General features: G+C 39.4%; 2 protein-coding genes across 2 annotated transcripts; one reads left to right on the forward strand and one right to left on the reverse strand.

Annotated features, from left to right (window-relative positions):
- The first annotated feature begins 446 nt into the window (after positions 1–446).
- On the forward strand, positions 447–83,976 carry MAP3K15 (mitogen-activated protein kinase kinase kinase 15). Its single transcript, XM_032198229.1, has 31 exons — positions 447–750; positions 2,014–2,129; positions 3,203–3,269; positions 25,348–25,487; positions 28,895–28,918; positions 37,407–37,600; positions 40,252–40,420; positions 41,455–41,561; positions 52,312–52,482; positions 53,477–53,589; positions 54,581–54,740; positions 55,357–55,507; positions 55,927–56,034; positions 57,350–57,399; positions 59,892–59,987; positions 61,578–61,665; positions 65,398–65,531; positions 66,251–66,378; positions 67,879–68,009; positions 68,291–68,396; positions 72,641–72,798; positions 75,154–75,337; positions 77,825–78,002; positions 78,652–78,826; positions 80,012–80,197; positions 80,638–80,743; positions 81,694–81,904; positions 82,545–82,657; positions 82,843–82,940; positions 83,062–83,138; positions 83,651–83,976. Exons 1-31 carry the CDS (start codon positions 447–449, stop codon positions 83,730–83,732), a joined length of 4,125 nt encoding a protein of 1,374 aa, XP_032054120.1. The 3' UTR covers positions 83,733–83,976.
- Positions 83,977–84,222: 246 nt separating this feature from the next.
- PDHA1 (pyruvate dehydrogenase E1 subunit alpha 1) lies at positions 84,223–97,801 on the reverse strand. Its single transcript, XM_032204986.1, has 12 exons — positions 97,649–97,801; positions 96,125–96,139; positions 94,763–94,831; positions 93,650–93,823; positions 92,846–92,972; positions 89,269–89,360; positions 88,970–89,062; positions 88,027–88,182; positions 87,762–87,833; positions 86,760–86,827; positions 85,731–85,839; positions 84,223–84,694 (listed from the first exon to the last, which is right to left on the reverse strand). Exons 1-12 carry the CDS (start codon positions 97,721–97,723, stop codon positions 84,530–84,532), a joined length of 1,215 nt encoding a protein of 404 aa, XP_032060877.1. The 5' UTR covers positions 97,724–97,801; the 3' UTR covers positions 84,223–84,529.
- Positions 97,802–144,179: the final 46,378 nt, after the last annotated feature.

The raw sequence follows: 144,179 nt of genomic DNA on the forward strand, positions 1-144,179 counted from the left end.
ACGCATCACAGTGGCCACCACTGCTGTGTCTTTGCTGCAGGCCCTAAAAAACAGGACCCTTGCAGGTGGCCCACCACTCGCTGAGCTTCTAGGCCCTCTGACGGCCACCTTGTGTGGCAGGAAGGAGAGCTGAAGCAGCAAGGCGAGCGGCAGGCCCCCTCGGTGTGAGGAAAGCGATGCAGTCTGAGGAAGCACCGAGAAGGAGTGCACCCAACAAGGAGATGTGTTGAGGGCAGAGGGATAGCGCACATGGCACAAAGGACACCAGTGCCCAAGGGACCTCTGGCGCACAGCTCACAGACACTCACAGGCGGTACCAGTGGCACTGCAACAATGCAGGGAACAGGCCGCCTCTCAGCCATACAGTGACAGGGGGCCAGGGTCTTCCCCATGGTACAGTGGTGGCGTGGAGCGAAGGCAGGAGTGCCAGCCAGCCAGCCAGCCGCATGGAGGAGAGGTGTGCCTATCATCCAGAATGCAGTGTGGGACCCAGCCGTGGACGTAACCCAGGCGGCAGCATTGAACCCATGCATGAAAATCAACTGGAGAGTGGCATGGGACCACGGTGTGGGACTGGACAACCCCCTGGTTCGGCACCCTGGCCAGAGAACATTCCAGATGGAAGGCATCCCATGTGGGCAGTCCCGGGCAAGGACGGGCTTGTCCTTCTGCCAAACACCGTGGAGCCCACGGAGATGGATGCACCAAAAGATGTGGAGGAACCGATGGGGTTGGTTCCACCTCGGCCAGGTCAGACCCGCGACGCCCCCGGCCTGCCTCTGCTCCCTGCCATCCGAGCGCACCAGCCGCGTCGCAGCAGTGCCCGGCGAGCTCCCTGCTCGTCGCACAGGCTCCATCCCCAGCATTAGCTTGGAGCCACCGAACACCACGGACATCCCGCAGGATGTCCTGGCAATAAAGAACTGTGTTGCCAATTCTCAGGGCTGTGTGAGTGCTTCTTTCCCATCCCCAGCCCTTGTGCGAGAGGCGGCAGCCCTTCTGCACAGAGCCTCGAGGAGGAGCACAAGAGAGGACCCAGCTCCCTTCGGGCTGCTGCGCTGGGGTGACAGGAGGAGTCCCCGAGGGCCACCATTCACCTTTAACATGTGTGAAAATAGACTGAGGGGTGAAAACAGTAGTGTGTAAGCGATTATGGGCGGCTAATTTCTTATTTTAGGAGTGAGTTTCTATATCTGAGTAATTGGTAACGACAGACATGGAGAAGGCTGAGGTACTCGGCAACTTCTTCGCCTCCGTCTAACGGCTGAAGGCGGGGGGGGCTCCTAATGGCGGCGAAGGGCAGTGGGACGGGCGCAGCCCGGCGGGGCCACACGGCTTAAATCCCCTGCCGGCGGGGAGGCGGCGTGTGCTGCCAGGGGCGGGGAAGGGGAAGCCATAAACGAGGCGAGGCCGCCCGGACGGTGTCGCCTCCCCCCTCGTCCCGGCGCTGCCCGCTTGTCCCTCAGCCGAGGGCGGCTGGGCGGGCGGGGAGCCGCTCGCCATGAGGCGCGGCCCCGCCTGAGCACCTGCAGGCGGCCGCCGGCCCCCCTCAGCCCTCGGAGGGGCCATGGAGAGCCCCGCGGGCGGCAGCGCGGCGGCGGAGCCGGGACACCCCGGCACGGAGCCGGAGCTGCCGGCTCCCTGCCCGCCCGAGGCGGCAGCGGGCGGTGTGGAGGCGGCGGAGGGTGCCCCGCGGGCGCGCTGCCTGCGGGCTGTGTATGTGCTGAACGAGCCGCCCAAGGGGGGAGCCGGGGCGAGGAGCCCCGAGGCAGGGGCTCGGCAGTGCCTGCTGAGGGCTTGCGAGGCTGAGGGGGCTCAGCTGGGCACGGTCAACTTCGGGGAGCTGGACTTCGGGGAGACGGCGGTGCTGGACGCCTTCTACGACGCGGGTGAGGGGGACGGAGCCTTGGGGGGGGGGTGTGTGGGGACGGGGAGAGGGCTCCGAGGGGAGCCTCGTGTTATTGCTGTCTTGTCTGGCTACCTTAACAGGCTTCTTTGGTCGTCATCTTGCAGGATCAAGGTCACTTTATAAGAGGTTAATACAACTTTCTGGTGCTAAACTGCCTTTCTGTACGCTTATGTCCAGCAAGAGCCTGGTTTCCAGGAGCACCCTGGCCAAGGAGCAAGAGGTGTGAGAAAATGTCTCTTCCTTGCACCAGCTCCTTCAGGCACCACAGAGCATTGCCCCAGTAAGACTGGCAAGCCTCCAGTGCCAGCCAAGCCTCAAGGAGTAGCAAATTTCTTGCTGGTGCAGTTTGGTGAGAACCTTCTTCCAGCTCTAAGTCTGGCTGAGATCTCAGAGCTGAGACACATTAGAGGTGGATGTAGCATGAAGACAAGGTCAGTCAGAAGACCCCGATCTGGCTTGTTCAGATAGTTCATGTACACTGCTCCAGACCTGGACAGTGAAATTGGGTCATGTAGTTGCCCAGGGAAGTGGTGGCATCACCGTCCCTGGGGGTGTTCAAGGAAAGGTTGGACCTGGTGCTTAGGGACACGGTTTAGTGGGGGACATCGGTGGTAGGGGGGTGGTTGGAGCAGATGATCATGAAGGTCTCTTCCAACTTTAATGATTCTGTGATTCTAAGGGTGTGTAGAAGCGTGCCCTGAAGAAGACAGCTTGTCAGTGTTGCTTACCCTGTCCAGGCTTGAGCTGGTGATTGGGCTCTGTTGGTTCAGAAGAAAGCTCTTCTCCCTTCTCCACTCAAAAAAAAAACACCTGTTAGGTTGGACAGTGCAGGAGAGAGTCAGGAGCTTTGTGAGTAAGCAGAGGAAGCTCCTAGGTCAATAGGTAATTTTAAAAGTAATCAAGGTGCGTATGTGTGGAGAAATTCCAGACTGATTTTTCTCCTATCTTTATGAGTGGACCTCAGGAAACTGGGGGATTCACAGACTCCAAAGAGGAAAGTACCATTAAGTCCAGGCTTATGCCCATTTTACACAAGACGAAACTTTGATTTGCTCATGAGCTATGTTAAAGTAGACTTTTTAAGACTTTAGTCTTGAAATGCTCATATGACATTGAGTCTATTTCATCCCCTGATAAGTCACCCAAATATTGAGGAACCTCACATTGTTGTTGTTGTTTTCTTTTAATTTTTTTTAACTTCAACTTCCCAATCAGGAGATTCTATTATATCTCTATTAGCAGAGTTGAAAAGTATTCTCTGTGCATAACAGATATACTGTTTGTGTGTTTTAGTACACAGCCATAGAGGAGCAATTTCTTTGCATTGCTCCAGGATTACTGTATGCTTACTCTCCTGAAGGTAAGCATAACGTTATACTTCCTGGTGGCCTCATCAATGCAAAAATGTTTCTGTTTCTACTAATAGTCGTATTAATGTATTTGCACACATTTGTTCTGCTTTGCACTGAGATCTTATTATGAGACAGCTATTAGTTTTCTTAAGTTGCATTATGAAATAGGTGTCTTGTCTGGGAGTGTGGCCTAACTTTGCAAACCTCTATGGTGTTCAGGTCATCTTGTAGGACCAAGATCATTTTATAAGTGATTAATAATGGTTTGCAATACTAAACTGCCTTACTGCTGAATACTACTGCAATGCTCTTATGTACAGGCTTAGTAAGCAAATATTTTATACAATTTTTATGTCCATTAAAAACTAATTGCATAGTCCTCAACCAATAATTGTTCCAAAGGAGACCATTCAAAATAGTCTTTGTATCCATATCTTTCCAGTAACAACTTTTTGAAATCAGCCAGGGGGACAACTCTGTAGTCTGTGTAATGTATTCCCTTATTTGGCAAAAATTTTGGTCAAAGCATCCTTTAATGTTGTTACCTGTAGTGAGAGAAACTCAAGTCTATTAGCACAAGTCACTGTTGTCAACCAGACTGCAAGCTGTCAAAAAGCAGAGAGGTTTTCATCAGTATATACTTTTTGGAAAATCACGCAGAATGTTACTGGTAGTTTAGCATTTGTTCATTGATAAGAATCCCAAATTGGCTGCCGTCAACTTCAATGTACCCTGAAAATGTGAACATCCTTAAACAAAAAAAACCACAAATATAAACTATCATTTTAATACAATATTTTTTGCTCTTCTGTTTTAGTAAGTACCACTTCTAGCATCACCTTTTTTAATAACTTTTTTTGCTCTTGCATTGCTGCAGTTACTGTCTGCTTTTTAACTGAAGATCTTAGCTCACTGGTTCATGCCTTTACCTTTTTTTTTTTGTTTATATATTTTTTGAACAGTTGGGCTGTACTGTCCTCTGCCCCTTTGGAGATTTCCCTGTTCCTATGGTATGCCTAAAGTAGATGTTCAGAGAAATCCTTGGTTGCAACTTCTAAAGTTATAGAACCACAGAATGCCCTGAGTTGGAAGGGGATACAAGGATCTTCCAGTCCAACTCCTGGTTCCACACAGCACCACCCCAAAATCAGACTGTGTGTCTGAGAGCAGTGTCCAAATAGTTCTTGAACTCTGTCAGGCTCGGTGCCGTGACCATTGCCCTGGGCAGCCTGTCCCAGTGCCCGAGCACCCTCTGGGTGCAGAACCTTTCCCTAACCCCCAGCCTGACCCTCCCCTGTCCCAGCTCCATGCCGTCCCCTCGGGTCCTGTCGCTGTCCCCAGAGAGCAGAGCTCAGCGCCTGCCCCTCCGCTCCCCTCGTGAGGGAGCTGCAGGCCGCCATGAGGCCTCCCCTCAGCCTGCTCTGCTCGGGGCTGAACAAACCAAGGGGCCTCAGCTGCTCCTCATACATCTTTCCTTCTAGATCCCCCACCATCTTTGTAGCCCTCCTTTGGATGCTCGCCAATAGTTTTATGTCCTAATATTGTGGTGCCCCAAAGTACACACAGCACTTGGGGTGAGGCTGCACCAGAGCAGAGCAGGACAATCTCTTCCCTCGGCCAGCTAGCCATGCTGTGCCTGATGCTCCTCACGGTACGGATGGCCCTTTTGGCTGTCAGGGCACACTGCTGACTAATATTCAATTTGCCATCAACCAGAATCCGCAGACCCCTTTCCATGGTGCTACTCTCCAGCCTCTCCTATGTACAGCCAGGGAAATTGTTGTGCTTTTAAGAAGCAGTTCCTCTTGCTGTCTTAGGAGAGTAGGGCTTCTCTAGAAGATGCTTGCCTGTAGTTGTCTTTTGGTTTGCTAGTTGAAATCTTGACCACTATGTATCCACTAATGTTTAAAGAGGTCCCCTGGTTCTGGATCAGGTCAGCGGGCTCTCTGTTGAGAGTGCCATCCATGATCCCATTTTCCCCATTCTGCCTGAGGTCGTAGCCATTTACTTGAAGCTGTAAGACACTCTCCCCCTGCCCCCAGGCACGCACATTTTATTTAGTGTGAATCTATGATATAATGATTCTTGGAATCAGTACCTTTGTGAAGACAAACCCAGCAAACTTTAATGACAGAGTGCAAGGAGAAAGATCAGCAGGAACCTCTTTTTCCTGTCTGCAGGCAGACTTCCTTGTAGACGATTTTTTGGAAAACCACTGAGAAGAGTGCTGCAAAAACAGCTATTTTCTGTCATAAGAGGATGACGTCTCTTTCTTTTCCCCTTGAGTGTGCTCATTACTGACTTCCCACCATTTGAAATCTTACCATGTGTAGGAATGTCACTTGTGGCTCATGCCTTAAGTAAGCTATTTAGAGCAGCAGGTAATGCAGAGTGACTCTGATGTTCAGGAACCACAAAACTTTCGAAGATGCTTTAATAAAAGGGAACTTGGAAGTTCTGCAGCTCTTGTGAGCAAACTTGCAACGAATGGTGAAATTAGGGCTTGTTAACAAAAAGATGAGCTCTGTTTGCTCAGGCTGTGTTAAAGAAACAAGCTGGCAACAAAGTAATGTATGTTATACAGAAATGAACAATGGTATCTACCTAAGAAAAGCAACCGGGATGCTGGCATACATTGAATGTATCTCTAGGAAGGAAGTGTCATTATTTTTAGGCAGAAAGCCACAGATATCAGGCATTGGTGTGTAGTTTTTTTAATTTTATTTTATTTATTTATTTTTTCTCACAAAATAAAAGCAATCTTACACAAGAACAGCAAGCCTAGGAACTGACTGCGGATTTTTGAAGTTCTTCAGAATTAGCCCTTGCAGAAAATCAAACTAAAATGACTGTAGCGTGTTCATAATCAGCTGAAGAGGCATGGTGAAAGGGTGAGTGTGGCCTTGCTAGTGGTGTTACAGATCGATTTAGTCTCTTCATGGTCTGACTATATACACAAAGGGTCTTTCAGTTCTGGATGTGCTAAGAAAGAAAACGTGGTGCCAGAGTTAAATGTCTGCCCTGTACCTGTGGAAGGGTGATGTCAGATGGAAAGAGCAGTAGCTTTTACTTGTCTACCTGAAACTTTATCAAGGCTTATTGCTCACGGTCTTTGGCCACAGCGCTAAGTGAAGGAGTGGCACCCTCTACAGTTGTACAAGTTTTGCACGTTCCCGTTCTGGTTCTGTGAGATCCTGTTTCTGTAGTTGATTATCCTTTTACCTCAGGAAGGATGCACAGCAGTCTGTTCTGAGGCTTGGAATATTCCTTGGCTCATTTGGCCATGATGTCTTGAGAGGACGGCAGTCACTGAAGTCAGCAACCAGCAACGTGACAGTCAACTGGAAGGAAGAAAAACTAGGGAGAGACTGGAGTACTGAGGAATAAAGCTAGAAGTTTGCCTGAGGGAAAAAAACAAACAAACAAACAAAAAACCAAAAACAAACAAAAAACAAAACACAACACAACATTTATCACTAGTTTAAGCTAATATACAGCATGGCAACTAACAGAGTTGAGCTGGAGGCACACGTTTTTCTTGCTGACTGCTGCAGGAACTGTAATCTCTGACAGGAAGGTGAGGATGACAGCTGAGGGCAATAACTTCTTAAATAAGCTTTGGCACACCTTGCTGCTGCAATTTATCTTTGCCCTTGGGTGTAACAGCGAACAGCGGAGAAGGGGTTAGAGGTTAGCTATCTGCTGCTGCCTCAGCAGGCAGGGGTTGCTGTTTTACTGAGGAATACTTGGTGGTTTTTCTTCCACTTCTTTTGCCCTGCAATCATCCCGATGTCTGGAGGTGTATTTTCTTTAAACCTGAGGAGATACATACACTGTCACCTGATCTTTTATCTCCACGTGGTACTGCACATCTAGAGCAAGTCCGTGCGTCTCCAGCAAAGCCCTGCGTTGTGCCATCAAACTAAATATTCTGGTGACAAAACTCTGCCGTGTACGAGTATTGCAGTCCTTTTACACTCAAGTGCATGAGGTGAGTTTTAAAAGACCATGGTGAGCTCGAGACAATCTATCAAGTGTAGGTGTTACTGTGTTATGAGACATCCTGGGCACTGTGGTGCACGGTTACATTCATGGAGAATGGTTTTGTATCAACCTTGTTGCTGTTCCAATGTGTACCCTGACAGGCTTCACTTTGGTCCAACTATTCTATGAAAGAACTCCTTGAAGTTGGTGGAACAAGTTTAGAAACACGCAAACAAGTAACCATAAATAGGTTATAGAGAATCCATGAATGTTCCTGTGGTTTATTGCCCTGGGCCAAATGCAGGATTGGAGCTGCATTCAGAGAATAAAGAAGATGTTAAAAACAAAAAAGAAGAAAAGAAGAAATATACCCTGACTCCCTCATGGGGAGAGAGTCTTGTGTTACTTCTCCTTTTGGAGAACCTCTCTTTTTAGTTGTGGTTGGTTGTGTGGAAAGGAATAGTGGCAATAAAAACCCAGTATGATTTGCTACCTTTTAATGAAGCATTGAATTTAATTGTTTACATCTCTAAAAACCAGCTGTTAATCATACCAATCTGGGCTCCTTTCCCTGTTCCAAGGTGAGAGTATACATGTATGCGTGCTCTATCGCCTACAGCTTTCCATTTTCTCTGCTTGCCTTTCTCTCCTCCTGTTCCTAGACCTTAAACCTGAGAGAGCTATCTGGATTCAGAGTCTGGCTATGAACCCTGTGTCATGGAGTTTTGTAGCTAGGAGCACATCGGATTATTTCTAGGCATTGAGTCAGCTGAGAAAGAATCTCCCTGAATGTCATGCAAATTGTGTGTTTGTATTTGTTTTAATTCGCTCTGCATGTAATATTTTCACTTTATGATTCTTTCTAAATAGATCTAATTAGGCAGAAGCTTTTGCACCCATTACAATGGGTAATGAATGGTTGGATATATCATCAGCTGTCTTTGATCTGAAGACAAATTATTGTCACACTTACTGCCCTTGAAAACACCAGAGATGACACTTTTGTTTTGTTTTTAAATATTGCTTAAATGTTTTGGGGAAAATGAAACCTTGTAAGCAAGCAGTTTCTACCTTGCTGCATTTCCAGTTGTCTGAGCAATATCAGAGAGCTCCTGAAAAGCAGCAGTGAGAAGTGAGGCTGACTGGCTTGAGTCAACCAGGCTGTACACCTGAGGCTGCTGATATGCAAGCCTGGTCCCTTGGCTCCTTTGCACCCGTTGCATGCTTGTTCAGGCCTGCTGTGCTGTGTGTACCATATTCTTTATAGGTTTAAGATTTGCAAACTGTTTCTGCAAGACCTGAGCTCACAAAATGTTTTTTTTTTTTTAAAGGCAATGTTTCTTTATGTGGGTTAATTACATTGCTTTAATTTTCGTTCTTCCATGAAATAGGCAAATGGTGAGAGAAATGCAGTTAGCTCGTGTGGCATTCTGCTGTCACGTTTTGCTTTTTTTAGTGTAATTATACCTCACTTTTGTTTTATCATCAAATTACATGTGGATATTAAACAAATATTGATGTGTTCCGTAGTTAAAAAGTAACTAATGTTCCTGTTTTGCAGATGTAGAAGGATTGAGGTAAAGCTTTTCTGGCGTGTAAGGAGTTGGTGCAGAACTGGGATGAGAACTCCAGACTTTTTGGCTTCCTCTGCACTCTATCTCAGCGATGGCCGCAACTTCAGGCTGGGTGGCTGTCTGTGCTGGCTGCAGCCTGCGTCCAGTTGACCCCAGGGGCATGCTGCTGCTTTGGCACATGCGGAGGAGCAGCCCCTGCAGCGCCTGTTTGGCGTAGCTGCTGCCTCCTTTCACGCTGCAATGATGTTATGTGGCTGGAATGAGGCCGTGGAGACAGGCAGGGGTCTTCCTTTAGGAGGACCTCGGGGTGGTTTACTGCTTGCAGGTGGAATCTGTGAACATGGTAGGTAGGCTCTGTTTTTTTCGGTGTGGACGGGAGATGCTTTAACTTCAGGCTACCTTTGAACGGCAACGTGGGTGCTTGAGACTGAGCCAAGAGGGAGGGCAGCTGTTGTTTTATCCTGCTCCCAGGCACGGGCTTGCTGTAAACAGCAGAGCTGCAGCCCCTGCTGAGGTCAGCGTGGTTCAGCTGGCAGCTGCTGGTGGGCCACACGTGTCCCACAGTACAATTCCACCTAGCCTCTTGCCTTTCTTTTGGGAGCTGCAGCTACCTTTACCTTTTCTTGGGAGCTTGGGGCTGCTATAGAGGCAGTTCAGGAGCAAAAGATGCACCTCTGTGGTCTGTGAGGATGGGGGCCCAAAGCTGCAACGTGAATTCTGACACTTAAAAGCATTGGATCAGTCTGCCATGATAAAATGTGCTTGCTTTTTTTATCCTTCATAATACATTTGTATGGCCAAAGGGCATGGCCCCAGCCTTGGTAAGCATGACCTTCCATTGAATGAAGCCGTCTGTGCTGCCAGGCACAAATCCAAAACAGTAGTGGTGCTGCTAAAAGAGTACATCCCCAGCCTTCTGCTCAGCTGGGGTGCTGTAGCTGAATCCGGCATTAAGAGAAATCATTTGGTTTGCCATAGCTGAACATCTGGGCACACGGTTGTGTCTAGTATAGTATATGCTGCTGTTAGGCTTACATTCTCGTGAAACATTCTTAAATATCTGTTTAAAGAAGGAAACAAAAGGGTAACTGTAAATAGAATAATTTTGTAGTGCTTTTTAAACCTGTTTCCCTGGGTATTATCTTTCTTGTTTCATTTTTGCATTAAGTTGAAATAGGAAATGCCTAAACTCTCTGCTGCTTGTGTCTCTCTCTTCTTCCATTTAGGAGAACTTGCCTGCATGCACAGAGCCATAGCTCAATGATGGGTGGTCTTTGGCCTCTTGACAACTTGAGAGATGCTGTTCACTTAGTGTCTGAAGCTCTTCAGGAGTAAAATCAAATGCATTAGTTCTGTTTAAAATAAATAAATACAAAAATAAATAAATGAGCAGTAAATCAATATGATAATGAGCTTATGAGCTTTCCCTAAAACTCTTCAACCTCCTACTAGTGCTATGTATGAGTTGTGGAAACTCTTTTGCCTCCAAGAGCACTGAAAACAGAGTTGTAAAACTTTTTTTTTTTTTTTTCCTTTTTTCCCCTTTAAATTCTAATACATGTGTGTGCTGGGGGGATAGGTTTCTTGTTTGTCTTGCCTTTGTTCTGAGAGTGACAAGCTGAAACAGGACTAGGAATTTGTGAATGGAAACAGTTACAGTGCTTTATTCTGTGTGCACTGTTTTCAAACAGCAACAGACCAGTCATCTCTGCTGCTTTAATCTTAGCTGGAAATAAAAGTTCGCAGGAGAAAAGCTCCTGCAAAGAAATGTTTGCAGTGGAGTTGCTGCTTTGTACTAGGCTTCTTTACTTAGCGCTGCACACACAGAAGCCCTGCTGTGAAATAGAACAACTCTCTGCGTTTGTCAGCATCCTCTCTGCCTTTTGTAGAAAGCTGGGTTGTTTCAGGTATTTTCTGTGTCCCAGATGTTCTCCGGTCTTTATACTGTCAGCGTGAGAAAAGGATGTGATCACCCAGCTCAAAGCCAGACATTGTGCCTCTGCCTGCTAATGCTGTGCGTGGTCCTTAAGCTAACTGGCAAATTATGGAGTCTGGTTGTGGAGGAAGTACCCAACCCAGTGTGAAAAGAGTTTGAAAATGGTCAAGTTGGATTTTTTGTTTCCATTGTAATTAGATTTTGGAGTTGCTTAAACTTTTTGCTTATTTTAATAACTACAGTTCAAAACTAGGTAAGTCTTGATACCGTTTTTTAAAAAACAAACTGATTTGACTATGTGGCTTGCAGTGAAGACTGCACATACAGGTAGGAATGCTTGATTGTCTCTATTTTCATTTTTCCCTTTAATGCCTATTTGGATTCCTTATTTTGTGATTATGATCACCGCTGTGAAGATACAGTACAACTTTGGAGAAGAATACCAAGTTACTTTCATTAACTTCTGCTATTTTAGACCATTTTAAAGATGGTTATCCAGAATTTAGTTTGTTCAGTCAAAACTTTGTGGCATACTTCCCACCATGACAGATTCACAAGGTACTGATTGCTATGTACACTTGATCCTTTTCCTTCAATATGACCAAATTTGGATTTTCCACCTTATAGTCCTTGAAATAGCTGGCAGGTGCCGTTCTATCCTGGCTGTTTATTAAATCCACGGGGCCTCTGATCTGACTATGGTAGTTGCTCAACCCTGACTTTGACAAGTGCCTCATCAAAGTTGATAAAGCTTTGAAGAGTCACAAGTGCTGCAATGTGTGGTATAAATCTCATCCTCCTCCTGGAGTATATGTTGCTATGCATGAAACTGGCCATGTTATCATACTTTCCTGAACACTTTGCAAGTATTTTTTGAGAAATATGCTGGTTTAATCTCATCTTGCACAGTTAGTACTTAATTCCAACTAGTAAACCTCAGCTTAACTCTGATTCCAAAGGAAAAAACAGCAAATGCCCACTCTCAACAGCATTTCAGGGACGTAGCTTAGTGAGTGATATTGGTGGTCACAGTATGGTTGGACCAGATGATCTCAGAGGTCTTTCCCAACCGTAATGATTCTGTGATTTGACATCCTTTGATAGCCTGGGTATCTCATTGTCCAACTACAGACCAGAACACAGTACAAAGATGGTCCTGATGGTCTGAAAGATCAAATAGGAACTGTGCTGTGAAAGTTGTAAACTGATTTTCAGAGTGACTAATACAACAAGCATTAGTTTTTCTGTTTTTTTTTGTACTGCTTAGTTCTGATCAGTCATCTATCTGTACTACACTACACTGTGATCACTGGGACAAAGCAGAGAAGCAGTTCTAGGATGAAGATGCGTGAAGCTGGGGTGCAGCTTTTTAATTATTATTATTTTTTATTCTGTTTTTATTCTTCTTTGCTTACCAACCCCAAATCTTTAGAAACTACATTCTTTCCCCAGAATATGAAGAAAAGTATGCTTCAGCAAGTTGTGCCAGAGATTTCCTGAAGTCTGTTTGGAACCATATCCTGTTGATTGGAACAGCAATGTGGATTCAGCTGTGTAATACATAGAACACTGCAACTATAATTACCCTCAAGAGGCAGTTAACAATACTTGTAGAATTGAGTTTTCAGTGAAAAAGTCAATGTGTCTTGGGATTTATTAAATACTTGTTGGTGTATTTTTTTCCCTCTTTTAAGCTGAGATCTTGTCAGCATCCATGGTGGACTGCATCTCCTGACAACTTTATACGTACATATATTTTGAGGTGAGCCATTCTACACTCTAATAAATGACAGAGACCATGTTTGGGGACTTGCTGTTAAATCAGTTTCATGTGATTCAGTTTGTCTGCTGAATCACAACTTGGAAGCACTAACTTGAATCACAACTTGGAAGCACACAGGTGCTTGGAAGCACCTGTGATTCTATAGCGATCCCATGGTGATTAGCTTTGGGTTATATTTTGTACTTACTTTTACTTATATTCTAAGCTAAAATAGGGAAATGTAGAATGGATGTGCTGTGATAGTGAACAAGCTGGGTTTGTGCTTAATGTTCCTCATCTGGAAGCTGGAAGTAATGATATGTACTGTATTCATAGGGATAGGTAAAGTAGATAATGTTTGCAACTTGCTTTGGAAATGAGAGCTTCTGCTGAAATTCCGGATTGTATGGATCACTACCCAGTGCCTGGAAATAGTTTGCTCACTTTTTAATGGATGTTGCATGTTTTTGAAGTGACAATATTCAGTGGTACATCAGGATTTTTGTAGTATCACCCACCGCCTTTAGGCTGGCTCGTAATGCCTGTAGTGTTTACAGGCAAGTTAAAAATGGATTGAGTCCACATCTGCCCAGCATGCAGAGTACTGAGTCAAGAGCTCTGCATCTGTACGTGAGTGGAAGTCTCTTGGCCAACCAAGAATCTGTGGTTTTCTCTAAACTTTATTTGCCTTGCCACTTTAATAATGCTGCCTGCTTTTAATTAACAATTTATTTGTGCGTAATTTATTGTACTTTACATGGGCCCTAAATGAAAGGCTGAGAGTCTATCCCAATAAGAGGAAATCTGCCATCTAGTTATGAGGCTGGATACCTCGCACATTGGTAGTGATGGAGCTGTTTCTTGATGTTTGTTTTTTAAAGATTATTTGAAAAGAAAAAAGGATCAAGAGTAGGGAAGTCTCACTTATCTATATGTGCTAAAGCTTTAATTCTTTAAAAAAAAAAAAAAAAAAAAAAAAGGAAAAAAAAGATTTTCAATAGCTTTACCCAGACCCGTGAACTTTAGTGTACCAAATTCTTTTTCCTTCTTTCCATTGTCATGCTTTGTATTTTGATTACTTTGGGCAGAAGTTAAAGCTCAGCATAATTGTATTTTTTCCAATGTTTTTGATGTATATTGTTGACCAGCGGGTGACCTGCTGGAGATGTGCAGATTTGGCAGGTTTTTTCAGCTCCCCAGCCAAGGTATCCAACATTCAATGATGGGTGACTCTTAAGTGGTTTAGTTTGGATGTTGAAAAGTTTGGAGCTTATCAAAACCTCCTTGGCCTAGAAATCGATTTGCCTGAGTTGGGGAGGAAGGGAGGAAGGGACAGCCTTTCTCATTGAAGTTCATATTCTTTTTTTTTTTTTTTTTTTAATGATACTTTAATCCCTTTTAGTGCCTATTGCGACCCAGCGTAGGAAGTGCAGAGGTGCAAGAGAAGTTAAATAAATTTCACCTTTCTTATCCCCTCCACCGCCGAACTGCAGGCAAGGTTCAAGTGAGGTTCAGGGTTGGGTGTTTTTTCCGTACGCTCTCTCTGCTGGCGAGCTCAGCTCTAGTAAACATTGCAGTGGGAATATCCTCATGTGACGCTTGGCACACAGCGAGTGCAGCAGGCAAGTGTGAAGAGCCTGTTTTTAATTTACTCCACCGTTTCCCTCTGTTAACTAGGGCAATGAAATGACAGGTTGTGCAGAATATCCAGGCTCTTTAACTTGCAGTGAAGTTTAGGAGAGGATGTTATCCTCAGTGAGCTGGCGTAGTTAAAAGTATGGCTGGTGTGAGCTGCCTACTCTTTATGGCTGCCTAGCATCTATGTCAAAGCTTTTAATATAGTAGGAGCATAAAAGCAGGGAGAATTACTGAGCAGGTATCTCATTCTCAGGCAGTCTGTGATGGGTGAGTGTTTTTTGTAGCATCCTGGGTGTGTAGGTTTAGAGCCCTTTTTCAATCACTGATAATAACTTGGGGGAAAAGTGAGAAATGAGTGACTTCTGGAAACTTTGGTTGCCTAACGTCTGAATAACAAAAAGGGAAACAAATGCAGGTTATTTAAATATGCCATGACAATGTTTGAGTGCTGCTTCGTCAGTGTTCATTTGGATACATTTGGGTGTCAGGGTTGAATGAGCATGTGGGAAGTGTAAATAGCTGTCTATTTTGAGGAGGGATTCAGGCATACTGATTGCTTTGTAGATACTTAGCTGCTTGGCAGGTGGAAGTTAGCTGCTAAATCACACTTTCTGAGTTGTAACTCATGCCTAGGAACAATTAGGTGGTAGATGGTAGGCCTAGGTAAAATATTAGGAATGGGGGATATCAATCTGCAATAGTGAATTATTTTAATTTACCTTTTTTATAATTGCCTTTTTTTTTTTTTTTTAACTTCAGTTGGATGCATGGTTCCGTGGTTGAAAAAACAGTCACTGTAAATTAAAGTACTTTGTTTTGGCACTCCATAAGTATGATTGTACAACAGTGTGGATGACTGTTCTTCAAGAGGTGTTCGTCTCAGCCCAGACTCTATTCTACTACAGAATCACAACTACTTACAGTATCTGATTGTTTAGCTGCAGATGCAAGGTTTTTTTGTTTGTTTGTTTGTTTGTTTTTATATTATACACAAAAAAGGATCTTCATGAAAGTAAGTTTTTAAACTTTTATTTCTTTCAGTTCTTGTAAAGTCTAACGGTTTCTTAAAGCACTTCTCCAGGAGGCTCGTAGGAGGCTGGTAGCTGATACCACTCCCAGGAGGGACTGATCAGGTGCAGTGACAGACCTCTATCTGCTGCTGTGCCTGCACTAAGTTAAGCAGAAGTTATCAAATTAAATATAGGCTGAGGGATAAGATCAGAAGTGTCCAAACTCCATGGGGAGGATGGGGTGGAAAGGGAGGGAAACAGAGAGCATGGGTCATGGGAAAGAGGTAGGAGTTACAGGCAGGCACGAGCATTCATCTTCCTGAGCCATGAAACCTCCCAGATGACTAAGAGCCAAGTGATCAGATCTCCCTCTCAGTTTTTAACCCAGGAGCCTGAAGGCTGTAATTTCACAAGGAAATGGTATAAATAGTGACCTCTTGCGCATGTCACAACTTTCGGAAACCATGTGGCATGCAGACCTTGGCGGGACCCATCTGATTTTAATTGTGGTTGCTGACTAAAGCTCTGTGACTTTGCATGTGGGCCTGGAGTGGGCAAACTTCTACAGCCCTTCCTCAAGGAAGGGTGAGTGTGCAAAGAGGTGCGTACTGGGTAGGTTTCCAGTGACAGTGTGTGCAGCCTTTTTATTTATTATTATTATTATGTTTTACTGTGATCTCTCTCACCACTGAGTTGGCTCCCTCAGACTTGAGGCTGTGTTGTTTTCAGGATATCACAAGCTGTGGTATGAAATAAAAAGTAAAGTCTGTTTCTAGCCATAGTATGAATGTCATCAGCTTACAGGCAAATGCAACACTTGCATTTGGCTTGAAAGGTAATTGTATTGGGAATTTAATGAGTAAAAACTTCATCCATAGGCCAGGAGCACCTGATTTACAGAAAACTTAAGAGTCAGGTGTTCAGAGTCTCCTTTGGAAATCCTAACTGTGGGTCTGAATTGTGCCAACCCTTCCTTTTTGTTCCCTGAGGGCAGAGTGCCTGGAGGTATGGTGCTGGTGAGGAAGAGCCTTAGTTCTCCAGTGGCCACCAATTTGTTGGTCAGCTGGCGGGAACATCTGTGGGGAACCACATGCTGAGGTGACATAAGTAGGGACTGAAATGCTTTAATGGTTCAATCTGACTCTTCAGAGAAGAACTGCTAGGATCGGTGGAGTGGCTTCACTTCCCCAAACATGTTCAGTGGGAGTTTCTGCAGTCATCTTTGACTCCCACCGTAGCTAAAGGAGAGAAACAGGCACTTCTGGGCTGCGGTTCTTCTTGTCCTGAAGATTTCTGAATGATCAGGTGAGTGATGCTCTGAAAGTGCTCTTCCCCTCTCTACACTGACGATGAGGGGAATGCAGACTGGCTCATCTGAGGCCAAACACCTCCTTTGTGACTGCCCAAATCACTGATGAGTCTTAGCTTCGTAATGAGCAACATTTCTTGAGGCTAGCAAGACTAATTCTAGACAGCCTGGCTCTTCTGACAGATTTTGGTGCACGGAAATATTCTGGCTTCTTAATTTGGCACAAGAGGATGTTGAACATTGACCAAAAGAATAAGCTCCCCAACACAGTCTCAGAAATGGCCGTGTTGGTTTTAATTAAATCTTTCATAACTGAAACAAACAAACAAAAACAACCCCACAACGAACAACAAACCCACACAACCTCAAGCAAAGACTAGCAAAGTTAAAAGACCGAAAACAAAGCTTCGTCATGGAGAACATTAAGCAATTTCGAAGCTTGGGCATGCTCTGCAGTGAATTACACATTTCCTAACTTCTGCAATTCAGTATTGCAAGAAAAGTTCTCTGAGGATTAGTTCTTTGTTTCCTTCTTTACCTAAACAGTTAACTGAAAGGAAGATATCCACAGTCTGACCTCTTCTGAGTGACAGATGATTTTCTGGTGTTCTTCTTCCAATAATGCAATATTTTCTACTTCACACTTGTGCAGAAACACTAAAAGTGCGTTCTGAGTTTGGATGTGCCCTGTATTATGTCGGCTACATTACTTTTCTTCACACACTGCTTCTCGAAGGTGCACAGGTGTATTCTGCTCTGGCAGAGCCCGAGGGACTCTCTTAGGAGCTGAGTTAAATATAAGCACAGACGTGCTCTGGACAGAATTTTTTCTTTTCTGGATTAGTAGAACTGCATTCTAATTTTAGAGCCGTGCCTTCCCTTCTTTGAAATTTATACTTTTACTTTGAATTTAATTATTTAAAAAAATCTAAGAATATTTTGTAAAGCTTTTGCGTTTGCTTTCCAAGGATTTTTGGAAGAACCCATTTAACAGCAAAGAAAATCCTTAATATGCAACTGAAGGGAAAGAATTGAAAGCTTCAGGTGATGTATCTAATGAATAAAAAAAGCCCAAAACATAAAAAAATAAATGAGAACTGGGGTTCCAATGAATCCCTAGACCTGGCAATATTGCTTACCTACTGTAATTTGTTCTGCTGCTTGTAACTGAAGAGTAGTTTCTCAGGCAATTTAATTTTTGGAACAGATTATTTTAATGATAAGGAATGCATGTCAATTATAAATACAGCCTGAATACTTCATCACAGTGTAGTAAAATTGATAGTTTTAAATGCTAGTTTCTCCCGATTTGCAGAAAGCACTACTGGAGCATGACAAATATGTTCTAGTTCTATTTTTAATGCGTGTTCTCTGTACCCGAGGGCAGATGAAAGATGCATTATCAGAGTGCAGCTGTAAAGTAACACCCTGGTGCTGACATGATTAGTGGCTGCAGTGTGTTTGGGTCTGAATGTGACCCTCTTTGGGAGCTGACTGGATGCAATGGGTACTCGTGAAGGGCTGTGGAAGCTCGAGGTGAGCACTGGTCCCTTGGTCTTACCCATGCTGCTGTTTTGGGCGGCCAGCTGGTTTGTGCTGTATCCCCAGGGGCAAATTTGCTGGATGGGAATTGTTGGTGCCGAGGCTGGTATTTGAAATTCAGAGGGCAAAAGGTTACAGGTAAGAACTGAAGCCAAGAACAAAAAGTTTCTGGTTGTTACTAAAGTAAATATTTGTAATAAATATAATTCTTCTATTCCTCGCTTATGTTAACATGCTTTCAAGCTCTGTGTATGTGCCATACGGGTTGCTTTCATCACTGGTTTTCCTCCAGCTACATGTGCTGCTGTTTCTTCTGAGCTGGCTTATTCTGCTGGCTGCTTCTTTGGACTTCAGGTTTGAGTACCTGCATGCATGGCTATCCAGAAGGAGCTCATTCCTGCGTCCTTTTAAGCCTCCAGGGGTTCTCCCATCAGTTTGAAGGGAAGCATACTTGTATAAGTCACCTTTGTGATATGTACGTGCAAAACAAGTGTACTGGCTTCCTGATCTTCTCTTCTCTTTCAGAGTGCAATCCAAGGCAGGTTTTTGGTAACTTCTACCCATTCTGGTAACATTAAAACTGCCACATTTCCGTTTTTTGTCTTGGGAGTTGAGAGGCTTGAGTTCAAGAGCTGCAGACACTTTAGCTGCATCAGAAGGAGGAGATGCCTTGCTGGGCCACGTGAAAGCTGTGCTGGATGCTCTAGCACATGTCCATAGACTCTGTTTTCCTCACACTTTGCTTAACCAAGCTGGTGCCAGGTTTGGCTCTGGAGGTGAGACACGGCCAGCCTCAGTGCTCCTTCCAAATGCAGCAGAGCAGTTCGCAACACTGTCATGGAGGGAAAGGCTCATCTGGAAAGTGAAGGTTTGCAGTTTCTTAGCAACAGCAGGGCTCTGGATTTGCTTGGTCCTCTCTGGGAAGTTACGACAGTTGCCTTTCCTTAGCTGAGGATGCCTTTTCTGCTCAGCTAATAGATAGTTAAAATGACTTCTTCAGCATTCGTGGTATTCAGGTTCACAGAGCAGAATTCAGATTCAGTGAGCAGATGTGAAATTGCTTTCCAGAGCAACTTTTGACAAAGAGAAAGGAAGGAAGAAATGAAAAAGAAAGGTCTGACTTTTATGTTTGCTATTCTGATAGTGTTGATTTTTTTGGAAGGACCTTATTTCAGTCTTTTTTTTTTTTTTTAACCTTCTATTTTGGTAGATGAGGTGAGCACAATTCATAGGTTTTGGTGCATGGTGCACCTTTCTTGCCATTAGGTCACTTTGCTATGTAAAACCTGTGGCAGACAAAGATAAGGCTGAAGCCACACCTGAGTAAAAGATAAATGGCAGTTTCCTTGTGAAAAGACAGATTAGATGAGTTGCCTTGGCTTTGATAAAGCTACACGTGCCTGAAATTGTCACTTTATGACAATCCTTTTGCCTTCCTAAGCAAACAGATGAAAAACAGAAGAGTACATTTCAGAATTTTTGCCCTTTGCGTGGGTTTTCAAAAGTCCTGCAGTACTCAACAAATCCATTGGAGCTGGCAAAAACGAGATATATTTAAGTTGAGATTTTGCTTTATTTCATAGTCAGAATGGGTGTAGATGGATAATACACCAGAATCAGCATGTAATTTTCTCTGTCTTCTCGTCTCTATCCTGAGATAATTGTCCTTAAATAACTATGTAAAAATATTTGGCCAATCTTAAAGTTGTCTCCTTTCTCAAATTTTTGATTGGTATCATTAAAAATCACCGTAAATCTCACCGTTTTTTTCTTCAGAGATCAATAATGTGAATAGAAATAAAAAATCTTTTTTCCTAAGTGAACATCCAAGGAATCATATTTAATTTCATTCTTAAATTTCCTCTATGGTGAAATACCCCCGGTATGATGCTGTGTTTCCTTTTCTGAAGTAGGAAGTGGGCTGAAACATGTAGGCAGAGCCCAGCCTCAACCGAATTCTTGTGCAAAACTCGATTGCAGTTTATAAGAACAACTTGCCTTCTTGAGGCGCATCGTAAACTATTGCTAAGCTATCGCAATTCATTTAAATTTCAGTTTGCAATGAATATTGCAATTCATGTTTGTGAGTGCTTTAAGGGCGAGAGGTTCCACGGTTGCTGTGTCTTTTGGTCCAGCTTAAGTAGAAGCTGCAAAAGGGTTTCTAGTTTTCAAATACACTTTTAAGCATTTCCAAAATTATTTCTCTTTTAAAACTTTAGTATTTTTTCCTTTAAAGGAACGTGCAGACATACAGAAAAAACACTTTGTGTATCCTTAAGTTACACTTTTGAGGACGGTTAGGGTGATTGTTTTCTCTTGGAGCATTGTTCTTCAGAAGAATAATATGGACAGTTTCTTCCAGTGTGTTTCATGGGTAACACATTTGTTTATTCACTAACTATGAAGGACAGAGATCCAAATCACCAATAATCAATAGCAATCTGAAGGTCCCTAGCTGTTCCCAGGATGCTAGTGAATAATAAGGGGCAGAGTTCTGTATTATTTTCCTCCAGACTTTTTCTGACTTGTTCTTGTTCGGCCGTCTAGATTCCACCAGACTTTCAGCACACTTCAGGCCACTTCTGCACTTTCTCTTGTTTACTGGTTTTCACTGACAAATCCAGAAACTTGGTGTCAACGTTATTTTTGTTGTTGCTAGCAATGCCATAAATCCTACAACACTCATGTGAAGATTTGTGAGCTGCTTAGATCATTAAATTATATAATGCCTTCAGGTGCCATCCAGACAGAAGTTGAAACCAGAGGATTTAATTCTCTATAATAATGTTTTGCCTGTTGGGTAATTTATTAGTTCCACAGTCTACTGGTTTACCACACGTAACGATCTCTAATCTTCATTTCAGTTGTCGTAGTTATTTCTGGTTCCAGTCTGGTCTCTTAAGACACGCTAGTGTTGAAATATATGAAATGTAATGTAAGAAATAATTTATGTGCCGTCTGCTGCAGCAGTGCAGAGACCTAATCAAGAGTGTACTAGTAATCCTGATGAATTGCTTTAATGCACTATAAAATACACATTAATGTATTTGCTTTACAATAGAGGCAAAGCCTTAGACAAATAAACTGCAATCAGCTTCTTAATAAAGCAAGGCCAGTTTTTAGGTTCTTAACAAGAAAACTGTTTTCAGGGTGAAAATAGTTTTACATGCAACAAGAGAACTGGAAGGACAGAAGCTGAAAAGATCTCTTATGCTGAAGAAGAAATGAGGAAGGACATGTTTTCATGTGGATGCTCTTGAAAATGTGAATTTCTGCTGCAGAAATGAAGCAAAGGGTTTAAATGATTTGTTCCAAAATTGGGGTCATCCAAAATTGGTTCTGTGTAACATTAAACATATCCTAACCCCTCCCACACCTTGTGATGGATAGGTTGTAAAGATTGTTGTAGTTGTCTTAAAGTCTACCTTTACAGAAGGGTTGTACCTTCCCCTACTCTCTGCCTTACTTGACCCTTTTATTATTGCATAATTATTGCATAAAGTTCATCATTTGTTGAAAGATTTGTTCAAATTTGGCATTAGCTCTTGCTTCACACTTGTTTGTAATGAAGGAAATGAAGGAGGTCAAACCTATATTTGGAAGGAGAAGCCTGGAAGTATGTTTTGTTGTTTTTTTTTTGTTTTGTTTTGTTTTGGGCAGGCTCTCCTGACATGGAGGATGGGAGTTGAGGACGAAGTGTGATTGACTTATGTTTCTGTTCATAAATCAAGCTTTGCTAAGCAGGTATCACTGTTGTAGTTTTCTTTTATGTATTTCCTGAACTCTGTAAATAAGGAAATCATCTCTTTGCAACCACACTATGTGGTTGTAGCATAGGGCCCCGTGTTTCAAGAACTGTAGATGAAAAATTTTAGCATCAACCATACGCAAAATGCACGACAACTGGAAGAGCAGTATTTGCTCTAACACATTATTGGCATTGTTCATTGAGTGATTCACAAACTGCCTACACGAGGAAGAGAGATGTAGCCCTGAAAGCAGCTGTCCTGGGGAGTGTGTTTCGACCCAGTGATCAGTGGTGCTGAATACCATACTAGCAGCACCTCAGTACACTGGGGGGTTCAACAGGGCTCAGTGCTGGGTCCTGCACGTGAGGCGTAACAACCCCATGCAATGCTACGGGCTGGGGGAAGAGTGGCTGGAGAGCTGCCTGGTGGAAAGGATCCTGAGGGTATTGGTTAATAGTTGGCTGAACGTGAGCCAGCAGTGTGCTCAGGTGGCCAAGAAGGCCAACAGCATCCTGGCTTCTGTCAGAACCAGTGTGGCCAGCAGGGCTAGGGAAAACATGATTTTCGCCCTGTACTCGGCTCTGGTGAGGCCGCACCTGAAATACTGTGTTCAGCTTTGAGCCCCTTGGTACAAGAAAGACACTGGGGCCCTGGAGAGTGTCCAGAGCAGGGCTATAAAGCTGGTGAAGGGCCTGGAGCACAAGTCCTGTGAGGAGTGGCTGAGGGAACTGGGCTTGTTTAGTCTGGGGAAGAGGAGGCTCAGGGAAGACCTTATTGCTCTCTACAGCTATGTTGAAGGAGGCTATAGTGAGATGGGAGATCAGTCTCTTCTCCCAAGCATGAAGTGATAAAACAAGGGGAAATAGCCTCAAGTTGTGCCAGGGGAGGTTTAGGTTGGATATTAGGAAAAAATTCTTCCTGGAATGGAACAGGCTGCCCAGGGAAGTGGTGGAGTCACCGTCCCTGGGGATCTTCAAAACACATGTAGATGTAGAGCTTAGCAAAGTGGTTTAAGGATGGACTTGGCAGTGCTAGGTTAAAAGTTGGACTAGATGATCCTAGAGGTCTTTTCTGACCTAAATGATTCTATCATTCTTTAGTAAGAATTGGTCGTCGGTCATTTTGTTCTCCACCCAAATTTGCATTCACTTGCTGGGCTCACCAGACTCCAGTGATGTTTCACTGGCACCTGATGAAGCTGTTCTGTAAGTGGATACAAGCAGTCTTGCCTCTTGATGCTCCTGCTGGAGGAGGCCATGGAGGCCTCCCTGGGAATGCAGGGTCTCAGCACTGCTCCAGTCCACAGCCTCCAGCTCTTCTGGTGCTCTGCTTCACTCTGATGTTGGCTTCTGTCTCATCCCTTGATTCCCATGGTCAGGCTGGATCCATTCAACTATCTTACTGGAGTTTTTTTTTCCACTTGAACGTATATTTTTGTGATACCGTCTTCATCTCCTCTGCTGGTCTTCAGTTTGTTTTATTTTATTTTACCTTATTCATAGTTGTGTTCACGAGATGTGAATAAACAAGGAAAAAATCATTCTTATTCATCACCTTTGATCTGTGTGAATGGATATGTAAGTGGTGAATAATTCCCCCTTTTTAAGGCAGATGCTTCTGTTCTTATGTCCATTTAATGTGGTTCAGTGCTGCTTGCGTTGTTACCTAGCAGCAGTCAATAGATGACAAATTTCAGTTGTAGACTACTATTTGTGCAGCAATGAACTGCGTACAGCCTTGTTGCAATAAACTCTGTTACGGATCATTGCTCACATTGTATTGTAAAATGCAATATCTGTGTGCTACACAAGCACATTGTCTAAATTCTCTCACCAGGAAGGCGGTTTTGATTTCACAGCACTCTAGTTCCACAAAAACAGTTTACGTAGGCATTAAAACCAGTACAATATCTTAGACTTCTTCTTTTTTTTTTTTTTTTCCTTAGATGTAGTTTGATTCTGGGTCTGCTTGTTCCTTCATCTTAATGTTTTCTTTTATAGATCACTTACATTTTCCAAAATGATTAAATGGTTTTATAATGTTGAGGGTGGGGATAATCTAGATTTGGATGTAGGTATGGAGCTGGGGTTTACTCTTTCATGCCCTCACAGTTAGTTTCACCCTATGGTATGCAGTATACTAAGAAGTATATTCATGCTGTAGAAAGGCACTAGAAAGGGGAATCAGTAGGTGGTGCAGAATCTGAGATTCACCAGGGGTAAGGGAACTTTCTCACGTAGCCGTGATTTATTATTTTTTTTTTTTTCCTAGCTCTTGACTGGCAATGTTTTGGTTTTGAGGCACATCACTTTCTGTGGACTGCAGATAAAACACCCAGGTGGAGTTCTACAGGAACGTGCATTCATTGCAGGCTTCACCAAGGGCTCGCAGACTGAGTGTGGGGCATTGATTCTTGTGATGGGTAACCTCGGTGAAGCCCAGGTCAACTGGCTGCTGTTTGAATCTCACACATCAGTCCTGCTTTTGGATTTCTTGTTTATTGGTGGCTCACCCTTCGCTGTCGTTCCCCGCAGATACAGGAGCTGTCTGTTAGCAACTTCAGAGATGCAGGATTTACTGCCCAGCTGCACTGAGTCTCTGGAATCTATTTTGAACCTCAGGCTGCCCTGTGGTTTGAATGCCAAGGCTCTGGTCTAATGAATACTTTGGATTTAAGTTCATCCATCTGTCCCACAGCAGTGAAAGCAGACAGTCATAGAGATACAGACCTTTGGAAAGCTTTAAACCACAGCTTTCTTAGCTAGCGTAGAAATACAAGGATCAAGGGGGAAACTCAAGGTAAATGTCCTCTTTTCCACTTACCTCTTCTCTGTACTGGCCTGTAGGCTTGTATCTGAACCAATTGGTGAGTTCCAGATCCATAGCCTGTGTCTCATCTCTTCTGCATAACATGGGGTATTTTTCCTTAGCTCTCTGCGTAAGTCGTCTTCCATTGACATAAATTTTCACTTCCATTTGTGACTACTGTGCTATCCAAGAGATGTGCAAGTCTTGCTCAGGCTGCCTGTGTTGAATCCCTTCATTCCAGCCTCCCCCTACCCTGGCTTGAACTCCATAATGCGTGTAGCTTTTAAGAGTCAACTTTCACAAGCTTTTTCTTTTTCCACAGGTTAGGAATTTCCTGTACTCCAAACATCAGCATCTTAAGATAAACTCTGTCTTGCATTTTTCCCAAATTTTCAGCTTCACTATTCTCCTCAGAGGTTCCTCCTGAAGGTTCAAAGCCCTCCAGCTTACTGGGTGTTCTGGGTGTCAGGCCTAGCTCAGAGCAAACATAGACCACCTCCTTCACCTGCAGTATCCCTGATGCAGTGACCTCAAACTGTGAATTCATATACTGTGCCTCATAGTTACTGTAAAACTGTGATCGTTTCCTGGACATGGTATCTTTAAATGTGTTGTAAAATTTACTTGTGCCATGAGAAAATGATCCTTATTTGAGCGTATTGATTTTGGCTGTTGAAATTTCTGTGTAGTTTCAAGATTTATTTTAACTTCTTTGTAAGAATAAAATGGATTTTAAGACTATTAGCACTTTTTCTCCTCCTTCTCTCATTTCAGATGTTGCTGTTGTGGATATGAGTGATATTTCCAAGCAACCATCACTGTTCTACCACCTTGGTGTGCGTGAAAGCTTTGACATGGCAAATAATGTTATACTCTACCATGACACAGATGCTGACACTGCTCAGTCTCTCAAAGTAAGCTTCTCACTTCAAAATCTGCTTCATTTCAGAAACACCTTTAACTACCCTATCCTGCAAACATTTGTGTTTGTTTGTTTTTTCTGAAACTTTGACTGAGTGTGATTTCCTGGTGGCTATGTAACAGAATCATGTTAAGAATAATAGCTACTATCCACAAGCGAAAACCAACAGTGATTAGAACAGTATAAAAGCTTGTTTATTAGTATAGATCCTTAGTGTTGTACTGAATTTGCTTCACACGGTTAGATTTGGAAGTGAGGTCTAATTTGTCCTTCCACTTCATCTTCTTTTAATTAGAGTACATGTTAAAAAAAAAAAAAAGTTATGCACTGTGTAATAATGACACTTGAACAAGGAATGTATTGCAACCTACTCCTACTATCGACTCTCTCCTCATAGATAAGGTTAGTATCTCCTAGGTTCTGAGTAGCTAGGACTACAGGAATCTTTTTATTGCTCTGTGATGAAGATAAACAGATCCTCATCAAATCTTTTTATAGGCCTCTCCATTCACTTTTATAGTAGGATAATACATGCTATACACTTAAGTCCTGTAATTGCTGCTCTGACTGGAAGTCCTGTGTCATGGATTTTTCTGTCTTTCACAACCTAGATTTTCTTTGGTTTTGGACGACATTTAGACGACTCTTCTTTGTGTTATTACCTACTGATTCTTTTAATATCATTTTCTTGCTACCTTCTGTAAGTGCAGTGTTTTTCGTGCTTTGTGTTTTTTTTTTTGTTGTTGTTTTTTTCTTATTTATTCCCCTATGTTTTTCATTCCACTGGGTCTCCAAAATTCTCTTTGGAATTCTCCAACCTCTCCTGATGCCATAAGAATATTAAGTTTAATGTTAATGTTGTATGAGTCTTCTTGTTTCTTTCCCCAAAAGCTGTGTTCTGTCACAGTTTTTTTTCCTTTTTTTCTTCTGCTCTCAATGTCATTGATTTTACTCTGCAGTGTCTAGTACCCCATACTGCCTTTCTGCAAGTGGTGGTCCACATGTACATTCCCTTTCTGTGTGACCTGGATTCTCAAGAACTTGGAGATGAAGCCTCTCTCACCCCGTGCTCAAAGAAATAAAAGAGATAAGTGCTAAGGCACACTTGCATGCCTTCCATTCCTCTGTCTAACTGGAGTGGGCAGGCATACAACTTTTCATCTTGCAGTGGTAATATACCTGACTACAAAGAGGTCTTTTGTTTTTATTTTTCATGAACGTTTTATCTTTTTTTTTAAAGCTGTCTCTCAGATGTTCTAATCAGTTTGGTTCTCCCCAGCATGTGCCAAAGTTTGGAAAGCACAGGCTAGTCATCTTTGTCATCATTGATATGTCTCTGCCTAGTGAGGACCTCTGTGGATGGCTTTGATTTCTGCAGTTTGTGCAGAAGCATATGCAAGCATGTGCTCCATAGCTGGAGTGATGAATGACCTCCAGTCACATCTGTCCATTAGCCAGCTATTCAGATTGTTCACTGCCAGAACTTGCAAGTCCTTGCCGTATCAGTTCTGGGGCTTTTCTCCTAAGTGTGTAAAGCCCAAGGACAACTCTGGGGACCTGGGAACACTGGAGCATGACTGGATTGCATAGAGCTAGAAAAACTATTATCTGCCTTCATCTCTCTTCTGCTAGAAGCTCTATTAGTGCTACTGAGGTCCCACTTAACCTTTTCCTTATTTTATGGTTGGTTGTGTAACCTCCTTGGCTGACATAGTAAGATGTGCCTGTGGGTCACAAGTCTTGATTTAAGTTGCTGTAAATAAGTTGAAGAGATCATCTGGATTGACCACTAGAGCAGTTGAAGCAGGACACTGCCATATAGTTCAGTCCTACTGTGATGTCCTTGATACCTCTTCTGCAATTGAGAACCAGCTCACAGTTGGATACCATTCAAATACACTAGTGCACCTTTCATCTTAGGAATACTTCAGAAGGTAGGCAGGGATTGTTCTTGGGATCTTTCAGTGAAGAATATTTCATGATCTTGTGACGTGTTTCATGGTTTAGGTGCTGGATAATTCTCAGAAGCATTCATCTCTACCCCAGTGAGAAAATAATTTATCAGCAGTAAATAAAGCTTTTCTGGGGATGCTTGTTTAGCTAGGTGGACATGTTTATTTTTAGACATGTCATATTTCAGATGTCTGAACTTTCCATCGTTTTTATTCCGACGTATTTTATTGGCCTGAAGAGTTTGAATTAATCAGTAATTCCGTTTAGGTATAGGAACCCTAGTATGTATTGTTGACTGTCTGCTGGTTCTTTATTGCTGACTAATTTGGTCATTTTTTTTTTCTCTTGCCTTCAGGAATTTATTACTTTACTTAGATCTAGGTTGCTGTATATGCCTCTTAAGAGTGGCTAGCCTAATTATTATAAAGGCAGTATTCCTGCTATTACTCCTACTGGGAAGAGCTGTGAGGTTCAGACAGCCTGACTATATAGCTTATTTCATAGAACTATTCCTGAAATTCTCCCAAGAGTTGTCTCTTCAGTTTCACCAATGTCTTTTCCAAAACAGGCTGGTTCCAAACACATTAAAGATATATAGTCTGGATTTCAAGAGGATTACATTTGCAGAATGAAACCTCTTAGATGGTCCCTGACATTTGGTTTGATGGTATACATAGGCACCGACATTTCTGTGCAAGTGGATTTCAGGCTGTTGGGTATGAAGTTACTCAAGCAGAATTATCTTAGGTTGTCAGAGCACATACAATTAAATGACATCAAAAACCTTGCTTAGGAACAAGTCTATATTTTTGTAGAGTGACTTATCTGGAGATCTGTTTATTTCACCAAGTAGTATTCATTGGACATGCACACCATCGCAAAAGGAGAAGAAAGTTACCAGTAACTGGAGATCTTTGAGATCTGGTTTACGTGTCCATTAAATTATCATCTGCCTCATGGTTTCAATAGCTCTCTTTAGATTTCAAGACGAGAAGAACTAAGGCGTAGGGGTGTGTTGGGCTGTTCCCATGTAGGTAGGAAAGGGGCCTAGGTATCTTAAGGATACTCTCTTAGAGAAAAAAATCTCCGTCTTTGAATGCTTTTGTTTCACAAATGTTCAGTCTGTGACTGGGCACGTGGAGTGCCCAGCCTGAGAAACTCCAGTTAGTGGCAAGTACTAGTTTTCTTCATCTTCTGAACGCTGCTTTAAACGTGTTTCTTTTCTGAATCATTAGTTCTTTCCTAACCTGAACTACTGAGACTTCTTTTGACGTTGTTTTGTCTCTTTACTTGGAATTTGCTTTGGCAGAAAATGTGGATTATGCTGTGAAGAACACATTTGTGTGTGTGTATATATGTGTATACCAGTTATTTTTATTGGACATAATAATTTACAATAAAAATGACTAATTGTTTTTATTCTTTTTTTTTTTCTTTTTTCTCCAGGATATGGTATCTCAGAAAAACACAGTAAGTATTAAATCTACATTCATTTTAAAGCAAAATAAACACATTTGAAGCAACTTTAATAACATAACTGCCAAGCATATATATGCTCTACACCATAGAAGGAGGTCTGTTTTCCCTATATACAGTTTAGACTAGTGGAAATCTTGTTGAATTCCTTTCCATAGTAAAGTTGGATTTTAAAATTACCTTTTTTTTTTAAGTTCCTTTTTAAGTTCTAGAAAGGTGCCAGTAGATATGTTACCCACGCAGGTTCATAGATCAAGAGGCAAACTCAGAATTTCAAAGTCTCTTTCTACTGCTACCACTTTCACTCACTTGTGCAGATGTGTATGAGTGTGTGTGATGCCTTATTAAGGCTGTCTTGTATATCAAACAGATTTGGCTACGGTGTACCCGTCCTCTTCCTCCCAAATTCACAGATTTTGCTGGGGAATGCAAAAGCTTATTTCCCAAATTAAAATTATTCTTATTCATACTTTTAATACAAGTAAAACCAAACAAGTAAGTAAACCTCAACCAAGATAAAGTTTCATAGTTATTTTAGGCTTATTATAATGTACCACAATATCCTACACAGTTGTGATGTGAAGTGTCAAAAACACATATCAGAGGTTACTTTCATTAAACACTGTACGCTGTTATGCTGAGGACTATTGAATTTGCAAAAATATTGGAATTAGATTTATTTCATTCTGTTTTCCCTACATTTGCCATACACTTTAATTCTCTTTTAAATAAAATAGAACCGGATTAAAATAATAAAATATTCTTAGATTTTGCTAAACTAATCATTTAAAGGGAACTGAAGAGAGAATGCATTAGTTACAGCAGTTTATTTTGAGTTGCTATTTATAGTTGACCACAGCATTGTATGTAGACTAAAGATAGATCAGGTTGAGCACTTGGGTAAGTCCAGGTCATTTTCCCATCTGTCATGGTGATCTCTGATCTAGTTTCACTGTGTGGTGGGGACTGCATTTTCAGGTCCACAGCTCTGTAAAAAGGGGCCTCAGAACAACTGCACGTTTGCTTGTGAATAATGCTGTTGACCACCTTCTGGCCACAACTGGTGGGTAATCAAAATGTCGCAAGTATTTGCTTTCCCCTCCAAAAGGGAGAATTGTGACAGAGCCACTTGGTGGTTGCTCCAGAGATGGAGTAAAGACAGAGGACAGTGACAAGTTCAGCCTAGCACCATCAGATTAGCAGCCTGCAATCCTTTCTTTTGGCTGATTCTCTCTCCCACAGAGGGAGTTATGACCTCCTTCACCTCCATGTGGAAGGAAAGAAACGATAAGTATGGAAACATGTTTTCTGGAAAGAAAAAAAAAAAAAAAGGAACAGGGCAGGGAGGAATCATGAAACTGGAATCCTGATTTCTCCTCTAAAAAGAGTTTATTAAAGAAAAAAATAGAATAAAACTCAAAGGAAAAAATAATTGACTTTAAACACCTGGTATCAATTCTCTTATTTGAGGTTATTCATATTCTCTTTTATTAGATAATAAATTATATTGTAATATGCTCCCATATTACATTCTTTTGCCATTTTTTTATCAGAAATTGTGACAAACTAATTAGCAAGCTAAATAATTAATAGGTTAAAACTTATAAAAATATAAAGTTGGAATTGAGTTCTAATAGATAACTGCTTTCCACTCATCCCAGATCCAGTGAGGTGTCATGACAGCTGTGCAGTTTGCTACAGTCCCAATACTGTGCCACTGCTTCATTGCTGGATTAAATATATTACAACCCTACAGACAATGTTTTGTTGGAAGGTCATTGTGAATGAGGGTTGCAGTATTAGTTATATAGTTACCAAAACAGTGTGAATTTGCTGTGTCCAATTAAGGAAATAGTCATATAACCACTTCAGTTTAAATTGTCAGTGTTACTTATCAACTGTTAATACACTGTACTAGGATTTTGTCTTTTCCTTTCTCTTTTCCTGACTGAAGCAATCTTTGTATTGGTATGCCTCTGTTGTAGTGTGAAATAGTAGAAAGAGCTTAAATGCACTCTTTTTTAGGGTGTGGAGATATGTTGGAAGGAGGACAGATACTTAATCTGCTAAGCCTTCCTCCAACCCAGAGGTAGCCACAGCTTTCTCTATGAAGGGAAATCCTCTCCTCTTCTTATGAGCCCTGCGTCCACACATCTGTGCGTACAAGGGAAGGGACAACTGGGATTGCTACCAGACATTGCACCATTCTTCCAGCAGCATGAGTGAAACTTTCTGCACAGGGTATTGTAGTTAGGAGCTTTCTCTGAGGTTTCCTTGTCCTCACCTTTGCAACTTATCCTGCAAATCTCAAATCAAGTACAAAGGTGCAAAAAAAAAAAAAAGATCACACTTTGGAACTGATGTAGAACCATATTAAAGATGCAGAGACGATGAATGGGTAGTGTCTATCTACAGGTGATTTTCTTTTTGTGCATTACTTATAACAAGGAATTAATATTTCCCTGTAAAGAAAACATTATGCAAATTCATCAAGAAGGAGGAGGCAAGAAACTGAACATAAAGCTAAAAACAATGTGTAGAAAAAAAGGTGAGCAATTAATTTGTCTTGGCTTCAGCACAGCTGGTCTAACAATGAAAATTATAGAATGACATGCTGTGGTGGTGTGAGTTTGAGGGATTTAATAGCTTAATGTCTGAGAAAAAGTGTGAGAGTAGGAGAAGTGGGGATGTAGCTTCCTTCCATCATCCAGGAAAGAGATTTTCAGGCGTAAGATAAGATGGGGAATGTAAATCAGTGCTACTTGACTCCCACAAACAAATAATTAAAATTCTGTATCAATAATTTATTGCATGCTTGGATACAAAAGGAAAGAATTATTGGCTATGGGAGTTCGGTTCCCAGAGACAGAGCTGCCCTGGTATGAAATTCAAGGTCAGTATTCTCTGTGCCCCATCAGTTAGGTTTCCTTCCATGGAGCTCCTCTGACCTTTGAGGACAACCTTCTGATAATTTTACTTATTGCATATGCACAGCACCCTTGTTTCTGTCAAAGTTATCTTGATAAAATAAATTAAAAACATCCAGTCTGGCAGAACAGTTTGTTTCCTGTATCATTATGGAAAAATCAAGGATTGAGAGCACAGTGGGTGCTACTGGACTGTAGGGTGCAGGAAAATGCATTTCTCTCTGGAAAGCAAGCTTGTACCTTGGAGTTTCTTTAAATGTCAGACTATTACTGGTTTACTGAAAAAATAAAACTCCAAAGATTTTCAAACACGTTAGTTGTTTAAAAAAATCTTTCCCCAAAGCAACATAACACACAAAATCCACATGAAAGTTATTTTATTTTGGTGCTTGATTTTTTTTTTTCTCTCCCTTGATTTTTTTTCTCTTCTCCCTTGATTTTTTTTTTTTTTTTTTTCTCTCCATCTACAAAATTTTAAGGAATGGTGCATTAAAATGTCCAAGATGGAGTGAAGGAAAGAATGCACAGGAAGGTTTTTAAATGCTGCTGGAGTAGGAGGCAAAATGTACAGTCCTTCTCACAGTAGTTCTAGCATTGATTGCACATAGTTTCAGAAATACATACTTTGATCCATTTAGTTTCTTTGAATGTGAGACTGAAAATGTAAGCTTTATAAGCACTGAAAATAACAGAATTTCCCTCTTTGGAAAACTTATTAAAGCAAGTACAGAATATAAAGAGAGAGAGTTAGTTTTTCTTTAGTTAATAGTATGCCTGGAGAAATTTGAATAACCCTGTTCATTTCTTTTGAGGGAAATATTTAAAGGAAAGTAGGATGGCTATTAAACCAAAAGGTTTATTATTACTTAGGTCTGTGGACCTGAAGAAGTGTTTTCAGAAATTAAAATGGGTTTCGTTTTGTCAAATCCTTATGTAATAAGGAGAGAATGATGCTTTGGCCACGGAGGAGTCATTAGCAAAAATTCTCCTTGATCTAAAGGGAACAGGATTATAATTTATCCTTGCCAGAAGGAATTTCTATATTGAAAAATCACTTTTTATTGTGATTGGCAGAAAGTCTCTTCAGAGCTTCAGTAGCTGTATAAATTAGACTTTCTACTTTTTCAGGTTAATGAATATTTAAGAAAACTAAATAAAAAGGTTTTGGCACTTAGACTCATTTTCTCCAATTTAGTAGCCCCAATGGATTGACTAAAGTGTGATATATATTATATGGGTTTAGTAACCTAAAAAAGCAGTATCATAAAGCAGCTTTATATTTGTTTATTTTTACAGTATATAAAAGGTTATGTGACTGATCATCTAAAGATATCTTTCTAAAAAAGCCTCTGAGGCAGCAGAAGTATTAAGAGTTTGAAAAGGGCACAGAATGAAAGATAGGAGTAGGAGCGTCTTAAATGCAGACAATCATTATTCCTTTTGGGCGGAAAACAGTAAAAAGGCAAAGGGTAATCCAATAAATATTATTTCTAATATTTCTATCATTAAATATGGCACTGTTTCTATTGACATAATGAAAACTAAGGCTTTTAAAATGTATTTATGAATTTTAATGGAAATGTTACTGTCTCAAGGGATGCATATTTGTAGCGACTGGATTATAGTTAATAGGTAACGAATCTGCCACATTCTTGAAAGTAAGACTTTAAAGCATGTTCATAATGACACAGGGAGATGTAAAGACAAATAAGAGAGATAAAGAACTCTTACATTCTTGATGGCAATTTATTGCACTGTTTTCTTGTTCTTGTAAATACAGGCTTGCTATAAATACCTATATTCATTTTCTGTTGTTTCTGTCTTTAATCATTTTTCTATTCATGTGTTGTCTGTTGTTTTGATTCTTTGGCTATTTTGTGGTGGTGTTTTCCTCTATGTTGTTTTATTTCAATTTGGAGTAGGTTGCCAACCACAAAGCTTTCCTTCGGGTTCAAGTACCTCCTGAATACCACAGTGGTAATCTGATAGGCAAAGTATGTATCACTTTCAATCTGATTTCTGTTGAATAAATATGCCATCTCATTACTGTGTTTCTAGGCATTTTTTTTATAAGGATGCTTTTTAAATTATGCTTGGTAGGTTCTTTCTTTCAAAGTAACTGTAATCTTGAAGTACTCATTACTTGCAAGCTAGATCTTGTGCTTGGAGTGTTTGGTTTATGGAAATCTCTCTCATAGTATTTACGTAAAAATGCTACATGTGTTCAACTTTTGAACAGGAAGTATTTTTATAAAGCTGATATCTCAGTCACCTGTATTACAAGATGGATAGGAATGTGATGGCATAGAAAACTAATGCAGAAACCTTAATTCTTAAGACAACAGTGGATCAAACTCCCTGAATACTCAAAGGGTGTGACTTCTTTGAGTCAATGCAGTTCATTTTCTGTCATCCTATGTGCTTCTCTTCTAACTGCTTTGTGAGTTAGGGTAAGCACTGCTAATTAATACCCCTTGAGGAAGTGACGAAAAGTAAAGTGACATAAACTGGCATGGCTACAGTGAAATAATTGGGCTATTAGCTGTGCAGGCATAATTCCCTTTCTGAAGATGCAGAGATCTAGTACAATATCTCTGGCACAAAGTGACAGCTTGACCAGAATACCTACAGCAGGACAAATGAAAAACAAACAAACAACAACAACAAAAAACACACAACTCTTTACATTATTAAGGCCAAATGTTCAGTTTTAACAGCATTAGTGAAATGTTTAGAGAAGTATTTTTAGACAAAAAGATCTCTACATTTGGCCTAAAATGGCCTTTGTAGGCCTAACTCCTTCAGTAAAGGTGCATCTCTGTGCTTAATTCCTGTAGCCATTTTCCTCTGAAAAACAGGTACTTTTCTCAACTTACCAGCAGTTACTTTTATTTCTTTTATGTTCCTAAACCTTGGGCTCTTTTTTTGTTGGATTAAAGTGTTGTGATCAAATACAAAATTTTCACTGCTAGTGCACTGGGCTTATGTTATGTGCTGGAAGATGAGCTACTGAGAGTTGTTCCTTTTTTTCCAGTCTGTTTTATTTTTAAATTTTAAAAAAATCTTGATATAATAAAAACGGCTAATAATCCAGAAATAAACCCACTCAGCATACAGTCTTTATAAATTACCAAAGTCATATAATTCTATGAATTATATAATTCTATGTATAGAATAATTCTATTCTATATTCTATATAATTCTATATCTATGAATTATAAAGCATAATTCATAGATAATACATATTTGCAGCTGGAATGGCTATAATTGTTCCTTAATATAAACCTGTGCCACTTATTTGCTATCTTAAAAAGCAGTAGTTGGTGTGTGACAGGACAGCAATTTTCACAGCTTTTGGTATCAGAGATCAGCATCCAGAGCAGATGATCTGAAGAAGTAATGATGGTATTTACTGATGATATTTACAGCCATCTCTAGCCCTTGATAGTTTAAGAAAAATAGATGAACAGAACTGTTTTTTTTGTTTTGTTTTACATAATGAAGATAAAGAGGACTATTTTTAGAAAGTTCAGTTCTTCCCTCTATATGAAGAGACTTTAGAATTTATTCCATATAAATACTGGACAGAAGAAGGTAAAAATTTGGAGATTGGTGTCTATCAGGGCATACAATGTTTGGTTTTCTTGGTGCTATACCCAATGGCATCTCCATCAGGGGACAGAATATCTTTTCCTTCATGTGCAGCACAAAAATCATACCTTGTCACCTGAATGAACTGGGTATGGACTGCCCTTCCCAAACATGGCAAACTAATTTTTGGAGGTACAGCTGTGCTGGTTGCTCTTCAGACAAGATCACATGCCAAAATACATGCAGGCTTCCTGACTTCTGCACACAAAAATATGTTTTTAATTTAACAGATTTCATATCCAAAAAGAGGTAAAAACCTAGGTCAAACAGATGAGATGCTGGCCAAATATGATAAATACGGTGTTTCATATATAAAATTAATATTTTCTAAAAATTGCTTTTCTTTTTCAGGATATAATTGTAGATCTATTTACATCTCAAGATCCATCATACTTCTATTTTTTTTTTTTTTGCCTTTTTATTTTTTTTTTCCCCACTGCAGGAAGATCTAATTCATTATTACAGGCTTAAAACCAGAATTTATAGACAAGCAGCTTTTGTATTGTGCTGAACTTAGTGTTTATTTGAATAAACCTCAGACTAAATTGTTTTAGCGTACTGATTGCTTGGGTTGCAAGTTTCCCAACTTTTTTAGTGTGAAGTAAAGATATTGCAACAGATAATGATATTGCTGCAACAGAGATACTGTACTGCAAGGCTTGTGGAGAAGGCAAGTAGCTTCATCTTTATCTGTTAGAAATCACTTAAAATTTGAAATCCTTACAGACTCAGATCAGTAACAGCATGTCTCTGATACAGGTTTTTTCCTGTCTGTATCTTCAGTAAGTGCACACCTTAATTTGTTATTATTTCCTGTGAACAGCTTATTCAGTGTATTAATGCATATAAAAACATGCCATCCTCATATCTGTTCTTTCAGGCATCTCATCATTCTCCTAGTGTTCATAGTAACTTTAAATGGCTGCTGCTTTACTGCAGGCTTAGATATTACGAAAAATAAAAAGTATGATGTTGTGGTAGGTATTTGATGCCTTGGTATCCCCAAGGTGACAGCAGAAGAATATTGAGTGGTAGCTGATTTCATTAACTGTATCACAGTGACTTCAGGGTTCATGCTTGGTTACTCTGAATGCATTGTTTGGCTGGCTTTTTACTTCTCTATTAAACAGCAGAGAATTATTTTAGCTCAAAATAGAACACTGGTGCTTAGAGTAGCTGTGAAATACTTCTTAGTTGTCTTTTTTTGGGTCTTGCTCAGGAGCTGAAAAATCTGAACGTATTGTATTTGAAGTCTGAAAGGCATTTCCCATTTTCTCTCTCATTTCAGCACCTTGATCATATTTATGCTATTTGTAGCCTATTAAGGATTTTTTTTCCCTTCAGAATTTTGTGTTAAAAGTCTTAGATATATTATGAAACATTTCATAGTGGGTTTATTTTTGTTGTTGTTGTTTTTGTTTTTTGGTGTTTGGTGCCAGCTTGAAGCAAATGTTTTGTAAGCTTTTCTGGATTAAGCATCTCCATAAAGTCCTTACAATGCCTGTGTTTCTGGATTTTTCTTGTGGTTTATGGTGAGCTCTGCATCATATCCTTCGTAGCACAGAGTAAGCCTAGAGGATGCAAGTACATCTTCCCTGACCTCAAAAATGTGGGACCAGAAGATTAGCTTCTCCTGCCAGGCCCTCCTGGGGTCGATGCATCACATCAAAAAATTGAACAGTTTTATTGGATTGTTCAGATCCAGACCCTTTTTCATTACCCCTGTTAATATTTGTAACTCTTCCACAGAAAACTCCTTAAACTTAAGCTTGCGTTAAACATTGCACCAAGCCTAATCTAGTTTTTTTTTTTTTTTTTTTTTTTTCTCTGACAGTAAAAGAATTCTATGTATACACAAGCATATTTCCCCTTTGTTTTCTAAACTAGATTTGTTTTTCTTTTAGGCTTCCAGTGGCAATTACTATTTTATTCCGTACATTGTCACACCATGTGCTGACTACTTTTGCTGTGAAAGTGATGCCCAGCGAAGAGCTTCTGAGTATATGCAACCCAGCTGGGACAATATCCTGGGGCCGCTTTGTGTCCCGCTGGTGGACAGGTTTATCAGCCTTCTGAAGGATGTTCATGTTACATCATGGTAATTTTGTAATGCACAAACTTCCAGAACCTTTGATATTCTCTTTTTAATGTCATGGAAAGAGATGCAGAATCTCTAGTAGCATTGATTTTTTGCTGCAGTTAATACAGTGTTAAAAGAGGCTTCTAACTTTATGGCTTTCTGTATCAATGTCCTGCAGCTGTTGCAGTTAACTAGCCATGTTATGTTAGAAAGCAATTTATGGTTACTTTCTGAAATATCAGTAAGTAAAGTCAGTCCACAGGTAAGGTAAACTGCTGCAACGTGAATTAGAGTGCATGAGGTTGTAATAGGAGATAAGATCATAGCCACCTCATAGAACTCAAAGCCAAAGACCATTTTTTTTCTGTCACCAAATAAGTATATATATAAGGCAGCAATGAAATGTAACCCTTCCATGTTTTGTTATTTGTTTTAATATCAGCCTTCTGATATCACACAATAAATGAGATACTGTTAAGCCACTTGTACAAAGGATTGTTGGAGTTCTGAGTACTGGGGCTGGAGATGAAAGTGTCTCTCTCTGAAGTGCTTTCCATGTACTCTGCAGCCCGTTTTTGTTTGTTTTTCTGGAAAAAAATGGGAAAGACTGAGCTTCTTGGTTATCTTTTCCTGTGTCTGAAGCATAAGGTAGCATTGAGGGCTGTCAGATTTCTTCCTCTTTCCCATTGCCACCTTTTGTGCTTTTTGTTCTCCCAGTCCCATTGTTAGGATCTATAGATGGCCCAGCCCACGCTCACCTTGCCATTCTACCTTCATCCACACCCATTTCTGCTGTTCTCTGTGAAGGGGATATTGCTGGCCTGAGGAAACACAGGCTCCCTCCTTCTCCAACACAGTGCTAGAGGGAAGGCTACAGGTAGGCAACACAGGCCCACTTTGAGAAGAGGGACAAGAGGAGAGGCAGAAACTCACTGAAGCTGGCAGCATACAGGCAAGCTGCACTAGGCGATGCAGTACTCAGGAAATTAGTAGAACAACCAACTTAGTAGTTGGTCTTGGCAGTAATTAATTTTGTTACCATTTAGCATATCTGTCATTATGAAATGGTGCTCTGTGAACGAGCTATCCAAAGCTACCTGTGTATTTTGTCTGACATTTATGACCAAGGCTGTGAGTGATTTCTGTTTGATAATTGTGTTGAAAGCCCTGCAGTAAAGCCATTTTTTTTCCCTCTTCCATTTTCAGGCTAAAGTGCCTGAAAAATTTTCAGCCTAAAGTGCCTGAAAAAGGCTTTAGTACTGGTGCATAATTAGACACTATTGTGGTAGAGCTCTATAAAGAAGAAGAAGTAGCAAGATGACCCCATATTTCTTCCAAAAGCTTGAATAGAACTGAAAAGGTTAAGTGTTAAATCTTCCTCGAGAGTGAGACTTCCATTCCTAAGTCATTTGGATACTTTTAAAAAACATAATTTCAAAAAACACCATCTCCCTTTGGTTTGGTTAACAAAAGGACTAATTATCATTAGCCCGGGTGAAGGCAGTGCTGGATAGAAACTTGACGTAGGTAATATGTGGTAAATTAGGCCTAACTTCCACTTGACAGTAGAACAACTATTAAAAGCTTTCCAGTAGTATCTACTGTGACCTTGCTGCCTTGCATTATAAAAATCGTATGCATTCAATGTAAGACATAATATTTTGGAGCACTTAATCTTCTTTGCTACGTGTAGGGCTTAGTGTTTAGCAAAGTTGAATACTAGTGATGCTCACTTGTAAACAAAAAAGGCACCGTGGGCACTTGAGGATGTCAGGCACCATCTGCTGACTTTCCAGATATTGACTCTAAAAGCTGCTCTAGATAATGTTAGCTCTAAGTAGCCTGTCCAGGTAGTTTATAACTACCAGACTGATAACATAAATATAAATTTGTATTCTATAAAATATCTGGTGTTGCACTGTGCACTGACATAAGTATAAATAAAGTGTAAAACATCTACTGGGGGATTTAATGGTGTCATGTGTTATATTCATATTAATACATGTTATACATTATATTCATCAAACTACAATGAAATAAGCTTTTGGTATGTTGTCTTTGTTTTGGTTTCTTTTTTTTTTTTAAATTTTCTTTCCTCCTTTGGTTATAAAATCCCATATCTCCTCTTTACATCACAGTGGTCTCTTGTCTCTGTGTCACTTTATTATTCCAATTGCTGCCTTCTTAAGGATAGAGATACAAAGTGCCACATTTGTCATGGTCAGTAATGGGCCAAAATATGCCGCAGTTTTACTGTGGTAATAAAATTATCTCAAAATCCTGGTTATATATATATATATATATAGCCCCATAGGCTGAGGTAAAGCAAGGTAGAACGTGTGTAATGATTTAGCGAAAAATATCAACTTAGATGAAACATTTGAATTAAACTTCATTCTGAGGAAATGGTACTTTTAGTTAGAAATTATAGCTTTTATTAGAAATGCAACCACGTTTCATGGTTTCCCTCCTCTGCTCAGGGAAGTGGTAGAGTCCCATTTCTTGGACATATTGGACGTGGCACTAAGCGACATGGTTTAGTGATGGGACTTTGTAGGTCAGGTTGTTGGTTGGCCTTGATGGTCTTAAAGGTCTTTTCCAACTTATATGATTCTATGATTCATAAGCAATAACAGTCTTCTTCCCACATGTCTCTTTTATTTCTTTAGTGCCTATTATAAAGAAACACTGCTAAATGATATTAGAAAAGCTAGAGAGAAGTATCAAGGAGATGAACTTGCTAAGGAGCTGGCCAGAATTAAGCTTCGAATGGATAATACTGAAGTGCTGACTTCTGATATTGTGATAAACCTGCTTCTTTCTTACCGAGATATACAGGTATGTTTCTAAAGACTAAGAAATATGATTATACCATGGGACTTTGGGTCTTGTTGCATACTTCTTCATCTGTTAAACAGTGATTCAAAGCCGACACTGCATTTCTGCATTAACAGTTTGACTTGATTATTAGGCTACTTAAGGGGCCTTAGACTCTTGTTTTACCTATGAACAAGAGATAATGGTTAGGTGACTTTTAGAGGTCTCCTTGTTTGTTTTCTGTCATTTTTAATCTCCTTAAAAAAATACCAAAGCAAAATGTTTGCTCTTCTGTTTCCTTCCCTTCTTCCTCTGCCCCCAAGGTCAAATAAATTCAGAGACTAAGAAAAGACATTTGTTTTGACCACTGTTTTGGTTAGAGGTGCCCAAGTTGAGAATTCTCATTCAAAGAAATCTTAATTTATTTTTTAAATGTAAGTGCACCTTTTCTTGATTTTGTTTTTAAATAAGTTCTGCTTTTGCTAAAACACAGCTAGTCTGTGTATTTGATATCACTTTTAAAATATACTTCAAACCATTAAGCAGAAATGTTTTCTATCTATCTTAGAAGCTAAGTTGGATATTTGGTAAGTATAAATAAGTCATGAGAGCTGTGTGTTGCCCTTTGTTACCCAACTTTCCATTCTGAGGCATGTATTTTCATGCAGCCCTTTATCCAACTTCATTTTGATCATCTCTGGTGAGCATTTTCTTTCTTTTGAAAGGTCTCCTTTGACAAATACAATCATCTTCAAATGCATATTGAACAAACAGATGAAGTAGTGTGAGGCCATCTATGATCTCAGTAAACTGGCCTCTTCAGCAATGTATATGTGCCATTGAATAGAAGAAACAAGGGCTGACGTGGATAGCAAAGTCCCTGTTTATTTTTTACACAGTTTGTAGCTGTAACGGACTTAGGAACAGTCCACCTGAGATATTCTCTAGTCACGATGTGTTAGTGTAGTGATGCTTTCCTCTGATGGAGGTATTCTTCGGCTTCTTTTTTTCTTTCATTTTTATGTATTTATTTTATTTATTTGAATTCCTGCTAGGACTATGATGCTATGGTGAAGCTGGTAGAAACACTTGAAATGCTTCCTACCTGTGATCTGGCTGATCAACACAACATTAAATTTCATTATGCTTTTGCACTGAATCGGTAAGGATAATTTTTTGAGGATGTTTCATTATATTGCTGTTGTTCCACAAGTTTATATTTAAATGTATAGTTCAGACAATAACATCTGTTCCAAAGGCCACCAGAGTAATAGTGAAAAACTCCACTGATACCAGCGGGCTCTTGGCCAGGCTGAGATTGTTTATTCTGAGTCACTGATTATTCTGAACATCTTGAAAAGTTTAGCATAATAGAGTTATTGGTGAGTTATCAGAGCCATAGGTAGCAAGTAGTGCTTGGTCTGTGAATACATGTTCATGATGCAGCTTCCTTGAAAGGTTGAAAGGCAATCTGGAACTCCAGGCTCTTTGCTGATTTAGCTCTCCTAGATTAAGAAGCACAACGATATATTATTGAACTCTTCTAGATAGCTACAGCTTTCTGTAGTGCCTATGTATGATATTTGCTTCATTTCTAATCAATTTGTATGAAGATTGTATCGGAAAGTAGATATTATACAAATGAGATTAGATGTAATAATGAAAGTAACTGCTTAGATGCAGTTTGCATGTTGTTAAAAGTTGTGACCTGCAATCAAACTTAAAGAAAAGGGAAAAATAAAAAAGGCCACATCAGGATGGGATTAAAACACCAGAGGGATTAAGAATTTAGTTACAGAACTAGGAAAACAGTTGTTGATGGGGAATCCCCAACAGATTTTTTTTTTTCTTGTGGCATTTTTTTAAGAAGTTGGAATAAGTCTGCCATTTACCATTACTGCCATAATACCATTTGCCAGTTTCATCAAACTAAGGAGTAAATACAGAAACATTGCTCAGAAAAATACCAGATATTGCTTCTTCATTTACATGCCAAGAAACAGTCTTCATACAGCATTTTATATTATGTGTTCACTACAAAAAGAAGCTCATTTGCATGAAGCCATATGCAAGGTTATACAAATGAACAAAGAATGCAGTACAAATGAACTACAGAATGCCAGTTGAAAAGTTCATAGAAGGAAGTGATTTTTGAAAAGGATTTGGTGGTTTGTTAACAGGCTGAGTGATGCACTAGCAAAGTCTTAAGTGATCCTTGAAGAATGCAGTAGTAATACAGAGCATTTAGAGCATACAGCATAGGTGGGACTGATGCTGTGCGTAATTCTAATGTCTGTGCTTTTATGACAACTAGCTATAGAGATTTCTTTGAAGGCTGGAGTAAAACCTACTTAAAATGCTTTTGTATATAAAAAGAAAAAGAAAACAGTTCTGAAATGTGAATTGATTACAATGGGAAGTATGTCTGTGATATGAAATTCATCAGATACCTGACAATGCCCAAATTTCTCAAAGAAAAGAATAACTTGACCCATGTTTGGAACCTTAACCCAAACTTGAATGATGGCAAAGCCTTTTTAATAAGAAGAAGGACAAATTATTAATATTTAGTTCTTGACATCAAATATATGAGAATAATTCTTACATATAACTCAAGTTACATAGTTGGTTTTTTTGTTTGTTTGTTTTTTTGATGTGTTTGTGTGTGTGTGTTGTTGTTTGTTTTAAGACTGGAAGCAAACACTGGTTGTCTTGATTCTCCTCCACTCCTGGTATCGTCTACTATTAGATTTTAGCTGATTAACTTTTACTGAGTCTGTTAACTTCTATTCCTGAAGTATATCTTTCAGAAAATTTAGATCTGAATACATGAAGATGGAATTTTGCAGCTTGCTCTGGTATTTATCACATCTAGTGAAAGATACTTTTTTCATTTGGTTGCCTAAAAATAAGAGAAAATGGATTTTTGGTATAAAATTTTTATGTACAATATAAGACAGTATTTTAAAGTAGGAACCAGTGTTTTGCTGCTTCTTATGATGATATACACTTTAAACCATGTTGCAATTTGCTTCCTGTATGTACAGTTATCATTTTATGGTATGATTTTCCACCTTTTTCCCTCCAATCCCTAAAAACTGCAGGCTTGATCTCTGAAAGCTTCTGAAATTCACGTTGCCTTAAGATATCATGCTGCTTTCCTGAAGTGGTTTCAACAAAAAGGATTTGGCCCTATCTTTGTTTTTATTTATTTATTTATTTATTTTTAAATATTCCAACTTTTCATTATTTTGGGAATATGACTCAAGATGTTGGGGTCAGGATCATGCCTTGTCCTTAGGAAAATATCCTGGTTTGATCAGACTACAGTTTTTAAAACTTTATCACTTACACGTGCATAATAAAACTGGCACATTCCCTTGTCCTCTTTGTCTTCAAATTCTTTGTATATTGAGCAGCACATGACCCTCAGGCCATTACATCTTCTGTGTTGTTTCAGCATTGCCAATAGAGCTCTTGTAAGACAAGACAAAATGGATTTGCTCACACACCTGCTTTCCCCATCGGCAGATTTCATTAAATTCATCATTAGCCTGAACCAGCACGACTCCACTTCTGTTACGGGAACAATTTAAACATTGATATAGAACTTTTTTTCAGAAATGAATGACCAGTTTTCCACTAGTAAGACTGCATAATTTCCCTTCTACGGAAGTTTTTGCCTTCTCAGAACAAAGTGCAGGACCAAAGGCCAGAGTTTAGGACTTGAACATTTTCAGAACAACTCTACTTAAGCTAAAAATGTCCCCGTGGGTATTGGTTTTAGCATCATCTTTGGGATTTTTGGACCAATTTTTTTTTTTTTTTTTTTTTTTTTTTTTTTTTTAAGTATAATTTTAATGAAGTTTTATTAGAATCTGTTTATAAAAATACAGAACAATGTGTTCATTTAAGATTCTATTAATGTTAGTGTACAGATCGGTCTAGATGTTGCTTAGTATCACTAATTGAGCGCACCAGAGACAAAATACATCAAAAGCAAAACAATTAGTAGTTGCAAGAATATCAGAGCCTGCTGAAGTTAATGTTTGCTTAATTTTATTATGAAAGCGTGCCGGAACTGCGATCACAAACAACAGAGAAAGTTGTTCATTTATTTCCTCTTGGCATCCGTAACTGAGTTCTGTTGGCAATTAATTGCACTCAGTGTTTTCAAGACAATGCTGTTCAAGTGCTGCAGAGAGCTAGCAATGTGGCAGATAAGGGGTAAGGGATCACTTCTGAGGGCCGTGGGCCCTTGCTGGTACATTCAGCGGGCACAAGCTCAATCTGAACCACGACTGTGTGCAGCTCTGGATATAAGTTAACAAGCCGTGTTTTAAGGGAAGGGACAGGGTATATGACTTCAGACTGGGCACCGTTCCAGCCGAGCTGCATGTCCTCTGGTTCAGAGACAGCCTGGGTCGGACCCAGCTTGGATCATGAGCGAAGCAAGCCTGGGCCTGCCTGCAGAGTACTCTGCAGGGCAATGCAGCACTTAGTATTACTGTGTATTAGAGAAGCAGACAGCTGCATGTATGTTTCTGGTACCCTGATTCACATAGCATGTTATTAAGCGCAGCCTCTCTTCCAGATCAATATCTTCCTCCCAAATTTCCAGCTCGGAGCATTGAGAGCACCTTAAATTTGTCATGTCTAATGATTAATAATAACCTTCAGGCTAGTAATGGACATTTGCGAGGATGGGATTGTACACGTTTCCAAGCCTTTTTTCAGGTCACCCTCCTGACTGTTTGTTTAGAAGCTCTAGGAAGCTTAAAGTTGTTGCTCTAAAGTGTTTTAAGCTAATTAATTTTGACTCCACACAGAAGTAGAGAGTGCTTTTGTCAATGCAGATGTGGGTTGGGATAAAACATTGTTCTTTTTGTCTCACAGCTAACATTTAGTTCTGACTGTATTGTACCTTAGGCATAGGATGGGGCACATCTTCAAGTTTAAGTTCATCTCGAATGTGCAACATGAGTATTTTCAATATTTGTATTCACAACTTTGGGATGATGTAAGACACTGTGTCACTGAGGGCTGTCTGCGGCTGTTTCAGATGTAGATGGCTCTTTGCTTCAGTCCATGAGTGTACCTTGCCTGGGAGGCAAGCATAATGTAAGTAGGTGAGTTGTGTGAGCTGCTGTGAAAGGCTGTTCTCATACTGCAAGATCCTTGAAAGCTAAGAAATTTCTGAATTGTTTCCATTTTAATTTTTCTGTTTTAAATTGGTGTCTAGTTGAAGGCTGTCTGATTTTTCCATTTAGAGCTTTGCCTGGTGCATGTAGCTGGAGGTCAACTGGTCAGTATTTCAATATTTTGTGATGTTCTGCTTATCAAGGATGTGCCTGTACTGTATAATAAATGCATTTTTATTATACATCACAGTTCTCCACCCCACACATGAAATATCATTAAGTTCCTTGTGGGTCCTTTCATACTTGTTGTTGCAATAGCTGAGTTATTCATCACCACATCATGCAGAAATAGAAGAGCATTACTTTACAGATGTGGAACTAACACAAAGATGCATGAAGTCCACTAAGTAAAGATTCTCAGCTTGGAGATATCTACAAGGAGATTTTTCTTTAAAAGAAAAAAGCATGATGGAAGCTTTCACCTTCATTTTGATGTTTTAGAAAATCTGAATGTGTGAATTCAGATTTTTCCTCCCCCCCGCCCCATTTTTTTTAACAAGTTTCTTCTCCAGGGAAATGAGCATGTAAATTGATTTGATTTAGTTTCTTATATTGCATGCATATATTTATGCCTTTTGTATTTCAATGTTTTAAAGTATCATGTGAATTGATCATAAGCAACAGTTAAATTTTTGCTTTTTTTTGGGGGGGGGGGGCAAGTGATGAAAAAAAAAAAACATGTAAAGGTATTTTTATTGCTGTTTTAATTATTTTTTTTAAAAAGCCTACTATTGTTTTCCACCATTCTTTCATAGAAAACAAGTACTGTGACAACACATTCTAAAGAAAAGTTATACAATACCTTCTATTTAATCATTTAAGAGTAAAATGAACCATTTCTTGTTCCGTACTTCATATTGCCTCAAATTATCTAAAAAGCATTGAGCAAGTCACGTGAGCAGAACAAGTCATGACCAAAGTCAATGGAATGGGAAAGCTTTGAAATCCACTTCTATGAATTTTACTTGTTTGTTTGTAATCAGGTTAGGAGAGTAATGAAAAAGGATGCTAGTTTGTTCTTCATAGTTTTATTTCTTGCTGCTGTAGCGTGTGTGTATATATATACATACAGTAGACGAAGTACAGATGTTTATAGCTAATTCAAATGCTAAGGTGGATGTCAACTGGATGTTTGCTTAGGATCTACTTCAGTAATTTAGCTCTGCATAGCAAAGTTTTTGCCGTATACTTAAGTTTGCATGAATACCTTTCAGTTGCCCTTATTTACCAAAACTGGAGTTACCAGATGTTATGCAGTTTCAAATTCTGAAAGCTTGCAAAGAGGCAAAGGTTATGTCAAATTTTGTTCAAAACAGAATATATTCTGGCTATTTTCACACCGGACCAGGCATGAAGCCAGAGCTGTGAAGACTTTGGTCTCTTTCCAAGGCAGTTCTGTCTTCACTTATTAAAGATGGGGGCATCTGCAGTTGCTGTTATTTAACTTGGCATGCTGTGTTTTAACAATACGCACACACAAAAAGCAATTACCAAGTGAAGGGATTAACAGAGTGCAAGTAGAAAATCACTAGTAATTGTGAGTAATACTAGCTATAGGAAATTATTCCCATTGAAATGCACTGGGTTATTTGAAATGTAATTCCGTTCTCTGATGACTAAGATTAGAAAAACCACATCATGGGGCTCTTCATTTTATGAAAGAGGCTTGCATTAAACATCTGAAGTGTACATGAGCAAAAAAAAATGCTATTTTTTCATTGTCATGGCTATCTGAAGACCTGCAAATTTAGTTCTAATCTCAAAGCTTAATTTGGGGTCTTGTTTCCTCGTTCACTTTTGTGAATAGCAAATGTTCTTAAATCAAATTGGTTCTGCAATCAAATTGCATCCTCAGTGAAATGTCTTAACTCACAAATTACTTATTATTACCTTTTAAAGTAAAGGTTATGTGCAATAACTCTAATAAAATTAGTTATTGCAATTCTCAAAAATTATGAATTTGTGGAATTATTTTTTGCTGTAGATTTCTATACGATTATTAGCAGTTCAGATCATCTGCTATATAGTCACTGTGACATCTATAACTGTGTCTTATTTTTGTGTAAGAAAACTCAAAATACACATTTTAATATAATTTGCATATTACTGTAAGCAAACTTGTTGTATAGGATAATAAATGCACACACTGTTGTCTATAAAGACCAGTTATTTTTTGAATGGTTGTGTTTATAGTAACATGAAGTTGTCTCATTTGCATTGTCTCTGCTATGTGACAGTGAGATCAGGTGTTTTAATGGCAATGCATGCTGTAAACTAGCTGCTTCAAGACTGAAATCACAATATAATCAAGATCCAGATATGAATGCAGTGGAAAAAAAAAAAAAAGTTACTGTTTTTGAATGTAATGCTGTGTGGGAAAGGTTTTCAGAAACGTGTTTGTTATGGTTTTGTTTGTTCTCCCGCACATTGCTCTTCAATAAATCTGCTTGCTTAAACCAATAAGAGAAGGTAAATCAATAAGGAAAAATGACGTATAAAGGAAACTAAAGCTGCATTCCATTGAACAAAATATTGTTCACTGATATAATGTCTTCTGTAGTGTATACTAGTCTCCAGCTAGACAGGTGGAAACAAGCCATACAGGAGAAGATGTGAACAAAAAGGTGAAGAAAAAAAAAAAAAAAAAGAAAAAAAGAAAAAAAGAGCATTCTATTACCTGGTACTTGCAATGCAAGCTAATTCTTCTCCTAGCAAAATCCTTGCTCTTCCTGTTAACTTAATTGGACAAAGACTTTGTTCACTGAGTGTAGTTCTGGCTCCTTTAAAGCTGGTAAAACCAGTCTATGAAACATGAACTAATTTTATTTTAGGGATATTTGAAGTAAGGACTCATTGTAATGACTACAATGGAGAGAGAATTTAGACAAGATAATGGATTTGAGGGAGATGAAAGAAATGTGAAGCTATAAAATGACAGATAAGGTGTAAAGAGAGTTTGCTTTGTGTCGAAAGGCAGCATTGTTCCAGGTAAAACACTGATGTCAATATGATTTTGAGATGATGTTTGCAAGTTAGGGGAGAGAAACAGCATTAGGGCGGCCATAATCTCTCAGGGTGTATTTCTTTCTAGCTTAGATTCGCATCTGACAGTGGTCAGTAGCAGCTATCTAGGGAAGCGTATAGAGACAGAAAATGTATAGTGATAAAATCTCCCCAGATACTCCTACCACATCCACCAATTTGTGGCTCAGTGACTTTGTGAGACAGCGGCAGTAAATTTTCTGTTTATCAAGTAAATTTGGGAAAGAAAAAAGAAGATAGATTTCTATAAAGATTCAGTTTTCTGCGAATTATGAATGATTGCTGCTTTCATAACCTTTCTCCATTAGTACAAAAGCAGAGAAAACTTGAACACACTAAAGCAACCCCCAACAAATCATTTTTGCGCTTCCAGCGGGAGAGGCCTAGAGAATCATGCAGCTGAGGAGTGGGGCCAGGACTGATTTCCAGAGGGAGTGTTTCTGGTGCTGTTAGCAGTTCATGAGTTTTTACCCTGAAACTTAGTGGCTCAGATACCTTAAATACCAATAGCTAAGAAAGATGCTGTGTGTGTGATATAAGGAGTGAGCATGAGCACATCCCTGGGCACCTTGGGCCGCAGCCTTCTCCAGGCCACATCCACCTGCTCCACCGGGGGCTCCTCCACCCATGGGGGGGCTGCAGCGTGGAGATCTGCTCCATGTGGGACCCATGGGCTGCAGGGGGACAGCCTGCTCCACCAGTGGCCTCTCCCTGCACAGGCTGCAGGGGAACTGCTGCTGCCCTCCTGGACTGCCTGGAGCACCTCCTGCCCTCCTGCACAACATTGCTTATTGGTTTGGCTTTGGACAGAGGCAGGTCCCTTTGGAGCGATCTGAAACTGGCCCTTATCTATCATGGGGCAGCTGCTGGGCTCTTCTCACAGAGGCCACCCCTGCAGTCCCCTGCTAACTAAACCTTGCCATGTAAACTCAATACAAAGACTCAGCTCTTCAGAAAAATCTGTTGTTGGTAGATGGTCCTGCTCTGAGCAGGAGATTCTATTAGATGACCTTCAGAAGTCCTTTCCAACCTGCATTTGTGTGATTCACTCTGCTATAGTTCTACGTGGGGATTGAGGAGGCCAGGGAAGCTCATCTAATGGATATTGGGCAAATAAAATAGATGCTAGTGCTACAGCCTTGAGGACATATGGTAATCTCTTTTACTGCATCGATAGCATTACAGGCATGTTTTCAAGACACATTAAAGCAAATTATAAACTGTCAAACATGCAGATACTAAAGTGTGAGGTATGAAATAAGAGGTGAAAATTTGTCTTGGCCAGGCATGTAACTATGTTATAAAACAGTCTATTTTCACGTTGACACATAGAAGTTGCTTGTAGCCTAAAATATGTGGTATTTTATTTTAATTTTGTTTAACTGTATTTTATTTTTTCTTTGTTAGTCCTCTCTTTTGGGGATTGCTTTAGAGGTTTACAACTGTTCCTAAATTTGTAGATTTTTGTAATTGGGTTTATAATGCCCAAGAGTCATCAACATGCTGCAATGAAAAATACAATTTATACAAGAGTGTCTGAACTGATTTTTGTTTAATAATATCCTGTCTTAGATTAGTGTATACTTGTTTAAAATAAATGAAATTTAGCACTGAACAATATATTTTTAATGAAGATTTGCTTTTTACCTTATATGAACCAAATAAATCACAGCATTCCCTACTATGAGAAAAAAGGCTTTAATTTTGAGGTTTCTAATACACTGTTTCTTTATGTCTTGGTCTCGTGAAATGCTCCTCATACTTTTTTTCAGTGTGTACAGGTTGTCAAAGGTATATCATCCTCTGATGTGCAAAAGAGTTAATCTGTTCCCTGTCTTATTTTAAGCAGTCTTGCTTTATGCATTGTGTTTTTTTTTTTTTTTTTTTTTTTTTCTCTAAAATTGTTTCAACCAATACAAAACACATCTTAATTTCGTTAATTTAAACTGATTTCGCACAGGACAGAGTTGAGTCCATTTGTCTTGTCTCAGAAGCAGTCATTTTTTTCACATGAAAGTGCTGTAAGTTAGGTACTCATGCATTTATTGCTTTTTCAGCAAAAGCTTGAGCACATAACAAATTCTGTGATTGTTATGCACGTGGTTATTGGGAGCTGTTGGACTTATATTTTAGGGTCCAGTTTTGTTCTAAGCTTTGTTTCCCCGGTTTTCTCTTTGTTCATCTTAACAACGATACCTGGCTCAGAGACTCTGGTTAGTTCAGAAAAGGTTTGTATGAAGCTTGCGACCAGTGCCATGGATTTTACCCCCACACTTCTAAATTTCATTTCATTTCCTGTAAAACTAAAAGAAGATACCAAATTTCTCCTTGCGTGTTCATTAGAGAAGACCAGTATTAGTTTCAGAACAACAGTCGATCTGAAGAAAATAATGCTCCAAAAATATGCAAGACCTTGCTGTGAAAGTTTACTCTACGCCTCTGACACTAATGGCAGGATAAAGCCTGCACAGGTAGCTACAAATCTCTTTAATCTTATTAAATGTTCTCCATCACCTAACGTGCACAGCAGCCTGTTCTTATTGTTGTTGTTTTCCTGCAGATGTGTGGTTATTGGTTTTGTTGCATCAGCTGGTTACCTAAGAAACTGAGCCATTTTACAGAACGTATTAATCCTTTCAGGGTCTGCAAATACTAGATTCACCAGAAACTGTTATCTCCTACTGATACTGCTGACAAAGTAATCATAGTACTTGTAAGCCTGTTCCTGGATACCTAGGTAGGGATCAGGAAATTGTAAACTGCTCTGAAAGGGGGTTGGTAAATATTTTAAATCTATTGAGTGATTAAAAAATGTCTTGGAGAGGCTATTAAGCTCTGAAGCTGTGTTTGCTTTACACTTGCAAATAAACATTTTTGTTTGTTCTAAGTGACATTTTGCAGTAAAAAGTAAATTCTAAACTTACAAAACCAGCAGGGTAAAGTGAGGTAAAAATTCTTGTGTTCTGTTCAATAATAATAAGGAACTGAAAATATATTTAATCACTGTTTTTTTTCTTACTCATGAGATTGATATATATTTGACCACACACAAGCTTTATGACAACTGGGTTTTTTCCATTTTTTTCTCCAAACTGAAGAATTTTATTTAAGAAAAAAATACAAATACATTTTGCCCTTTTATTTTTCTTGTAGTTCTAAGTCCTCATATTAATCTCTACCACTCTTTTGTCTGAAGTGGAATTGACCTGGCTTCTCCTGTACTCGGTCAGTATTGTCAAATACTGATTCTGGATCCTCTGGATTCAAGAATACAAATCCCACTCACAGCTCAGTGAGCTATTAGCCAGACTTCTGCAAATCATCAGCATTTTCAGAAACAATCACTTAAACAAGCATTGTTTCTTACTGGAATATCAGCAGAGTCTGCCTACTTACACAGGGAAGAATCAAGTGAGATGACACTTTTTTTTCATAGAGGAATTCTGAGCTTAAATCAGTTCTTAGCTGAGCTAGAAGTCCCATGAAAAAATAATACATTTGTTTTTATTAACGAACCAACACTCATATATCAGTGTAAATAAAGTAAAATCTTTATATAGCAATGATGGATGTGCTTATAAGATACACGGGGATAATATTATTGTACTACCTTGCAGTTGCTGTTTCAGATCTGAACTCATTTATTTTATTCTTTGTATTTGATTTCAGAAGAAATAATGCGGGTGACAGGGAAAAGGCACTGCAAGTCATGCTTCAAGTCCTGCAGACATGTGATCACCCTGCTCCAGATATGTTTTGCTTATGTGGGAGGATCTACAAGGATATGTTTCTCGATTCTGACTGTAAAGATACCAATAGTCGAGATCATGCCATTGAATGGTAACTGAAAAAGAAATATATGTGTTTAAAAACTTCTTCAGACTTTTATGGTTATGAAAAGCAAAGCTGCATGAATTAGAAGTTCAAATGTTCTTTGTTTCCTTGTTTTTAATAGCCCAATTTGAGTAAATGATTTACTAAGCACCAGATATTTGGATACATTTCCTTGCTTCTCTTTGTAGACTATTATGAATATAGAGTGATACACCCACTTTTTTTGCAGAAAAAATAGACAATTAATCTGCTTCAAGGCCAAAATGAAGTGCAAGTGAGGTCATGGGACTTACACTGGTCCTCTGTGCAAGGATGATTTCCACCTTGGAGCTCTAGGAAATGCAAAGATCTACCTGTGTATAAGGAACAATATTGATGAACTACATTATGAATTTTCTTAAGACATGCTCTCACTATCATACTGTTTATGTATGTTTGTTTATATAATCATACAAGCTACTGCTGAGTACAAAAAAATGAGCAATGTGGGTTTGAATTGTAATTGTAAAAATATCTGTCTCTCTGTTTCTCTCATTTTTCCCCCAAATCACCTCAATGTGATTAGTGCAACGTGGATGGGTAGTAGAGAATTTACAGACTTCAGATCAATCTCTTGATGCTACATCACCTAGTGGCATGTATTCAGCCTTTGTCAGTTGTACCTCAGTTACCACTAATGAATACAAAGCTTTAAAACAAAGGGCTAGGAGCCTTTTTGTAAAACTTGAACTAACACTTCTATTGCTTTTCTCATGTGAATAGTATAATAAAATTATGTTCTATTGCATTTGAGAGTTTTGCAGTAACCAGTTTAAGTTTTATTTTCGCAAAATTACAGAAGATGGCAGGTCATAATACTAAGCAATTTTTTCTTTCTCACTTAAGACAAACTAGCCATAAAGTCTTTCCAGTAAATTAATAGCTTAAAAGAGATACCAAAACTTTGCAGTATTTCTGTTCTCTTGTGCAGTGAGATGTGAGCTCTGACTTTTCTCTGCAGGTATCGCAAAGGATTTGAACTCCAGTCAACTCTGTATTCTGGAATTAACCTTGCAGTTTTGCTACTTGTTGCAGGACAACAATTTGAAAGCTCAATGGAACTGAGAAAAATAGGTAGGCATCCAAATACACTGCAACAGACATATTTTCTGACCCTCTCTCTATGCAAAAAACAAAATGTTTATAGAAAATACAATGAAAAGGGCTCAAGGGTTGAGATATGGACAGGGAGATTACTCCACAATTATAATCATGGGCAGAACAGTCTCAACGTAGGGAGTTTAATGTAATTTATTACCTATTACTAAAAAGCAAGACCAGTGAGAAACTAAACGCAAACTACAAACACTTTCCCCTCCATCCATGGGGCTCTCCATGGGCCGCAGCCTCCTCCAGGCCACATCCACCTGCTCCACTGGGGACTCCTCCACCCATGGGGGGGCTGCAGCGTGGAGATCTGCTCCATGTGGGACCCATGGGCTGCAGGGGGACAGCCTGCTCCACCAGGGGCCTCTCCCTGCACAGGCTGCAGGGGAACTGCTGCTGCCTGCCTGGAGCACCTCCTGCCCTCCTGCTGCACTCACCTGGGGGGCTGCAGGGCTGCTTCTCACTCCTCACTCTCCCAGCTGCTGTTGTGCCATAGTATTATTTTTGCTTTTCGTTTTCTGAATTCTGCTCTCTCAGAGGCACAACCAACATCACTTATTGGTTCATCTCAGCAGAAGTATATCCCTTTTGGAGCTGGCTGAAACTGGCCCTTATCTGACATGGTGCAGCTGCTGGACTCTTTACAGAGGCCACCCCTGCAGAACTGCTGCTACCAAAACCTTGCCATGTAAACCCAATATAACAGCACAAGAGATATTTCAGCACCACGTGTGGTGGGAGTTCTGGCTATTTGAACCATATTGGGATTGTTATTTTCTGGTTTATCCTCTGTATTGAGCAATATTGAGTGGTGGACCCTTGTACCTCTTAATTTTTATCACTAATGCTGAATCACTAATCACTATTTTTATCACTATTGCTGAAGTCTTATTAGACTTTTGCTGATAGATTTCTCAGTATTTTATTGATAAAAAATGTTTCAATTTAAATTTTACAGGTGTACGACTAAACAGCTTACTGGGAAGAAAAGGAAGCCTAGAAAAAATGAACAATTACTGGGACGTGGGACAGTTCTTCAGTGTGAGCATGCTGGCTAACGATGTTAGTAAAGCAGTACAAGCAGCAGAGAAACTTTTTAAGCTGAAACCTCCAGTATGGTATGTAGTAGAAGGCTATAGTGCAAGTACCCAGCTCTGGGAAATACAAAGAGTAAAACCGTTTTGTAGACACTTGGATAACTTAACTGGATTTTTCCATCTCAGATTTTTTGTAACTCTGACTTCATACCCTGTTCTTTTATTCTGGGAAAGGAAGAAGGGAAATTGTAAGAAATTAACTATCATTATTGGCTTTAGATCCCATTCAAGTGTGTTTTATAGGAAAGAACTTAGAAATTAGTGATGGTTCCTTGTTAAACAGTTCTTTTCAGTTTAGATAGCTGTTGTTCTGTCCTCTGCCATCTTCTAGCTCATAATATCTTGTCTAACCACCATGTAACTACTCATGTAACTGTACCTTTTTGCAATAAGATATTGTTCATGAATGTCCAAATGAGTTTATGCCTCAAGTTCTAGACTAAAGTAGCTATTCTTCCAGAAATATGTACAAATCAGCAAAAACATTTCCATCATGGTAGCTTTTAGAGTACATTTAATTTTGCTTCGGATTACATTTGAAATTAATTTTTTTCATTGTGTAAGCCAGTTAAGTGTTCTTAGAATCTAGTCAAATTCTGTTTTCTCTCTGTTAACTCACTAATTCAATACATTCTAGGTACTTGAAATCATTAGTTCAGAATCTGATGTTAATTCAGCGTTTCAAGAAACTCACCATAGAACATTCTCCTAGACAAGAAAGATTGACTTTCTGGCTAGATATAATTTTTGAGGCAACGAAAGAAACAACTAATGGACTGAGATTTCCAGTAAGATGTTATGTCCAAACAAATTTTCTTTGTCTTATGTTTCTGGATAGGATATAACCAGAATTGGAAGACTCTAAACACAATAATTACATGCTTAACTGTCTGTTATTTCATTGCATGAACAAAACTCCTATATTCAGTTAATCTTTCATTTTTTAAAAACATTTAACCCAGCACCCTAAAATCATTCTAAGAAGTACTTCAAAGTCTCCTAACATAAATAATTATCATACTGTTTAGTTGTACACAGGAACACGATCTTTTCCTGCCCTGCCTTCTCTTTTTCTTTCCCCCTGGAAATTTTTTAGGCCTTACTTTGTGGTTATGCATTGTCTATACCAGAGCATTAGTTTTGTTTCTAAATATGCTGTCGTGTACTGGCTACTGTTTTATTAAGGAAAAATGTTCTCTCTCTCCAGGTTTTGGTGATAGAACCAACTAAAGTCTACCAGCCTGCATATGTTTCAATCAACAATGAAGCAGATGAAAGATCTCTTTCTTTGTGGCACGTCTCTCCCACTGAAATGGTAAAAACTACCAGCAGATGCATTTCATGTATTCTGATTCATTGTGATTAAGTCACTTTATTCACATTTAGATTTTTGGAGTGCTTTATAGTCATTTAAAGTCTGCTATGTTTCTGTGAAACACGTCTCAATTTCTTTCTTGTGTCAATGTGAAAATTGACTTTTCACAAGGAAAACAAAAGGGAAGTACTAGGATTAGAACTCAGGTGCTTTTGACCTGAGTCACTTGACTGTGACTCTTAGAAGTGCTTGGGTTATTTGTTTTTCTCATATTTCTCATTAGAATCATGTGTTTTTTATTGGAATGGAGCTCAAAGCTAGATAAAAAGTAAAGACCAGTACTGTGTAGATTTTTTAAAGACTCTTTTAGAATTTTTAAAGTTTCTACAGTTATAATATTAGAAACTAGAAAAAATTGGCAGCCTAGGACAAATAAATGTCAAGAGATTAAATATTTGGTGTCTTGGATTATTGGAGATTACAAGATTGGGAAAAGAGTATGAACAGTATAATCTCTTAAGAATTTGAAATAATTTCAGTTTCACCTTGGAAAGTATTTGACCACCCCTTAATGTCAGAACAATGTAGGTGGAGGACAGACTAAAAATGTAGAGAGACAAAGCGTGGAAGAGAGGCATATTAGAGCAACAGGCAATCATATAGTTACCAGGATCTGTGAATGTCTTTTCAAGAATAACATACTACTTACTGCTTTGAGTGAATGTAACGTGACGTAACTATGCTTTATGAAACAAATTCTTGATCGATATTTGGTGATGCTAAATATGATGCAGCTACTGGAGATTTAACTGGAGATTTATGGAGGGCTATCTTCCTAGGCATAAATTGTCCTTCCTTTTTTTTGCTCCATGCATGCTACCTGAGCCATACCTGTTGGCTCAATACCTTTTAGGAAGAAGTATGAAGTTTTCTTTCCCTCTGAGACTGGATAAGAGTAGTTCTTAGTCTGCTTTACATGAAAAAATTATGGTTTGAGTCAAAACATAATGTTTGGTAAATTTTACTTCAAGATTTGTTATTCAAATTTAATTTTTCATGAGGAAATTTTCCCTTTACTTTCATCCTGCACTGTTTGTATTCGTTTTTCTTCAAATAAGTGAAACAGCAACATATGGTCTTTCTCTGACCATCAGTCTCATGTGCAAGTTGAAGAAAAGAAAAAAGGAAAGAAGGAAGAAAGAATGGAAGAGATATGCTAGAAAAACTTTATTTTGCTCACCATGCTATGACTTTGTTTTCAATATTAAGTTTAAATAGTGTCTGTATTAATCTGATATAGCTTCATTCTTCACAGAAACAGATCCATGAATGGAATTTTACAGCTTCTTCCATAAGGGGAATAAGGTTGGTATGTCTGAAAACAGTTTTTTTTTTTTTTTTTTTTTTTTTTTTAATGTATGTTTTATGTTTTCCTTAAGTGGGAAATCTGAATTCTGCCTTAAATCTCTGCTTTGCAGAGATTACCTAGTATAAAAGTTTCTTCTGTCCAGCCTGGCTTGAAATGTCAATAGAGAAGGGTTTGCCTTTCCATGCATGGTCAGAGCTGTATGTTTCTCATAAGAATACTCGTCTAATTTGTGTCTCTGTAGTCTCTTGTAGAGTTCCTATTTTCAATTATGTAGTTGCTTTTTTAAACTTGAGCTAAGCTTTTATACATTTTCCAAAGTTGGGCTACTTTGCTGGCAGAAAAATTAGAGTGAATCAGGAGAGAAAACAAAATGAAACCTACCTGTACAGCCTGGCTGTGTCTATGGTGTTCTTGTTCTCTGTCCGTATTTTGCAGGCTGTAGCTTAGAACCAGAGTAACTTTAAGCACATGGAACATGAGATGGGCCTTTGCCTTCTGCTCGAGTTTGTGAGTCAGTGTGTTGGTGGGTCATTCCTTTCCAGGGACATAAATAGCTCTTGGCTTGGTCCACTTATGGAAGTGCATAAGCTTAAGTGCTTGAAAAACTTTATAACTGAAGTACAAGCATAAATTTACATACTTAATGAGTTCTGTAGTTCTCAAAGCAGAGTTTTTCTGGACCTCAGTTTTGACAATAAGCACCTAAATTTAAATATTTAAATTTAAATTTAAATAGGTCCCAAGTTTGTCTTCTGTGAACTTGAATATCATTCTTAAGCTAATTAGCTTAATGAAAGATATCTGAATATGGTGAGTGGTAATTGCTATGAAAGCCTTAATTGTGGATTTGGACATAGGTTCTATCATACCTTTGCTATTTGCGATGTTTTATTTTGCTACTGCAGTGCAGGGTGAGTGGATGCGGAGTTACCATTATTAAAGACTGTGGAGCTGACTGAGCATAAAGCAGCATAACATTTCTGGAACACATTAATCACCTTCAGGCAACACATCACACAAATTAATCATGTCTGAGAAAGATAACTACTAATTAAGGGGAGACAAGCAATTCATTTGCTTTGATTCTTAATCTCTCCTGGGGATTACAAAGTTTAAAGAAGCAATCCTTTTATATTTAGTGGATCTGAATGTTTGCTTTGTATATGACAGTTTACAATTGTAATAATTTTGAAATTGCATTTATTTTAGTGTAAAAAAGTTTGTGGTTTTGATTAACTTATACTCTGTCTAAACTCTGGTGTTGTATTTATGCTACCCAGTTCATCTTACATACTGCACATATAACACTGTTTATAATACAGTATTTAGTTACTGTCTTGTCTGTCCTGTATTTGCTCATGGAAGGATCATCTTGCTTTGCCACTTAGTTCTCAGGTCAGGTATGTGCTAATCTGCCTTGCTAGACTAGGAATTGCTATATCAGAACCAAGTTACAGAATGACATAGTGTATTTTCAAATATTTCTGAAAAAAAATCTTCTGGCAAAATTCTAATTTTTTTTGGAACAAGTCGTTGTAGCCCCAAACAATGCTACAGCAAATTGGTCTTACAACATTATGCACCTTTACTATGGTCTGTTGTCATGTATTTTAACTGGCTTAACACAGGCTAGGCAAGATATGAAAGAGTTTGATTAGTCAGATCAGGAAAGAATCAAATTATTATATTCATTTTATGCACAAAAATAATGACAGTACCTTGGCAATCATAACTTGGTATTTATGCAGAATGATACTGAAGTGTTTGGAATTATAAGAGGTTCATTCCTAGATTTATTTTCATATTGATATTATGTTTTATGGCCTCTTCACTTTTAGCTTCAATGCATTTAGATGGGCTAGATATAACACTGGAAAGACACAATATGCAATAAATAATCACTTCGTCTGAATTATTGCTACAGTTTGGAGTAAATATTGGTCATCCTGAAACTTGTTTCTTACCATTAAGGCCATAAGAATATATAATGTGAATGATCTGCTACACTGTATTTTGCAGTTCAGTCTTACTATAAGAGTAATGGAAGTATAAAAATATGAAATATTTGTCAGGCTTAAAATAAAAGCTTTCCTGATAGCTGGATTGGTGTCAAAGTGATTCACTTTCCATAGAGGTATAGGAAAATACCAAGAAATCCAACGGAACTGTGTAAAAATGGAAGGGGAGAAGAACAACAAACAAACCTGAAAACACTTCAGATAAATCAGTATTTTACCAAAATAAGCAGTAGCTAAGTTATTCATCAAACTGTGGGTAGGAATTTAGACTCTAGGATATACAAATAAACTCACAGTATCTAAATGTAGTGAAAACAAATATAATTGTAAACAGCCTCTCTGAAGTCATGAACTATGAAAAAGAAGTCTGTTAAGAGTTCTTAATAAAAACAAACAAAAACTTTCGCCTTGCTCTGTTTCTTCTAATGGTTACATCCAAAATAATCTTTTTTTAATGTTAATTTTTACAGTATTTCCAAGTTCGATGAACGATGTTGTTTTCTTTATGTCCATGACAACTCTGATGATTTTCAAATCTACTTTTCTACAGAAAACCAATGTAGTAGGTGAGTTCCGTTTGTATGGGTATTGCATGCAAAGTCTGTCCTGAATATAATTAGTTTAGTAAAGGATGAAAGCTGACAATTTTGCTCAAGAAAATAATTATTTTCTTTTACTTTCTTAATTTATTTTTCTTGATTAAAAATCAATGAACTAAATTCGGTAATATATAAGATTATGAGAGCAATGTCCCATTACACTTGTCAGCTGGTTCTGGTCAGTTTAAGTTAAAGTAGCTTATTCTGATTTATAGTTATTATCCATTTTTTCTGTCTTGTGGCCATGTCACTTAAGGCACTACATTGATTTAGATTCCCTTATGTACCTGTTCAGTTTGATTTAGGTAAGAACAACTAGATGTACTGGAAATTCGACCTTGTGTTGTGTCATGGATACCTGTTATGGTTTGCCATGCGTTCAGATATTTTCTGATAATCATTATATTGCCTCTGAACAGTAGGAATGCTAACTGAATTTCAGACCTAAATCTTTACAGACCGGATTCTTTCTGGGGATGAATGTTTGGCATATGGGCCTTCTGAATGAAGTAGGAGCGATCTGTTAATACCCAGTATTTGAGGATTGATTGTATATTTACTTTTCTTACAATAATTATTATGTATTACACAGAATAAATTAAGATTAAAGAAAATTATTAACTCTATGGAGTGCAGAGCTTAAAAGATAGGAAATAACAACATTATTTTTACCTGTTCGTTAATTTGGCATCACAGTTTGTGAAGCATTGTCACTTTTTTTTTTTATGCCTTTTTAAGTGCTCAGCAGGAGTCTGTCCCAGAAATGTGTCTCTGTTAGTCAATGAAACAGGTGTAATGAATGTCTAATGTTCACTTTTAATGATTTCTAACCATTTGTTATGGAATTTGGAAAACAAAACAAGAGTTAGCAGTTCACACAAGGGACTACAGGAAAACGTGGTCTTGTGCTTAAGGTTTTCCATCCCAGAGAACTAGATGAAATCAGTTAAGATTCTGTTTTTCAAAATACGTTACTTGCTTTGTGTTGTTGTCTTTCTAGATGCCTGTCTAGAATGACCAAATCCGATTTTCAGAAATAGTATGGAATGATACTTGCAACCAAAGTCCATGGGAACATTTAAATTAAGCTGAAAGTAATAGAATTCTCATCACAATCCAGAAAAAGAACCACCAAATCTAATGTCATGAATGCAATACTGCACTGAATCAGTGAAAATCAATACTTAATTTTTGAGTATCTTAACTTTTTCCCTAGTTACATTTGTAAAGACAAGGCCATATTAAGCACCTTCCATGAAAGTGTACAGCAAAAATATTTGTTGGATGTACCAAGGTTTTAATATGCAATTACGATAAAAAAAATGGTTCTGATATATTAAATAAAATTTTATAAATAGTTAAGCTTTTCAAAGTGTACTTGATGTTCTTCCTCATTTTAAGTATGGCAAAAGTAAATAATGAAAAAAGCCCATGCCTGAATACATTATTCAGTTTGTTTATTTGCTTGTACGTAAAGCCCACGTTGTGAAGAATCTGTTTAATCTCTTCCTGAAAGGATATCTTTCTTTGATCCTGTGCTATTTATTGCTCTTTTAGATTCTGTGGGTTGGTGAAGGAAATTTTGTCAGATGCAGTTGGCAGTACTTTGGAACTAGAAGGGGAAATAGATGGAGACACATTGGAGGTATGTCAAAAATAAAAGATCTAATAACTTTGAGACGTTTTCTCCAGTTTCCGTGTACTTTCATATTGGTGTACTGGAAATATAATAAATAAAATTTAAATTCCTTTATTACATATGAAATTTCAACTCTTACAAAACTGTTTATATACAAGAGCTACATTCATGTGAAAAAAAACACTTGTTTTTAATGAAATGAGTATTACATTGAATGAATGTAACTACATTAGCGCTGTAAACCATAAATCCCAGAAGACATGTGTTACTGATATTGTATTTACACTGCAAACAATTTATGGATAAGAATCATCTATATCATCTGGCTCAAGTGGATAAAAAAGATACAAAATGAAATAAATTCAAGGAAGAAGACATTTAGCAAAGGGACTTTGTTTTTTCTAGCCAATATCTGATACTATTACAACTCCAGGTAAGTTCATTTGACAGGCTTTTTGTGTCACAGTGATTTGAGATATTTAGGATTAGATTGTGCTTTTGATTCATCACTGAAACGTACATGCTAGGAACCTAGCTGATGTAGCCTTTCTTTATAATCATTACAGAGAAAAAAACTTGGAAAGGATTAGTTAGCTCTTAGGTAGGCTCAGGTTACGGTGGGTGAATCTTCCTAAGACAAACTTTTCACCTCCATACAGATATTTACATCTGTAGCAGCAATTACTCTGTGCTTCTGTTTACACTGAACTCTGAAAACCCACCAGAAAAAGTAGGTTGTACCTTTTAATTTGCGGTCAAGAAAATGAAGTCAATCCAACTGATAAGTGTAAAAGCCCTGCTGTGGTTTGTTTGAGCTAGGTATCTTTCTGACTTTCCTATTCCAGCAATACTGTTTTGTTTACAATTCAGAGCCTTTACAATGGTGAACTGTTTGTAGTAGCTGAGGCTTCAGAAGAGGATCAAGAAACCAGATGGCCCTCTACTGTACTGTTGAATATAATTACACACTGTGGAGAAGAAGAGTTTTTGCACTAAAATGTATGTATAATGATCAGAGAGTTCTCAAGTGAAAAGGACAAGATACGCACATCTGTTAAGTCCATCTTGATACATACATCTGTGGATCAGATACGTACATTATATAGGATCAGAAATACTATAATCTATAGCTGCAGATTTTACATTACATAGTTGTGAGCTTCGCTAATAGCGGGAAAGCCTCCAAACACCACAGTCTATTCAGCTGTATAATAATTTCTAAGAGGAAGGGAGTTCACCATGGCTTGAGTCTTAAAAACTGGACTGGGAAAAGCACTTGTGAATGCACAGCAGGAGACAATCCTGCATCAATCAATGACATATGGAGAAATGACTAGAGAAATAAATTTCAGATCCTTAAGCTGAATCATTTTATTTATCTTGATGTTTTCAGAATTATCACCTTGTTCTTACTGTCTTAGGTCAGGAAATTATGACAGAAATCAAGGTATGTGGGGGAGGATTAGTTTGTTAAGTCTCCTAATGCCTTTCTACAACCTGAGATCTTACTTTTAAAAAGATACCACGTGGAAAATGCAGCTTTGTATGTTCACAGAATCACAGAATCCCAGAATTTCTAGGTTGGAAGAGACCTCAAGATCATCAAGTCCAACCTCTGACCTAATGCTAGCAGTCCCCACTAAACCATATCCCTAAGCTCTACATCTAAACGTCTTTTGAAGACTTCCAGGGATGGTGACTCCACCACTTCCCTGGGCAGCTTGTTCCAATGCCTCACAACCCTTTCGGTAAAGAAGTTCTTCCTAACATCCAACCTAATGTTCTTAGTGGTCTTGACAAGCACAGATAAATCAGAAATTCTTACTGTTATTAAAACAGCTGTTAGTATTTGAGGAAGGGAAAAAATAACCTTGAGCACAATTTGGGGGAAGAAGACCTGATTTCAGTTAGAATTCCTGTGAAAATATCCCAAGGGGATGTATATTTTACATGGCAGTGTTCTTTGAAAGCAACTCAGTTTAGTTCTACAAATAAAAAGGATTTGGAAGGTGAGTGTGTTTGGCAGTTCTTTTTACCTTAGGATATTTGTTTCTGGATATTGAGATTGAAGAAGTTATCACTTTCAGAGTCCCTGCTGTACCTCAATGCTGTTCACATACTCAGACTTTTGGCAATGAGCAATGATTTGTTCAAATTTTTTGTGGCTGCTGGAGAGGAGGCAAATGTCAAATGACATCTAATGTATATAGTCTATTAAAATGTCTGCCAACTAGCACTGAAATATAAATCTCAATAATTTTCATGTATCATGTCCCAGGTTAGAGAACATAGGTTTCTCTACAGTAATTATAGAGTTGGCTTTGGATTAGTCTGTTGCAGATAGGATTGCTGTCAATCTTAAATTCTGCAATGTGACTGCTGTCTTTTTTCTGCACAGTTTTATGTCATATGATAGCTGTGAAAGATGGATATGCTACTACCAAAGAACTTGACAAGTTTTACATATGGTGTTTTGGGTCAGTTGTGCCTATCATACACCAAGATTATGTTGTGAACCATGAAGTGCTGAAACATGGAAAATGAAACTGTGCTAAAGCTATGCTAACTTAATTTTAGTTCCAATGAGCAGAGTATGTTGTTAGAATAAATGACAGTCTTTCTTCAGCTCCTTCCATATAGTGGCCTGAGACATACCACCTTTTCTGAGAAGAGAGAGGGAATTTCAGTGACTCAAGGACCTTGCAATACCAGTACTACAAAGCAGATTGGAAGGCGCTTCACAGAATCACAGGAAGGTTAAGGATGGCAGGGCCCTCTGGGCTCACCTGCTCCAACCCCTGCCCAAGTAGGGGCACTCAGAGCAGGCTGCACAGGTCCATGCCCAGGCAGTTTTTGGAGATCTCCAAGGAGAAAGAGGGAGACCACAAAGCCTCTTTGTCACTCACACAGCAAAAAAGTGTTTCCGTCACTTCAAGGTATTAGATCTCAAGGTTACCTTCTGTATGAGATAGTATTGTTGCATGAAGCGGAAAAAGTAGTTACAGATAGAAATATCAACAGGCCATTAAAAAAGATTTCTGGATAGGGAACTCACATAGAGCCACAGAAGGTAATATGCAGTTTTCCTATATGGGTCATCCTTCTGGACTTGGGAAGGTAGAAAAAGTCTGTGGAAACCCTAGTATTTAATATTTAATTACCGTTTCAGGAGATGGGCCTTTTTTTTTTTTTTTTTTTTTTTTTTTTTTTTTTTGGGGGGGGGGGGGTGTCTTTTTTCTTTCGGAGAAAACTTCATAATTAGGGGAACGTCAGAAATGAATTTTGCTGTAGCTAAGCCCAAACGAGTATATAGGGTCTTATAACAGTGTCCATCCAAATTGACATAATGAGAATGTCATTATTTTTTATTTTTTTAACCATAGATTTCATATATATGTTCCATACATTTACATGTTCTGAGGGCTCTGTCAGCAGTTCTCAGCTATGACATCTGAACTGTCTTTTGATAGCATTGTTTCATTGAATTTTGTTTACAGCTGTGTTCCTTGTTTGGGTGAATGCATTTGGAAGTTGGTTAGGGAAGATTGTTTTATAGAGCAAGTAACATGGGAATTTTGAAAGCTGTATAATGCACCAGGCTGGTGGGCAACCTACAACTGTACTGCAGTAACTACTCTGCACTGTACTTAGAGTAGTACATAACTGTTAAAGCTCTCTGTAATCCTACATTATTGATTAAAATTTGTGTACTACTTCGTTTATCTTTTCCGCTTGCAGTATGAATATGATTATGATGAGAATGGTGAGAGGGTAGTTCTAGGAAAAGGTACTTATGGAATAGTCTATGCTGGAAGAGACCTTAGCAATCAAGTCCGAATAGCCATCAAAGAAATACCTGAGAGAGACAGCAGGTAAGAGCAAGCTAATTGCCATATATACACATTGCTAACAAAGCTGTAGTTGTTTGCTGAAATTTTTGTTCTTCATAACAAGTATTTCTATGTAGTTAGTTTATAATATCCCAGTAAACAAACATGCAATTTTTATTTCCTCCTGGTATTCAACAGAACCCTTTTGAGAATGACGACTTCCAGTTGTTTGGAAAAGAATGTGGAAATGTGTGTATATATATTTGTATATACATATATATATATATATATATATATATATAATCTATGTATTAAAATGATAGTTTGATAAGATTATTTATATATATATCATAAATCCTAGAAAAAAATAATTCATTTTTAAAGTTGCAGTTTTATCTCATTTGTATTGTTTTCACGGAGGAGGAAAAGGATAAAAGGAGTTTCCAAGGCAAAGATGGTACTATGGAATGATGCAGAAGAGATGCATGTGTAAATACATTCTTTGAGGGCATGTTTCTCCTCCTAGGTTCCTCTGAGATCTACCTCTGTACTCCTCAGTAGGCAGCCAGTCACACTGCATTTTGAATGTCATGGAAGACCGAGAATTTACTGAGAATTGGATCAATACCCCTAAAATCCATTGTTTGCAAAAGAGCATTTAACTATAGCCTAGAACCTTTTCCCACATCATGAGTTATTCCTTGTTTTGTGTGTGTGTGTGTGTGTGTGTGTGTTATTTTTTGATTATTTGTTTTCAACAGATATTCTCAACCTCTTCACGAAGAGATAGCACTGCATAAATATTTAAAGCATCGGAACATTGTCCAGTATCTCGGATCTGTTTCAGAAGATGGTTACATTAAGATTTTTATGGAGCAGGTGCCAGGAGGTCTGTATCATTCTGAGCTTAGTCCCTCAAAGAAACCAAAAACAGTTGGGATGTTAAGCTTAGTGGAAGCCAAAATGTACACTTAATGTGTTTGTGCACTGTGATTGGCTTTTCTATTGAGATGTTAACTACCAGTGGCATTCTTTGCATTTAAAGAAGAGATTTGAAGCATACAAGTCCAAGTACCCTCTCCCCCTCCTGTAATATTAAAAATCTAGAGAAGGGTCATTAAAAGAAAGTCACTTAATGTTTGGTGTCCAATACGCTTGTGATAAAATAGTGGCATTTAAGCTGTACATTCCTTTTAGCCTGAACACCTAAATGATAAATGGAAATTTTAAGATAGCTTTCGGTTGAGCAGTAATTCTGATTGAGCAAACTGAATATTATTTTCTACCTGCTGCATCCAAACAATGCTTTTTCTTACACGAATTGGAAATAAAAGTGGTATGCTTCCATTGATCATAAATTCCAATTTTGTTCCACAAGCCTTTTCTACAATTTTTGATGTGAAGTCCCTCTATATCCTCCCTAGGTTCTTCTCCCACCTCTCTTTTGCTATTTGCTGTTCAATGTTGAGCATATGTCAAGATGAGTGTTTAAATTCTTGTAAGAATGTAATTAGCAAAATCAAAACAGAAATAAGAAAAACAGGGAAAACAAACAAAAAAACACAAAACAAACAAACAAAACAAACAAAACACACAAACAAAACACACAAACAAAAAAACAACCACAGGTTTCCTATGGAAGATCCAAACACAAATGTTCAAAGTGTAAATAAATTCATCTGGGGCATTCAGGATGGGAAGTTTTTTGTTTTTTGAAATCTTCTGACCTTCTCACCTAAAAGCTTTGATTTTTTTTCCTGTTTAGCTGAGACACTTGTATTACATGCTGATACGATGAGCTTAAATCAACACTTAGACTTGTTTTTCTACACTTGTTAAAAATATCAGCTGTTGCTGTTTACCTACCTTTTTTCTCCCCACCCTATTAATATATGCACAGTGGAGTGTGCTGTGATTAGTTGCTAATGTCAGGATATTATGGAACCAATTCTGTTATTTTGAACTCTGCAACCAGTCTTAAAAAGAAACCAGATGTTCAGATTATGCAAGATTCTTTCAGCAAACTTCAGTTTAGAGAGCTGTTGGTGTAGACTTAAAAATCCCTTTATCTGAGTTTTTCTGGCACAAAGTAGACCACTGCACTTAGTTTAATATTGACAGATGTAGAAAGACTGTTTATTTTGCTTCACAATTAAACTTATTTAAAGTTATTTAAGAAAAGATTAGATACGTTACAGGTAGGGGAATTGTAGATGACCTGTCTCTTACTCTGAATGTCCATTAGTTGGTTGTTTTGAGGAACATTCTTTCCTCTGTCTTAAATATTTTCAGAAGTCAGTGATTAAATTAAACTTAATCTGGCCTTAAATGTTTAATATTAATCTTGGGGTTTTGCTATCTTGCTACACTTTCTTCTTAAATCATGTAGGCAGCCTCTCGGCTCTCCTGAGATCTAAGTGGGGCCCAATGAAAGAACCCACAATTAAATTTTACACCAAGCAGATTCTGGAAGGCCTTAAATATCTCCATGAGAACCAGATTGTACACAGAGATATAAAGGTAAATTGTCTTCTGTTGTTTGCTCTTCATTTTATTTACTTCGGTTAGTTTTACTCTAAGCTGAAGTAGAATTTCTGATAGTATTTCATGGAAGCTTAAAAGAAAAGTATAAAACAACTCCTCTCTGGTGCTCCTGGAAAATTCCTTTGCAGACAGGTATATTACAAAGATAACCACAAACCTGTAGGAGTACTGAGATTTCGATTTGGAATCTGTACTCATGTGTCTCACCCAACCCCTCCACCCTATGCCCTCTCCTCTCTCTCTCATCCAAACCACAGGGGGACAACGTTCTGGTGAACACCTACAGTGGCGTGGTAAAGATCTCTGATTTTGGTACTTCCAAACGGCTGGCAGGAATCAATCCATGCACTGAAACATTTACAGGTAAGACTGGTTGAACAGAGTTTGTAAGGGTGTTCTTAGTGGAAATTCTTCCTTAGGATATAGGTCTGGATCCAGGATAGCTTTGGAGTTAGAGCCAAGGTGCTTTTTGAATTTGTGGTGAAAATAGGATTAGGTCTCTTTATTTTCAGAGAAAAGTGAATGGAAGAGTGATCACCACAAACACAGTCTATTTTTCTTCTTTATTAATGCTACTTAGTTCATTTTATTTATTAATTTTAATAAATTACTTAAATGTGATGCTATAACAGTGTTTATTCTAAGTGTTTTTCATTCAGTAGCAGTTGATCTGTTGCAATTACGTCTGGAAATACTGCAGTAAAACAACTTTTTCATTTAATAATCCTTGTAGCAGTAACTCATGCATGCACACTTTTTGGCTAACATGGTGTTATCACCAGGAAAAAGTTGTTTAGATGAAAATAGTAGGCAGGCATGTTAGAGAAAAGTTTCCTTAAACAACAAAATAGCAAAAGCTTGCAACATTCCAGGAGAACAAAACTTGCTGAGTAACAGCTGAAATTCCAGACTGAAAAAATGACAAAATGGTCACATACTAAATTCACTCATTAGTGGAAAATAAAAGTAACATGATGTTTTCTCTTGTGATGTGGCCATAAGTGTAAGCTAGTACCACAGATCACAAGTCTGGTATTGGCCTGCAATTTAAGAATGGAAAATGATCCATTGACACAGACATCCTGTGGAAGATAGAAGACAACAACCGAGGCTTCTTTTTATCTGTCTGGTGGTAGTTCTGCAGTTCCTCCAGCTTTCTTACAAAGGAAGCCATGACCATAAAATTATGAATGTTCTGAAAAGATAAGTAAAAAACTGTTTAGAAAAGTAAGTTATTAGGAAAGCTTGTGAATCGGAAATTTGGCCTAAAATTACATCCTAATCGTAACAAGACACACGTCATCTGCCTGATAAGATCAACATCTTATAGGGAGAAGACATTTGAAACGAATTTGAATGAATTTCTGCAAAGGTTTAATGATTCTAATTAGAATCAAGGTATATTAGGAGTCCTTTAAAGAGAATAAATACATATTATTTGTATAGCTTGGAATCACAAATGCAGCATTTGAATGTTTTGTTTACAATGAAGAGCTGTGAGAAGCAATCTCTTGAGCTCATAGGTGTTGCAACAGAGAAATGACAATCTATCTCTGAACAAAGCTGGTTAAGTGCTGGCTTCTGAAGCATTTCTTTAAGGAGTTCCATCATATTTTCCAAACTACTTATTTAACAAATATATTCTTAATGAATAATCTTCCTTATGCAATGGGATGAATAATTCTCAAATGCATACAGATATCCAGAAAAGAATATTTTCAGTTTTTGCCTGCAGCATCTGTCTTTGCCATTATTTTTAGACTGGTTCCATGAAGTTATACTCTATGGGAAAGAGGTCCACTACCAAGTGGTGTGGTGTATAGCAGTACAGCGCTTCTCATTTCTACAGGATTTTGTGGGAACTATAAGTATATAAAGGGGTTCAGTAAGGCAGATCCTTTTGTGGTTATTAAAAACAATGATCCAAAAGTTAATTTTGGCTCAGGAAGTCACGGTGGCTGATTACTATTATGGCTGTGGCAGACACTAGAGGAAAATCACTGTGTCCCTGCCTGTGTTTTATGTACTCTTTAGTGGGCTTTCAGCAACTGATTGCTGTTAGTGGTGATACATGGAGACATGGTATCTGATGGAAAGTCACCGCACTGTAATACAATGAGGACTCTTTGGACTCTTCTTTGTTCTCTTGTATGTTTGCTGTCCTGCTTGTGCCTTAGAGGGGTAATTTACCATAAGAAGAAATGTTTTACTTAAGTTCTCAGTTTGGATTTAAAATGAGTAGGCAAGGAGATATGGCCAGGTAGGGCTTAAAAGCTCTTGTGATTTTTTTTTTTAAAGTTTCTTAATTCACAGAATCATCTAGGTTGGAAGAGACCTCCAAGATCACCTAGTCCAACATCTGACCTGACACTAACAAGTCCTCCACTAAACCGTATCACTGAGCTCTACATCTAAACGTCTTTTAAAGACATCCAGGGATGGTGACTCAACCACTTCTCTGGGCAGCACATTTCAATGCCTAAACTCAGTACATAAACTTTGCAGATTTTAGGCATTTTGCAATACAATCCAGATGATTCAAGGGTCAGACTGCTAGTGGTTTAAACATTATATTCCTCCATTCAAGACATTCAGCCTAAAGGCAAAGCTGTGGCTTGAACTGTTGTTCTACAGCAATCATGTTTAATGAGCATACTAATATCCCATCCCTTTTATCTTCACCAGACATCCTTTACTTAATTGTTCACAGCTTTACCACAGTGTAATTTCATTGCTTTCTTAAGTAGAAAAATAATTTAATTTAAAGATGTTATAAAAGATCCAGCAGGAATTAATGTGGAAAAAATACTCTAGTGTTTGAAACAAGGAGGGTGTTTATAGGTTTCCTTTGGTAGTGTGGATGACTTCTTGTCAAATTCTCTTGTTAGCTGGTTTAATATGTGACTGAATATCAGTGTTTCCAGACTGACCATCTTGGTTCCATTTATTTACTGTTTTTTGTTTATCAGTATTATAACTGGTATTACAGTCAGATTGTCTAAAAGCAAACTTTGGAGACATTCGGATTCCTCAATTAACAGCCAACTGCGGGGCCATCATTTTGCCAACACGTATAACTTTAGAAGTTTCAATAGATTTTTCTTTTCTCTCTCTCTCTCTCTATCTTTCTCTCTAACTCTGGATGTCAAAAATCCCAAGCACATCAAAAAGACTTCTTTGAACTGCAATTTTTGATGGGTTCCTTTATTTTTGTAGTTACCATATAATTGATATACCTTGATTGCAACCAGTATTCTCTTTGTATAAAAATCAGAATCAAAAAATAATGTAAGATGATACAGATAAAACTTTTTTTCATGTACAAAATAAGCTTTATAAACTAAGTTTTTGAAATTCCCTGTCCCTAGTTTGCAATATTTTTTTCCAGATATTTTTCCTTTGGTGGTACTGTCCCAACTCCTTTATTTTTACGAGACCTTTTTCTTTGTAGAAAAAATATATTCATCTACTTGTGAGGGTATTGTATGTTTCAAAAAAACATTAAGTTGAGTAACTGCTTGGACACATAGGGATTTGTTGTTGTTGTTGAGATTTTACCTTATTTGCATTATGTAGTTTTGCCTTATCATCATCATTACAGGTATTTCCTGCAGATGTTGATCTTTTTTTAAGCTACTAAGTCCTTATTGACTAAATCTTGCTTCACCAGTAATATTAAAGAACAAATTCTCTGATAGGAAAAACAAATTACACCTACATTGAAATAGAGACCTGTGAATTGCCAGTATGAAAAGAAATAACTATCAAAGCAAGTATTACTAATAATTATCACCCTAAAAATACCTATCATGCAGTTTGTATATTACAATGAATTAAATTACATGTTATTCTGTTTATGGTGAAGGACTGACAAATTTTATTTTTGAAAAATTTGTAAAAAGCAAGCATGTTTACCCCTTCTGCTTGTCCCGTTCTTCCAGGCTTTCAATTCTTTCAGTTTCTTTTCAGTTCTTTCATTGTGTCTTGTGGCTGTCTTTCCACAGGCACTTCACAAGGTTGGGAACCTCTAATTAGTTTCCCAAAGCAAGTCTTCTACTGCTTGTGTGGGCGTATTTCTCAGGGGCCCACCTGACTCTGGAGGAGCTGTTTCCTACCAGTGCTGATGCTTTGAGATCATGATATGATGACAGTGGCCAAGAATTTCACACAAGTTTTTCCTGAAGACGTTTGCCCCTGCTTCTAAGAAAGCACCGCAACACAGCTTTCTGAGAACAGACCGTGCTTACAAAACAATGATAATTGGAGCTGTGCATGTCCCTAGTTTAACAGAAAAATGACATTTCCCTACTTCTAACACTTCTAACCACCAGGCCATTTGGGTTTGCATTCTTTGTGTTATACTTCTACTTTCCAGTATAGAATTGTATTTTTTCCCCATGAAGTTGTTTTTCTTCCAGCTTTCTTCTCTCTAGCAGTAGCTGTCTTACTCTTAAAGATCCCATCTTCAGGCCTTCCATCTCTATCACAAGATGCTGTCCTGCACCAAGGCAGAACTTGACATTTTTTGTATTGCTTAGTGGTGTGTTTATTCTCTTTATTAAAAAATGAAGAACATAAAACTTGACAGTCCTTTTTGCCCTGCCTAGGAACATTGCAGTACATGGCTCCAGAAATCATTGACAAAGGACCACGAGGATACGGTGCACCAGCTGATATCTGGTCACTGGGTTGTACCATTATTGAAATGGCAACAGGCAAACCTCCATTTCATGAACTAGGGGAGCCTCAAGCAGCAATGTTCAAAGTAAGTACTTTCTCTTTTTTTTTTTTTTTCCTTTTTTTTTTTTTTTCCTTTTTTACTGCCCAGTTTATGAATTTTCAACTACTACCTTAATTGTTTAATATTAACTGGTAGTAACCTTTTCTTATATGGACTGTTTTGCACAAAGCCACAGTCTGTCCTGTATTCTTAATTCTGTCTGAAGGATTCTTCTCTGCTCTAAGTTGTGTTGCTCTAGGGGGCAATAATTTATTTTTGTGTTGGAAATAGGTCATGACTCAGAGCAGCAACCTGAAAGATGAGTGAAGATTTATGAAAACTAATATTGTCCAACTTCTTACTTCTGTCATCTCCTACTCTTGATTAACGATTTCCTTCTTGGCAACCAGAGTCTCCAATTATGACAACCAAGTTCTTGCTGCTGCTTTAAGTCTTTTTTTGTACGCCTTCCTCCCAGAGGATCTGTTTGCCGTGTCTTTCAAAGGCCCAGTCTCTGCAAGGTGATAGAAAGCTCTGGTGGAAGAGGGTGGTCTAATTTTCCAGGATTTCTTACAATGGGCAATACATTATCTTCATAACCTAGCAAACTACTTTAAATTATGGATATTGTTAAATGGCTTTTCCTTGGTATGCAGTTAAAAGTCACAATGTGAACATTAATGTAAATTATTACTGCTGCCATGGTAGCAAAATCAAAAATTTATCAATATGGATAGTAAGCTGGGCTGCAATTCACTGTGCTTCATACTAGGCCTGTGGGTTGTCCCATGCACCAAAGCTAAAAGGGAAAGAAAGGGATAGTTACAGTTTTTGACGTAGCTGTTCCAACAGTATAATGGACTGTCCTGGCTTTTGTGTAGTGCTTAAGGGCACCCGGCACCACAGTGCCATCAGCTTGTGACACAGCTGAAGCTGGCTGCGTGAGCCTGCCTCCCGAGTGCACAAAGAGGAGCTGACCATGCAGAAGGGCACGTCAAGAGGAGTCGTCACAGCCCAGCGAGCAGCTGGCTCTCTTCTCTCTGTGCCCAAAGCAAAAGTCTTGCTGGGCTGGCATTTTGAAATGGTGAAACTCTATACCCCAAAATGCACATGGGACTTTGCAAATCAGATAAAAATGCTTCATCGGGAAAGGTAGATGCATAGATCCAACTATGGATGTGCCCAACAGGGCACTACATAAATTTAATTATTTATTAAATACATCAATTTAATTGCAGAGGTTAGCAAGTTGCATCTATTTAAAAGAGTTACCTGCAGTTCTCGGTCAGGATATAATGAGTTTTGAATGTGCTTAGCATTCTGGTTTGGAATGGCTTAATGCATTCTCAGCATCTTACATTTTGCACTGTCACTTGAAAGCAAGTGCAGTTTGCTTTCACTGCTCAGCATTTTTTTGCTTCAGCTTGCATTGAAGCAGAACCACTATCGTAAGTGCGTAAGTGCCCCAGCATGTTAACGCAGCTGTATAATGAGATTATTTAAACAACTGTTCATTCTAGCAAGCTGCTGGCACTTGTTTAACTGCTGGGCTACTATCTCCCTTGTGGCCACTATCTTTCTGCTTGGTCTCCAGCACCTGCTTTACGTAAAGATGCTGAGTCTTCAAGACAGATATCTGACATACAGTGCACACAGTACACAGCTCACACCTCGAGACATTTACATGAGGTTGGCATTAGAGCAAGAAGGCAGTGAAGGAGCTGGAGAAATCACTAGGGAGCAACCTGTACAAGTACATTTTTCATTACTTTGTAGGGTGTGTATGTGTCGATAAACCTTTGGGCATCATGTGATTTTCATTACCTGACACTGAATGCCTGCAGAAGACATCTGGCCCAAGTGCCTGGGGTGGTGACAAGGTCTGGCAAGGTCGTTGTCAGCATTCGTACAAGGAAATTTGGCAGCAGCTGGAGCAGAACAGGTGCAGGCCTGGGCAGCGAGGCAGTCGGCACTAGAGGAGGAAGTTATTCCTGTTCCAGGGCACAAATGTGCTGGAGGAGGTCAGCAACTGAGAGAGACAACGCTGCAGTGGGGCGATGGGAAGCGTGTGCTACCTCAGGGGGGACACTTGGCTAGGGTGAGAAGCAGCATCTTAAGCACTTGGTGTGGATAATGTCCAAATCCCGAGAATGTCTGGAGGTAGATGGTTGGATACATCTGTACCTTGACGTTTGTGTAACACAGAGGGCATCCAGGCCGTGTTTGCAATGAAGTAACATGGGATCAGAACCTCATCACTTCACTGCTGTGTGGGTACCTGGACCTCTGCTTTTCCCATTCGCAGTCACTAAGGTTGTGACAGGTCATACTAAGAAAGCTTTGGCGCGTGCTCTCCTTGCAGTTTGGTTAAAATAATTTGCATTTGTGTTTTACTTACAGGTCGGGATGTTTAAGATTCATCCTGAAATTCCAGAATCACTGTCCACTGAAGCAAGGGCCTTTATTTTGCTCTGTTTTGAACCCGATCCTTGTAAGCGTGTTACAGCGTCTGATTTGCTCAGAGATTACTTCCTGAAACAAGTAAACAAGGGCAAGAAAAGCAGAATTGCATTCAAGCCTTCAGGTAATTATCAGCCAAATGCAAGTCAACATCGTTATTAAGGGTTTTATAAAAGATTGGAGCCATTAAGCACTTCATTTTACTACAGACTTCTCTTGTGCCAAGAAATCAGCAGGAACTCAACAGTTGAAAGTGCCTGTGATTTGTAATTACATGTATTTTGTGAGAATTGTTTAATTTTGGCGTCTTGCTTATTTTGCATTTTTTCTTGCTGAAAACTCCCAGCCACGTTCTTCCTTCCACCAAAAATAAATGCCCCATTTATGGTAAATTGAAATTAGAAAAATGACGTTCAGTAAAGAATTTCCAAAGCAGCTCTACATTTTAGATTCACAGTGATATACATTTCAGAGATCTGGGTTTTATAGAGTAGGTCCTTTGCACCCGAAAATTTGTCTGTCAGGTGTCTACATGGCTCAGCATTTTCAGATTTGATATGTAACTTGGAAATGCAATGAAGTATCTGTTCTGGGGGTTGATTTGTTTTATCCACTTAGCTTGTGTCCCCCCACTCCCGCAGTGTATCAGCCACTTTCTTAATGATAAGCAATTCTTAATACAGACCTGCCAAATAAATCCCAAGTGTTTGAAGGAACCGTCCATTTAAAAACAAGCAAAACCATTGCTCTTTTCACTGTCTGCACACACACACATGCACGTACTCCCAGTGCAAACTGAATCACTTCCCTTTTTGATTGTTTTTCCCCTTGGCAGGGAGCTTTTGAGAGAAAAGGAATGGGATTGTAAGGGGAAAAACAAGCAAAGAATTTATAACACCTGGCTGAGCTGGATTCAGCAAGGCAATGGGCATCTCCTCTTGTCCTAAGGGGCAGTGGGTGAAAAGAACTGCAGTCCCTCGTGGTTCACTGCTCTGCTAGGAGCTATTGGCAGGGTGGCAGCCTTCTGCCCCACTGCAATGGTCTTTTCAGCCCTTGGCTCAGGACATTTCTGGGGTAATTGTGTGGCATTACAAAGGATGCTGCCTGCCCTGTTGGCTGCCCTGGGAGCAATAGGGTCATTGTCAAATACCAGGTGAGCTGCTGTTGTCTTCTCCACCCCTTCCTTCCTCCTGCTTTCCTCCTTTCTTCCCCCACTTGTTGGTGAGGTTACAGGACTCCTTCGGGTGGCCTGAGGAGCTGGTGCTGCAGGGTGCAAGCCCTGGGCTGCAGCAAGAAGCAAGCTCAGCATTGCCCAGGGATGTGAGCAGAGAGGGCAAATGCCACAAAAACTGCTTCTTGGGTGAAGGAAGGGAAACACAACATGGCTGCAGCTGAATGCGTGGTTTGCTGCACCAAGTGGGGGAAAGCCGTGCTGGCTGCTGCTGACATCTCTGCGGGGAGCTTGGGAGCACAAAGCAGGTCACGCTGCCGCAGGTCACGTTGTCTTCCCTCTCTGCCATTTTCCTCACTACCGATTTCCACATCTTTGCTCCCAGCTTTCCATCCTCTCTCTTTTATTTTTTTTCTTTATTTTTTCTTTCTGCTGATAAAAGCAGCCTGCATCAAAGCTCTTACTCGTGGCATGACAACTTTCAATTTTCTATACTGCTGAGAAGCCTTGAACCAGGTCTCACAGGGCGACATATGTTGTTTCATTTCTGCGATGCTTTTACCTCAGCTGTTTGAACATCTACCATTTACTCTGGAGTGTGTCAGAGTTTTCTGAACAACTTTTAACTTCTAGCTCTCCTCCTCTCCTGGCTCCTTGCTTCTCCACACAAGTCATTGTGAAATGTTCACAAAATTTTAGCTTCACACATGAGTGCTCTGAGTTGACAGAACTTCCTTACTTTTCTTATTATGCAGCTGCAACTTGGCAATCAGGATTATAACAAGCTCTCAGCATCTGTTTTGTTTTGTTTTGTTTTTTTTTTTTTTTTTTTTTTTTTTTTTTTTTTTTTTTTTTTTTTTTTTGTTTTTTGTTTTCCCCCCTTCTTTCTTTCAAGATGAATAGGAGTCGGACAAGAGATTTCCTTCAGGCTACTCCCAAAACAGAGACTCCTTACTGAGGGCAGGGGGAAATGTGAACAAAGCTGATGCCTTGAGTGTCAGAGAGGGAGCAAATATATGTCCATTAGCACTGTCAGGCAGAGGTGAGCTAGGAGGGGGGCCAGGTATCAAAGTGCTCTCTGCTTAGAGGTCCAGCTGTGGTGGAACAGTTGGTGGTACCCGGCTGGATCGAGACAGGCTCGTGAAACAGCTGGATATTCAGTTGTACCCTCTGTGGGAATAGCACCAAGAGGGAGTGGATGTATGTGTGCAAGAGAGGGTAACAAAATGACCTTCATATTTCATCCAGAATTTAATTCGTACCTTTTATTACTTATGCATGTAATGATTTAGTTGTATTGCTGCTTTCTATCCACGTTATCTCTCCCTCAGCCATTCTGCAAAACGAGGCCTCGGTATCACTGCAGATGATCGCAGCTGCTTTAAGCACGTTGCCCTTTCCTGCCCGGCTGCATTACATATTTATAATGTCTGTTCGTAGATTACAATCGCAACACATCCCTCCCGCTGCCCATCCACGGAGAGCAGGCTGGCAGCAGCAGCAGCGAGCATGGCTCCGTTTCGCCAGACTCTGATGTACAGCACGACATGTTTTTTGAAAGGCCAAAGAGATCCATTTCAGAGATTCACGTAAAGCATCCCATCTCCCATTTACTGAGGTAAAACATTTTCTTTTCACTTGACACCTATGACAACTGTGTGGATTTGATTCATGTTATATTTTAACTGAAGGCAAGTTTTTTCACTTAACAACGTCAGTAAGCAGGTGAGTTGCAGAGGCACGTTACCAGTTAACTTAAATATGGCTTATATTTAACTAATGAAAAATTATTTTTTCTCCTTAATGTTTCCATGTATTTGTGCACTTTTTTTCCCCCTATAATTGTTAGTCTTCCTACTGAGCAAGTGAATATGGATTCAGGAGTGAGTGAAGGAATTGCCCCTTTCCTTTTTTTTTTTTTTTTTTTTTTTGGTAGTTCTGCTGATCAGACAGCAGAAAACAGTACTTTCAAATGAGTATGTTAGAGTGTGGGGCCAGGAAAAATGAATAATTATCCTCAGTCAGAGATTTTCAGCTTCCCTCCCCAAAACTGAACCAGTGCTGGGTGATGCTGGCACCAGCTTCTCAGCAGGGTGAGATGAGCAGTGTGCCTTCAGTGAGGTCTTTCACCTGCTGAGGGTCTGCACCATCTCCTCCATGGTTTGACTCGCTTTGTAACCTACCAAGTACCCCTCCTCCCTTCTGGCAGTGCTGCCACGTAGGTAATTCTGAGGTCTCTCCTGTTTGTGGCCCTGTTGCTGATGCAGCGTGCCCGACGAGGGCTTGGCCTTGGAGGACAGGAGCACCTCTCCTTCCGTTGAGGATAAGGATTCTGGTCTGTTTCTGCTACGGAAGGACAGCGAGCGCCGAGCAATTCTGTACAAAATCCTGAAGGAAGAACAGGATAAAGTTGCTTCGAATTTGCAGGACTGTATTGCACAGGTAATTTCAACTCTTTTTTTTTTTTTTTTTTTAAATTATTTTTTTTCCTGCTTCAAAAGGTAAATGTCAAGCAAGGTAGTTGGTATCATTTCTTCCCTGAAAATGAAGGTGCCAACAGTTTTAAATTAATAGTTCTTTCTGTAGTCCACATTCATACTGGCACTCGTGTTTGATGGTGTGTCAACTTCAACTGCTTGGATTGTCACTTCTGAATATTAATCTCTGAGGGCTGTAACTGTGTGAGCCCTTTGCTGTTGCCTGAATGGACAGCAAACATCACATTTTGCCTGCTGCTGGCCTCCTGCTGTTGTTTTGGGGCATCTGGTGGCTGTTAGACAGCTGAGATTGGTGTGCTAGTTTTTTTGGTTGTTGTGCATATTTTGTTTTGTTTTGTTTTGCTTTTTAAGGACAAAATTGCAGAATAGCCCATAGCTTTAAAGTTTGTATGTGGCATCTTGGTCAGAAGTAAGCAAGGTTTTAAATATTTTCCAGGATAAGGAAGGATTATTTAGTAACAGCAAGTCCTACCTCAGTGTCCAGCTGTTCTGCAGCATTGCCTTAATCATCTCCTTTCCATAATTGCTGTAATACTTTTCTCCGTCTTCCTTTGAATTGCACATGTTGTTATTCTTACAAGTACTTGAATGGCTTTAACTATAGGGATTACGGACAGCAAATCAGAGAATGAACATTTGAGAACTATCACTGTGTGACTTAGACCTTTTTCTGACTTATCATAGATGTGTGTATAAATATAATGTTTTGCCTAAGGAAATTGTATGTCTGCATAATTAGTTAAAGTCCAGATTCAGCTTCAAAAAGCTGAGAGCATCCATTAAAATTTGTGTGTCTTACCACCTCGCTCTGCTACTTTTATGGAGAAGAGCTGCCCTCTACAGTACATTGGACAAATATGTAAATATTATCCTGAAGCTCTAACCTTAGCAACAGCCACTGTAGCAGTAGACTTAATTCATTTTTGGAAAATAGGAATTACTGTAAATAAAAATATAAAAAATGTAGAAAATAAAGGCTAAGCAGAAATGAAAGTTCTGTGATTACTGTGTAGAGATGTGAAATAGGCATCTGCAAAGCTGTAAATTGTAACCAAAATATTAATACTACTAACTAGATGTTATATGACTCTGGGATTTACTTGATATACATTTATTATCTTTTCTCCAGAGCTCTGAAGAACTGCAACTTTCAAAAGCCCACATCAACCAAATTATTGGGATTTTAAGGGACTTCATTCGCTCCCCTGAGCACAGAGTGATGGCTTCGACCATATCCAAGCTGAAAATGGATTTGGACTTTGACAGCACTTCCATCAATCAGATCCACCTGGTGCTGTTTGGGTTTCAGGATGCGGTGAGTTCCTTGCCAGGCACAGAGGGAGGGGAATTCTTCCAGGACAGAGCTCTCCCCAGGGGTTTGTAGCTTCTTCCCTCTTCCTCACCCCTTGCCCCTTAACCTGCTCCTGCTGGACACACAGGGCTGGACGCAGTGCTCAGGGAGATGGGTGCTGCCAGCCAGGCCATGAAGCCAAGCAGGGGGTTGAGGGCTGCCCATAGGCTACCAGCAAGCTGCAATGTTTGTTCTGAGCCCTACGTTTATTTCATGTCCTACCTCCCCTGGTTCAACAGAGGAGCTAAAACTGTCATATTGTTGTTTGACTTTGGAAAGTGGGAGGGCATTAGCGACTCATGCAGTTGTTTCTTTATAAACTTCACCTTGATACTGAAAAACAAGACTTTATTTCCTAACGTGTAAGGAACTGTTTCCTACAGCTTTTACTTGTGTATTTGTAGGTGAACAAAGTATTAAGGAATCATTTAATACGGCCCCACTGGATGTTTGCAATGGACAACATAATTCGCCGTGCAGTCCAAGCAGCAGTCACTATTCTTATTCCAGGTAAATCAGAACAGCTGTAAATAACCTAACAAAAAAGAACTGATCAAGAGCTTTCAGGGACTTCAGCAGCCTTTCTGTGCTGTGGAGACAATATAGTCCAATATTTAATTGGACCTGGAACCACTTCTAGTAAGCAAGAAGATGACACTATACAACATTTTAATGGTCTGGTTATGTGTTCTGAAAAATCACTGCTGAGCTCTAGAGCAGATGCAAAGAAGGGAAGGAGCGGTGCATTTATATGAGAAATATGATTTTGGCCTGTAGATGGGTAGTAGAAAAATCACCACCATCACCAAGAGGGGAGAGGCTAAAAGATGATGCACTGTTCAGGAATACATCTAAGTTGGAGAGCTGCAAGCAGCTTTGTAACTCTGAAGTGCTAAGCACTCTTTCTGGTATGAGAATATTCTGAGTGCACTTACTGATGGTGAGTCCTTTCAATCCGAAGTTGCCATGGCTTTAGAGCCAAATCAGCCAAATGTCTTAAGACTTTGTTGTCAGAAGAAAATTGGCAGCTTTTATGTGGTGGGAAGGGCAGAAGCCTGCAGCAAGTTCTGAGAGAAATAGGGTTAAAAATGCTTCCTGGGAAAGAAAATGGCTTTGTAACTCTTTGGTAAAGGGCATTAGGGATAAACAACTTTTTAAAAATTATTAGAGTAATAAAGAGAACAAAAGCCTAACAAGCTTTCGTGGATTTCCCATTAACGCATTTCACTAACTGCCTTGTAATTCAGCACAAGCATATTTATCACAGCCACCTCTGCTGGTAAGCTACAGCTGAGCTACTACAGTGCCATTTGTACTTATCTTAGAATTGCGGTCATAAAATCTGTGGCCCAGCTAACAAGGCTCTGCTACTCCCCTGCTCACCACTGTAATAAAAATGAAAAAAGTGCACATCCTCAGCTGGAGCATCCATATAAAAACAAACAAACTTGTTTTATCAGAGCTTCGAGCTCACTTTGAGCCAGCATCAGAAATGGAAAGTGGGGACAAAGACGGTGACGAAGTGGAGGAGAGCTACCAGCCCACGGAACAAAACGGGGCCGAGGACCCTGCTGTCACGTCAGGAGTGAGCACCCTCAGCTCCGTGGTGTCCCATGAGGCGCAGCAGCAGCTCAGCCTGGAGTTGGGCAGACTCAAACAGGAGACCGTCAGGTAATCCCTAGATGAAGGCTATGGAGTTATTTTCAGGCAGTCTTTGAAAAGCTCACAGACGCTTTCAGCAGTGACAGGTACACACATAGTAAGAACACCGCTTACCTTGTGATAAAGCAGACCTTCCAGGAGCACAATCAGATTCAGAATATGCTGGCAGCACTGGCTGGACAGTTCAGCAGCCTTCAGTGCAACTTTTCTTCCTTCGTAAATATTTTTAAAGTGCAGAATGTCCTGTTGGAATTCTACCATTAAGTAATTAGGCCTGTGTAACTGTGTTGGTTTCTTTCCTATTTCCTTAGTCCACTGGATGCCACCTGGCCCAGTGTCCTCAGAGATGTTCCTGCGAGTTTTAGGAAAACACCGGTATAAAGGCAGAAACTCTGCCCAGGGCAACTGCAAAGTAATAGAAACAGGATTTACACATTTACTAAATTCTGCCACAACGATGAAGGCCTTGAAGTGCCACCACTATGCTGAGTCTCAGACAACCAAAATGAAATGTTTTATCTTCCTGGGAAGAGTATCAAGCATCTCTGACCTGTGGTAGTTGTTAAAAACAATACTTCTCTTTTCTTCCTCTAAGTAAATTTGATTATTCTTACTATGGCTATGTTCGCTCTCTCTTGTATGCTAACAGGCTTTTGGAGAACCTAATTCAGAAGGAGAAAGAGTATCAGACACTCTTACAACAATCTTTGGAGCAAAAAACTCAGGAACTATGCTTGCTTCAACTAAAACTTAAACCCAAAGGTAGGAGGAGATACTGCATACTTTGACAGTTATACCCGAGTGTTTTAGATCACATAATTAGTGGTAAATTGATTTGGCTCAAGGTATCTTAAAAGATCCTCAATTTTAAGTAGTCTCAAACCACCACTTCTGCCCTCGTTTTTAAGTTTATTAACCCATGCTTTATTTTTTTTTTTCTGTTTAAGACTCTCGGTGGACTGCGTCAACTTTTAAAGAGAATGCAGACCCTGAGCTCACAAACTGGCTGAAACAACAAGGAGCAGACTTGGATGCAATTAAGAGGGTAAAAAAAAAAAAAAAAGAAAAAAAATCACCTTAAAAAAACAGAACAAAACATCATTGCAGTCATTGCTAGCAGTTTGGTTTCAAAGGACTACTAATTTGGGAACAAATTTGCCTTTCAGTTTGCTGAAGAGGATTATACACTAAGCGTTGTCCTCAATGATATCACTAAAGATGATTTGCGATACCTTCAACTGCGGTAAGGAACTACCTCTTAGGTCATTAAGAGCCTAATTTATTTAAAAAAAAAAAAATGAAAAAAATGGGACATAGACCTTAGGATTTTCAAATAGCTCTGTTAATTTACTCTGATCTTCTGTTAATGTTGTCCATGTGTTAACTGACATGCCGTAATATAACCTAGGGTGCTTCACGCCACTTAAGCTTTGGTTTTTACCAAGGTTGAGAACTATTTCTCCATCATTCAGGACTAAGTGAACACATGGAAAGCATGAATTTACTTTTCCTACCCCTTGATTAAAACCCTTTCATTGTCATTCCGTTAACCCCTGGATGATATGGAAGAAGTTGTTCTGGCCCTAACCTTAAAGGAGCATAGAGCTTTTTCTGTGCCATCTTAATGGCAAATCATTGGGCAAATCATTAGGAAGCCTAGAGTTTAGTTGTTGCTCACTGTAGAGTAATGGACATGAGGGTGTTTTCTCCTAACCTGTTACTGTAGTCCCTAATTGTTCTCCACTCTTCATACAGAGGTGGTCTTCTCTGCAGAATTTGGAATGCCATATTAATCCACCGCCAAACAGCTGATAAGACCTCCAAGGCAGAAGGTTAGCTCTTTGGAAACAGAACACGTAACGGGAATAAGCACCTAAAAGATACATTCCTAAGTTATTAGATGTACATATATGTATAGTGGCCTTGCAGGTTTTGCACAAATAGACAGCTTGTTTGACCACCACAGTGAATAGTAACAGCTTATGAAAGAGTAAAGCAGAAGTCAAATGCCTGTCACTGTAAATACAAAGCCTTAGCTGAGACAAAACTTGTCTGCAAAACATATACCACTTCACCGCTGTGAAACCTGTGAACTTAATGCGTTACAGCTCTGCAGGGGGATGGTTGCGCAGGAAGGGGTTAAGCACATCACCTCTTTGTAGTCCACTCTATATAGCTTTTTGTATTAAAGCTACTCTTGCTAAGAAAAGTCTGGCCTGATGCTTTCATTTAGTAACTTTTCTACAGCAAAAACGCAGCTAACCAAAATGTTTTTTTTTTTGGCAAGTGGTTGATTCATAAAGAAATGATGCAAACAGACAACCAAATTAAATGTTATTGAAGTTTAATTCTTTGTCTTTACACTGTACATGACACATACAGCACTCCAAAGGAAAGTTTGTAAAGCAAATACATAGCGATTTAAATAAACCATTGCTTTCTCTTAATGCAGCTCCTTCCAAAACAATATTCAGGTGTGTTTAAGACAACCCATAATGTGATGGACGGCCTTACACAACACCTCCTTATTTGAAAGAGCTTTTAAATAAGATCAAGGTTTATTTCTGAGTCATTACAGTTCTTGTAATGCATTCACTTATTCTTATGAATAAGTTATGCCCAATAAAAAGGCCTTTAGCTGACAGACTTGTACTTTATCCACTGGTTTGGGCCACGCACTTCGAAGGGTGGTTCGTTGTAGTAAATGTGGTTTCCTAGTTCTTCCAGCGGTGGCTCTGGGTCAGTGGTAGCAAACTGAGCAGCTTCCTCTATCTCCTTTCTCACTGCCACATCAATTTCCTAAACAAAGAAAAGAGATGTTAATTTGAAGGCAACTCAGAAAAAGCATCCTAATTTTGAAGTTAGTTAAAAGCAGTGATGAAGCACTGGCCAGACTTCGTGTTAATGCTGTCTATAACAGATCTAAAAAAAAAAAAAAGTGGAATGTCCCTCCCTACTAAAGTGAAGCATTTGTCCCTTTAGATAGTGCAACTAACTTATTCCTAGAGGAACATGACCACACCAAGCATTTTTCTTTCTGAATTCTGAGCCTGCAAAACAGTAAGAATGCAGCCAACTTTTACTGCAACCCTGTCAGTCAGTTTATCACCATGCACCCCATCACTTTAGATGCAGAGACCTTCATAAGGTGTAAGTAGATCTCAATACCACCTTTGCTTGCTATTACTGTATTACCTTCCACACAGGTCTTTCATAGAAATCATTTTTTTCAGTAGTGATAAACTTGGTAACCCATACATGAGAGGGCTAAGTATATGACACGTTCTATTTGTAGCTTAACCTTTAACTGTCCATATATTCTTTGTCACTTTACATACAAAAGATGTTGAGGTCGGTAACATATACAGCAGCAGCTACACTGGGCATTGTAAGATTTCACTAGAAGCGTTTTCTTTGTTTTATTTTAAAAACAAAATTGATCAGAAGTTTCAGAATATTCGCTTTGAGGGTTTCTGGCTTGTTCACAACCAATGACCTTTGCCAGTGTAAGACCCTGCAAGTTCAGAGACTTACCTCCTTTCTAGCTCATATGGGCAAGTTTGGTTTCTAGATCTTAGTATGACAAGAGATTTATTTGAAGAGCCTTGCACTGAGCTACGCTGTTTCAGCTCATTCAACATAGTGATTAGTCTCATTAGTTGGTCTACAATGAAATTTCACAGTAGAGTAGACCAACAAATTATATTCCAAATATATTCCAACAAAAAACCCTGAAAGAACGAGTGATGATACACAACGCAGTGTAAATATGCTTCTCAGATAACTAGTATGTGAATGCACAAGAGTTGGCTTAAACATCAATTTAAAGTCATACCTTTAATTCTTCGATGCTTGCAAGGTTATTGTTGATCATTCTGTCCTTCAGCAAAGTAATGGGATCACTTTTGCTTCTCACTTCCTGGATTTCTTCTCTAGTACGATAGCTAGGAGCAAGACAAGCAAAGAGACGGTAGCCTTTAGTGGTGTCCTTGAACAGAAGTGAGGTTCTGGACACAGCTCCCTTTTACAGAAGAGGTGTGACCGAAGAATTGGTTGAATGCAATGAAAATTAATTGCTCTAAGAACAGCACAGCCACATCTAGAACTTTTCTTAGATTTGAAAATGGAGATTGAGCTGAAGTAGATACAAGCTTGAATATAATGCAGGCAGGGAAAGGGAAGCTATCACGGCCTGAAACAGTTACCTCTAGGGGTAGCACTTCCCACTCCCATCTCCTCTGAAGAGAAATAACAGTAGGGCTTGGTGGCTTGCTGTGGCATTAGGTGGGTCACACTGTGTGTGATGTGTTTCATGAGCTCAATCAATTAAAAACTCCGTTTCACCACGAGTTTCTGATGATGTGTTAAGACACACCCTACTTCATGTAGGTCAGTTCAAGTTTGTCAGATGGCACACAGTGCCCAAATCTTTCTAGCATCTGTGTTTGCATTTTTTAAGTATTCCATTTGACTTCATCTGTTCTTATACTTTTAAGTTAGGATTTTATATACTCTAAAAACTTCAGAAAAGTGTGCTACTTTTCAGTCAAAGCTTGCTTTGAACACACCATAAACTCAGACTGAATGCAGAATTCATTAATAAAAAGTACAGAAACTTAAACTTAGCTCTTGTTCTAGAACTAAACTTCCTACTAGTGCAAATAAAACAGGTATGTTACATAGCCCCTGATTACCCACTGAGTGATGAGATGAGTGACCAGACTGGGCACAGTGATTTATTTCATCATGACCACCTTTATGCACTTCACACTGGATTTAAACACCAAATCCATGATAGTTTCCTGATTTTGACCATCAATACTTAATTATTTTCAGCAAATGCCAAGGAAGTATTTCACAATACCTTATCCCAGGGTCACTCATACTGTGGCCGTGATAACGGTATGTCTGCAACTCCATCACGATAGGACCCTCAAAAAGACAGAAGATGCATTATCACCTTGAGCAGTCACTGTGTTATTATAGCAGCTCACCTATAGCAAATACTGCACCAATGACAAATGATTTTAATGCAATTTTCTTAGTTTAATTAATTCACATAACATTATGGCCACTAGTGAAGTGAAACATAACTCTTTTCAAATAAGCAGATTATGTTGATACTACTAGCCTTTACTTTTGTGTTCTTATTGAGCAGTATTACACCATTTGGTCCCTCCCAATGCCACTGAACCACTACCCAGACTACTTCAAATCGCCTATTATTTTCACTTTAAGACTGTAACTAGCAGAAACTAGTTCTTCTGTATGAAATTTTCTTCTTTTCACGCTGTGCATTCCAAGCATAAATATCATTTTGCTAAATATTTCAACAAATGTGAGAACCAATGTATCACACTTGGGTGACAGACACTTGTGCTGAAAAACCTTAAGGTTTTATCTAGTTCTGTATGCATTGCTAGGGAGGTATATAAAAATAGATCTCTTATCATCTTGTATCAAGTCTCACAGAACTTCACTTTCCCTTTGTTGCAAATACAGAATTATTTTCCTTGCCACTTACCCTAAGAAATCTCTTCACAAGAACACAGCTGTCTAACAGTCCACACGTTTTAAGCAGAATTTAAGTAAGATAGAAAGCAGGAAGAAGTTAACAGGGTACCAGGTCTGTTTTGTTTTTTGTTTTTTTTTCTTATAGCTTCATTAATAACAATTGCACGTAAACAATCCTAACAGTATTAAAAGAACTCTCAATGACTCCCAGGTTCCATTTGGTGGAGAAAAAAGGAAATGAATGTCAAACAAGTCATAGCTACTACAGAAAACTGGGCTAGATGAGAAATATTTTATGCAGCAACTATTGCTACGACTTCCACCTACAGTAGAGGAGTGGCTATTGACTTACTTTTCCAGCTCTGCAGTGCTCAGTTGCAAACTTGGCTGCTTCTCGGACGCATAGAACATCCATGCCATCCACCTGAGACACAGAACAGCAAGTTGAGCCAAAGAATTGCCAAAAACTAGCCTGCAAGTTCAGTACTTCCGTATTTTAAGTGCAACAGGATTTCAATTTCAAATTTTCCTATTTTTAAGAGTATTTATAAATATACTGAGACATACATTTACTGCACATACCTGCATGCCTCAAAACAAACTGGAGTTGCACTCACCCTGAGCCCTGGAATGAAGTCTCCTCTTTTGTAGTAGTCCGTACTGGCTGCAGCTCTTTCAACCGAAGTTCCCATCCCATACCGATTGTTCTCACAGATGAAAACACAAGGCAATTTCCACAAGGCTGCCATGTTGTATGTTTCAAATATCTGGCCCTGAAAGAAGAGAAGTTATTTCTAGTCAGGGAGCTCAGACTTCAAGCATGAGGCTCTAATAAAAATCATTCAGCTGCAGATGTCTAACTAGTAAAACTTTTAACACTAAAAGTAATCTGAAAGCAGCTACTTGCTGCAGCTCAGCAGGAATAAGAGAGAAGTTACCAGGTAAGGTAACTTTCACCTCAACTCATAGATGCTCTGTATGTTTAAACCTGTTTTTTTAAAACCTCTTTTAGTATCCATGTTCTGGTAGCACAAAACCTACTTTAATCAAAGTATTTTATGAATAGTCATAAGAAACTTCTTGATTGATTAACTTGGCAGGACACTGCTACAGCAAAGTAAAAGAAAAGTTCAACCACATCGACTGCATCAGCCTTACGACTTTAACTCTTAACACAGAAGAAAAACAAGAGCTGAGCTCTTAACCTGTGTTTTCGAAGTGGCAAGATACATCAACACTGCACTCTAAAACACTGATTTCTTATCTGGCTTAATTTTTCTGCCCAAAATATGAAAACAACTGTCCAAATGTCTGAAGCAGCTCTGCAAGACGCTTGGTATCAGTGGCCTTCTTTAATAAAGCATCCTTGCAGCAGAAAGCCCAACATAAAATCTTGTTTTTAGTTCCAAGCCAGATGTTGTCTGGGTTGCAGACTCTGAACAGGCTAAAGACGTGCTCCTGCTACCTTGCAAAAAGGCAGAGCTCAGAGTTCACAGAGGAAAAACAGATTACCCACAGACACACTCCTCACAGAGCCACATTTAAACAAAGCTTGTTTACCTGATTGGCTGCACCGTCCCCATATAAAGTCAGACAGACTTCATTTTTACCAAAGTATTTACAGGCCAGAGCAATCCCAGCTCCAAGAGGAACCTGTCACAGAGCACAGGAGAAGACAAAATTTTAGAACAATGTTCAGAGGAGCTGAAAACAAGTAGCTGGTGAAATGTCAAGAGACATTTACTGTGTTAAGGATCTGCTCAAGGAATGAAGAGTTGTTACCAACACAGAGAAGAAACAGTGGCATGGGACATGAGCCAAATTCACCTTGTGTTTTAAAGCAGAATTCATGTATATACCTGAGCGCCGACGATGCCATTACCACCGTAGAAGTTTTTGGTATACATGTGCATCGATCCTCCTTTTCCTTTCACACATCCTCCTTTTCGACCTGAAACATGATCATGAAGGGATTTATTTTTTCAGAGGAAAAATACTATACAAATGGTAACATCTAATCTGATCCTTTAAAAGGTAACAACACTAGGACAACATTGTATTTGTCATCAGATTCACCTCAGTAGAGGTAACACATTGATTCCCAAGCTCATAATGGCCTCTATCTGCAGAGTTTACAGTTAAATGTATCAAAAAAACAAAACAAAACACAAACAAATAAATAACCAGGAGGAACAGTGATCATGAAAACATTTCAAGAAATACAAAATGAGATTTATGAAGAAACTTCAAAGCCACCCAAGGAATTTCAGTGTCCTCAACACAAAAGCACTCTCTAGCAAAGTAGTAATTTTATTTTTTTTTTAATAGCCAACATGGACTACATTTCTCATACATGTAATCTATGCTACCGTAACAAGAAGTATATGTACAGTCCTTTTTAATTCTTGCTTCTGCAGTAGAGATACGAACAATTCCAAATTAATTGCAATAATCTGTCTTCTCTTTGACTATAACCAGAAGTAAAAATTACAGATTCAAAATAAAAAATAAGAAAACGGACAGCCATACAACAACACAACTCCCAACCTCCATATAAACATCAATACATAGCCCAGCATTATTCAAGCTGTTGTTTGCAAGTAACTGGCAGCCCATGAAGCACCACAAGAAGTCCCATCAAATGAGTAACTTTTCCAAATACACATTAAGTGTACTCAAACATAGTTGGAAGACAAAGGTCAGCATCCATGACAGTGCACTAAAAGAGCAAACTCCCTAGTGCCATCAGTACCTGAAACTAAGACACTCCAATTCCACTCCAAATTCAACCTATTATTTTTATTTAAAAGGTTCATTGTACAACTTCAAAAATCAGTATTTTTATTTGCTGTTATCTCCTCTTGCCCGCTGAGACAAGGTATTCTTTGATGCTCGCACTCCACTCCATTAAGTTAAACCTTCCAATTCAGAAAGTTCGAGAAACATCAATCTAGCCATCCCATTCCTCCTCCAGCACAGTCAATTTTTGTTAGCTGTCTAGCCCGTTATCAAAACCAGCAACAATACTGCTCTCCAGCTGAGGTCCTACAGAGGCTAAGCATTACAACTATTTTCATTTAATACAATATATCACAACAATGTATAGCTGTCAAAAGGCTATACATTGTCTCAAGCCAATCTCTCCCCAGCACAAGGCTTGCTATCTTCCACCAATTCAGCAAGTGCAATCCTCCACACCATTCTCTTAATTATGAACAGAATTATACTGGCAGCAGAGTGACCTTAAACCCTGCTGAATACACCCGTCTCATTCAACAAGAACTTTGATAATCAGTGGTTTTCCAGCTACATTACCGAATCATGATTTACGTGAAATCTCTTATACAGGATCACAGCTGCTACTGTCAAAAGACTTACTAAACAATAATAAGGAAAACTTGACATCTACGTGTTTATTCCTTGTCCATTAGTTCTGTTTCCTTGCAGAAGAGGAAATTAGATTGTTTAACATAATGTTCTTTGGCAAATTATGTTGGCTCTTAATGTCACCTTTTAGGTAATAAAGTACTCACAGCATAATTTAATCATCTTCTCCAGGAATAAACTGTGGCCAACTGCTTTATTTCTCTTTTTTTTCTTCATTTACTTTTTAAAATATAACTGTAAATCCAATACTTTTAGATGCAGCACTGATTTAAATTACAGAAATTTTTGCCTAAATCAAGTTTGAGCTGCAAGAAGTTTTCTAAAATTGGTCAGGTGGACCAGGCCCAGCTAATCTAAGAACACACAATTTCTCATCAGCCTGTGCCACATTTTACATTTCTTACCCTAATCTGCTTTTCAAACTTAATCATAAAGGCTTGTATTTTACTTCTAAGCACAGTTTGCTTATTTTGCCTTAGGGTTGGTGGTTGTTTTAGAAGTAGAATGCTGGTGCTGCTCTGGAATCTGTACTTCCCTTTCTTAAGGGTGAATCATTTTTATTATTGATCTTCTTTGTACTTTTACTATGCCCATGAAGTGGTTTCACATGGGCTTCGACAGATTCTGCAGCTAGGGCCAAAGCAAAAAAAAACAACAAAAAAAAAATACAAACTAACAAAAAAACACAAACCAAACAAAGATTAGTTTTCATCATAAAAATACTGTTTTACATTCAAACATCAGTAACCTTCCTTCACATTTTTGTACAACCCTTCCTCTTGTATTTTAGCTTAGTTAGAATTCCTAATTTACCAAAGTCACTTTTCCCTATTCTTTCTACTCCTCCTAGAACAACCTGGTCTCCACAATATCATTCCTCAGTGAACTGTCAATTCTCCCAAACAATCCTTTCCTACAGTTTGTTTCCCATAGGATGATCTTATCTATTAGTCTTTGGTTGCCTCTGCTTCCTGCTCCTTCAAACATTTTTAAATTCTGTCACTTCCTGGTCACTGTAACTCAGGCTATCTTTCAGTTTTGCATTTTTCAGTCAAGATCTTTGTTCTTAAATGAACTCCAGTGGCACAACTATCCAGAAACTTGCCCCAAGCACCATTTCTTGGAACAACGGTCTCTGTACTGCTGTTCTTCCCCCACTAAAAGGGCCCCACTAAAACCAAGCATAATGCTATAGAATATGATGCACTGAAAAGTAAATTAGACAATAACAGCATTGATATTTATGGTTTCAGGTCCAATAACAGACCTCAGTCAAAGTTTCCTTCTTTACTTTCTTCCTTACCTGTACCTAACATTTGGCAAGTCAAACACATGCTATCTTAGTATATAAAGCCATACCTCTTCTCTGTCTCCACAACGCACTTTTCTATATTCATGTTTCAAGCATGCAAATGCTCAAATTAAGTCTTCATTACAGCAATGATTCATAATACCAGCAGCATACAAAGGCTTTCAAATTCCTTATTAATTTTTCACTTCTGACATCAGTACGCAGATCTCAGCAGGCTGACCCACTCTTCTCTTGCCTGCTCCCCTTACAATCTGGCTGTCAATAGCCACCTCCTTTCCACAAAAATTTAGGTAGAGATTACCATGTCATGCTCTTGTTTTTCAAAAAAGTCAAGATTTCCCAAACCATTTTATCTTTACAAGCAGTGCCTTCCAGTCTAAGACTTCAACAGTATAATTCAGAAAATTTAAGTCTGCCTCCAAGGAAGGGTAACACCCTGCCCTATTGAGAATAAATGACAACCGCCAGCAAGCTTCATTTAAGCAAGCTGCTACAGCACATCAAACATGGCATACAGTATCAAGAAGTTTTCTAAAGTTATGCCTATGACCAGCTTATGACTTATGTTTTATTATAAGAAGTGGCTGCATCATAAATTAAAAAAGATTTTCTACTATGTCCCTAAATTACTTCTGAAGCCCCAGTACACTTTGTACATCAACAGCATTTTGAATTTGAGTAAAAAATTCTGACATGAGTACAGCAGCATGTGAATCCTCATTCTACTCAGCACGTACCTGTAAGCTCAGCAAGAATTTCTCGAACGGGAACACCTCGTGCATAGGTAAAACCGTGAGCTCTGTACGCTGTGATCACATGGTCTGTAGGCTTTATGGCAACTTCAAGCCCTACGCAGCAAGCCTCCTGTTACAGATGAAAAGTAAGTTTAGCAATGAAGAAAAGCACAGTGTTTCCACAGTCAGCAGCATTGCAAGGTCTACCTGTGGTCCCCCTACAAGAAATAAAGGAGAAAAGAGAAAAAGCACAGCTACAGAAGGCTGCCTTGAATACAAAGGTGATGTTAGGCCTGTTTGTCCAAAATCTGGAGCTACAACATCCTTGGGCTCTATATTCCAACCTGTCCTGTCTGCAGCCAACAAAATTAGACAGGAGGAATATGAGAAGCTAAAAAGATGCGCAAGCTTTTTCCTAAACACATCTCCCAGATGAAGTATCTAAATAACTGCAATTCAAAAATGGGCAGAGGACGGACAGACAGCAAAGTTTCACCAAGTTCAGGAAGTTCTTTCTCCTGACTCTTGCTTTATAGTGGGTACCTGATCTATGAACCACTGGAACAAAAACCTGCCTTCTCTCTCTTCCTATTGCTGTCTCAAGACCCCAGGGATTCCCTTGTGCGCTCACAGACAGGTTTTAAAGAAATAAAGAACCAAATCACAAATCCCACGACAACTGCAGCCATTCTACACAGATACCCAGTTACAGATTTACTCTCCCATCTATTCAAATCCCTACATAAGTAGGGCAAGACAATATAAAAACATCTTGGGGGAGAAAAGGAAAGGAAGGGGGAATCTCACCTGACCATCATACAAGTGGCAGAAGCCACGAATAATCTTCTGCTTGTACAGCTGGTCAGACTTCAGCTCCATGCGTCGTATGGTCTGCATCGTCTTGTAGTAATGGAGGCCCTCCTCTCGAGTCATCACTGCCGTGGTACTAGGGCCTTCTTCCAGGCGGTGGAGGTCACATTTCTGCGAAGTTGAACAAGTATTTATTTCTTGAAGGTAGCTGATCCCATTTCTATCTTTTTTTTTTTTTTTTTTTTTTTTTTAAAAATGACACACCATTTTCAAATCCTGATTGTAATACCTTTTTAAAAAGAAGGCCAGAAGAACCTAAATGCCCAGGTCAAACAAACTACAAAATTTATGCACCGTTTCCAAATTCAGGAAAATAAAAGCTTTACTTTCAATAAAGACAGATTTCCATTCACAAAATGAAACCTTATAGCTCCTACTACCAGCAGGTGAAGTTAAGTGCTCATGAAGTACTAGAAAAGCTCATTTCCATGGTTATTGCATTCCAAATACTTGACAAGATGCACATAGGCTTAGTGAAGTGACAAGACAGAGGAGTTTCCTCTGTGGGAGTTTTTAAGATCTGGTCCTAAGTCTGGACCTCACCTCTTCTACAACCACTTTCACCCACAGCTATAAACCGCAGCGGCAGCAGCCACCCTACTGGCCAAACCACAACACATACCACAACAATTCCTCCCCAAACCATGGCCTATCCTGAGCTGCGTGGAGGGCTGATTTTAGGTACCCATACCAAAAATCCTTCCAGTCCAGCAGAAGGGACCAACAAATAGCTCTGTTGACACAGATGGGCAAAATACTGCTTTACAGGTTACGTGACATTTTGTGTTAGAGCAACAGTCTCTCCAGAACAACTCCGACAATGCCCTGAGGAATTTCATACAATGCACTTGCACACTACTTTACTTTGAATTAACACAGTCACACAACCACACACTTCCAAGCAGCGTGCTTCCAGCTCCATCTAAAAATCAGGCCAGGTAGTACAGGGCTTGGTTCTGAAAACTCTTCTGATTTAAACATCCATCATTTCAAGATCTACAACAGTGCTTACAAAGAATACCAGTAGAAAGCCTTCAGCTTCATCATTACCTTGATTTCAAATGTAGCTTCATTTGCAAAGTCTGCATAGTTACGTGATGCTACCATCACTCGAGAGGCCTTAAAAAAAACAAAACACAAAAACAAATATGAGCAACATTGAAATATAATTACAAGATAAAGCAAATGAATTGTCAAATTCTAACAGTACACCCAAATTGAAATAATTTTTAATGAAACTCTCCAGTGGCATATCCTTATAGTATTAGAGAACTTTAGTTTTGTACATACGTACTAGAACTCCTTTAGAACACAGGATTTGAAATTAAGATTAGAAATTATACCCTTGATTAATTAAAGAAAACCTATAAGCTTCAAAATACCGTGAAGAGCATCAAAATCCTAAAAATACATACTCTTCTATACAACTACTGCATATTTCAATGGCTCTTGGCACTGACTGGAATTTCACCTTGACAGAACAAAAACTTTCTTTGGAAAAAAAACAAAACACGTCAGATGTGTGGAATGTGAACTACAATTGCTCTTTCCTTTTAACAGGAAGAGAAGGTGGGTGGATGCAAGGCAACAAGCAGTGAAGAAGGAGAGTACTATGTAAGTGGGTAATAGCATGGCCACTACCTAAGGATACATGAAATACACAAGTACAGAGTGGCTGGCAGAGTAAGGGAGAGACAAGAAAGATGTTTAAACAAATACTGATGTTCTTTCTAACAGCGTGTGTACAGGCTATTATTACCTGACCAATAAGTGGTGTTGAATAACTTCACTATATGATGGTCATCTATTCATGCACACCTTGTGGCCATAAGGAGTGCACTTGATCTTTAGCAGCAAAATCACGTTGCTAATTAAGTTACCCATAAATTTCTGTAGCTTATTCAGCTCTGGAATTTGCATACACTTAGCTCAAGGTTCATTCTTTCAAAATTTTGAGACTATCCAGTCCTGTGTCTCCAACAATGGTATGATTGATAGATATAAAATTTGGAAAAAGGCCAGGAGAAATTTTCTCAATCCTTCTTCATTATCTACCATTGCCTATTTGATTTGGCTATCATGATCTCCCACTCCCCCAACATTATCAGATTAAATGTTTGAAGATTTTAAATTTAAACCAGGTTTCCACACTGTTTACCATAATGCAACAGTATTATCAGCGATAAAAAGCTATTTTAGTTCTAGAGCTGGAAGTCTGTCAAGAGTTTACTATTTGCAGAACCACCGAAGGGCTGAGGTTGGAAGGGACCTTTGGAGGCCAGCCTGGTCCGATCCCAGCCCTGAGCACTACACGAAAGCAATGCAAGGCAGTCTGTACAAGAGTTCTTAACACATGGCCAATACATAGTAAAAAAATAAAGAAAACCTTGACCAAATTGGTTTAGGCCTTACCTCACTAACAGCTCCCTAGGTTAGCAGCATTTGGAAGGGAAAAAGGATAAAGAAAAAAAGAGTAAGTAACTGTAACACACCATTGAGGGAGGAGAAATCAGCACATTATTAGCAAACTGCAATACAGTTTACAGGTAAGCTCTGAGTCACAGAAAACTATCTTTACACTTAATAATATGATCAAAACAGGTATAAAACGCTGCCTAAGGGATTAAGATTGCTGCTATTTATTTGCTATCTTATGCCTGTGTTATAAATGCCTAAGAACAAGGAAAGAGAAATCTTTGCATATTTGGCAGTTACTAGGATCCAAAAAACTACATTAAGATATCCAAAATGGGTATGGTTTGGACATCTAGGAAAGCACAGCATGTCAAAAGCAGTCCAAGTACATGCAGTAAGGAACAAGTTTTTGGCATCCATCTGTAAATTTTAACACAATTTAGCTGTAAATTAAGGAATACCTTCAGATGCATATTCCATACAGTCCCAACCAACACAGAAGGATTTGCTGATGAACCTACTCTCTCATGCCATTCCCATGAAACCAGCCACCCACAGGCTTTCGTGCCAGGGCAAGAAATTACTAGGCAAGTAAATTACTTAATAAAAGTACAGTAAGAGATTTGCTCTCAATGTCAAAAAGGTTATTGATCTCAACTACCATAAAGCACCCTTTAACACTGCCAAAAACAAAATATATGATCTTGCCAACGTGCCTTTTTGTCAGCTAGATTATTTTCTCCTCATGGCCACAGTCGTTATAATGGAATAATAATGAAAAAGAAGAGAATTGTGAAAATGTTTCACATGAAAGAGATGAAATGAAACACAGATGCCATGAAATAACACAATTTGAACTAAAATTCAGGAAGAGCTCAACTGATCACTATTTGAGCAAAGGCAAAGCACTCCAAAAAGGGGCCAGGGTGAGGGAATTTTGAAGTGGGCCTGAAAAAAGCCTCCAAAAAGGGATCGCTGCGTTTTGTACCTAATTTAGTTCGCGCACCAGGAGCCTCTGTACGGGGCACCTATGGGTGCCAGCCTCCAGGCCGCACCCTGGCTGTGCTCCAGCCAGCACCCCGGGCGGCACGTCCTGCCCCCGTGTGACAGCACCCGCCGTGCACATGGCGCACTTCCCTAAATATTAACCTCAACACGGAAACCGGCCCTGCCCTCGCGTCAGGCGAGCGGGACACCTGAGGTACGCTGCGCTTTGCGAGCGCAGTCAGAGCCCAGCTGCTTACAGACACCCCCCCCACACACACAGCGACCATCTTGACTTATTTTTATGCAGCCTTTGGCACAGAGCTGGCAGAACAGAGCCGCGAAACCCCTTTATTATCACCGTTATTTTATTATCATGATTGCTGTTTCCCCGCCGGCCCCCTCACACACGCAGCCCCACACCAACGGCCCCAACGGCCGCCCCCTCTCCCTGAGGCGGCGCGCGCCTCCCCCCCCCCCAGCGACCGTTGGGGCCGTTACCACCACCCCCCCCCCGGGTAACGGCCTCCCCCTCACCGTCCTGCCGGCGGCGGCGGCGGCGGCCGGGCCGGGCAGCACTCGGGAGAGGGCGGCCAGCAGCATCTTGCGCATGGAGCGGGGAGGGAGGGCGGCGGCGGCGGCACCGGCACCGTGCTGGGCCCCGTCCTCGAGTCTCCTTCAAGCGGCAGCCGCGCAGCCGCCGCCGCCGAGCCCGCCCAAGCGCCCGCCCCCCGCGGCCGAGCGCCGGCTTGGCCCTGCGCGCAGGCCCGGTGGCGGTTGGGGCCGTTGGGAGCGGCCGTTAGGGGTTCTGTGAGGGCTGAGGGCGAAATCTGTGAAAATGCCTGAAGGGGGGTTCTCTCCAGAGAGAGGAAGGGCCCGGGGGGGCTGTGGGGAGTGTTCCCCAGAAATGCGGCTGTCCACGCGTGTTGCAGGATGTCCCGAGCCGCCTGGCAGCACCCAGAGGTGGGCAGGGGAAGCTGAGGCGCTCCCTGGCTCCGTAACCTCTCCCTGCAGAGCCTGCTGCTGTTTCTTCTCTCTCTTACGCTAGCAAGGTGTTCTTGGGCCTGTCCTCTTCATTATGCTACCTCTGTGTAACATTGGCACCCCTCCTGCCCTCTCCTACACACCCAGCTTTTGTTCTTATTAATCCATATCTGTTGAGCACCTCTCGTTCAGAAAACTGGCCTCTGGTCGCAGCTGGGGGCACATAGAGCCTAGGTCATTTGCCTGGGAAGGATGGTGAGGCTGTCAGAGCTCCCTGCGGTATGTGGCAGAACAAGGACTCATGACTTTATTCTTGTGTTCTGTTACTCTGTAGATGATGCTCATCTGCTTCATCTCGAGAGAGTAAAGTGTACTACTGGTGTCCATATGCATGATGGAAAGCATGTTGAGAAACTCAAATACAGCATCTTCAAATGGCAGCACTGTGACATAAAGATTTCAGGAGACCTATGGGGAATTGTTAACTATGGACATGGACCTGCTCAAAGAAATAAATCTGTTATTACAAAAAAATGCTGTCAAGCTTATTCCAAGTTCAGTGTAATCTACCTATTCCTTCCTCACATGAAATAAAAAAGTGGAGAAATGTTTCTAATTATGCACCTATAGACAAACATGTTATGAACACTTCTATTAGTCATATAATGTAGTTATTTTTGATGGGAAAGGATCCATTTTTATCCCCCTCTGGAAAAATGGTAAAGCACTGATTATGTTACCCCTGTGACATTTTTACTTTTCATGCTATTTCATCAATATTCATGTGCTTTCTCCATTAAAAAACTCTTGCAACATGTTGAAATAATTAAATCCCTCCCCCCAAAAAAACTAATGCAGAAAGCTAATTCATGAATGAGGTAAACAATGACCAGGAAAACATAAATCATAAGCAGAGAATGCCAATAGAAAATAATTTACTTACTGAAGACGATTATGCAATGTTTCATAATGGAGCACCTTGCCATGTGTGACTCTAGGATTACCACATCAAGGGTGTGTTGCGTGACAGGAGGCCAAAACTCATTGTTTTCTATCGTTCGGGGTGTGATCCTGAAATGTTATCACTCGCTTGGATTGCAGCCGCCGTTACGAGCGTCTGCCGTCGTGCTAAAAAGGCAGGGGGGAGCACCCGGCGTTCGGGGCTTGTCCCAGCTCACTGTGTCCACATCCAGCAGGAAGCGATCCCTGCTTCATTTCAGGAGTCGCCAGTTCACCGCCTGATTTTTCTTCTTCCCATGCCACCAGATACAGCCTGCAGAAGGCAGTAGTAATGATTCCTTGTGCTTATTTAGTCCCAAATGCTTGAAGTAAGCCGAGGCCGTAGCAGCCCTTCTTAGCGGGGATTCAGTGGCACGGTGATGTGATGCTGTGCAGTGTGTTTGGTGGTGTGGTGTGCGGGAACGTGCGTGGTCTGGTGAGCTGGCTCCGTTTGGGAGGGCTGGGATGGGGCGGGCACAGCCTCACCCCCACTGCTGGTGGGGAGCAGCTGCCAGAGCTGCGCCCTGGCTTCTTCACGCTCCAGCACCACGCAGAGGGATGATGGGGTTGAAAGGTGAATGACAAGACCAGGACCTGTGCCTGAGCTGAAGAGTGAGGTTATCAAACAGAACAAATGTAGCCCTGGTTCATTTTCCATCTTCAGAATCTGAATCACCAGCCTCCACTCCAGGTGCATCCTCCATCACTAAAACTGTTTAAGAATGCTCAGCAGGAACCATCCTGTTTTGGTTGCTATTCTGTCTTCAGAGTTTACATTTGGTTTCTCTCCTTCCATTTTTCTTTCTATCATCCCCTACCCCATTTGATTCTCTTACCTGGCATTTCTTCTGTTGTTTCTCCTATATCCCTTACCAAAAAAACTTTTTTTTTTTTTCTATTTTGACTCTCACCTCTTCTGACTAATTCCCATTCACTCCTACACTTTCGAGGAGTTCCTGTAATAGACAGCAACACTGCTCCTGACTTGTAATACTCAGATGTGCACTCTATATTTATGGGGGAATTACGATTAATTACATTGTCAAAATTCTTCAGATGATTTGTTTCCTTTGGATTTGCTGGACTTTGGAAGAGAAGTAGTTTTCTAGGATCTTCCAGATGTTTTCTTTCTAGCAGTGACAGAAAAATGGATTAAGAAGCTATGGTTTCTGTTTGCTATTCTGATTGTTTTAGAATCATAAAATTCCTGTATTATTTGGAAAACACTGAAGGGCCAAGATGCTACTGAATTTATAATGTAATTTTTCCTTGTTGAGTTTTATCCCTTCATGTGATTTGTCTCCATGCTTCCCGTTATTTTATGTATTTTGTCTAGTCCTCAAAGTAATCAATGTTACAACAGGGAGAGGAGCACTGCTGCTGAAAAGGCTGCCTTCATTTACGTAGTGAACTCCTGGGAGAAAAGAGATGTTATTTTATCATAGTGGGTTAGCCCAACTGCTGTAGGATTATTTGAACTTAGCTTTGCTCAGTTTGAAACTCTCAAAATGTTGTGAGGAAAGGTTTTGACAGCATTCTGTTACCGTCAGAATCATGAATAATTATTCTTTGAATATGGGCTTTTGGTAGACCTCTGACCTGAAATGAAGTATCTAAAGGCACATACAAGGTTACAGTCTGTAAACACATTAGGAGTTCACTCTTTGCCTCGTCATTTGAAGTTTCATTTAAAGTTGTGGGTTCCCCATCTGTGGAGGTGTTCAAGGCCAGGCTGATGGGGCCTTGGCCAACCTGATCTAGTGGGTGGCATCTCTGCCTACAGCAGGGGGCTGGAGTTAGATGTTCTTTAAGGTCCCTTCCAGCCCAAGCCATTCTGTGATTCCGTGATTCTATTCTCTACTTGGTCATGGCTAAAACGTCTGATAAAGTATCATGCCCAGTTTTGAGTGAGGTATAATGTGCTTTGAATAAAGACATGAACTCACTGGAGAAAATCCAGATGAAAAGAATGCAAGTGATCAGTAGCCTGGAAGATAGGACCAAGAAAAAAGTGCTAAAGAATGGATATTGCGTCATCCGAAGAAAATTTTGGGGAGAATTGGTTAATGATTCTTAAATATGAAATTGTCATACAGGAAAGAAACCCTGTGAAGAGGGCAGGAATTGAGGTCCAAAGCTAGCAAGAGCTGAGATGCAGGTAGGCTGCGTGGAGCGTGCAACTCAGCAAAAGGGTAGGTGAGGAACTGGACCTGGGCTTCTTGCCACTGGACATTTCCGAGAACAGGTTAGTTAAATACCTGTCAGGAATGCTCTAGGTTTAGTTAATTTTACGGCAACAGTATTAATTAGATTATATTTCTTCCAGCTTTCTTGTCTGTGGTTCGGCATATGGAAGAGACTTTGTTAAAGGAGCTACAGTTCTCTGAAGTCCTACCTGCTTCCACGCTCTCGGGACTACCTGCACCGCAGTTTTATTAGATTAAAACACGGTGGGTGTAAGGGAAAAATAAGGCGTTTGTAGGACAAGGGCCGTAAGGTGGCACTGCAGCACAGGGGATAGGACAACCCGCTACCGTTCCTCCTACATCCAGTAGCTACCAAAAACCTATCGAGAGCCCCAACAGTGACTCAAACCCTTTCAGCAGTAAGGCACTGGAGGTTGCTTAGTTACTTGAGAAAGTATTAGGATAATGTTAAGGGAACAAACTGAAAATAAACTTGTTATATTACAGAAAGGGTGTGACAGCTTGGTACTGCTTCCCCAGTTGCATCTAGGCTGTTTGCTTCCTTTCCCTGAGCACAAGAAGCTGGTGGCTTGTACCAAATCTGTTGCTGTTGCCCACAGTCCCGTCTCCCTTGGGGGAAGGGGTGCCTAGTTTAGGTTGGTCCTCCAGTAATTTTGATGTTTATCTAGTTTTAATGAAGCTCCTAGACTCAAGGGAGTCAAATTTATACAACCGTCCCCACAACAAAGAAACTCAACTGTACTGGTTGCAAAGCTTTTGGCACCACCGAAAAATCCAAGCTGCTTCTATAGCATACGGCAAGGGTCACCTGTCACAAAAAGGTTTGGTGCCAGACCTGCATGATCTGAAGCCAAATTGTCTCTGACAGCCCCCAGTGGATTCTGATTCATCCTTTGCTTTCTCTGGTTGAGTAATGATAGAGTGCCACTTGACTTAGCATGCATGCGTCTGGATCCATGTGCAGAAAATCTGCAAATAATTATGTGAGGGAATGTTTTGTTTATGAAAGCAGATCAAACAAATAACAGAATTAAGGATGATCTTTAATTTGGCTTCCTGAGCTTTGATACCAAAATACACTCTTGCCCATTTGTGGAAGACTTATGAATAAAACCCAACTCTCTAATCCCACGCTTTAAAAAATTCTTCTCTCTCTCTCTTTTTTTTTTTTTTTTTTTCCTGTTATGACTAAGAACATTCAAAATTACCCTCAATTATGCAATTAAGACTACTCCAAATGTGTACAAATGGAAAGGGATGTGTGGAGTGAATTGAGTAAGAACATAGAGTTTCTTCAGGATGATTGAAAAGCATTTGAATGCAAGAATTTAAGGGAACTTTGTCTTTCACCAAACTGCTGAATCTCTTCTGGTAATCTGCATGTGACTTTCTACATGACTAGAATGAGTCTTGCATTGTTACTTTGTTCCTAGGTTTTAAAATGAAGTGTAGCTTTGTTAGAGCTCAGTTTAGTGTTACCTCATCATGAGCATTACAGTCAATATTTGTACTTTTTTTTTTTTTTCTAAATGTTGTTTTCTTGTTTTAGCATTAAATGAGTTCACCACACAACTCTGGCGTGGAAACAAAGAATATTTTGGCTGTATAACTAGTTTTCTTTTGAAAAAGAAGTTTGAAGTTTGCTTAGAGTGCCATCTGTCATGATAGCATCCAGGCAAGTCCTGAACAAATGACCAAACACAGAAACACAGCACCACATCAAAACTTATCAAGCAAGACTGAGCTGGCAACGCAAAATTTGGAGATGTGTCCAGGGCTAGGGGCAGGAAGGGGTGGAGAACCGAGCTGAGTTTGTGGCTCACGAGGCCTGGGTGGAGATGGGGAGCATGGACAGTGTGCCCTGCCCGAGGAGCACTGCTGTCCTGTGGACACCCAGCACGGCCTTCCAGGGCACAGGCAAAATGAGCACCAGGCCATGACCATTGTGTTGCCTCTGGCAGTCAGCTGTCCTAGGCAAAGCCCAGCTTTGCTTATGTTTCTGGCTGGTCCTGAACAAATGTGGCTTTTGATTCCAGCTGTGTATCTCCCCAGTGTGTCTCACTTGCCTACAAACAAGGAGTCTGCCTGAAGAACCATGGGGTGCTTCAAATGTAGACTTACTTGCCATAATATTCACTGTAAAGCCAGAGGAGTGGGAGAAGGATGGGAATGCCTCTTCAGAAAGCAGGTGGTGCAGGCCAGGAAGGGTTACCTGTGCATCTACCCTCTGGATGAGAACAAGATTTGCCATTTTGGTTCTTACTTTATAGGTTTTCCCCAGACACAGTCAAAATCAATAAAAATCTCCTATTGATTTCTATATGCAACTCAAACCCATTGTGTATTAGCTTCCAAATGTATCAATGTGCATATATTTGCAGTCATATATACAGGTCTATAACACTCTGACATAATGCAGGCAAATCATTTAAAGATTGTAAAAATATGCAAAAGTCCTATGTTCAAAATTTGGAAGGCATGATTAAGTTTAGCTGTTCTTAAACAAGTAAACATGACAAAGAATTCCTTCTTGGGTACAGACAAACTGTTTTAAAGTGTTTGTTAATCTTACGGTCTGCCATATAAGGCAATATTTATTTGCTTTTGTCTGACTAACTTCAACTGCTTTAGAGTCACAGGTACTTTAAACAACAATTATGCCTTGGATCTTTCTACCATATGATACCATGTCCCTTTGCTCTACTTTGTCTTCAAACATCTGTCTCGTACTTCACAAACAAGCAGTGTTCCCCTGATCCTTCAGCAGCTAGAATCCAGTAGTCTCTTTCTGATGCCATGTAATGCAGCTGAGGGCAAATTTTCTTTCCCATTAGAAACCTCAATAGTCACTCATTTGCTTTAAATTATGCTTGTTGGAACATTTTCTCTCTCTCTCTCTCTTTTTTTTTTTTTTTTTTTTTTTTTTTGCAGGTGGCTTTTTTTCTCCTCAAACAAAACTGCTGTTTCAAATGAGTTTGATTTACATATTAACCAAATAAAACAAGCTTGTAAAATTCTGCTACCCATTTACCTGAAGCAAGTACATTTTGATAAGGGAACAGACCAGCTGATAGAGTGGGTACAGACAAGGAAAATTCTTGTGTTATATTTTTCTATGGCAGTCTGACAGTAATTTTCAGCAAGGCTGATAGCGATTTCTTTTATTCTCCTGTGACATGGGTTCATTATTTTTTCCATTAATTTTTCATCATTTTTTTCATTTAGTGTAGATGAGCAGACTAAGCATCTGGTTAAGTAAATTTCCACAAAGAATCTGCCAAACTGAAATACACAGTCTTAAGATTTTAAGGGTTGATAGATATATCTTGCTTGGTTTTTTGTTTTGTTTTGTTTTGTTTTTGTTTTTGTTTTGTTTTGTTTTGTTTTGTTTTTGCATGCATTTTATATGTTTTTTCCCCAGAGTTTAACTTCTAAAACCATTTTAAGCTATTCTAATTGCAACATAGAGTCTGCTCTTCAGATATTCAGCTCAATCAATGCTTTGAAAAAATCTTAAGATTTATGTTGGAAAAAATAGTCAAGTAAGCCTATTTTAGAGCACATTAAGACCACACATCAGTTTCCAATACTAACAATCCTGACAGAGTTCTAATAGAGAAAACTCATTGGTAGTAATCACAGTTGTCTGTCAGAAATAGGCAGTGATGAAACCAGGAGATGCACAATATTTGAATATTATTTTTCCCTACTTTTGTTCTTGGGAACATTGCTGAAATGGAGAAAGAAAAGACTAGTCTACAGATTTGGTATATTGGGTCATGATAGTGTGGCCACATTTGAAAAGCTAGTAAGGAAAGATGGATGCAGAGAAGTTGTGACAGAACATTTCTTAGTGGCTGGAAACGTGTTTGAGACAAGTGATCCAGCTGGCTTACCCAGATTGGTGTAAATGTTGTAGATTGCCAGCAGGGGTGTTTTATAGCTCTTCTAAGAGAAGTTTAGCCAAAAGAGCAGATCAGAAAACAGAAGCAAAGGAAATCTGAGCCAGTGTAAGTTTTCCTGTTATCTTTCCAGACTTTCTGAACACATAGATTTGGTCAGCTGAAGAGCTCCCTCATTCATCCTGCACACTTCTTTCCATGCTTTTATAGCAGAAGATGTAGAAATATAAAGCGGTGGTGCTGCAGGGTGTTGATTCAGTTGATTTTCATTCTGTTTTGTCTTAACCTGGTGTTGATCTTGGCCTACACATAACTGATTTTTTATGAAGACTTGTGTAGTCTGAAGGTTGCTCATTAGCTGTACATCAAAGGACATTCAATTATTCCAGGAAGGGAATGGAATAAAATAGCCAACAATTTGCCTCTAAATTGGCCTTTCCTGGACAGTGCATAGGAATAACTTGTTCATTTCTCCCATCGCGTGTGGTTTTGATTCAGCTATGCCCCAGTAGCAATAGACCATGGCTGCAAAAGGCATATCGTGAGGAAGACTGAAACATTTTGCAGAGAACGGAATGCCTTGGATCAACCTAAGTGTTGGACCCTGAAGCTGCAGTGCTGTCCTCATAAGTGTAATTAATTCTCATGTTAATTTGTTAGAGTTAATAAGAGCCCCACACTGAAAGGAGCACTTGAGGCTATTACTATAGCATTTTATATTACAGGCTCTTTTTTTTTTTTTTTTTTTTTTTTTTTAAATAAAGCATCAGCCCCATGAAAACCTGGGTGAGACAGTGTCACCCTCTGAGAGACTCATTACCGCTTAGATCAGGGCTACTGAACGGTTTAGTGGGACAGATGCCAGTTTGGGACAAATCTGCTGTCCATTTGAGCTGCTCTCTCAATTCACTTGTTGCTCATCAAAGAAAAGGTCCAAGCATGTGCAGTCACAGTAGGAAGTCTGACCTGTTAAAAGGCTGAGTGAAGTCATCCCCCAAGCTGCCAGCTGCCTTCTCTGATATAGACTGTTACGCTGTGGTAGTATTTCTTACCAAGCCTCTGTCTTGCAAGGCCATTATCCCTTCCATAGCTGAAAAACTGAGTGGACGAGCACTTTTTGCAAAAGGAGAGATTTTTGTTAACAAGACTATCTATCAGCATCAGGGAAGTCACTGGTATTTGTCAGCATTTGTAATACCAGATGACAAATCTAAGAATATATTGAGTATATGAAAAATCCAAACAGAAGGAATCCTGGCATCCAAACTGGAGTTTCTGACAATACATTTTCTCAAGCCATTGCTACAACATTCATTCATTGTGAAAACAAAGGACTGAGTCCTCTTCTTGCGTGTACAAAACTACACTGTTGTCAGTAGGATGCTCATAAACAAGAAAAGCCGTGCATCTGCTTGCCCTGAAGGGTTCTTGAAAAATCTCTAGGCAGTCAGGTGGTTAGGTTCTTAATAGATGACACTTGATGTTGTCAAACTGAAATTTGTTATCATTATAAATGCAATATAAATACATTCAGGCTTGTTCCAGAAATGCATTATTGTGTCATAAGCCTTGTGGAAACAGCCCTTCTGCGTTTAAGGATGTAATGATATTAATTTGATTACTCTTCTAAGAAATGGCCACTCAAGTAAGTAAAAACAGCAGACCGGAATCCATCTATTTCAGACAGTTGGAACATAATGAAAATTGATTGTGAGTTTCATGCCCTTTTTTGATGTTCTTTTTCCCATCAGTTGAACTTTGCTCATGTCAGGGAAGTGATTTGTGGACTTTTGCTGGTGGGAGTAAGTCCTGTGAAATTGTATACAAGTAATGACTGCTTAACATTATTCCCCAAAATGGAGCTTCATTAAGGATAAATCAGAATAATCCACATTTTGAATAGATTTTTAAAAATAGATAATCTTTTGTCACAGCAATACAATATCATATGGAGATACTTATCATATAGAGATACCCAAGTATCTCTATATCATATCATATCATATCATATCATATCATATCGAGATACTCAGGTATGTAAATCAAGTGATCTGTGTACCAGAAGAAATTCAGATATGCTAACAGATTTCTTTATCATCTTGCTATTTTGCACTCTTTGTTTGAGCTAGCTTGGGAATTTTGTGTAGCAGCTGTGCTGTATTTGTGTGTGCATATGTGCATACATAAAACTGTACACAAACAGTATGGATTGCCCCTTGGGAAAAAAGTTTGAAGATGTCATTAGTTATGCTCTTAATTAAATGATGAGAACTTTCCAGTCTTTGCATACAGTCTTTCTCAGACAAGAGTCCAATATGCACAAAAACAGAAAAAGGAGGGAGGAACAGGGTCCCACCTGCACAGAGTGTATAGTCAGAGCAAAAGCACGTAGAGAACAGGTTTGCAAAATGTGGCTGAGCAGTGACAGGTTTTCTCTTGGAGGCCATCCTGTGACAATAGCCATTCACTGGATTACTAAAGCCTTGTGATTTCATGCAAAACTTCATATTAAAGATAGGACTTAATTGGGGGTGAAATAAAATAAATAAATAAATAAATAAATAAATAAAAAGAATTCAAAGTTATTTAAGAAGAACAATTTAACATAAGAAACCAAAAGCCATGAGAATTGCCAGAGCTGCGAGATCAAGTGAAAGGATTCACAGGATTAGCTGAAAAATGATGGGATCATCTTATGTAGTTTTGTGTATCTAGAAGTGAGACATGCTGTTTGAGCTCCTTATTTAGACTTTTTGGTCACTGAAGAGAGGTAAAAAAATCTACAGAATGGCTGGCTTTACCCTAAAATATTTATCATCAATAAAATAAGTGACAGTCTGGAAGAGACTTTTAGAGTAGGTACCTAATTTGAAACAGATGTATGTAGGTGAGATGAACCACATGTAACAAGATCATGATAGAAAAGAAAGATAGGAGTTAAGCATTAGTTTGTACTAAGTAGAATAGAACAGAAAATGTTAAAGGGCCCTATCAACCATGAAAACAAACACCTTGGCGTCAGTGTTACAACTTCAAAGCAATGCACGCTTGCAATGCGTCAACAATTAGAGCCAAGTTCAGAGCAAAGAAAGGTTAGTAGGTAGGTTTCATTGGTGCATTAGTATTCATTGAAATATCAGATGTTACAGATTCTGCTTTCAACATTTATTTATTTATTTTCCATTTAACGAGAAATAGAAGCTCAAAAAGAATCTGGGAATTCTGTCATGCCCATCTTTTGCCTGCTCCTGGAGTACCATTTTCATTTCCTTTTTTCATAGCTCCTGTTGAACAAGCAAAACCCACCCCACAGTATCCTTTTAATGGATTTCAGGATTTCAGTCTTTTTTTTTTTTTTTTTTTTTTTTTTTTTTCTTTGTTCTGGGCAGTACTGAAATGAAACAGATACCTTTAGTAGATTTTTAAAAGCATACTAAAAAAGAAGGGGAATTTTACCATCCTGTCAGTTTCTGACTGTGTCAAAAATGCTACCTAGGCTGAAACTCATGCAGGAGTTTGGCAGGAGTTTGGTTTAGTTGCTAGACATACAGAAATCTTGTTATTTCTTTACTGTAATTACAGATACTAACGCAGATATCCTCCATCTCCAGTCAACAATGGAAAAGAGATCTCTGAAAAGACTATGCTAAGGTATCCTTGGTTCCTCGGACTTTGGTACATTGCTTCTCAAACCATCTCTTCTCCATGTAGTCAAGGGCAAGAGTCTACCCTTGCCTCCCAGCTGTTAGTATTGCTTTGCACACTGCAATAGAGAGATTCTTGGAGTACATTTTACAACATGCTGATCTCCCTCTCTGAAATAAGTCACATCACTGAGTTTAGTAACTCTGCTTTTTGGAACCTGGACTTGGTTTCTTCAGCTGGTACTTAGCAAAATAAAGCCATTCCAGTCATGGAGGGCTAATAAATAAGCAAGGGGGATATGTGTGATTAATAGCTTCCCAATCTGACAAAGCTGCACCACCAGCATTGTTTTTTTAACTGAAGATTAAACTGCTTCTAAAAATCTTTACGTTTCCAGCCTCTGGTAGGTAATAAGTATAATGGAAATCAGAGTGAAGTTCTCTGGCCTGACTGCCAAATTAGCCCCAGTCCTGCAAGCACTTTTGCAGAAGCTTAACATTACAACCAGGAACAGACCCATTATGGTTCTGCTCATTTTCATAAATCCAAGCATATGTTTAAGTGATTGCACTCTTGCGGGGGAGGAGAGAGGCAGGATAAAAGGAAATCCTAAATTGTTTCAATCCCCTTCATTTTTTCATTTACAAATTGGATTGGAGGGAGCTTTCATGTGCCATATGGCCTAATTTGCAACAGGATGGATTTTATCAACACCTACAAGAAGTCCTGCTTCTTCTGTTTATGTGAATTGGCACAAAATAACAGTCTCCAAGGAATCCCTGAACTTTGGCTTTCTTATCTGAAAAAAAAGTTATATACTACCAGAGAGGAGACATTTAGTTGTGATTTACTGCTCCCTTTCAGGTCACAACTAATATACAGAAATGCTAACTGCTATTTTGGCAGGGAACATCCTGCCTTTTCTAGCAGAAAATTAAGACACTGGTACAGAATGGACTTGAGCATCAAGCACCACTTCAGCTTACTTTGGGGAGAACTGTGTGAGAATATCTGACATTTGGCAGTTCTTCAAGAACCAATGGCTAGAAAATTTGAACTACATTATTCCACCAAAGAAAAAGCATGCATGTTTAACAGTGTCAATAATCACACTGAAATACAAATTACACACAAATAATTACACCGAGAGAAGCATGGGGTTCTCGAACTGAAACTCCCAAAGTGCTTTCCAGAGCCAAACACAAGCTATTAGACTCAATATATGAGTTGCATTCCTTGGATGACATTATACAAGAAATCAGGCTGATGGTGTAATGACTTTACAATCTATACACCTGCAAGATTTAATTGGCCAAATTTCTGCAGTCCATGTGGACATCCTTGCAGATTTCAGTTACATTATTAACATTTATTAAAGTGAGAGAAATAAATTGCAATTTATCTTCTTCTCCTTTTTACCATTGCATATTTTCTCCATATGTTGCAATGGAGAAGACAAAGCCATTATTTCATTTCCTTTTCTGAGGAAGCATTCTACTTGACAGTGTCAATGAATCACAGTTTGTTAGGGTGGTCCCTACAAGTCCGCTTGGAAAGGCTCATGAGATTACTGTGGTTGCAATTTGCCCATTAGAGATGGGATAAAAATAGGCTGCCCAGCTGTCAAGATATATAGAGTCATATGTGAAAATGTACTTTCTTTTTTTTTTTTTTTTTTTTTGGTCAGAAAATGAGATCAATCAGTTACTTTAAGCTGAGAACAAAAATAATATATTTATTGACCCATTTATTTCTAACTCTGATATCCTGCATAAGTCATTCATTAAACCTCCCCTACGTTTGACTGTTAAGAAAGCAAATGTATTTTATCATCTGGTTTTATTTTGAGGAAATTATGGCTCAATTTTAAGACATTTATGATAAATGTCTTAAATGAAATTTGGAGGGAAAGTAGCATTAAATCATATTCCAAACAGCAATTCCAAGACAATGTTGTTATTAAAATGTTATCAATGTGTTGGCTTTATTAAGATAAATTTGACATTACATTTGGGGTTACCAGTCTGTGGCTGGAGTTGTAGATTTATTTTTAAAGAAGATGACATAACATCTGCAATGCAAAGTGAGCTCTCATTCTGCTTTCAGCAAATTCATCCAACGTAGCTCTGACTGCACAGAAGATTACACTGGTGCAAAAATAATCTACCCTAAGGTTTCCTCTGGTTGCTGATTTACAGACTCAGAGACTCAGGCTATGCAGTGTTGCTTTAAAATATAAATCTACAATTCATGCAGCTGCTTCCACAGACTGGTAACCTCAAATGCATCTTATTAAATGCACTGTGTTAATAATTTACTTAATTTAAACCATTACTGTGAATTGCTGTTTGGAATACAATTTAATTTTACTTTTCCTCAAATTTGCGTTTACAATGACTTAAAAATGTGTCATACCCCCTCCCCCTCCCCAATCACTTGACAAAATATATTTGATCCTTTACTAATCAATGTCTAAAGCTTTTTTTTTTTTTTTTTTTTTTTTTTTTTTTTTTTTCCATACAAGATGAGCCAGATCAGTTTGGCCAGGAAAAAGTTTCTCCTTCTACATCTTCACCAGTTTAAGTCCCAGTGCAATCAGAGTTTCTCCAGACTGATACTGGTTTCATGAAGGCAGAACAAGACTCACTTCACACAGTGTGTATCACTCCACTGTGCATATAATATAAATGAATTTTATCTATTTTGGCATTGTTGATCTTCAATAGTTTCCCAAGGGAAACACAAATCCCTGGATACTGAATTTAAATTATAGTGCCAGTGAGCTTGGCTTTTATTGTCCCACTTGAAGACCTTTCAGAAGCAGTCAACAAATCCCCAGGGGCCTGTGGGACACGGTGTGAAAACCACTGCACTGAAGGCTCTGAGAGGAAATAATTGCCAGCCTGCACTGGCCTGGTTGAGAACTCTGTCTCTTTTCTGCACAGCACAAGGCAGCGTCAGCTCCCTCATTTCCACTGCTGCAGCCACACTGGAAGAGCAGGACTACTGATCCACCACAAACAGAGCAAAACCGAAGTACTTATAATCAAAAATGCATGGAAGAGGGAGAAACCTGATTCCAGACAATTTCTTATTTCCAGTCTCTGAGCAGCACACACCATTTTAGAGCCTATTTCCAAAACAGTGTGCTTCCTCCTCAGCACAGGCGTTGACTCAGCTAAGGAATGTATTCCATTACAGCCTCGCTGGCTTGCCTTGTAACTTCATGTAGAACCAGTTAGTTGCTGTGGTGACAAGGACCAACAAACAGAAAAAAAAATAAAAAAAAAAATCTCTAACTCTTTCAGGACTGGTCAGAGCAGTTTAACGACAGCATGCATGCTTAAAACTTTAAAACTTTCTTGTTTTGTACCCTTCTAAAAGGAGGTTCAACCCTTCCAGTTGTCCCTAATGACAAACTGGACCACAGTTAATCTCGGTGAAATGCCACTGGCTTTTGGAGAGGTAGGTGAAGGTTTGTTGGTGTGGATAATGCTCATTCAGTGCCAACATCAGTACAATCCTGAAATCAACTGTAACATTCAATGGGGGTATTTGAAAAATAAGGTATGAGAAATATAATATTACATTGTTCTAAGAAAGAGGCACAAACTGCCTGAAAATTCACAACAAAAAATAAAGATCATAGCAATGTTCACTATTGCTTTAATTTTTTAATTTTCAACAATTTCAGAAAAAGCATAGTGTGGGATGCAAACTATGAGAAAGTGGAAATTTCTCACTTTAAAGAGAGAAAATGTTTCTCAAGTCTCTTATTCAGTTTTGAGCTTGGTTATGTTTGGCTCGGCAGATACAGCCCAGTAACATGATGGGCATAAGTTGTGGTTCAGTGGCTGCAAGGATGCTGGGCTGTTACCTGCTCTATGCTGAGGGAGATGGCGCTTATACATATGCATATATATGCCTGTAAGTACAGTTATTTGTATGCAGGTGTGTGGACACATTTTGTTAATATAAGCTGTACTATTATTGTTATAGTTAGGTAATTCTCATCCTATTACTTTTATTGCTATATTAGTTAATTTATTGCGTACCCTCAAGAGACTTCATTAACATTGGCAGGATAAGCCTAAAGGCTGTTGTGATGTCTAGACAAAAGGAATTAAAGACACAGCAGAAATACTTACTCAATATTTCCCTTCCATGGGAAGTTTCTGTCTCACTCTTACTAGCCTTTTAATGTAGCTGTATTAAGGATTTAATGCAATAACCAATGTGTGCTGTAATGGAATAAGTGTAAGCATTTCACATGTATTTACAGTTGGGCAGACTCTCCCTGCCTAATATTCAAGCCAATTTAATGGTGTGGGCTTGAAATTAAACCATGAATGTTAAATTAAACCATGAATGTTAATTCTCTAGGACTGGCATTGCAAATGACAAAAAAAAAAAAAAAAAAAAAAAAAAAAAAAAAAAAAAAAAAGGAAAAGGAAGAAGATGAAGTAGAAGAAGAAGAAGAAGAGGAAGAGGAAGAAGAGGAAGAGGAAGAAGAGGAAGAAGAAGAAGAAAGCCCACACACCACATCAGTTAGACCATACTATGGAATTCTAATACTAATTCTAATACTAAGCAAAAATTTGGGGTATCTCTTTGTGGGAAATGTAATCCAAGCAAGATCCAGGGACACATGGATTCTAGGGCCAGAAAGGACCAGTACAGTAAAAATCTTGTTTGAGTTCATACCAAAGCACCAGACAAAACACCGTATCATGACAAGAATTAATGGGAGGAGGCACTGACAGCTCTTTTCTCAAACTTAGGTCTTGATTTCTCTTCTGTTACATCTTCCAAGTTATTTACATTTTGGTGTCTTTACATTTTGGTGCCTTCTACAAAAAGGTTCTGAGATTAGTAAAGGAAAGCCAAAAATGTCAGAAGATCGTCATAAGAAGTCAGGACAAAAGAGGAATGGAAGATAAAAGTACACTTCAGACAAAATAGGGGGGAGGGATCTGACAGAGTGTGGAAGTCCAGCAGAGTATGAGTTGGAAAAGGGAAATGTCATATGGTCTAAGAGGTTTTGAAAAGTTTCCATACTTATGAAGATTGATCTGAGTGAAACTAGTCTGAGTGTCTAAGAAATATCTTCATTAAAATATTCACTGTTGGTTCAGACTGAGTAGACTGTCCTCCCTGGGGCTGTGCAGGAAGTGTTTTGGAAGAACAGCTTAATTAACATTAAAGACAAACAACAACAACAAAATGCTATTGCCATCCCTTCCCTTCTTTCTTGAGTGAAGCCACCTGCTTCATCTCTTTCCTTTCACTGTCTTTCTCCATTCCAGCTTGGAACATCCTACATTGCTTTGCAGAAGGCTCCAACGTCTGCTGTGTCAATGCTGGGCTCTGTGCCTAAAGGCTGATGGGTTTTTTGGCAACATCCTGTTGCTTCCACCCCATACCTTCCAATGCTTGCACTATGGCCAGCTAGGTCTAACCTACTATTCTAAGTACTACACCTTCCTCTGCTGATTGATTATGTATCTTAAAATCTGACGACATGGAAGGAAAAATAAAGGTTGCTTGGCTTTAGAGTTCCACTTATTTCTGTCTTTTCCAGCAGACAAAAGAATGTAGTCAAAACCAGAAGGAGAAGGAATTTAGAAGACTGAATACCAGAGTTTTATTGTCCAGATCTTTGGATGTAAGAGAACATAAGCTAACAGAGCAATATATAACTAATGAAATGAAACTTAGAAGAAAAGAGTGAAGCAGAAGTGGAGAGCTTAGAGAAAGATACCTAGTTTATATAGGCTGTATTGTTAAAAAGTTAAAGGTGCATTTTGTTCTGAAAGCTAGGAATACTTTTCTCAAAAAAAGATAAAAATTCCAGCATGACCTGGATTTCGAAAAATCTTTCCCTGGCCTTCCTAGCAAAGACACTCGGTGGTGGCTGGGAGGCTGTTTGACAGCCTGGAGCACGGGGCTTAAAATGATCTGTTTTTTTCAGGACTATTTTGATGTTAGAGACTACAGTGTAGAGCAAGCAAACCGCAGAATGCATGTAATCCAAAACCAAAACCATGAACTAATTTACTAATGCAACCAAATACAGGAATATTCACAATGCCTGTGTATGCTGGGGTAAACAGTACCCAAAGTCTTTATCAAAGACACAGATTTCCATATAAATTCTCAAAACACATGCTTGTGTAAATATATATGTCACACACACATTTTTTAATAATTGAAATGCGGATAATAATGCAAAAGAAAATGAGACACCTGAATGTTTCCATAGCCAATTAATTTAAATTTATTTATCACAGTTCCTCCCTGATTCTTGTGCCAATGTTGAAAAATGATGTAATGGAAATGCTGTGGTAAATTTTGAAGAGATAATAACAGATAATAACATGATAAAAGCTTACATTGGCTATTTCTCTTGTGGTCCTCTTTGAAGGATTGGTACATTTTTCAGAGGAATGGCTTCAAGATGTCTGCAGGCTCAGGAAGGCAAAATATAATGGAGAAGAGGAGGCTCAGGGGAGACCTCATTGCTCTCTACAACTACCTGAAAGGAAGGTGTGGGGAGCTGGGAGTTGGCCTCTTCTCACACATAATTAGCTAGAGGACTAGAGGGAATGGCCTCAAGTTGTGCCAGAGGAGGTTCAGGTTGGAAATTAGAGACATTTCTTCTCAGAAGAGCAGTCAGGCATTGAAGCGGGTTGCCCAGGGAGGTGGTGGAGTCACCATCCCTGGGGGTGTTCAAGGAAAGGTTGGACGTGGTGCTTGGGGACAGTGGGTGACATTGGTAGGGGGATGGTTAGACCAGGTGATCTTGGAGGTCTTTTCCAACCTTGATGATTCTGTGATGATCTAGTGGACCGGAGGTATTATTGTCATAATGGTAACCAATAAATACACCTATCTTTGTAACCATATTTACCTGGGTGATTACAAGAGCAACTACCTCTGTGGAGGAGTTTTCATGTGAAATCAACTGTGGAAGTGAAGACTCTACTGGGACTTGAAAGAAAAGTTACTTAAAAAAGGACTTAAAAACAAGTTTGAGTAAACTATTTTATTCTTTGAACAATAGTAAGTCTCTCCATCTACCCAATAAAAAGATAAACATTTAAACCAAAAATATAGGTGTGTAATACTTCGCATAATTAATAGCTAGAACAAGTTAACTGTATTCTTATTCAGCATTTCAGCGCTCTAGAAAAGCAGTATGACCTTTGCATTATTCTTGGACGGTGCTCAAATGAAAAAGTAGACAAACCTAAACACTGAAAATAACCACTATAATCTTCAGATAAATGCTGGCCAGTGGTACCTGTGTATAGTTGTCCTTTGCCCCAGTCTCTGAGAAAATGAGTCCAATTCACCCTAGCATCTGAATGCTTCAGGTTTTACCTACTAACATACTTCTGTTTTACAGATTGTTTTTGTTCTTGGCTTTCTTTTCCGAAGTGAAGTCTGGAATTTTCCTGGACAACTCTAATCCTGAAAAAGTTCTATTAAAAGATTTAGTACAGTTAAGGGACAAATAAGTTTGTGTTAAATATGTAGTGAAGTCAGCTAAAGCGGTTAACATTTCCTACAGGTCTTAAGTAATGTTTGAGAATCTTTTCTCTGCTTTTGAATTTAAGTTCCCAAGGCAACTCCCTGCTGTAATACTGAGGATATCCAAGAGATGATTCTTCTGACAGTCCAGCTTACTCTGCAAGAAACAAGTTCACTGTCTATTTCCAGGATTATTCTGGGAAATGAGAAGCACATATAGGATTGAAAGAAATATTAGTTTAGATTCTTCACTGTAATATATGAAACTTAAAGACTATTAAAAATACTATTTTCTATGGACTGGTCCAGTTTCTTGACACATACTGGTCTAAGTGGCATCCTGTCTCTCACATTTACTCCACATCTTCCCCCAGATAATACACAAGACTGTCTCTCTGTGCATTGTTTTTTTTTTTGTTGTTGTTGTTTGTTTGTTTGTTTGTTTGTTTTTGTGTGTGTGTGTGTTTTTGTTTGTTTGTTTGTTTTTCCAATTACAAGTGTCTGGATTGTAAATCAAACATGAAACTGATAGAAAATTGGTGCTTTATGGCTCACTAGACAAATGTGATGAAGTACACCCTGTCACAGCCATTCACCATTTTGATTTTCATTTCTAGTTTTCCACAAGTGCCAGCACATGCTTTCATGGTGTCATTCTGTAATTTGGTGCTAAATATGCATCCGTATCCTCAGCAACTTTGCCTGATTCTGCTCTTTTTTTAATATACTATTCACAATGCTTTTCACAATGTCTTTGCTCATATGAAACTGAATGTAAATATACATGGACATATATATGTACACACAGAAATGTGAGGTTTTAGCTATGTTTTGTTTGTTTGTTTCTTCCTAAAACAGTTGTGGATGTTTTAATATTGCAGCAATGAGCAATTATTACTGTGATGCTTCTAAATGAAATTGCAGCTAGCGCTAACTGTTCCTTCTGACAGGGGTCTGTGAAAATACTGTGCTGGCATCCTTCTGTATGAATGTGCTGAATTACTTTCTCTTGTGTCTCATTCTCAGCAGAAGTTCTGGCAGTCATAGTCTACATTTCTTCTAAATTCATGCAAGTGTTTTTTTTTTTTTTTTTTTCTTTTTTTTCTGGCTTTTTAAAACCAATGACCAGGTGTCGTATAGTCAAGCTCCAAAATGTGCTTTATTCCACGTTTATCAATGCTCTGAAGAGTTTTTCTAATTAATACCATGCTCAGTTTACAAACCAGACATTTGTAATTGAAAAATATAATGTGTAAATATGGGAAACAGAGACAGTATGTTTATTTGCTGGGTGAGAAAGTTGCATGAGACTGAGGTATTTGACTCTGTGGTATGCATTTTATGTGCATGACTCCCACCAGCCTTCCATAAGTGATATGTGAAACTTTTTATATACATGAATTATGTTTCGGGTTGTCTATTCTTGTATAAGCCACTGGAATTTATTATTATAGTTTCTCTCACATCATCTATTGACTTTAATGATCCCCTCAATTTCTCAAACACATTATTCACAAATGAATTCTTTATTTAGTAGTCATAGTTGCATACCAGGACTGCCAAGTTGCTTGTTCAGGTAGTTTAGGCAAGTATTTTTCTATAAACAGCAAATTCCATCACAGTGATCAACTATTTTTCTTCTCTTCCAACTACTTGCTGATGTTATTTTAAAATTCAAAATGTTTAAATAAAAGGATGCCAAGTGTTGGGCTTTCAGATATTAAATAAATTGGAAAGTTGGCAACTCTCTCGAATAAGAAGTTTGTACTACCTCATTCATCTATATTCCCAAACTTGTGATTTCAGACTTTTCTGTTTTAGTCTTTACCAACTCTTTAATTCTGTAGGGAAGTGAAATATTCACTCACAAATTTTGTTTTTCTGAAAGCAAACTGTTGCTATAGCAATATGTGATGTCTACAGCTCTAACTACAATGGAGGCTAAAGGAGAGTAAGATATTTTAGGATGTAAATCATTCCTGTAGAATCACTGAACATGATGTTTAATAAATAAAAGAGACTGGAGTTAAATTTAATTGGAAGCTTTCCTGTTACTGAAAATGCTCTTTCTTAAATGGAATCTGCCAGTTCATGTGCTGAGATGGTATTTATTTTTAAATAAATATTTAAATCTCTCTTCCAGGGACACCATACATATTTTTTTCTTTAACTGTGTTCTTACATCTGCATAACTTAGCAGATGAGTATGGCTCTGAAATACACAAAGGTATGATCCATAGGAAGACAGTGACCCGTGTTTGTCTTGCCTAGAGCACTTCTTCTGCATGCTCTGGGGCAGCTTCGCTGCAGAGGAGGACTAACAGAGGGGAAAGATGCGTTTGTCTGAGGGCAGCACTCCATTCCCATCTGGTGGCCAGGCACTCCTAATCAGGCAGCAGTTCCCATTGCCGCATAACACTGGTAAATGTCCCCTGCTATCAGTGCAATGTTGTGGGAGAGAGGGAAATTGGCCAACAAATGAGAGTTAGCTTTACTCTGTGCAGGGACATTTGACTGAGTGAACTGCAATCCATCTGCAGAAACAAACAAATAAACATTATTTCTTTTATGACTATATACATCACAGCAAATACTTGCCTTCATCTGGTGTTCCAGCCTACAGACGTCCCCCAGCCTACACCATCTTCCAGCCCTCTGGCTAAGTGACACTCACACAGGGTTGAAACCATTTAACATGATGGCATTTAAAAGCATCTACTTACAGGTCCATATAAACTATATAACAGAGCACAGACATCAGATATTCCTCAGGCTAGCAGCAACCTGGCCAGATTCAGGACTGGAGGCAATATTTTGTAATTGCAGACTGTATTCAGGTTTATTAGCTTTGCTAAGAAGTGGGACTAATTTAACTAAGGGAAGCGTTGCAAGCTATAGAGCTTTCTGGAGAGTGTGATGCCACATGGCTATAGTAAAACTGCTGGAAGCTAGTTCACATGTTTTTGCTCCATACATTGTGGCACAGTGTAAGACATTACCCTTCGATCCCAAAAAGTGTGCAATTATGCACAGTGATACCATGAAGTAATGGGCTAAGTTATTTGCATACCTTCACCTCCTTCAATCTCAGAACCGGATTTTGTAACTGTTATATTAAATGTCATTCCACAATAAGGCACTATTGGTTCCAGCAGCAAGGTGTTATTCAGCATTGTGGGAGACTCTAGTCAAGGGTGAGCAGTTATTTTCCTCACTTTTTGTTCCCAACAAGTCAATGAGAATGCAAGTGTCTTCCCTCTTAAACAGGATTTGGCTGATGTCTGCATGCTGGTCCATCTAATTAGGGCAGCATATCCACAAGAAGGAGTCTAAGAAAATTGTTAGGTTTAGAATTAGTAACCAAATTTAAAACAAAACATGTATTTTCAATTTTTGCAGTCCTAATATTAATATAACGAACAACAAAAATTAAAACATTATTCTTCAACTGATAGCTTAAATTCAAGTATAGGACACCATCAAAAATAAGCAACTACTTCCCAAGTTTGTATAGTACAGGAAAGTGAAGCTTCTATAAAACTGCCGCGGTGTCATAAAGATGACACTGTGAGGTAAGTTTTTACTTTAATGACAACAATTGTAAATATTTATCCAAATAGAAAAGACATGCTCATTTAACACCTTGACTACTCTATTTGGGAAGTAAAGGTTCTCTTTTTTTTTTCTTTTTACATACAGTACTTAACAAATAACATATAGATAGCCTGTCAGCAACGTAGAGTTACTAACCAACCCTAGAATATACTTATTTCACGTAATTCTCGGAATAGTGAAACACATTTCACATTTGAAAAACACATTTGGGTAGAGAAGTTTAAGTCGAAATAAAGAGTTTTTGCAACATATTCTATTCTTTTTTCTGTAACCCGTCAACCACTCTCCATGGTGTGGAAACTCTCACTTTGATATTTTTCTGCAGTCAACTTGTATGTCTTAGACCTGTAGTGAGAACAGTTATACCATACTGCTGTGGCCCAGCCTCCTCTTCCAGGACAGGTTCAACCCTTCTTGAGCTATTTTGAAGGGACTACTTTGAACTTTCTTGTTAATAATGGAAAATTTATATATATAATGGAAATTATATGTAAATTATATAAAAATAAATTTATATAATAACAGCAATTTTTATATGCCATACGTAGACTCCCTACTTAGTTCTCATTTCCAAGTCCCTTTCTTAGTTTACCAGAGCTTTTTTTTCCCCCATGAGTTCATAATATTGTGTTTTTCACATAAATAGAGTTTAAATCTATCTGTTGCCAGGGAAGCAAGTACTGTCTATAGTTACAAAGCTCAAATGTTGATAGGTGTTCGGTTCAGGTGCTGGAATAGGCAAAAACTTGTTCAGGTAAATCTTACTGGTCTGATTTCCAAACTGGATTGCTGAAATACAGCTGTTCCAATGGCCTGTCTGAAGTGGTGGTCATTCTTGGGGAATCTCCTACTGAATTACATAGATACAGATAGATAATGCTAATTACAGTTCATATAGTTAGAATATATTGTTTAAGTAAAAACTACAATTTTGACTAATTTGCTCAGAAAAATAAATCATTTCATTGGAAATATCTGTGGTTTCCTACAAACTGGAAACTTGTAGAAACCTGTAGCACATACCAATATTTTGAAGATACGTGGTGAAATACTTCACATCTTTATATTTTATAATATGATTTATTTTTTTATATGCTGTTGTTTTTAATGTTTCTTCTTCTAAAACTACTTAGGAGTACAATCAGACATTAGGGAGAGCGCAACGTAATGCAGATGACCTTCTTAAAACAGAAAGCGATTAATAATGAAAAGAAATGGCTTACAAAACACTTCTAATCTCAAAATGTGTGTGCCCAGGCTCTGAGGTAGACATATTACTGTGCAAAGGGAACTGGATTTGTTCACAAGGAATCCTTTCTGAAGATGGCGTTCCAATCTGATGCCTGTGGGGTGATGCTCAGGTGTTACTCCATGGCCTTGGTGTGCCTCTAAACAGTGCCTTGGAGATGGCATCGTGTATCTCTGGCTGCCAAGCCAGTGTGGCCACTGTGGGTCTGTGGGGATGGGGAGGAGCTGTGACAATGTAGGAAAAGAGCCCCAAATGGGACAGTATGGAAGGAGCCTTTGCTGCCCCACTCCCGCAGAGGCAGGGGACGGAGGCTGGGGTCTTACAGCAATCAGGCAGCCTCCCCCAGCTTGTCCCAAGCAGGAGCTGCTGAGCAAGGCAGGCCCTGGGCTGGCAGCCACGTTAGGTGATGGCTGGCTGCACCTCCACCTCACTGCTTCATCTTCTGCATTGCTCAAGGAGCAAGAGTTTTACTTCATTTCCACCATGCACTGGGCCATCCCTTCACTTCTGTCAGCAGATTGTAAAAGGAGCCCTAAACAAAACAGCTGCTGTTATTGGCTGCCACCTAATCCTACAGTTTTCTGTAGGAAAGCGCAAAGGGGATCTTCATTTTCTTTTGTGGCTATAAGGAAAACAGCAGTGTTCTGCTACACTATGTCTGTTTTACTCCAAAACCATGGATGTTTTACCCTTTAATGTATTTCTTAGGATTCAGAGTTGTTTCAGCTGTCCCTATATTATGTCTACCTTACATTGCTAAGCAAAAGATGTTTCCTGGGGGATCATTTTGCGGTTGCTGCTTTTCCCAGGACTGAAGACTCTCACTCACTCAAAGGAAGGGTAGATTATTTTTTCCATGTCCTTCTTCATTGACTTAGCCTAGCTCACAAGAAGCAGGTGCCAGCCCGAGGCAGGGCTGCAGTGGCCGCCGCGCTGGCTGGCTGCCATTTTGTGTGACGTGACCGCACTCAGGCTCCGCGCCCCCCGGCAGCCATCCCCTCCCAGCCCTTCACCGGCCTTGCCACCAGGCCGCCCTGCTCGCAAGGCATCTTCTTCTAAGTGGAAAATTAACTACCATCTCTGTGTGCTCAGGGCCGGCTTCAAAGCCCTGTGAAGTTGGTGGGGATTTTTCTGCCTGCTTCAAGGGCTCTGGATCACAAACGTGCAGCACAGGCTGCACCAGTTAATTTTTAAACACCCATTACTTGAAAACTTCTTGTAAAGTGTACTGGAGCATACAGCCAGGACGAGCATGCTGAAACACTTAACGAGGCACAGCTTAATAACTGGGACTAGGGATTTCTTTCTATTTATCTTTTTCTGCCACACACATGCCATTTAATCACTCCCTGTAATCATCTGCTTATGTTTCCTACTGTCCTGCACATTTAGTACTTGTTTTTTCCTCTTGTGGTACCTCGTGCACCAGCTCACAGGGCGCACTGATGTTCTGAAACACCATGGAGTTTCTTGAGCTGACCTTAAATTAAAAAAAAAACATAATAATAAATTAATAATAATAATAAAAGAGAGAAAATTTGGAAAGTAGTTTTTAAAGTAGTGAAGGTAAGCAAAAAAAAAAAGTTTTATATGAAGAGCAAGGAATAAATAAATGTAACTCTGAATTGAATTGTGGACTGGTGTCCCAAAGGAAATGGTGGAAATCAAATTGCTTGAATAATTTAAAACTAGACTGGACAAAGCACTTACTAATATATGGCAGAAAAAAAGCCTGCCTTGGCAGGAGATGGAGTGGATGACTTAATAGGTCTTTTCCCTCTCTGGCCTGTATTATTTTATGTTTTATTACTGTAGATGACTCAATGTTAACAATTCTCAGTTTATTTTATTACAACTGCTCACCACAGAATAGTGTATGTCCATGTCCTTATTCCATATTAATTATCTTCACAGAAAATGAAAATTCGTTTGGACTTTGCACAGGTTTTGTCATTAAAAGAAGTGTTAACTTGCAAGAGGATTATTGCTTAATAATATGTTAATATATTGCATTCTGCATTTTTCCTCAGAAAGATATCTGTGAAGATGGAAACAGGTTTTCTCATAGGAAAGGTGTCCTAAAAACAGCTAAGGAAGATGTAGGTTATCTGTATAACTCATATTGAAGTAGACACCACTATCATACAAAGGAGTGCAATGAACTAGGTGGCTTTAGCACTTTTAAAGCAGTTACTGAGACTGGTCTATGGGAAGGACCATGAGTTAGCAATTTGGCCATTTAGGCTTCCTCAAAACAAAAGCACCAAAGCCTTGAGCACTTAATCTATGGGTTATACAGCCACGGAGCATGTTGCCTCTGGGCAACAGCAGTAGGCTTGGTCTTGTGAGACACAACTCTGGTGCAATGGAGGAATGCCCATTTTGCAGACACCAGAAAGGCACTGGAGGACGCTAGGCTGTGTTTATGTCTGCAATGTTGTGTGTCTCTGTGTTTTAAGACTGCATGTTAGAAGAATGGCAAAGCCATCTGTCACCTCTGTAGATCATCCTAAAGAAGCATAATATCCCTGTCACCATCTCTCATGCTTTTTAGATCATCACAAGTTACAATAAAATTATTTATGCAGTGTTTTCAAAAGCATTGCAATTGCTTCTATACCAGTAAACATAAGAAACACTTTGTCTTAATTACCATTGTGCAACATCACAGAGCTCTGTGATAGAGAGGGAAATACAATTTCCATCACTTTGTAAGCGGGCTCTAGATAAAATACTATACTCACAAGCATTTTAGAAGTATATATAAATAATACTAGCAGTGACAGGCACCTGCTGTTCTGTGTTATTTGGTTATATGGGGACTCCACACCTCCTAACATGAAACAGAGAAGCAGCACGTAAGCAGAGATACTCCACTGTAGATTTAGGAAGTGTTTATTGTATGTTGAATAAGTCAGAGGATAAATTTCTGGGTAAAGATTGGACATGAATCAAGAACTGCACAACTATGACTACACTGATCATAAAATTTGTATTATTAAGAGTGCAGACAAGCACTGATACAATAAACAGAAATGGCTTAAATATGGAAAAGCCTTCATTGGGTCAGGGGATGGATTAGATGAAATCTAAGAGCCTAGCAAAAGAGAAAAAGATTCACTTTAAAGAGGGAATGTGGGGAGAGACACAAGATAAAGAAAAATGACATAGCATCTTCTACACATTTCTTCCAAGTAAGAGAAACAGACTTGCAGAAAGGGAAGTGTAAGCTGGACATGGAAAATTTTTCTGATAGTAAGAATCCTGAAGAGCTGTAATATTCGGCATAGGTACCATGAAGCTCTTCAGTGGATGTGACACAAGAATGCATTTAGAATTATTTAGGTGCATTTGATATTACTATGGACCAAAATACACCAGGTAATTTCTTTAAGTCCCTTTCAGCCCTGCTGTTTATAACTTGTGAATCAAAGGAGAACTCGTGTGGAGAGAAAAATTCTGAAAGGATACTAAAAAAGTGCTTATGACACTGGCATAGAAAAGACATGCATGCAATCATATAACATTTTCTAGCTTGTGCATTTGTCATACTACCTAAAAAAGACAGAAATGAGCATTTTGGAACCATTACAAAATTTTTCAGTTGTCATGTTGGCATTGTGACGCAGAACACCTACTAGATAGGAGTCCCAGAAGAGTGTATTTACTGAGATATTGAGATGTTTGCAGTAGTCCTAGCCTGAGGATACAAATGCTCCTGTAGCGTGTAATTTAATTTCCATGAAGGGGTAACAGACAAGGCTGTGCTTAGCAGCAGAATGAAGATGCCAGCAAAGAAAAGCTGTTGTTACGTTGCCAGTTCTGTGTCTGTTTAAGAGGATACTTTCCAAATATTTCACAAGCTTTCTTCTTTTGCACCACTAGCAAAAAGATTTTGTCAGTGTTTTTTGACCATGTTACTGAATATTGGCTTGTGGGCACATTCCAAATACACATGGTCTAAAACATTCCTTTTTAATATCTAAGTTGCCAGAGAGAAAAGTCCTCTTAGCCTCTCAGTTATTTCTGCACCATAAATCCAGAATACAGCTTTAGGCTATCTGAGTTTCACATCTACAAATGCCTGAAACAGGCTGAAAAGAATCAGTAGCAGAAACTGGATATCTATTTCATTCAACCGTATTCTCAGAAGATCCAAATGGAAATATAACACTGCCTCCGACATAGAAGCAAAGTAATAGTTATATCTTCAGATGAGAAATTTGATTTTGCCATTGCTAAAATCTGTTTGGTGTTTTTTGTTTTTTGTTTTTTGTTTTTTTTTTTTTTTTTTGAGTTTTGATGAAAAACAACATAAAGGTGTACCTGTTGTGCTGAGAATATGGGCTTTTTGGAGTTGTTTTTGTTTTTTTTTTTTTTTCTTACCTTTTCCTTACATGCTGAAAAAGTTGCTTCCCCCCATGATATTTAAGTCTTTTCATACTTATTGCTCTTCTCTTAGTTCCCTGTGTTCTCTCACTGGGAAGCATACCAAAATATCTGAATACTAACTATTCCCCTACCAGACCTGTCACTCTTTACCAGATACCAACAAGCATCATTTCCGTAGTGATGAACTTAACAAAACTAGGCAGAAAACACCCCCCAGGATGCTGTCTGTTGGCCACTGTGCCAAAAATCTGTAGGTCATTGTTCCTTGTATCTCTGCTAGTATTTTTTCAGCAGCTGCTTTTACTAGCCAAGGGTGAGATATTTGGAGAGCTCCCTGGGCAAAATAAAACCGCTGGTGGCACAAACAACTTGGAACAGTGTCACCCTTATTTTCCAGATCTCGTATTTCTTCCCTACACCCACTAATGTCATTGCAGTACTAACCTCTCCTTAAAGCTGCCCTGTGCAAAATAAATTGGCTGTTCTTGTTCCTGTCCCAGTTCAAAGCCTATTAATAGCAACAAATTTAACTGGGATTCTCATAGAATTGCAAGTTCACACCCGCCCTTCTGTTTTTCTTTATTTTTATTTTTTTTCTACTGTAAGAAATTAAATTGCATCAAAGTTGGCAGGGAGATGTGCAAAGCAGACCTCCAGAGATGATCAGAGTGCATGTCTGCTGTTGCTGAGGAGAGTAAGTGATGGAAGAGATGAAGCTCATCAGAAGCAGCTGACCCTCCTCAGCTGTGCATCAGAACCCCTCACATGGCCAAGAACTGCATACAGCGCAGGAAAAGGAGGCTTTGAGCAAGAGTCACAAGCAGAACATGCACATCTCCTGGGAATGGCAGTGAAACACTCTGGGTAAATGCTGGGGCCAGTGTACCACTGGGGCATCAATGGTCTCCCTCTGCAGCCTCTGATGCAGGCTCCATCTCTCCTGGTCTGCATTTGAGCTGTTTGCAAGAGGCTGATCAGACTTGATTTACACTATAACAAGCCTCTCATCTCCACTCTTAGAGCTGAAGTGACAAGAAGGACATAACACCAAAAATTGCCTGTGGTGTACATTTCATTTAGAAGCTTGAGCAAATCATTTTTGCTGCTCTGGTTTTGATTAGGGTAAGAGGCACCCGAACACAGCGCTTAAAACAAAACACAAAACAATCTGTGGTTCCAAACAACGTAAATCAAATCAAATCAGAACAGGGGTAAGGCTGAAGTTGTATAATTCCAAAAGTTGGCAGGCATATACTACTCATTGAGAAGGGTGTGCATCACTTGGCTTCAGGGTGAAGAAAAAATCAACCCTCAATAACATTTAAATAACATTACAAGTACAAATTGTGAGAGACTGAAAAAATCAATTCCAGCCTTGCTGCAGGGCATGTGCTAAGATTTCTAGCAGGGGCCGGTGGAACCCCACCCCTTGTTATCACGTGTGATGTGGTCTGGAAAAGGCTCGGAGAGAGGCTATTGCAAGTTAGTGGCCTTTTGCTGAAGCAATTAGTATGAGGGAAATCGTAGTTGTCTGATGGGCAAGCAACAGCCAAGTTCTCAACAAAGTAAACAAAACTGAAGAAACAGAACAGTCTGCAGCCTTCCCTTTAATTTGGAGGGGGAAGAGGTGAAAACTGGCAAGATGAAACAGGATTGTCACAGGAAGGGAGACTTACAAAATAGCTTAATATGGCAAGCCTGGGAATTTAAATTCAAAACTCTGCTTGCCAGTGAATGTTTTAACTCAAGATATATGCTTATTTTAGAATTGTAATTCTGTTCAAGTCTACCATAGTTAATCATCCCTTATTTCAGAGAAAAGAAGTACCTGTCTCTAGCTGTGTCACTGACCACCTTTGTGTGCTGGCCCAAGAGTATTTCCCATGTGGTGGATCTGAAGTCATGCCAGATCCACAAAAAAACACCTCTATTCCAGTGTCAGCTGTGGGGCTACACCTAAGCTTCCATTTCAAGGTATTAAAATGCCAGTATGTGCATCAGAGGAGAGCAATTGCACTGTGTATTCTCTGGTATGAATCGTTCGAGGGATTTGGGTGTATTGCTGAGGCTAAGGACTGTATAATCCCTTTTTTTTTGGCTATAAAAAGGATCCGGAGAGCCAGCTCTGCAGGCACCAGCCACTTCTTTAACAGGTCAAACTTGTGCCAAACCTGGAAGGTACTTGCTCTTTCAGACTGAGAGAAAGGCTGGTGTGGCAAAAAGCATGTATCCTTCTCCAAGTATTTCCATTGCACTCATGAAAGACATGGCTTCTCTCTCAAAAACTTGCCTTGAAATACTTCTGTTTTCATCAGTAAGTCAAGGCTACATTTTCATTGAATTTTAAGCTCTCTCACCACAATGTTCTGCCACATACTTGACACACAGAAATGCAAAGATGTGCAATAAGACAATCACATAAAATGTAAATACATAAACAAATAAATAAAACCCTCAGTGATTTTATTTACAAAGATTTGGATCCCAGAGATTTGAAATACTGTAATTCCAGTATTGTATTTACTCTCCTAACCCTGTCTTCCCTTCCAGTTACACTAAGATTTTAATTTTGGCTAGACTGTGCTTTCTTTTATATGGGTTCAAGGTGCATACTTCCTATACCTTCTGCCTTGCACAAAAGCTGGTCACAGTTCTGAGCTTCTGTGCAGCAAGCATTTATAGATGAGCTTACTTTTTCAGACTTCAGTTGCATTTCATTCATAGCCTTTTGTTGTGTCCCTTCCCTTCCCTTCCCTTCCCTTCCCTTCCCTTCCCTTCCCTTCCCTTCCCTTCCCTTCCCTTCCCTTCCCTTCCCTTCCCTTCCCTTCCCTTCCCTTCCCTTCCCTTCCCTTCCCTTCCCTTCCCTTCCCTTCCCTTCCCTTCCCTTCCCTTCCCTTCCCTTCCCTTCCCTTCCCTTCCCTTCCCTCTTTTCTTTTCCTTCCATTTTATTAAGCTGCAGAAAGAACTTGTCCCAAACACGATATATAGTTAGACATAATAGGAAATTGACACATTTTGAATAAGGAAATGGAAGCCATAAGAAAGAACAAGTTTTATTTACACAGTTTAGGTGAAGACATATGTAGGATTGTAGCTAAGGTGACTTGGTATTTCCCAGTGTTTTCATTTTTCATTTTTTCCTGCTGTCGGTTTCTTACATAACCTCTTTCTTCGAAAAGCTAAAATGGAATTTTTCATGGTAGGCCTTTTCCTCAAGTTGAACTTTGTGGAGAAATTTTCAGGTGAAATGGCTGAATCTCAGGTGAAACCTGAGAATTGATGTCAAAAGAATACATTGCTTTGCCCAGAACTTCCCAACAAAGAGAATGGTTTATTCATATGCTTTGTTTCAAGGATGTGAGAATATTACATGTTGGGTCATTGCTTCAAGGTGTCTCAGTTTTCCCAGGGCAATCCACACCACTCTGACACAGTGGCAACAGTTCCAGCCAAGTGTTCCAGACACTACGAGACAAAAAGATTCCCCTCCCACTTTAATTCAATCACCTTTTGCATAAATGTTACAATACAATTTTGTATTGCTTTAATCATGTGTGTTTTTTGGACTTCACCTTTCTCTGCAAAACAATTGCTTAATGGGAGATTTCGCCTTAGTTGCTGTGGTGAGGATATATATAAACCTTCCTTCTGGGGTCTTCCAGATTTTGGAGCTGGCTTGCAGTCACTCTGGTTTCAAACACAAGCCAGAGCAACTCAAGCTAGCCTGTGATGCTCACTGCATTTCAGCAGGGAATAAGGATCTTATTCAACTTTCTTATGTTTCAAGAAACCTGTTTGAACACTTCCACCCAGAATATTCAAAGATCTGTTTGAGGAAACACCCTTGGATAGCAAGGGTGATGCTTGATTTAGCATTCAAGTCTTTCACAGGTTGTTAGTTAAATAATTGGGTAGCCTATAAAAGCATTTCTTAATTTAGATTTGCTACTTTTATCAAGTGTTTCAGGTATGGCATATCTGTTTGGAAACAATGGTCTAGAATTTCTCAGTGAACACAGAGAAAAAAAAAAGAAAAAAAGAAACAAAAAACACTTTAACAAGGTTCTCCCTCTTTAGCAAACATTTGCTAATGGATTTCACAATAACAATTCATGTTTTGAGGATAAAATCACATTCAGGCTGAACATTCTATATTCTGCGTGGGAACACCAACAGTTTGCTGTCTTCATTAAAAGATGGGTTGGACCCAAACTTTTTGGTATAGTTATTAAATCATATTACATGTTACGGTGTTGACAGGTCTGGACTTCTTCCAGAATGCTATTGATATAGAAGGCTGCATAATTTCTGACGCTGTCTTATTTGTGAACAATGCTCTTTGCTTGTTTTTTAGAGATTCAACTGTGTGACTGATTGCTTTATTTTTTGAACAGGATGTATTCATTCTACTAGCTCGTATGCGTAATGTGGCAAGGTATCAAAATGACTATCTGGATAACCAAGACAAATGGGAAAACTGAGTAGTTCAACTGTTCTAAACTTTGGGGATGGTTTAAAAATATTCCTCCTGGCTTGTCACTCCCTGATTCCATTCACTGCCTTCTTTCCTTTTGTCTGGGCAGCACCGTTTTTCCAGGCAGGAGTTAATACATGGCCCAAGAGACTTTTTAGCCACTTAACATCCCTCCATAACCTATATGCAGCCAAGTGAGGTCTCAGGAGTGAATGAAAAGTTGTTTCCTGCTAGTCCTTTGCATATGCCCTAGGTTTAAAATAAATATAATTTTAAACCACCTCTTTTTGCACTTCTGTGCAAAAGAATTTCCAGTTGAGCCCATTCCACAAAGCTTTATTTTTGGAGAAAGTTCTGGTGAATCCCATGGACGAAGCAAGACCCATCACAATGTTGCTCATTGTTAAGTCCTGATTAACTTTCCCACTCTATTGATGACTCACTTTCTTTCCAGCATGTGCAAATATTTAGTTTCTCTCTTTCATGCAGCACGTTCTGTAGAGCCCATTGCTGTAGTATCCAAGCAATTTTTCAACATCAACAATAATATTACCAGTACAGTAGAGCTTTTGTGACATCCTTCTTTTAAGGGCCTCAGACTGCTCATCTCAGCAATCAGATGAAGCAACTAAATGCTATTCTGTTGTTTTTCACAGAGAACACTGGGACATAGCACTGTGAAATCTCTTGCTGCAGGTCTGTGGCTGAAGTAATATAACAAATCAGAAGTAATATAAAACATCCAAGCATATTCTAGACAGAGCTGAGGTCTGCAATCCTGGTGAAGATAGCTTCATGAGACCTATTTATGGTCATGAATTTGATACTGCCAAAAATAAAACAGTTGGGGTAAAGTTTTTGAAGTCTGTGGTTAATCTAATGCAGGTTTTCCAGCAGTTCAGCCATATCCATGAATAAATTTAAAAGAAGCACAATGCTTTGCCTTTGTTAAGAAATTCTGGAGACCTTTTCCTTTTATATTCTCCATTGTCCTCCTGATTTGGACCAGGAACTTCAAATTTGGCAGAGTACAGCTTATGTGACAGAGACGCGTTTGGATGTTCCCATTAACATCCAAAATGTTAATGTTAATTTGTTAATTATACCTAAATATGCTCTTACTTAAAAAAAAAAAAAGAAAAAATAAAAAAGGGTGGGGTGGGGTGGGGAGGAAATTAGAAACCTCACAAGCTTTGTGGAATCTAAATGCAATTTTTTGCTGCTGAACTCTCCAAAGATGGCACTCTCGTTGGGCAAGGTCTTGGGCACCTTCTTGCAGTTCCTAAAAGTGCTGCCTAGGTGGTGTGTGTACCATTGATGCAGGTTAACAAATGGGGTTATACTCTGATAGATTTTCCCAAGCTGCTCAGGTGTAGCTGTCTGCTGGATCTGAGGAATCTGCCTCCCTTTATACTCCCAGTTTTCCAGAATATAGAAAAAAAGGAATTTGAATGAGAAGGGATAGAAGACAGATCGGGATGGTGGAACAGAATGGTGAAATAACAAATTAGGTCAAAAAAACTTTTACGAGGATGAAGAGATGTGCAATAGGAGATCAGGATGTGAAAAAATAAATTGTGGATGAGAAAGGGACTAAGAAGACTGGAACTAGCTAATTAAAGAGACTGTGAGCCAAGGGAAAGGAACAGAATGTGTCTGTCTAGTGAGAGTCAGCTATTGTTCAAAAATTATGTCCTCTCTCGACATGAGGAATCAGAGTCTTTCTGTCCTTGAAAGTCCAAAATCAAGACATTTTAAACAAAGCTTCTCCAGGCTAGCTAATGTGAAGCTCACCCTTGATGAGGCTGTTGGAAACAGACAGCACGTCACTCTCCAGCTTGATTAGTAAAGCAGACATCCAGTGGTCCTTTGTTTACTTTATGCTCTTCAGTCAGCTTTCAAAGACTGCAAGATACTCTTAACACAATCCTTCCTTACAGAAGCCTAGAGGAGGTCTCTTTCAAAGTCAAATTACCTCCTGGGTCCCTCGGTTAGTACACTTGGACACCATGGCTGTGAAGCCCCTCTTCCTCCAGTTCCCTGCAGCCCCTCAGTCTGCCTTTTCATTTCTTCTAGCTTCCTTGTCTCTGTCATCTTTTCCAGTTGTCTCAGAAAACGTCATTGTATTTAGGCTTCAAGAGGACCCCTGGTTTTCCCAGAATAGGGCTGATCTGCAAATAACCTTTCTCCACCTGCCTGATCCTAAGAATGACAAATTGACATAATTTTGCATTTCTTGAAGTTTTCCCTGGAAGATCAAAACACCAATGTATACATCAAATTTCAAATGCAAACAGAAACAGGCAAAATAGCCCTTCTCCAGAGAAAGGCTTTTTTTGTTTTTGTTCCTACAATCAGTGGCTTCTACACTGATTACTTTTTTTCTATAATCAATATGAAATTGCATCCCAGCCACCAAAGCCACTTCTACTTGAAACATCATGTCCCCCCTGTTCTCCAATTTGTAATAAACAAATAAAAACAAAACTAAACAAACAACAAACAGGCAAAGAAAAAAAAAAACACCCCACACAAAACAAGGCATATAACACTTTATAACACTGTAACTTGTATTGCTGATGTCAAGGATAAGTCCTTGTTGCAATTAACTAGGAACAAGCCCAAACCCCGTCTCAGAAGACGTCACTGATTTGCTCTCTGGATTCAGTCATGGCTCCCACCATCTCGCTGCCTGGCCGACAGCCTTCCTCATTGTCTAATGATCACTGGGAATTTCTTCCTGTCCTGGCCCCTACAAAGAACATGCTGTAATCCTTTGATAGGCAGGAGGTGTATGTCGTAGCGCTGTTAAGGCACTGTGGTTTATATTTGCACTGTGTATTTGGGTGGGGAATGCTTTGTTGTTATTCAGTCATCTTGAAATCACTCTTAATGCACGCCAAGTTAACCAAAGATGCAAACAAAAGCATTCATTCACAGAATTGGAGCAGGCAATGCCACTTAAAAGGTTTACAAAAGACAAAGGAAGGGAAGAGAGAAAGAGTTCATACTTCTGATTGAAGCATGGGATGGCTGAACTAGTCTAGCAGCTCACGCCTCAGCACTTGTAGTGAGGGAGGGCTTCAGGTAGGCACTCAGATCATTCTGCTTTCTGGGAACATTTCTGGCTTGCCAATGCTCTGATAACTAATGCACAGACAAGGCATTGCATATCTATACTCCAGCTGCCAAAGATGCAGAATGCTTTTCCAGCATCCTTTTCTTCAGAGTCTTCTCAGTCTGACATGCAGGAGACCATAGGCAGGCAAACAGCTGCTGCCTCATGATGCCACTCACCCTGGAGGCAACGGGGTCTCCCCCTTAATGCCTGAGTGCTCCTCTTGCTCTTGTAACTCTTCTAACCCATGGATTGCAATAGCTGCACCTGGCTAGGCACTAGGCACTATTTAATTATCCCTCCACACATTTCCCAACGGCAGTAAAAGAGGTGAGCCTTGATGTGGAGGAGAGTATGCTCTGAGGCAGGGAATTACAGGAGAAAATGTGCTTCATGCTGAAGGCAGCTCCCATATGTGGCAATCCTGGTTCTGTCCATGGGCCACGTGGCTCAGTTTTCTATCTCCAGGATGAGCCAGAAACAGAATGTTTTGAAGAATAACAACATGGCTAACTATTTTCTCTGCTACCTCCAGTACTCAGCTCGCCTTCATTTGCACTTCAAGTGATTTACTGAGCCTTGGAATCACTTGAAATCAAATGGTTTCTTCAGTGGCTAATACCCCCAGAGCGGATCTCTTTTCCAGGTACTTGGTCCATCACTCCTAAATCCACATAAACTTCATGTGCCTACACAGAGTTCCTGTGTGGTGCTGAAAAAGCCAGTGACCCAACCCTTCCCGTGCTACAATGGGTTGAATGTATATTGGAATATATATCTGCATATATATGGCCCATAATGTCACTCTGGCACCCAAAAAAGTGTATGTCATGACTTCTCTGCTATGGCTGCAGGGTGAATGTGTTGCATACCAGTACCTGTTGATTATTATACCAGTTGTTGATTGTTATACCAACTTGAACCACTCTTGAATGAATGAACTGGGTTTTCTGAGCACTCATCTATATAAACCTAACGTGACCTACTTACGACAAAGGGACATTTTTAAAACAGATTTGCATTTTTGAAGCACTTGCAGTGATAAATGCAAGAAAATTTTACCTAGGAGATCTATTTTTAGAAGGCTGAGAGTGTGTAGTTAAATACATTATCACAATACCTTCCTCCAGAAAGCCAGGTAAAGGTTGTACAGACTACTATAATCTGTTGTACTCAATGCAACCTTAATACTCGCTCCTTCAATATTCTTCTGAGTGTTTAATTAGTAACAGAAATGAGTCCAAGCTACAGGATCCTGGTCTGGATCCAATGTATCTGAAATCTGAGGTAGCTCAGATGCAGGATTTCTTAATAGGAATTGTCAGAAATATTGTGTTCCTCTCCATCAGCATATTTGAAGTAAAAGATGACTTCAAGAGTCAAAATAAAAGTCCACTGGTGCCATCATAAGGGTGTATGCTAGTGCTGGAATTCAACAGAAGATCTAACAGTATAAATTCAACTCTGCTGCCATATTTTAATTAAAAGCATTAACATTTCTGCATTTGGCCTCTTCCTTAGGACTGGCCTGCACTTAGAGTGAAGCATCCCAGGAGCATGAGGCAATTCAGTAATAGCAATTGCATGTCCTTTCTGCTCCTTGATGGCTCTTTTCTCAGAAATAAAGTTGCATTAGGATAAGATGAGCCTGTTGACCTCTGCTCTTCAGCAGAACACTGAGAAGCTGAGTTGCCATTTGGATGTCTGAGCTTGGTTGTTACTGTGGTTCACAGTTGGACTTGCAGGAGCCCTTGGCAGAAGCTGCTTTTTCTTCCATCCCTACCTATGCTGCCTGACTTAGCTTCATGCTCTGCCCTGCTCCAGCCCCTTGTGCACTCCTTAGCATGGGGTACAAGTGGACCGCTGTTCTAGTGCACCCCTAAAATTGACCCAGAAGTGCATATCTCTTGATGCCTTCTGAAGACACTGAGGCATGAGAAGAACATGAATATTTTAGAAGTTTTTGCTTTGTTATTCCTTCAGTGTGAATCTAGTCCCAGTTTCTGTACAAGGGGTTTGTGAATATAAAATTAATAAACCTCTAAAACATTAGAGATTTAATATATTAGCAATTAAATCTCTAAAATATTAGAGATTTATGACAACATATTATTAAGTGTTCAACAGATAAACATGTTGCTTATTACCATGGTATATAACCCTCAGGCTTATATATTCTCTGGTATAGTGCTTTAACAATCTAGATAGACTGTTGAATCTATTTCTTACTCTGTTATAAAATGAATGTTAATATAAATTTTAACCTAAATGCTTCATTACTTGGATATGGCAGTCCTAACTAAAAATCACACTGCAAAGGCAAATAACTCATTCCAGAAGAACTGGAGAATAATGTGCATTGGCTCTAAGAATATAAATGAATTTACATATCTAAGAACAGGTCTGATTTTTTCAGGCTTGGCCCAGTGTCACCATTGTCTTTATATTCTGGATTTTTGAAAATTACTAAACAATTGCAACACCAGCAACAGACCATACAAAGGCATTTTCTCTTTTATATTTCATTAGCATGCCAATAAACAGCTGAAACTAGGCCTCCAGCGTATGGTCAAGTACACTTCAAGTCAACAGCAAGGAAGGTATGTTTGCACTTAACTAAGCCGTTGAGCTGTCTGTCTACAAAAATGAGCTAACATTTTCAAGTCCAAGTTGCAATTTGTAATACCTTATTTTAAGAGTGAGAGATCTAAACAAGGCCTGATGTTCAAGACATGATGAGCACTTCCAAAAGTCAGGCCATTCTGACATACATAGCATTTGAGTCATGCAATAAATCCTTTACATTTCTTAGTAATTTTAATATTCTGATAGTTTAATATTTTAATAGCTGTGATTGCTGTTCAAGAGTCCGCTTCACTGGGGACAAAGCCATCAAAGTAAAATGTCAAACCAAAAGAGAACTGAATAATTTGAGGCTGACAAATTCTTTCTGGTGGTACTGAACCCACAGGATTCATTAGACAGCATTTGTAGAGTACCACTAATTCTTGAACATACCTCTGAATCTGGCAAGTTTTTCTGAAATTCATGTATAGCATAACAGAAGAAGCTTCCTGTTGCACAAAGAGATACAAATCTAGACTCCTGTGGGCACAGAAACCTTCTTGTTAAAGGGCAGTATTACAGTTTTTGTACTGGTATTTTCTTGTATAAGTAACTTCAGGGAAGCTATGCTTGTTGGTGTTCATCAGTGCGAAGTGGTAAGTGTATTTCTGAAAAACAAGCTGTAACAGAAGAAATAACAGAAAGGAATGACATTAATTTTGCAGTAAGGATTCCTCAAAGGATAGTTCAACATAATTTTGTTTAGGCCTACCATTCATCTTCACTGTCAGTTGTGGGAAGTCACTAAGAGTTTTGCAGTTAATTTTCCCACCTGCCCACAAAGAGAGAAAATATTTGTCCGCATGTGGGAAATGTCTTGAGACCTCTATATGAAAAAGGATTATTCACATACACATGATTAATTTTTATTCCAATGTATGCTAGGATTTTCTCTATAGTTGCTTCTGTTTCAACTTTTGCATTAACTTTTATGGGTTGCTTTGCCTTTGGCTCTGGTCTGCAAGGTGTGTTGCTAACAATGCTCAGTATGTTGCTGGGCGATTAATGTGCCTCTATCAGTGGAGTCACGTATGCAAGGTTGGCTCCTACAAGCAGTGGTTTGCAGGACTAAGTCATGACCTTGGAGCTCAATCTCCATCCTTCTCGGACACCTTCCCATGGAATAGGTGCTACTCTGCTCTAAGCAAATAGCACCTACATTTCTCTCTGGTCTGTCTAGCACCTAGCTAAAGTGCCGCATAACTCTAGGAAATCTGCCAAGTTTGCCTCCAGCCAAGCTTACTTTGAAAGACCCCTCTGGAGTTCACTTGCACAGATGCAGTCTGGAGCACAGAGGAGGGTTAACAACACACCCAAGCTCTCAGTGTGGCTCTGTGTCAGGGGCGGGTCAGGCTGGGTGCTAGGAAAATGTTCTTCACTGAGAGGGTGGTTGGGCATTGGGACAGGCTCCCCAGAGCAGTGTTCATGGCACCGAGCCTGATGGGCTTTGAGAAGTGTTTGGACAATGCTCTCAGACACATAGTGTGATTTTTGGGTGGTCCTGTGTGGAGCCAGGAGTTGGACCAGATGATTTGTGTGGGTCCCTTCCAGCCTGGGATATTCCATGGTCCTATGATTGTGTGATAAACTGCAGTGAAAGGTACATACCGAGAAACTGCAGGAGTTACTGCAGGTGGGAGAAATTAAAGGAGAAACCATCACTGTTCTTTAAATACTGTACATTTATATAAGCAGCCAATTGCAGTTAGTGGAAAGATATGAATGATTTCAACAAGCTTTGGATCAGATCCTACTTATTTTGTAACTTTTAGTACAATGCTTTTACTAGTACAAAGTAAACTGGTTTAAGTATTTCCTGTGACTCATTGAAAAGTAAATGAACTATTTAATACAACTGCTATGTTCATTTCAATGGATACAATCTAACACCAGTCTAACTACACAAGCAGAATTATGTAAATCACTATTCAGCTAGAAGCAACTGATAAGATAATTGCTAAAATACCATTAGCAGGAAAGCACTCTGTGTAGAAAACCAGTGTTGGATTGATGCTTATTTAACTGCTGTGTGCTTTCATTTCTGGAACTTTGCTCCTTATTCTTACCTGTCTAATTTAAATAATGAGATGCTGTGTGCTTTTCTTTGTCATAGAGAATATTATCATACGCTGTACTCGATATATACAGCTAAGTGCTTGAGATGTAGTTAACCATGCAGTAACTCCGTCACTGATAGTTACAACTTATTAAGGTAAAAGTATTTTTCACATTTAATAAACACAGAAGATTCATTGAATTTGGGTACCTTCTACCACAATTACACAATAATCCTGAAATAAGAAAATATCTTGAATGCCCTTTCATTCTGGGAACCCAAACTGACAATGAATTCTCTGGATAATTACAATGGAAGATTGGAATTCTTTTTTTTTGTTATCCTGCAGGCATAACATAATTAGATATAAAAGAAGTCACTTTGATTGTATCTGGCTACTACATAGAACAAAAATAGAAAGTCCAGACCGTTTTAATTTAGACCTTATATTTCATATAGGAAACCACAGAATGGCTTTTGGTGAAATAACAAAGTGCAATGAAAGTTCTTAAAATGTAGGTAAATTTTAAATCAACAAAAAGCTCTTCCTCTGATAGCTAATTTAAGTGAAATCTGAGCCACGAAAAACCTAGAAAAAATGTCAAGGTCATTGCCAATAGCTTTGATTAGCAATGAAAAAAAGGACACAAGAGCAAGCTAATGCTTTGAGGACATTAAATATTAAAAAGGAGCTATTGATTTAAAGGTGCTATCTCTAAAACTAAATAGCAGTTGCTACTGACCAAATGGTACACTGTGTATTTCTGACACTGTGTATGTGTCCACTGGCTTATTAGTGTTTATTAGGTGTTCCCAGTTGCCTTGTAAATGTTACTGTTCTGTTGTGGTTGGCGTTGCTTTCTTAATCTAGTTTTTACAAACTTAATAACATAAGAACAAAAACAATCCAACCCTTTCACAAATCATCACACACACTATGTTTCTGTGTTTAGGACTATGTAGAAAAGACAGCAAACAGCAGGCATCTTTATATTCCAGTTCCCAAGAAGTGGTATCAATGCGCCAATATATCTTCATGGCAAGGCTGTGCACCTGTGAGCTGCAAACACACATAACTTTGAATTCTCCAGAAACACAAACTACGGGAGAAGGGAAGTCCACCCAAGAGATGGGATAACCCTTTCACTGTTGATAGGGATAGGACTGCAGAAATAGGGAAAATATGAAGAGGTGAGGACTCCTTAACTCTCAAACTTAACTCTAGAACCAGTCCTCCTCTGCTCCATCCCCAAATAACTTTTAGCTTTTCAGCAGACATGTAAGCCTACAAGACTTCACTGCTGGCTTGTACAACAGATTCACATGCCAGGGACAATTGCTCATCATCAGAGGATGGCCTGATCTTTCCAGCTGTAAGCTTTACCCAGAGAGAGAGTCATTCAAATGTGCACTTCTTGCCCGGATCAGCACAGTGCCTGCTTGTCCTGCAGCCTCATGTCTCTTCTCCAGGCAGTTACAAAAGCAACGCCAAAGTGAAAGCCACCTTTCTGATAGACTGAGCCTCTTGTTCACTATGGGGGGGCATAGACTATGTCAGTGATTTCTATGGGGCTTAATTCTTTGCACAGCTGTGGAAGAACTAAGGAAAATCTAGTTTCATGCTTGAGGAAGCTAGAAAGCCCGTGAAAAGTATAGATTAAACAAACTCCAGCAAAGTGCCAATCCCATTCGTCACTGGCTACATAAACTGATGAAGCTGTCATCAGCTTCAGTAAGTTGTACAAGTTGTACTAAGTTAGGTGTTGCAGGAAAACAGCTCAGACACTGAGCTAGTCACTGTGAGGTTATGACCCTGACGTTTTTAGTCAAAATAAAAGAGGTATAGATTTAACGTGAATTGAAACAAAAAGTTTAGTAATTACAACATAATAGAACAGCATAATCATTGTGCTGTTTTTTAATTAAAATAGTACGTTTTTCAAATGAGTATTATTTGCAAAAATAAATAAATAAAATACATATTATAGCAATATTTACAAATGCAAAAATGGATCTATCATGCCCTAGGTCCTCTACATGACCTCTAGTGATTACATATGTACGAGCCATTAATGGTAATGTGTACTATTTATCTGTGCCCCTAATGAAAATACCAGCAGTGTTCATTGACACTGGTGCAAGGATGACCTGAAATTGCACTATAAAATCAGACCCCCACGATGGATACTATAGCCAGCTAGCATCTTATTTTACCAGCAGGTGTAGATCTACATGTACATGCCATAGCCTCCTACACACACAAATCATTGTTCCTAAATTGTCTGTAAACTATTATAAGAATCATCCAATGTAACCATTAAAAACGTCACTTAGAGTAGATACTATATAAGTCTTGATAATTAAACTGGAAATATCATAGAATAATGCTACTGGTAAGAGAAAATCAGGTGTTACAGCTGGAGCATACTAGTAAACTCATGGCAGCTATTTCATAACCAGAAAATGCAGATACCTCAGAGGAGACCATAGATACTAATTGCCTAAAGAGTGGTATTTTGTGCAATCTCAGAGTCCATCATAATGAGATGATCTATACTGTAACAGAAATATAATTCACTTTCAGCATCAGTGCCCCTTTAGGTTTCATGAATGAAGGAAACATGCATGAGCGAGGGATGGAAGACACGGTGGAGTATAAGCTGATCTCCATCATGTTTTCATACAGCTGGGCCAGAGCAGACATCACTCTTGGTTCAAGTGCGTGCTTTCCTCAGCCAAATAACCTACGATGTCATTTAGACAGAGAAGCTGTGACCCAGTGTCTTAGCAATAACAACACAGCCCAATGTTTGTAAGGCTTATGACCATGCAGGCCCCAATGCCCACCATTGTTGGCTGGATACTTCTGCTGGCAGCTGGTGGAGCAGCACCACCATCATCCCACAAAACCTAGTCTGTAAATCTCTGCTGCCAAAGGAAACAAAACATTTGGCTCCTTCTCTTTTAATTCAAATTCTGAAGAAGAATTTTTTTCCATGTCAGATAAGGTTCAAATAAAATATTTTTATCTTTCTCCTGCTTACATGTACAACTGAAATTCATAACTCTTATTCTACCACACATAACTCTAAACAAAAAAAAAAATAACAAGTAAACAACATGGGCTCATATAGTATTATCTGCAGTATTATCTAGAATAGGTGAAGCCTTTTGGATGTACTAAATAAAAAGCAGGGTTTTTTTGTTTGTTTGTGTGTTTGAATCTTGCAGTAAGCAACATACTTACCTTCTTGCAAAAATATTGGGTGTCTGTAGTACCCTGAGTGACATAAATGGAAGTTTTAGTGATTTTCTACCAAAACATACAATCGGACAGTGAGAACACATAGCTTACAAATCAGATTTATCTGTGCATTATCATTACATATTGATGAAAAAGAAAAGTAAAAGGATTCTGTTTTGTTTGCCTTAGAGGCAAAAATCCACAAATGTTATGCTCCATTTAAGTAAAGATGTAAACATTAGTCAAGGAATGCACAGACTGTGCTAGCTTCTTGCTAGCAAAAGGTCCCATAGACTTGTACCTGTTTAGATTTGTCAGGTGGTCTCGAACCCGCTGTTCACTTACAGTGGGTGGGACTTTGATCCCCCAGCCTCTGTCTGTGGGTTCAGGGAAATGAAAGACTTGGGAAGCCCGTCTACCAGCGCAGACGGAGGTGAAGAAGTTGCCGAGTACCTCAGCCTTCTCCATGTCTGTTGTTACCAATTACTCAGATATAAAAACTCACTCCTAAGATAAGAAATTAGCCACCCATAATCGCTTACACACTACTGTTTTCACCCCTCAGGCTATTTTCACACATGTTAAAGGTGCATGGTGGCCCTTGGGTTCTCCTCCTGTCACCCCAGCGCAGCAGCCTGAAGGGAGCTGGGTCCTCTCTTGTGCTCCTCTTAGAGGCTCTGTGCAGAAGGGCTGCCGCCTCTTGCACAAGGGCTGGGGATGGGAAAGAAGCACTCACACAGCCCTGAGAATTGGCAACACAGTTCTTTATTGCCAGGACATCCTGCGGGATGTCCGTGGTGTTCGGTGGCTCCAGGCTAATGCTGGGGATGGAGCCTGTGCGACGAGCAGGGAGCTCGCCGGGCACTGCTGTGACGCTGCTGGTGTGCTCAGATGGCAGGGAGCAGAGGCAGGCTGGGGCAGTTGTGGGTCTGACCTGGCCGAGGTGGATCCAACCCCATCGGTTCCTCCACATCTTTTGGTGCATCCATCTCCATGGGCTCCACAGTGTTTGGCAGAAGGACAAGCCCGTCCTTGCCCGGGACTGCCCACATGGGATGCCTTCCATCTGGAATGTTCTCTGGCCAGGGTGCCGAACCAGGGTGTCATCCAGTCCCATGCTGTGGTCCCATGCCACTCTCCAGTTGATTTTCATGCATGGGTTCAATGCTGCTGCCTGGGTTACGTCCACGGCTGGGTCCCACGCTGTGTTCTGGATGATAGGCATGCCTCTCCTCCACGCAGCTGGCACCTTGGAGGACCCCCCTAGTGACCATGTGCCAGCCTGATGTGGCCCCATTTACCACAGCCCTTTGAGCCCTGCCCGTCAGCCAATTGCTGTCCCATCGTATGATGTTTTTGTCTAGCTGTATGCTGGACATTTTGTCCAGTAGGATCCTATGGGAAACTGTGTCAAAAGCTTTGCTGGAGTCCGGAAAGGTCACATCAGCTGGTTTCCCTTGATCAACTAGATGGGTGATCTTATCATAAAAGGAAATTTGTTAAATAGGACCTACCCCTTGTGAACCCACATTGGCTGGGATCAATCACTGCATTGTCCCCCAGGTGCACTTCAATAACTTCTAGGATCATCTTCTCCATCATTTTACCAGGCACTGATGTGAGACTGACAGGCCTGTAATTACTAGGGTCTTCTTTCTTGACCTTCTTGAAAATTGGTACAACATTTGTCAGCTTCCAGTCTACTGGGACCTCTCCAGATTCCCAAGACTGTTGAAAAATAATTGAGATAGGTCCTGCGATGACATCAGCCAGCTCTTTAAGTACCCTGGGATGAATCCCATCTGGACCATAGATTTGTACGGATCCAGGTGGAGCAGCAAATCACTCACAAGTTCAGGGTTGGTTGGGAGTTTATCATTCCCACCGTCATGGTCCTCCAGCTCAGGCACCCTGGGTCCCGAAGCCCATCATCAGTACTGAAGACAGAGGTGAGGAAGGCAAACGTCTCTGCTTTGCCTATGTCCTTGTCTGTGAGGTGACTTTCCCCATCAAGTAGCGGATGTATGTTTGCTTTGGTCCTCCTTTTTCTGTTCACATATCTAAAAAAAAAACTTTTTATTGTCTCCCACAGACCTGGCCAGCTTCAACTCTAATTGGGCTTTGGCCACACTAATTTTCTCCCTACAAACGCGAACAGTGTCCCTGTATTCCTTCCACGTTGCCTGACCCTGCTTCAATAACCTCAAGAATGAATATCTGTCTGTATGGGAGAGGGAATTTATTTCCTCCTCCCCTCCCCCCCCCTTTTTTTTTTAATTTTATAATGCAGCATTGAGGCTATGTTAAAACAGCATTTCTTGGCTGTTTTCCTATATATGTGTCCCATATTTGGATGCTGCCGAATAAGAAAGTTTAGACATATAGTAAAGAATCTAAAAAAGTGTTTAAAATGTTTATATATGCTAAAATGATTCCAGATACCAAGATTCTTACTAAATTCAGGGGGACTGCTTGCGCACATGAAGTCATCGAGTGCCTAATGTATTAATATTACGTCTTTAGTTTGCAACTTCTCAACTCAGGATTATGTTCCTTTCTTTTCTTATGTGCTTATTTTATATCCTAATGATGGTAGGAGTCTTTGTGGAGTGCTGAAATGCAAAATCAATATAATGCACTTAACAAAAATAAGCATAAATACAAAATATTAACATAGTAGTGGATTGAAGTATTGGAGAATGTAGTATAAGGAATACACCACACTAGCAGTGGTGTGGAAGCAAAGTACTATCTTTTAAGTCCATTAATTCTGTAAATATCTAGAATTCTACATGACATTTTGTGACTTCCTGTTTTCTTCCTGCAGCCTCTAAAATAATTTGATTTTATATTTATCACTTATTATTTTTAATTCCAGGTATTTTAAGTATTCTTCCTCTCCTGTAAATGACATGACAGAATATATAATGTAGAAATCACTGAGGAAGCAACATACTTGCTTCAGCCTCACCTTTGTTGTCTCTAGTTCATTTACAGTTGTGGCACAGAGATCGCCGTGATGACA

This window comes from Aythya fuligula, chromosome 1 (assembly GCF_009819795.1).
Source record: "Aythya fuligula isolate bAytFul2 chromosome 1, bAytFul2.pri, whole genome shotgun sequence".
NCBI lineage: Eukaryota > Metazoa > Chordata > Aves > Anseriformes > Anatidae > Aythya > Aythya fuligula.

Coding starts and splice junctions, on each gene's coding strand:
- MAP3K15 (XM_032198229.1), top strand. CDS start 447: ATGGAGGAGAGGTGTGCCTATCATCCAGAATGCAGTGTGGGACCCAGC. Junction 72,799..75,153: donor CTCAAGCAGCAATGTTCAAA/GTAAGTACTTTC, acceptor TTTTACTTACAG/GTCGGGATGTTTAAGATTCA. Junction 80,744..81,693: donor AGTCACTATTCTTATTCCAG/GTAAATCAGAAC, acceptor TTGTTTTATCAG/AGCTTCGAGCTCACTTTGAG.
- PDHA1 (XM_032204986.1), bottom strand. CDS start 97,723: ATGCGCAAGATGCTGCTGGCCGCCCTCTCCCGAGTGCTGCCCGGCCCG. Junction 89,361..92,845: donor AATTCTTGCTGAGCTTACAG/GTACGTGCTGAG, acceptor ATCATGTTTCAG/GTCGAAAAGGAGGATGTGTG. Junction 87,834..88,026: donor ACTTCATTCCAGGGCTCAGG/GTGAGTGCAACT, acceptor TCTGTGTCTCAG/GTGGATGGCATGGATGTTCT.